Source organism: Apteryx mantelli, chromosome 2 (genome assembly GCF_036417845.1).
Source record: "Apteryx mantelli isolate bAptMan1 chromosome 2, bAptMan1.hap1, whole genome shotgun sequence".
NCBI classification, from domain to species: domain Eukaryota; kingdom Metazoa; phylum Chordata; class Aves; order Apterygiformes; family Apterygidae; genus Apteryx; species Apteryx mantelli.
Genome location: NC_089979.1, coordinates 90,895,087 through 91,037,801, shown reverse-complemented (window position 1 = coordinate 91,037,801; position 142,715 = coordinate 90,895,087). Strand labels below are relative to the sequence as shown.

The following is a 142,715-nucleotide window of genomic DNA, read 5'->3' as shown; positions in this document are numbered from 1 at the left end:
AATAGAACAGGGTTCAAGAGTCATCACAGTGATTAAAAATTGTTGCCATAAATATTATACTAAAAATTCATAAAAAGAAGCTCCCGCTCAATGCTTAAATGCCAAAACAAATGGTGAAGAACCAGAAGTGAAGTCTGTGTAATATGAAACTAATTAAATATATCAAATGCTATCAAATATTCATGTTGATGAGCAGAAATCAGTCCAGAATTCAACTTCTAAGCTGGCACAGGAACCAGTGATTTAGATTGAAGCTGGGTTTTAATAATTTCCTCAACAGAAAAACCTCAATCTTCTTGAGAACAGAGATTATCAGCTGTGGGCAGGATACTCGCTCATGTTCTTCAGGGCTCTTCTTTCCACCCTGTTCAATCTTCCTGTCTTTCTCCAGTCCCTGAACTTTTCCTCAGGGAGACCTGCTGTGTCACCTTAGTCCATACAACCTTCTTCATTCAGGCATCAAGGATTCCTAGCGTGCAGGTCATGATCCTTCCTCAGTATCAACGAGCAAAATCCCACTTGGTCTATGAAAGGTGAGATCAGGAGGCTTCTATGTTCTCCCTTCCTGCAATGCAAAGTTAAAAAAATGCTGTAAGTTCCCATCCGAGAAAGGTTCTAAAAGTTGTCCTATAATATTGTTTGGGAGAGGCTGTTTGCCTGTCAAATTACTGATCAAAAGCAAAACCCCTTTGAGATTCTTGGGGTACCCTCTTCCAAGAGAAGGGGAAGAAGGAGCGCATTGGTCAGTAGCACTGCTCTTCAAATTTCTAATCACATGCTTTGATCTCAGAAGGTAGAAATGCACGTGAGGTATTTTACTGAGAAAATTTTACAACAGATTAAAATTCATCTACCACATAATACACAGTTTCAACAGCAATCCCCAGTGCTTATAAAAACTGATTAAATTTGAAAGACACAGGCAGTCTGAATTGGATAGAGTCAAATTACAGTCTGAGTTTGGGACTTGTAAAAATAATGTGTTGGCAGAAAGATTTCTGCAAACTCTCTCTGGAGGGGAAGGGAGAATTGAGCAGGGGAGGTGGATGTAACCGTGGGGCTCAAAGATTTGCATTTATGTAGAATGCTTAATTCAGTAAGTAGCATGTACAGCTGCTATAACTACTGCTACATGTAACTGCTTTGAAAGGAAAATGTTTAGGAAATAGAGTAGGAACCCAGATTTCAAGACAATGCAAACTGTTCATATTTAAATTCTCATCCTGAACACCGTAGAAACAAAGAGATTCTGTTGACAGATTTTTATTGCCTTTTAATTTTACATTCTTCTCCTTCAGCCAAGGATGAGGTTTGGTTTCCCCCAGAGTTCCCTTAATAACCTCCATTTCTTCCACATACCATATGATTGCCCCCGCAACAGGGTCTCAGTTCTCTATATCCCTGGCGTTACCCTCAACCCATTCTTGTTCCCTTCTGTGCCCCTGCATCTCGATTTCCACCCCACATGCCTCTACTCCGCTTTCTGGTATAAACTCTCAGCTCCTTCCTATATCCTCTGGCAATCCCTGTGAAAGAGGGTCCAAGCTTTGAGTGTGCCAACTGGCCAGCAAGCAGTCCAGATAATACACAGAACTATTGAACTCACACTGTCGTGAGTCTGCCTCCTCTATGCAGTCCAGTTTTTCTAGAAATTTATAAGAAATAAATAGCACTGAGGACTTCAATGTTTGGTCAAATTTGACCAAAATTGACCCCAGTGCTCAAAAGTTATTAGGAAGGAACCGATGAGACAGCACAATCATATAGTCCTGATTTCTTTAGGAAACCAAATTAAAAACGCTTACTAGAAGCAAGCCTTGAGTGTGTAACTCTGGTTAACATTAATGTGTCTCAGTGATTTCACTGGGGATACCCAGGTGAACAAAAGTAACTGTCTGAGATCTCCCGATCAGGCCCTAGATATGTCTACCCTGGTGTTTTTCTGCAGCTAATTTACCTCATGTTAAGGTTGCTAGGTTCCACCACCTGAGTTTGTCGTATCATAACCTATATACACTGTCAGTGCTCTCTAGACACAAAGGATACTCTCAGATGTGAGTTTTGAGACAGTATGTGTGTTTTAGTAAAGTAAGTGTTAACACTGGCAAAATTCTAAAGTTTCCATCTCAGATGCCATATTTCTACAGCCCCAGTGATGGCAAATGCAAATGCATGATGAAATGCAATACCTGTCCTAGAGCAAGCTACTCCAAATTCTTTCAGGACAATGAACTTGGATAAAATACTCCTCACAGTTTCTCCATTCCCTTGTCTCAGAAGAAATTTGGCAAAGTTTAACCCAATTCCCTGAGACATCTGTCTCTTCACATGAAAAAAATAATAAAAAAAACCCCCTCCAAGCTGGATTGGTTTGCCAGCCAAGATATTACCCCTTGTCTTTTGTGGAACATGTCGACAGGGCATTAATGAAGGAAATCAAGATTCTTTTATCTAAAATCCATTTGAGGCAATAGTTGTGCGGCATTTGATTTCATTAACCATTTCATCATCTCTGTTCTCATAGCAATGCTGAGAAACTGTACAATAATCCAAAGCTGGGAACTGAATTCCCACTTTACAGATTTTCTGAACCACATATGCAACTTACTTTCTTCTGGTACAGTTTGTACGTTGCTATACTCACAGTATATCAGGGCTGTACAGGCACATGCATGAGACTTGGTTCCACCAGTGAATGAAGGTGTCTGCCATTCTCTCATGTGGAGCAGTTTCTCCTATACATGCTGAGCCCATAACTATGTTGGAACTTGCAGGATGCACAGAAGTCACTGGCCAGCCCTTCTATCTGTACATCGCAGGGAAGCAGCACAAACCCAGCCTAATGGCAGGAACATCATGGAACTTCTCACCACTGATTTGAGGGGGGATTATCTTAAATAACATGACTCACAGTGCTGTGAATCCTCCAGATGAGTGGAGCAGAGACAGCAGAGCCCTACAAGCCTGAACAGGCTTCCGCTGCACTTTCTAGACCCCTAAGAATAGGCCCAATTCTGCTTGAAGTCAAGCAACAACCTGCGGATGGGAACGCAGAGTTCAGCAGCCAAACTGAAGCACAGTCCCAGTCACCAGCCGAGGGCCTGAGCCAAGGAGCAAGGTACACTTTTGCTCTTACATCTCAGAGGTCTCCATGAAATCTCTTTGGAAGACAACAGAGTTTCTTTAATGTCAGCTCAGCCTGGTGGAAGGAGAACTATTTTCACCCAGGAGATACACACTGTATTCCAGGCTGACCAGAACTAGTACCTCATGGTTGACCAGAACATAGTAACTCAGATTAGATACTGTTTACTGAGTCATAGACAGCACTCTGGTTTTTCCAGGACACATGACATCTAAATAACCTCCAAGCACAGCTATGTTTACCTCAGAGCTGAAAATCCCACAGTCCAACAGCTGTAAAAGCAGCTTTTATGAGTGCATTTCTCAAGAGTGCACACAGAGTTTCAAAGATCTTTTAATCGTATTGACATGAATATAAAAAAAAGTGAAACTTTCAGATTCTAGAGGATATCCCACATCAGATTCTAATAATTTTAAGATACATAAGGTCAAATTTAAAAATCTTTACAATTATGACTTTCAACATTTGAAAATGTTTAGGCATCTGCTAAGAAAATAAGTACAAATAAGCAGTGTTACTGCAGAAAAGTTTTCTACAATTTATTTTGATTATTTTAAAAATATATTAAGCAAGATAGTCTATATTTTTCTGAGTTCCTAAAAAAATTTGTGTATTTTATGGGCATTTTATTTCTGCTAAATGTATTTATTCAGCCAGTTGATCATATCCTTTCTTCCTTCCTCAATATAAGGTTTATCTTGAGGATTGATATCTTCTCTTTTGCGATGTACAAAGCCATGAGTTTGTCCAGGATAAATTTTAACCTCATAATCAGCTTTACAGTTTTCTTTAAGCTTCTGCTCCAGTAGGGTAACCTGTAACAGAGTGTTCCATCATTGCTCATACTGAATTAACATGTTATTTGTTTTCAGTCCTCAGCTTGTCCTTGATTTTACTTTCCTGGAAGACACAGTATGCCCTTTCTGCTGTTGTTTCTTTTGCTAATCTTATACCCAAAAGCATTTCTGTTAAAACACTTTTTTTTTTTTTTTGAGCCAGGGTTTTTCTCTCCAGTAAAATAAGAGTATCTATCTGATTGTATAAAATTACCAAAAAAAAGCCTATAGGTTAGTGTAATAATACCTGTAAAGATAAAAAACACTTACCGCTCATTATCACAAAAGGATTGCATGTAGTGATCACTGCACAAGTTACTGTGGATAGGCGTCAAGAAAAAAAAGGGGGCAAGAATTTGAATCCATTTGAAATTGATTTGACAGAGGAGAGGCATTGATACAAACCTGTGGTTCAAAGCTACTGCAATTTTTAGCAGGAAAAGTAAAGGGAATAGTCAATGAGAGCATGCCTTCCTTTTTGGTCTCCTTTGTAGATAATCATCCCTCTTCATTTCTTCTCTGCCCTTGCTCCCCAAGATCCCCACACTTACTTCTTTAATAAAAATCCACAGGACAATGGTGAAGGACATGGATAGTCACAGGATTTACTATTTCTCCTATAACTAGTGATGCCGGTGGTACAGGTAGGGATTTTCTGCTGATTTTATGCATCGTCAATATGATTAAAGAGAATCTCCTATCCTAAACCTGACACAGGTATTCCTTTGACTCCCATTATGGATGCTTGCCCCTTTCCTCCTATGAACACCCACATTTAAAGTATCCATATTTTGCAACAGAAACAGAAAACATTTGTTAGAGTCACCGTAAATCTTTTTGGCTTGGTTATAAACAACATAAATTTGTGTAGAATTACTGTAAAAGTTAGAGAAAGAGGGAGGAAAGGGCAAATTAATTTTCTTGTTTCTCTTAATTAAACACCAAATTATGAAACAAGCATGAAAAACAACAAAAAAATATCTCTGACAAGAAACTTGCCTGCTCCAGAGGGATGTGATCATCTTTTTCAGCAAAAATGAAGAGAGTGGGATGAAGTAAACTGTATCTATCCTCAAAAAACCTGATCACTCCTAGGGAAAAATATAGACATAAAATGATCCATGCTATTTTGGAAATCACTACTAAAGGTATACAATCAAAAAAAAATGGCATTTCCATCAATTAGAGCTGATTAAAAGATCAGCTTGTAATGGGATTAAACATGCTTCATTTAAAAGTCTCTTTTGTCGTAGGAATTTCCTATGTTTTGGGATGTCATTAAAGATGGAAATACCAGCTCTGTCTCAAAAAGTCAGGGAAGAAGCTTTATATGTTTGTTCCATTCTCATGCTTTTTTTGGGGCATCTGCTTTTGACCACCGTCAGAGACAGGATGCTGTGAAAGCTCGACACTATACACCATCTACCTTCTAGCCTGGTATGACCATTCTTAAGAGAATTATAAACATTCGTCATTTCAGATACATGGCCAAGATTTCAATGTACATGTATTTATACTGATGCAAATTCATAACACATTGATCTTGTAATTTTGAATATTCAAATATATTTGAATTTAAACAACAATAAAATACCTTTACATAGAGAACTAACACCCTGACCACTCACTGGTTGCATTATTGGAATTATTACCACAGAAAAGTCAAAAATTAGCGAGTAGCGTTGATGAATTCATTCATGACCAGCCAATCAGTGCAGCAAAATAGTCCCCATAAGCTTTCTAGGAAAATACCTTCAGCTTCCTTCCACCTCAGATGAATATAAATTGCTCTGGGTTATACAGAATTACAGAGATTTGTAACAAAAATGTAAAGGTGGTATGAATGCAGTATGAATGGAAATGTGAGAGTAAGTACCAGAAGGTTTAACACAGGTTAAAAAATGGCTTGTATTAATAACAATGGATACCGTTTCCAGTAGTAAAAATGAGGAACGTGTTGTTTATGTCACGATCAGAAGGCCTGCAGGTCGACAAGACCACAGTGGCGATGACCCACCCATCAGGAGAAGACCCTGTGCTCTAGTAGACAGACGGCAAAAGGGTTGCCATCAAACACATATCCCAAACAAGGAAAAACAGACAACAAGCAGCAACCTGTCCTAAGACTTACAGAAGTCGAGGTGAGCAAGATTCAGAGGCAAAGATCCACCCCATAACAACTGATGGCTCTTAAAAGATGTAAAAGATCTGTCCGGAAACTGTTTTGTCATCACCCATCAAGAGGAACCTGAGACATAGCGAGGCCTTGACACTTGGTGTTTCTTGTACTCCATGTTGCACAGAAGTGGTCCTGGCCATACCACGTGAATACATATGCCTTGCTACTTATGATCAGGTGAGTGCAAAAAGTCAAACTGCTTAAAGGTTTTGTATAATAAAATCGCCTTCTTCTGCAAGGTCTAAAATGAAGTTTTGTTACAGTAACACTCCTACAGAATAACTTCCTGCTCCAGTCATGTCACAATGTTACAGACAGCTTACACTTACCATAGTTGGACACCCCAGCCCTTAAATGAGGATTTTTCAGCATCAGATGATGTACTGCTGCTCCACCCCAGCAAAACCCAAGGACCCCAATCTTCTTTGCACTGCATTGTTCCTGTAGGTACTTCAAGATGACATCAACTTCTCTAAGACATGTAAATGAAAGTGAATTAAGGCTTTAACAGTATTTCCTGGAAATCTGAAAATAAAGTACAACTAATTAAAATTGATCCCATCTTCTACCATTTCTACAACATTTTTGGATTTTAGCATATTCTTGAACTATTGCAACATCAGAATTGGACTGTAGTTTTGAAAGTCAAATTTACAATCACTCATTTCTAAAATACAGGGGAAACTCCAGGGGAGAAGATAAAGCAGAAAATGTGTGAAGTAGAAATAATAAGTCAGTCTGGCTAGATCACTGTTATTACAACCTAAGCTGATTTTATAAATGGCAGCTCAATCAATTACACAAATGGCAATAATTTTCTCATGGACTAACAAAAATAAAAGCTTAAGAGACATACAGCTAGTCAAGAGCATCCCATTATCACAAGCGTGACCGGAGGTAAACTGTTCTTGGGCAGCTAACAGAGGCAGCGAACAGACGCAGCAGTTTGCGCAGCAGTGTTCGGACTCTGACTAGAACTTGAGGATCTTGTTGGAAGTTGTGGGCTTCCTGAGGACCCCCGAGGAACTAGCAGGTGATTGCAGTGAACAGGAAAGGGGAAGCTAGGCAAGGACAACTGCAGGAGGCCTTGACTTCTCCTGGGAAAAGCTCCTGGGAAAAGCTCTAGCTAGGAGTGGCTGCTGCTAACGAGCTCTCTTGGTTGCCCCTGACCAGAGGGAGTTGGGGCCTTTGATCCCAGTGGCCCTTGATTAGGGCGGTCAAGCACCCTCTTAGGCAGTGCTAGGGAGAGGCCTATATAAGAGCCAGGCCTAGAGCGCAGCTCCCAGAGCGCAGCTAAGAGAGGCAGCGAACAGACGCAGCAGTTTGCGCAGCAGTTTGCGCAGAAGGGCGTGCGAAGGGACGCGCGAAGGGCCCTTCGTTTCTGTTCCCTGTGGTGTAGGTTTCCTCAAGTATGGTCGTGACACACCACACAGCACGTTCCCCAGTGGCTGTTGGAGTTGCTGTGTCAGAGGCTGGGACCCAGACCGACCCTCTGACAGTAGATGCGGCTCTACAGGTCTCAGGCTGCAGGGAGTGCTTGGGGCCTCTCCGGGAGGCCTGGGCTGGCAGTCAGCTCTCCTGCAGGAGGTGTGCTGCTGTTGATGAGCTGTGTCGTCAGGTAAGGGAGTTACGGGAGGAGGTCAGTAGGCTGCGCAGCATCCGAGAAGCGGAGCAAGAGATAGACAGGGTATTCTCGGAGACTGTGCAGCTTCGGGAGTCCCAACCCCCTGCAGCAGTGGAGTTGCCAGAGGGCTCTGTGCTGTGTGAAACGGTACATCATAACATCATAGAAGAAGGCTAGAAGCTGGTCACTGCTCGTGGGAGGAGAAAGGCTCCTACTCCTCCCAAAGACTTGCAGCTGAAGAACAGGTTTAGTGCCCTCTGGGATGAGGAGGAGATGGGCATGGCTGCCAGGGAAGTACCTGGGACAACAGACCCTGTGCCTTGCCGGAACGCCCGGAAGAAGCGGCGGGTGATTGCTGTGGGGGACTCCCTGCTGCAGGGGACGGAGGCATCTATCTGCTGACCTGACCTCATGTCTAGAGAGGTTTGTGGCCTGCCAGGGGCTCGTGTGAGAGATGTCATGCAAAGACTGCCTAGGCTCGTCCATTCTTCGGACTATTACCCACTGCTGCTCTTCCATGTGGGCGCCAATGACACCAAGGGCAAACTGGAGACCATCAAGCAGGATTTCAGAGCTCTGGGGATGGTGGTCAAGGGTCTGGGAGCCCAGGTCATCTTCTCCTCAATCCTGCCAGTGAGGGGGATGGATGAGAGGAGGAGGAGACGGACTTTCCAGGTTAACGACTGGCTGCGCCGCTGGTGTTGGCAACAGGGTTTTGGTTTCTACGACCATGGGACCCTGTTTGAAGATCGACAACTGATGGCAAGAGATGGGATCCACCTCACGAGGCGGGGCACGCGGGTCTTTGCCAACAGGTTGGCCAACCTGGTAAGGAGGGCTTTAAACTAGGAAAGATGGGGGAAGGGGAGAGTTATAGTGGCAGGGTAGTTGGCAAAAGACTGCTCAAGTCAGGATGCCTCCAACAGGTGAATGCAGCCAGGGAAGTGCGCATGGGATGTGGCTATGGAGGATCCTCTTTTACCCCTCCTGGGAAACCTGCATGCTTGATCACCTCCCTGAAATGCCTGTACACCAATGCACGCAGCTTGGGGAACAAACAGGAAGAACTAGAGATCTGTGTGCGGTCACAGGGCCATGATCTCATTGCCATTACAGAGACATGGTGGGATAGCTCGCATGACTGGAGTGCTGTCATGGATGGCTACGTGCTTTTTAGGAAAGACAGGCCAGGAAAGCGAGGTGGTGGAGTTGCTCTTTATGTGAGAGAGCAACTGGAATGTACTGAGCTGTGCCTAGGGGTGGATGAAGAGCGAGTCGAGAGCTTATGGGTAAGGATCAAAGGGCAGGCTAGCATGGGTGACACTGTTGTGGGTGTTTACTACAGGCCACCTGATCAGGATGAGGAAGTCGATGAGGCCTTCTACAGACAGCTGGAAGTAGCCTCCCAGTCACAGGCTGTGGTTCTCATGGGGGACTTCAACCACTCCGATATCTGCTGGAAAGACAACACAGCTAGGCACAAACAGTCCTGGAGGTTCCTGCAGAGCATTGGTGACAACTTCTTGACACAGGTGGTGGAGGAGCCAACAAGGAGAGGTGTGCTGCTGGACCTCGTACTAACAAACAAAGAAGGACTGGTGGAAGATGTGAAGGTCAAGGGCAGCCTTGGCTGCAGTGACCATGAGATCGTGGAGTTCATGATCCTGCGAGGAGGCAGCAGGGCACCAAGTAGGATTGCAACCCTGGACTTCAGGAGAGCAAACTTTGGCCTCTTCAGGGACCTACTCAGAGGAATCCCATGGGTTAGGGCCCTAGAAGGAAGAGGTGTTCAAGAGAGCTGGTTAATATTCAAACATCACTTCCTCCAGGCTCAAGAGCGGTGCATCCCTATGAGTAGGAAGTCAAGCAAAGGAGGCAGGAGACCTGCATGGATGAGCAAGGAGCTCCTGGCAAAACTCAACCAGAAGAAGGAAGCATACAGAAAGTGGAAAGGGGGACAGGCCACTTAGGAGGAATATAGGAACGTTGTCAGAGTATGCAGGGATGCAACGAGGAAGGCTAAGGCCCGTTTGGAATTAAATCTGGCTAGAGATGTCAAGGACAGCAAGAAGGGCTTCTTCAAATACATCAGCAGCAAGAGGAAGACTAGGGAAAATGTGGGCCCTTTGCTGAACGGGGTGGGTGCCCTGGTGACGAAAGATGCAGAGAAGGCAGAGTTCCTGAATGCCTTCTTTGCTTCAGTCTTTACTGCTCAGGCCAGCCCTCAGGAACCCCAGATCCTGGAGGCAAGAGAGAAAGTCTGGAGAAAGGAAGACTTTCCCTTGGTCGAGGAGGATCGGGTTAGACATCACTTAAGCAAACTTGACACCCACAAATCCATGGGCCCTGATGGGATGCACCCACGAGTGCTGAGGGAGCTGGCGGACATTCTTGCTAAGCCACTCTCCATCATCTTTGAAAGGTCATGGAGGACAGGAGAGGTGCCTGAGGACTGGAAGAAAGCCAATGTCACCCCAGTCTTCAAAAAGGGCAAGAAGGAGGACCCAGGGAACTACAGGCCAGTCAGCCTCACCTCCATCCCTGGAAAGGTGATGGAGCAGCTCATCCTGGAGGCCATTTCCAAGCATGTGGAGGAAAAGAAGGTGATCAGGAGTAGTCAGCATGGCTTCACCAAGGGGAAATCATGCCTAACCAATCTGATAGCCTTCTCTGATGGAATGACTGGCTGGGTAGATGAGGGGAGAGCAGTGGATGTTGTCTACCTAGACTTCAGCAAGGCTTTCGACACTGTCTCCCATAGCATCCTCATAGACAAGCTCAGGAAGTGTGGGTTAGATGAGTGGACAGTGAGGTGGATTGAGAACTGGCTGAATGGCAGCGCTCAGAGAGTTGTGATCAGTGGCTCAGAGTCTAGTTGGAGGCCTGTAGCTAGCGGTGTCCCCCAGGGGTCAGTACTGGGTCCAGTCTTGTTCAACTTCTTCATCAATGACCTGGATGAAGGGACAGAGTGCACCCTCAGCAAGTTTGCTGACCATACAAAACTGGGAGGAGTGGCTGATACACCAGAGGGCTGTGCTGCCATTCAGAGAGACCTGGACAGGCTGGAGAGGTGGGCAGAGAGGAACCTCATGAAGTTCAACAAAGGCAAGTGCAGGGTCCTGCACCTGGGGAGGAATAACCCCATGCACCAGTACAGGTTGGGGGTTGACCTGCTGGAAAGCAGCTCTGCGGAGAAGGACCTGGGAGTGCTGGTGGACACCAAGTTAAGCATGAAGCAGCAATGTGCCCTTGTGGCCAAGAAGGCCAATGGTCTCCTGGGGTGCATCAGGAAGAGTGTTGCCAGCAGGTCGACGGAGGTGGTTCTCCCCTCTACTCAGCCCTGGTGAGGCCACATCTGGAGTACTGTGTCCAGTTCTGGGCTCCCCAGTACAAGAGGGATGTGGCACTACTGGAGCAAGTCCAGCGAAGGGCTACAAAGATGATTAGGGGACTGGAGCATCTCTCTTATGAGGAAAGGCTGAGAGAGCTGGGCCTGTTTAGCTTGGAGAAGAGAAGGCTGAGAGGAGATCTTATCAATGTGTACAAGTATGTGAAGGGAGGGTGTCGAGAGGATGGGACCAGACTCTTTTCAGTGGTGCCGAGCGACAGGACGCGAGGCAACGGGCACAAACTGAAACACAGACACTTCCATCTGAACATGAGGAAAAACTTTTTCACTGTGAGGGTGACAGAGCACTGGAACAGGTTGCCCCGAGAGGTGGTGGAGTCTCCTTCTCTGGAGATATTCAAAACGCGCCTGGATGCAATCCTGTGCAATGTGCTCTAGGTGACCCTGCTTGAGCAGGGGGGTTGGACTAGATGATCTCCAGAGGTCCCTTCCAACCTCAGCGATTCTGTGATTCTGTGAAATCAAGCACTACATGAAACTGTGGAAGCAAATTTTGAATACATTGAACCAAAATCGGCAGCGAAATAATTATGTAACTTAGGCTACATGTCCAATACAAATTGTAAAAATGCAGCTAGAAGAGTGGCAAAGCAGTGTGCTTTGAACCAGCTGGGCTCTGATGGAGGGCAGGACTGACAAGCCCTATTGAAATGGTGTTTCGTGACTATGTTTTTCATTCTAACTGTTCTGGATGGAAGTTGCACCTGCCTTCAGGAACTGGCTCAAATTGAAGTGCAAGGAGTCTGCTGCATCTTCTAGCCTCAGCCAGTTTTTTCGTTTGAGTCATTCATCTCACTTCTACTCTCTGCAGAGAGTATTTGTGTCTGTAAATAACAGTCACTTTTATACTTGTTCAAAGTTTCTGCTTTTCTCCAAAGAGCGCCCTTCACATAACCATAAGCTTGACGCATGAACTGCATCAAATTCTTGTTTGTGGACACCCCGCTGCATTTGACCCATTAATAATTTAGGACCTGATCCTGCATCTTTATTGAGGCAAAAATTCCTACTAAAGAAGCATGCCCACATGTTGGGCAATGAATAACAGATGTACTTGTCTATTTTGCTGGCATCTCGAGTTTTCCGCCAGTCATCGAAAGAAGCCCAGTCATTAGAAGGTTTCCAAGCTTCTTGTCCCACAAAAAAGTCTGGGCAGATGGCTCTGCAGGAAAAATTAAAACACTTTAAGCCCATGAAATAACACTGCTAAAGGATTAAAGGGAAGTCTGTGTGTTCTACACAATAAATTCATTTTGTTTGATACACGCAGAATTTAATCCACAGCAATGTATTATACAAGAGACCTTCATTATTTTTCTACATCTAATAAGGAGAGTTAGTCTAATTTCCAGATATGTTTTCCAGATTTGTTAATTGCAATTAAAAAATCCTTAGCAGTTTCTTACCAAATTCCCGCCAAAATCTGCAATTTGCATGTTACATACATTTGGGCTAAAATGTATTACCCGGTAATACTGGAAAGAGTATGTCTGATACGCTTTTCACCTATTTGACAACATATTTCTTTCACTGGCATGTGCTGGTACACTTTACCTTTGTGGAATTTGTTTCAGCTTTTCTGGAATTTTTATCATAACAATAAATGCCAAGCAAGGAAGGAGGAAGCAGGCTGTTTAAAGCTAGTGAAGGTATTCCAATAACCCCATTAAAGCTGGAAAATCAGACTTTTCTCTGTTTCTCCTCTTTCATTCTGTACTTGGCTACTATCTAGTTATTGTAGGAATAGTAAACAATGTTAGATTTCTTATGTTGTTTTAATAAATAGGATACTCCTTAGAAAAACCCTGTAAAATTGTCCATATTTGTATTGCTTAGATAGAAAGGAAATAGTTGGCTAGACAACTTTCTTATTAAAACAACACTTTCAAAACAATAGGATTTCTTACATATATCCATTAGCTGTGAGCATATCAGCCATGTATCTGGTGTTTGGGAGTTGCCATCCAAATATATCATGAATCACAATCACAGCTTTGTCCGATTTGCCAGATGGTTTGCAAACATACGCCTTGATGTGCTCGACTTGTACTTCCTGCCCACATCCCTCATAGTCAAACCTGTCTCCAATATCGCACGGGCAGGGTTTGGCTTCATTTGCCATGTGTGATACTAATGTGGAAAGAACAAAAAAAATATTCAGCGGTGAATATTCCAGCGCAGCGTACTGAAAGAGGTCAAAATACAGTGCTATCATAAAATATTGACTCTTTGAATCATTACAGTAACATTGTGAACATAGTGATTTTCGTGAGATCTGAAATGTGACAGTTGTCAAACAGCACATTGGTTTGATTTTCTATAAATAATAATTTTGTTAGAGTTACTTATGTTATAGACTCTTTGGACGAAAAGCCTAACTCAGAGGGGACCTGGTCTATAACTAGGACTTCTGTGGTCTACATAAATACAGTAACAAAAAGTTACAGTTACAATAAAGTAAACTAACTAGCCAGACAACCATCAGAAACTTATTTAGATGGTGATGAAGCCAGTTCTTTTACTCTTCATCATGTATATGTGCTTGTCAGGAATGTATAACATACTTGAGTATAGACTGTAAAGGCTTAATACAGGACTCAACATTTTGAGAAAAAAAAGCAATTTCTGTGGACAAAGATATAATTACATTTAAATTAAACGTGATATTTTTCACTAGAGACTTAAATCATTCCATAGCAAATCTTTTCAGTGTCAAGAAATGTATTTTCTAAACCAGCCTTAGTCTCAGATGTCCAGATTTTGGAGGAATATACTAAGGAAAGGTGCTAATAAAAATATACTTGCCAGTGAAAGGCACAGGATAAAATCATATTTATTTAATAACAAATATGAAACACATTCAAACTCCAAGATAAGAAGAAAAAAAGAAAAAAACTGAATGCGAGCAAAAATTCCTTAAGCTGAGCCAAACATTTTATGAACAAGTTGACAGTAAGGTATGGTTAAATTTTTACAAACTATTGCATAAGTCAAGGTAAACAAGTTAGCCACAAAGGTTAAAAATGCCAGTAGATACTGACACAAGTTTATGTAGCTACTTGGTCTCAAGTTAATGATTGTAAACCACTGTTAATGATCATATGCCATTAGTCTTGGATTAACTGACTGGGTAAACTGAGTTCATATTGCTGCAAAATGACTCAAATAATATATGTGAATATGTGCCAAGTAGCTCCAAATTATTCAAGGATGTGGAGAGAATTTAGCCAAAACTTCACCTAACCTCTCCACGGACCAATTGCAAAGGTCTGTGAGCACTGTCTAAGAAAACGGCATGGTGCAGAAATGGAGGTGTACAAACTTGACCACCCCAAATATCCTCACGGACAGAAAGGGGAGAAACAGGCCGCTGTTACTTAAACACTTGTGGCGCTAAAGGGGCAGCTCTAGGAAAATAAAGAAACAGAAACCCTATAGACAGAAGATTTGCACAGATTTCTAGGGACCAAGATGTTCTGCGTTTACCGACTCTTAATTTCAGACTATCACAAGCAGCGTTGGCAGGGCTACACTTGCAGAACTTACGAGATTTCATCCTCCCCAGATCAACTCAAGACAAGCTGTATTTTATTTGATACATAAGCTGTGTTAACCTTGGACACACGTTTATACTAATCCTCCACACTTTCTTAAATAAGCCATGCCCACCCATAGCTGGCGTTTTTTCACATGTTATGGTCTCAGATATAAGACTGATAATTTAAAATACACCTATCAGGAAAAATGAATTAACAGACAGGCATATAAGACAAATACAGTTTAAATATATAACAGAAAAGAGTTGGTAACTAATTTTTGCTTAACTAATTTTTGCTTCTCTTTCCACAAATTATTTCCTTTTGATTAGACTAAAATTCAGAAAATATAACAAAAAGAGCAACTGAATATTAAAGAAACTTAAACTTCAGAACTCAAGAAACACAAGCGCAATGCCCTTACCAGTGAGTATGTCCTTAAAGGCTGTAATTGTAAACATTGTGCATTAAGTTATCTGATAAAATTTAAAGCAAAGTTTAAAATAAGAAATACATAAAGATACAGCTCAGGAAAAGAGTTCCAGACACAAGCCTGCAGGGGATTGCACAGACTTACAAGCCATATAGACTTGTAAGCTTTGCATGCACTATATGCAAATAATATATATTGTTTTCTATTTTAAGATCCCGTTGAAATATCTTTTAAGAATTAATTACATATAGCAAAGTTGTTGTTTCAGGAGAAGCTCTAAACCCACAGCCATCACCCCACGTTTTGTGTTCCACCATCTCCACATGCAAGCACTTGAGCGTTTGAAGGCCAAACAGTAACTTCAGTTTTGAGAAACTTGAACCTAATAATGGATAAATAAATTTAAAAAAACCACTCTGTGTGGCTCTTTCGCTTTCAGCAGACTTTCAGCATGAGAGGTCTTCCTTACCTTGGGAGGGAAACCAAAAAGGTTTTGAACAGTCATCTCTAAGAATTAGGAAGGAAAGTAATGCCCTGCTGGCTTTTAAATGAGCATGTACCCTTTAACAAGGCATGGAGATAAAGGTCCCCAAAATATGCTGCATCAGGCTTCAGTACGCACTTGCTTTACATTTCTCATGAAGAAAAGCCGTTAAAGCCAAGAAAACGTGCATACCTGTCGCGAGCTAGCAGGACTGTGCCCCAGGAGCCCAGCAGGGACGGCTACCCCGAATGCGACCAGCGATCCGATTGGTCGCCAGAGAAAGTGCTAAGTCATAAAATGCAATGGGTGAGCGCAGGGATCATGTTTCTTCTAGTAACACTTACGTAAGCTACTGCCTTTATCTTCGCCTGTCACAGAGCCACAGAGTTCAGGTTCTTCCTTTTAAAGTCTGTAGTTTTCTTGCAATTGTACGAAGAACGTGTTCGTGTGGAGTAATACTATATCTGAACATGAAACATGCTTTGTAACTTGTACAAAACAGCATCAAGCATTGGAGATCCTGCTTTTGTAATTTAGGGCCGTGTTCACTTAACTGAGCAATCCGTTTAGACAAAACTCTTTGAAAAACAGTGTGCCTGTGTGTTTAAAGGTAGTGTCGCTTTTAAACATTATGTTGGCATTTCTCTCGACTGCTTGTGCATTTTAAAGTGATGGCCAGGGTGAGGCAGTGGAAGGGAGCATGCTGACATTGCAAGGCTCTCTGTAAGACAGAGTTTATACAGCACAGGAAAAATTTTTCCTCCTTCAGAGTGACAATAAATAAAATGTAAACAGGTAACGATTTTGTAGATTGCTCTACAAAATGTTAGAAATCCTGATATGCTTCTATCCTATCACAGGACATTTTATCCATCAAAAAAAGTGCCTTGGGTTTCTTATCTCCTTTCAAATTAAAGTGACTGGCTGATTTATTTTTTTTATTCCTCCTATTCTTCTTTCTGATTTTCTTTTTATTGGATTACAGGGGTTATTCCTTAAGAGCTTTATCTAAGGACATTAGCTATCCAAATTCCTTGTTTCCTCAGAGGGACATCTGAAAAACAGCACTAAATGCACAGGCTGTGCTACCACACTTTTTCTCTCAGGAAAGTGAACAGCCTTACAATTTAGTCCTCATATGTAAGCTCATTTCCCATACTCTAAGTAACTTCATCAATATTATTCATTTACAATTCCTAATGTAGTTGAATAAATGAACCAAAAAAGAGCCCACTAAAGAATTCCAAAGTGAAGTCACAAAGGTCAAAAATGAATCTTTTTTTTTTTGCTCCCACTTGTATCGTATTTTACAAAGAACAGTTTATACCACATAGGGTGTTTAGATCCTCCATAACGACTTCAAAGAACAGTAGTAAAATAAATACTAGAAAATTAGCACTTTAAATCCTTCCTAGAAACAAGAAATTATTGCAATATATACAATACATACAATATATTTTTCTTCTCTGGAGTTGTCTAGCTGCCTTTTCATTTCCCTTAGTACTGTGACTCTGGAAATTCTTCTTTATACATAATACCATTCCCCATGATCTGAATATTAAAATTAAACTTTAAAAGCTAAATGGGTTTTAATTTGATTTCTTGCTGGTTCCATGTTCCTTTCTGAACAATCCTTTTTCAGAACTTTTACACAGAAGTCAGAACTTAATCGACCACACGCATGATCTCTGTACATGCGGTTGGTTGGACTTCATACTGTAAACACACACCTCTTGGCTCTAGATTTGAATTTCCAGTTACTTCATGAGTCACAGGTTTTTCAAGATTTGGCTGTGCTTGTCTTTATGTGTTTTACCCTGTCACTTCAAACAAATACTGCAACTCAGTTCTTTTTTTTTTCCTGTTTCCATAATCACAGCATTAGAGTACATATGCTGTTTTAATATTTATGAATGACTGCTGCTTTCTAAATATATGACCTGATCGTCCTCTTATAAAATATCTGCCCTAGTAATACTAATGGACCTCCATTGAATTCAGGGCTATCCAGGTTTTACACTGGGATAATTAAAAGTGCAATGAGCTTCCAGACATCTATATTTTTCTCCTGGAAAAATGTTTATGAGAGCTATATCACTCAGGCAACAGCTAGGTCAATACATTATTTTTTGATGGTATCATACAAAAAGCAATACTAAATGGAAAGTCACAGGCCAGAATTCTCTGAAGAGTCAAGGGGAACTTTACAGTCTGCCTTTGGGAAAGAGGGAGGGCCATTAGCAGCAAGGAGGGAAATGTGGATTAAAAAAAATAAAATAAATAAAACCCATGGCAAAGAGAGACAGAAGAGTTAATTAATACTGTTGATTATTTTTAAATGAGACACACCACAAGGTACATTTCTTTGATGGTATATTTAATTTGAGAGATCTAAAATCTCCACAATATATTATGTAATTGTTATTAATTTAAGTTGCTTGCTCTTCTGTTAAATGTATTTACTCAGCCAGTTAATCATATCCTTTCTTCCCTCCTCAATACAAGGTTTATCCTGAAGATTGATATCTTCTCTTTTGCAATGTACAAAACCATGAGTCTGTTCTGGATAAATTTTAACTTTATGATCAACTTTACAATTTTGCTTTAGCTTCTGCTCCAGTAAGATGACCTGTAATAGAGAACATTCTAGTAGAGAGATTAAAATAGCCATATTCCATGGTGCCAATCCTCAGTTTATTCATAATTCAACCCCCTGAATTACCATGCAGGCTAGACAATATTAACCAAGCTCCACTATGGACAGAACAAAAAAAATATTATATAAAGAAAACCCTCTTTTGAAATAAGGGTCTGGAAAGTTTGTTAGAATATAAAGGCAGGTCCAACAATCTGCAAGGAAATAAAAAAAAAGTATCTCCTACGTGTGTAATATATGGTAATGCTAAATATGCTGAAAATGAACAAAAAGCCTCCAAAAAACACCTATGGATGCAATCTGGTATACAATTTATGGGAGTATGTGCTTGGAAAGCTTGAACAATGTTTCTATTTATTGTTTAGAAAAATCTAAATGAGGGCAAGATGTCCTTTTTAAAATTTTAGCAAGAAGTGTTGAAAATCAGTGATAATGTCTTCCAAATTTCAAAGAATCATAGAATTTTTGAGGTTAGAAGGGACCTCTGGAGACTGTCTAGTCCAACCACTGGGGTCAACTACAGCAGGCTGCTCAGGGCCATTTCTAGTCAGGTTTTGAATATCTCCAAGGATGGAGACTCCACAGCATCTCCAGGCTTCCAGTGTTGGACCACCCTCACAGTAAAAGTTTTTTATTATGTTTAAGTGGGATTTCCGGTATTCTAATTTGTGCCCATTGCCTTTTGTCCTTTCACTCAATGCCACTGAGAACAGCCTGGTTCCATCTTCTTTACTCCCACTCATTTCTAGGTGACTGATTACTTTAAGTAATACTATGAAAACCAAATACAGTTTGACCTAGTTAAGACTTTTTCAATGTATTTTGTTTTATGGCTAATCAATCATGAACATAAGCCAGTTTACATGAAAAATCTTTCTTTCTCTACCTCAAACTAAGCATGCAAATGTGAAAAATCCAAGTGGAAATTCCTACAGACCGGATCTGCAAAGATTAGTTTGAAGTTGCACAGGTGATATAATAAAACCTGCTACAAATAAGTTGGTAGATATGCATGGTAACAAGGAAAATTCTGAAGGAACTTGTTCCACAGGATGATCTCACTTCATAGGATATGCAGACATATCTGTGCATAAGGCTTCACAGAATCACAGAATCGCTGAGGTTGGAAGGGACCTCTGGAGATCATCTAGTCCAACCCCCCTGCTCAAGCAGGGTCACCTAGAGCACATTGCACAGGATTGCATCCAGGCGCGTTTTGAATATCTCCAGAGAAGGAGACTCCACCACCTCTCGGGGCAACCTGTTCCAGTGCTCTGTCACCCTCACAGTGAAAAAGTTTTTCCTCATGTTCAGATGGAAGTGTCTGTGTTTCAGTTTGTGCCCGTTGCCTCGCGTCCTGTCGCTCGGCACCACTGAAAAGAGTCTGGTCCCATCCTCTCGACACCCTCCCTTCACATACTTGTACACATTGATAAGATCTCCTCTCAGCCTTCTCTTCTCCAAGCTAAACAGGCCCAGCTCTCTCAGCCTTTCCTCATAAGAGAGATGCTCCAGTCCCCTAATCATCTTTGTAGCCCTTCGCTGGACTTGCTCCAGTAGTGCCACATCCCTCTTGTACTGGGGAGCCCAGAACTGGACACAGTACTCCAGATGTGGCCTCACCAGGGCTGAGTAGAGGGGAGAACCACCTCCGTCGACCTGCTGGCAACACTCTTCCTGATGCACCCCAGGAGACCATGGGCCTTCTTGGCCACAAGGGCACATTGCTGCTTCATGCTTAACTTGGTGTCCACCAGCACTCCCAGGTCCTTCTCCGCAGAGCTGCTTTCCAGCAGGTCAACCCCCAACCTGTACTGGTGCATGGGGTTATTCCTCCCCAGGTGCAGGACCCTGCACTTGCTTTTGTTGAACTTCATGAGGTTCCTCTCTGCCCACCTCTCCAGCCTGTCCAGGTCTCTCTGAATGGCAGCACAGCCCTCTGGTGTATCAGCCACTCCTCCCAGTTTTGTATGGTCAGCAAACTTGCTGAGGGTGCACTCTGTCCCTTCATCCAGGTCATTGATGAAGAAGTTGAACAAGACTGGACCCAGTACTGACCCCTGGGGGACACCGCTAGCTACAGGCCTCCAACTAGACTCTGAGCCACTGATCACAACTCTCTGAGCGCTGCCATTCAGCCAGTTCTCAATCCACCTCACTGTCCACTCATCTAACCCACACTTCCTGAGCTTGTCTATGAGGATGCTATGGGAGACAGTGTCGAAAGCCTTGCTGAAGTCTAGGTAGACAACATCCACTGCTCTCCCCTCATCTACCCAGCCAGTCATTCCATCAGAGAAGGCTATCAGATTGGTTAGGCATGATTTCCCCTTGGTGAAGCCATGCTGACTACTCCTGATCACCTTCTTTTCCTCCACATGCTTGGAAATGGCCTCCAGGATGAGCTGCTCCATCACCTTTCCAGGGATGGAGGTGAGGCTGACTGGCCTGTAGTTCCCTGGGTCCTCCTTCTTGCCCTTTTTGAAGACTGGGGTGACATTGGCTTTCTTCCAGTCCTCAGGCACCTCTCCTGTCCTCCATGACCTTTCAAAGATGATGGAGAGTGGCTTAGCAAGAATGTCCGCCAGCTCCCTCAGCACTCGTGGGTGCATCCCATCAGGGCCCATGGATTTGTGGGTGTCAAGTTTGCTTAAGTGATGTCTAACCCGATCCTCCTCGACCAAGGGAAAGTCTTCCTTTCTCCAGACTTTCTCTCTTGCCTCCAGGATCTGGGGTTCCTGAGGGCTGGCCTGAGCAGTAAAGACTGAAGCAAAGAAGGCATTCAGGAACTCTGCCTTCTCTGCATCTTTCGTCACCAGGGCACCCACCCCGTTCAGCAAAGGGCCCACATTTTCCCTAGTCTTCCTCTTGCTGCTGATGTATTTGAAGAAGCCCTTCTTGCTGTCCTTGACATCTCTAGCCAGATTTAATTCCAAACGGGCCTTAGCCTTCCTCGTTGCATCCCTGCATACTCTGACAACGTTCCTATATTCCTCCTAAGTGGCCTGTCCCCCTTTCCACTTTCTGTATGCTTCCTTCTTCTGGTTGAGTTTTGCCAGGAGCTCCTTGCTCATCCATGCAGGTCTCCTGCCTCCTTTGCTTGACTTCCTACTCATAGGGATGCACCGCTCTTGAGCCTGGAGGAAGTGATGTTTGAATATTAACCAGCTCTCTTGAACACCTCTTCCTTCTAGGGCCCTAACCCATGGGATTCCTCTGAGTAGGTCCCTGAAGAGGCCAAAGTTTGCTCTCCTGAAGTCCAGGGTTGCAATCCTACTTGGTGCCCTGCTGCCTCCTCGCAGGATCATGAACTCCACGATCTCATGGTCACTGCAGCCAAGGCTGCCCTTGACCTTCACATCTTCCACCAGTCCTTCTTTGTTTGTTAGTACGAGGTCCAGCAGCACACCTCTCCTTGTTGGCTCCTCCACCACCTGTGTCAAGAAGTTGTCACCAATGCTCTGCAGGAACCTCCAGGACTGTTTGTGCCTAGCTGTGTTGTCTTTCCAGCAGATATCGGAGTGGTTGAAGTCCCCCATGAGAACCACGGCCTGTGACTGGGAGGCTACTTCCAGCTGTCTGTAGAAGGCCTCATCGACTTCCTCATCCTGATCAGGTGGCCTGTAGTAAACACCCACAACAGTGTCACCCATGCTAGCCTGCCCTTTGATCCTTACCCATAAGCTCTCGACTCGCTCTTCATCCACCCCTAGGCACAGCTCAGTACATTCCAGTTGCTCTCTCACATAAAGAGCAACTCCACCACCTCGCTTTCCTGGCCTGTCTTTCCTAAAAAGCACGTAGCCATCCATGACAGCACTCCAGTCATGCGAGCTATCCCACCATGTCTCTGTAATGGCAATGAGATCATGGCCCTGTGACCGCACACAGATCTCTAGTTCTTCCTGTTTGTTCCCCAAGCTGCGTGCATTGGTGTACAGGCATTTCAGGGAGGTGATCAAGCATGCAGGTTTCCCAGGAGGGGTAAAAGAGGATCCTCCATAGCCACATCCCATGCGCACTTCCCTGGCTGCATTCACCTGTTGGAGGCATCCTGACTTGAGCAGTCTTTTGCCAACTACCCTGCCACTATAACTCTCCCCTTCCCCCATCTTTCCTAGTTTAAAGCCCTCCTTACCAGGTTGGCCAACCTGTTGGCAAAGACCCGCGTGCCCCGCCTCGTGAGGTGGATCCCATCTCTTGCCATCAGTTGTCGATCTTCAAACAGGGTCCCATGGTCGTAGAAACCAAAACCCTGTTGCCAACACCAGCGGCGCAGCCAGTCGTTAACCTGGAAAGTCCGTCTCCTCCTCCTCTCATCCATCCCCCTCACTGGCAGGATTGAGGAGAAGATGACCTGGGCTCCCAGACCCTTGACCACCATCCCCAGAGCTCTGAAATCCTGCTTGATGGTCTCCAGTTTGCCCTTGGTGTCATTGGCGCCCACATGGAAGAGCAGCAGTGGGTAATAGTCCGAAGAATGGACGAGCCTAGGCAGTCTTTGCATGACATCTCTCACACGAGCCCCTGGCAGGCCACAAACCTCTCTAGACATGAGGTCAGGTCAGCAGATAGATGCCTCCGTCCCCTGCAGCAGGGAGTCCCCCACAGCAATCACCCGCCGCTTCTTCCGGGCGTTCCGGCAAGGCACAGGGTCTGTTGTCCCAGGTACTTCCCTGGCAGCCATGCCCATCTCCTCCTCATCCCAGAGGGCACTAAACCTGTTCTTCAGCTGCAAGTCTTTGGGAGGAGTAGGAGCCTTTCTCCTCCCACGAGCAGTGACCAGCTTCTAGCCTTCTTCTATGATGTTATGATGTACCGTTTCACACAGCACAGAGCCCTCTGGCAACTCCACTGCTGCAGGGGGTTGGGACTCCCGAAGCTGCACAGTCTCCGAGAATACCCTGTCTATCTCTTGCTCCGCTTCTCGGATGCTGCGCAGCCTACTGACCTCCTCCCGTAACTCCCTTACCTGACGACACAGCTCATCAACAGCAGCACACCTCCTGCAGGAGAGCTGACTGCCAGCCCAGGCCTCCCGGAGAGGCCCCAAGCACTCCCTGCAGCCTGAGACCTGTAGAGCCGCATCTACTGTCAGAGGGTCGGTCTGGGTCCCAGCCTCTGACACAGCAACTCCAACAGCCACTGGGGAACGTGCTGTGTGGTGTGTCACGACCATACTTGAGGAAACCTACACCACAGGGAACAGAAACGAAGGGCCCTTCGCGCGTCCCTTCGCACGCCCTTCTGCGCAAACTGCTGCGCAAACTGCTGCGTCTGTTCGCTGCCTCTCTTAGCTGCGCTCTGGGAGCTGCGCTCTAGGCCTGGCTCTTATATAGGCCTCTCCCTAGCACTGCCTAAGAGGGTGCTTGACCGCCCTAATCAAGGGCCACTGGGATCAAAGGCCCCAACTCCCTCTGGTCAGGGGCAACCAAGAGAGCTCGTTAGCAGCAGCCACTCCTAGCTAGAGCTTTTCCCAGGAGCTTTTCCCAGGAGAAGTCAAGGCCTCCTGCAGTTGTCCTTGCCTAGCTTCCCCTTTCCTGTTCACTGCAATCACCTGCTAGTTCCTCGGGGGTCCTCAGGAAGCCCACAACTTCCAACAAGATCCTCAAGTTCTAGTCAGAGCCCAAACACTGCTGCGCAAACTGCTGCGTCTGTTCGCTGCCTCTGTTAGCTGCAATACTGAGGCCACAGTACAACAGCATTATGCTGTTCTCCCACCCATGGTGGTGAGTCTGGGGCTATAATATCAATACAGAAATAAGTAAGAAGACTTAAGGCAGCTCTAGTTTCGAATGCCTCTGTTCCTTTTCCTTCACTACATTTATTTATTCTTCCCATTGCTCAGAAACATCTCAGTCTACCTTTTCCTGCTTCCTCTATGGCATGTCACCAAGGTGGCAACTCCCTGTTCTCTCATCCAGCGAGCTCTGACCCTCAAGAGACAGAGTGCCAGACACAAAGCTGGAAAAAAATGGTCTCCGCAAGAGTCTAATGCTAGGGTAGAAGCTTCTCCCACCTTTAATGAGTGCTGCTGACGTTGGGATGGGGGACATCCAGATTTATTAGTTGCTATTTGTTGAATGCTACTTCTTCAATGATATATATCTGGGTCAGCTAGGGTGCATCTTCTCTCAATTGCATTTTAGTTTGCTGAGTCACTTTAATGTGATTTTGTATTATTTGGCCATTAGAATTTAAATAACAAAGGATTACAAGGATTACAAAGGATTACAACCTGTAAACCAGGTTTCTTCTGACAGTGGTACACCATTACTGCAGTATTTACAGTTACCATTCAAAATATTGATTACAGGCATACCTTGGAGATATTGCGGGTTCGGTTCCAGACCACCACAATAAAGCGAGTATCGCAATAAAGCGAGTCACACGAACTTTTTGGTTTTCCAGTGCATATAATAGTTATGTTTACACTATACTGTAGTCTATTAAGTGTGCAATAGCATTATGTCTAAAAAAACAATGTACATACCTTAATTAAAAAATACTTTATTGCTAAAAAATGCTAACCATCATCTGAGCCTTCAGCGAGTCATAATCCTTTTGCTGATGGAGGGTCTTGCCTCGATGTTGATGGCTACTGACTGATCAGGGTGGTGGTTGCTGAAGGCTGGGGTGGCTGTGGCAATTTCTTAAAATAAGACAGCAATGAAGTTTGCTGCATCGATTGACTCTTCCTTTCATGAAGGAATTCTCTGTAGGATGCAATGCCGTTTGATAGCATTTCACCCACAACAGAACTTCTTTCCAAATTGGAGTCAGTCCTCTCCAACCCTGCTGCTGCTTTATCAACTAAGTTCATGTCATATTCTAAATCCTTTGTTGTCATTTCAACAATGTTCACAGCATCTTCACCAACAGTAGAGTCCATCTCAAGAAACCACTTTCTTTGCTCATCCATAAGAAGCAAGTCCTCATCCATTCAGGTTTTATCATGAGATTGCAGCAATTCAGTCACATCTTCAGGCTCCACTTCTAATTCTAGTTCTCTTGCTATTTCCACCACATCTGCCGTTACTTCCTCCACTGAAGGCTTGAACCCCTCAAAGTCATCCATGAGGGCTGGAATCAACTTCTTCCAAACTCCTGTGAATGTTGATATTTTGATCTCCTCCTGTGAACCACCAATGTTCTTCATGGCATCTAGAATGCTGAATCCTCTCCAGAAGGTTTTCTATTTACTTTGCCCAGATCCATCAGAGGAATCACTATCTATGGCAGCTCTAGCCTTACAAAATGTATTTCTTAAATAATAAGACTTGAAAGTTGAAATTACCTCTTGATCCATGGGCTGCAGAATGGATGTTGTGTTAGCAGGCACAAAAACAACATGAATCTCGTTGTACCTCTCCATCAGAGCTCTTGGGTGACCAGGTGCATTGTCAATGAGCAGGAATATTTTGAAAGGAATCTTTTTTTCTGAGCAGTAGGTCTCAGCAGTGAGCTTAAAATAGTCAGTAAACCATGTTGTAAACACATGTGCTGTCATCCAGGCTTTGTTGTTCCATTTATAGAGCACAGGCAGAGCAGACTGAGCATAGTTCTTAAGGGCCCTAGGATTTTGGGCATGGTAAATGAGCATTGGCTTCAACTTAAAGTCACCAGCTGCATTAGCCCCTAACAAGAGAGTCAGCCTGTCCTTTGAAGCTTTGAAGCCAGGCATGGACTTCTCCTCTCTAGCTATGAAAGTCCTAGATGGCATCTTCTTCCAATACAAGGCTGTTTCATCTACATTGAAAATCTGTTGTTTAGTGTAGCCACCTTCATCAGTTCTCTTAGCTAGATCTTCGGGATAACTTGCTGCAGCTTCTACATCAGCACTTGCTGCTTCACCTTGCATTTTTGTGTTATGGAGATGGCTTCTTTCCTTAAACCTCATAAACCAACCTCTGCTAGCTTCAAACTTTTCTTCTGCAGCTCCCTCACCTCTCTCAGCCTTCATAGAAGTGAAGAGAGTTCGGGCCTTGCTCTGGATGAGGCTTTGGCTTAAGGGAATGTTGTGTCTGGTTGGATCTTCTATCCAGACCACTAAAACTTTCTCCATATCAGCAATAAGGCTGTTTCGCTTCCTTATCATTCGTGTGTTCCCTGGAGTAGCACTTTGAATTTCCTTCAAGGACTTTTCCTTTGCAGTCACAACTTGGCTAACTGTCTGGTGCAAGAGGCCTAGCTTTCGGCCTAGCTCGGCTTTCAACATGCCTTCCTCACTTAGCTTCATCTTTTCTAGTTTTAAATCAAAAGCGAGAGACATGTGACTCTTCCTTTCACTTGAACACTTAGAGGGCATTGTAGGGTTATTAATTGCCCTAATTTCAATATTGTTGTGTCCCAGGGAACAGCGAGGCCTGAGGAGAGGGAGAGAGACAGGGGAAGAGCCAGTCAGTGGAGCAGTCAGAAGGCACACAACATTTATCAATTAAGTTCACGGTCTTATATAGGTGTGGTTTGTGGCACCCCAAAACAATTCCAACAGTAACATCAAAGATCACTGATCACAGATCTCCATAACAGATATAATAATAATGAAAAAGTTTGAAATATTGCGAGAATTACCAAAATGTGACACAGAGACATAAAGTGAGCACATGCTGTTGGAAAAATGGCGTCGATAGACTTGCTCAACGCAGGGTTGCCACAAACCTTCAATTTGTAAAAAACGCAATATCTGCGAAGTGCAATAAAGCAAAGCGCAATAAAATGAGGTATGCCTGTATTATGGTTAGAGCTGAACCACCTAGAAGTCTTCTTTGCGACAATTCAGGAGAGCGGCCCCCTCTTGTGGACATTTCCGGGAGTGACTATGGCTGTGACAGCTGTTAACTACAGTGATTTTAATACAGTGCTGAGAAAGCTAGCTATGATAATACTCAACATCAGATTTTGCCTAAACTAGAGACGCTTTGCCTGGGCTGAGCAGCTAGGAGTTACGTGTAGAAGATGCCTCCTTCCTTCTGCGGGGCAAACCTTTCTCCCTTTTCTGCAGGTGTGAGGAATCCTGCCTAAATAAGGCTTTTTAAAGATCTGGAGAAAAGCTTACACATTGCCTGTGAACTCCTTACTTGTACACTAGGGGGGATGAAGGCAGATGGGGATGAATGGGTATGAAACCAGGGTATTCATCATCACCAAAGTCAACCAACCAAGCCAGGGAGCAATTTATCAGGGGCCCCAGAAACCATGACACATACGGCTCCCTGCTTTAAATGGCAGGAGAGTTCGGCTCCCCAGCATGGCTGGAGACACCCTGTGCTGACCCTGACTACTCAGGCATTAGTATATTTGGGGAAGAATACAGACAGGTTTTCACATCTCTTCTGTACAAGCTGCTTACATAACCTGCAGATCTGTCCCACATGCGGTATCCCATAGTTACAAAACCTGGCTCATTAGTTTCAGCTAAAGAAGCTCCCTGCAGAATGCTTATTTTTAAGAAGCTGTGCAGTATTCAGAGAAAACAAACAGGAGAAATGCTGTGTGTGAAATGCATGCTTCCAGTCCATTTCAAAGAGGTTTTTAACATCAATAATACAGCTGATATTTCTCAGTTTGGGACAAGCAACAGCAGAGATGCTGCCTTCCCCACACCCTGAATATTACATTTTCCTAATAACGAAAGATTTCATCATGCTACCCCCCTCATCTCCTATGAAATCCATGTTATTACACTGTCTTCACAAACTTGCAATTGGGGAACTGCTCTGAGGCTATCAAGGAACTTAAAGATGGCAACAGTGCCAAGAGCCTGGAGCTCTCCTCTAAGTACGTGAGGGTGCTGTAGGATCAGGAGCTGGACTGCGAGAGGCTGCAAGGCACAGCTAGTGACTTGGCCTGGGTGTCTGGGGACACAGGTTGACACAGATTTGGGTTATCATGTGGAAAGCACACCGGCTGGCATGGAGATTTTTAGGATCACAGGTTTGAAGGAGTCTCCAGAAGTCACCTAGTCCTACCTCTTGCGCTGAGCAGGAACACCTTCAAGTCAGATCACATTGGTCAGGGCATTGTCCAGCCAAGCTTTGAAAATCTCCAAGGACAGAGATCCCACCGCTTCTCTGGGCAAGTTGCTCCAGTGCTTAATCACTCCCACTGTTAATCATTCTTCCCTCACAGCTAGTTAGAATTTCTGTTGTTACATGTAATGTCAGCTGCCTCCAGCCCTTTTGCTGTGCCCTGCTGAGGAAAGTGGGGAAGGCAGCAGCCAGGCCCCCCTCAGCCTCATCTCACACCCCAGGTGCCTCACTGGGGCTCTGCCACAGGTGCTCCCGGCTTCCACGGTCTTCCTTGCGACAAATGGGCCCCAAACACCAGCCGAATCCGCCCACACCCCCGAGAAAGGGCAGTTCTACCCCGCCGGTTCCTCCCCCCATGAGGCACACGACTCCGGCGAGCAGGCACCGCCCTCCCCCTCCCCCAGCGGAGGCAGCAGGGGCGGGAGTGGGACCGCGGCCGCTGGCGCCCTCGTCGGCCGTTGCAGCGTGAGGGGCCGTGCCCGCCGCCGCGGCGGTTGGGACGTTGCTGCGGGGCCGAGGGCAGGGAGCCCGGGAGGAGAGGGAAGGCGCCGGAGGCCCCGAGCCATCGCTTCCTCTCTGGAGCGTTGCGGCGCCGGTCGCTGAGACCCCAAACACGTGAGGTACCGTGCGTTTATCAGCGGCAGGTGCTATTCTGTCAGCTCATGGTTTATTTTCTGTAAATGCCTCTCCCCTGCTGTGTGCAAAGCAGCCCCCTCCCACGGAGAAACTTAATTTCATCACCCAGAGACATGGCAAAACAAGTTAAACAGACCCTCCCAGGCTGAGCCATCGCCAGAGATTGCTGATAGCTCTTCAAGGCCTACACTTGCCTTCCAAGAGGGTGTCATTTGTTCACAGGTGCCTGGCCGGTCAGGCGGTGAAAGGTCAGGTGCCAGGTCCTGGTGTCACAGCAGACCCATGCTGGAGGGCAGGCACCCACGGGGAGATGGCTGGCTGCTCAGGTGTGCTTCCATGAAACCATTGTCCCCTCATTTAGATTTGCAAAGTGCGCTCAGAGATATATATTAAAAAAAAAAGTTATTTTTTTTCTCCTTCTCAGTGTCAGAGGAACTGTATTTCAGTAGCTCGGTGTGGTGAGCAGTGCAATCATGGAGCGCGGCGCCGTTGTTACCAGCTTTGCAGAAGAGCTGTCTAGACTGCAAGTGGTACAATTAAGTGAAAGGGTAAGCCATGAAGGATTTCGATGTGGTCACAACAGGACATATCTTTTCTTTGTCTGTAACATTACTCTCGTATCTTCCATGTGATGTTTCATTCCCTCCTCCAACTATTGCACATCCTCCATCAAGTAATTACTGTCTCTGTGGCAAGACCTCCCTCAATATGACTGCCCAAACAGCAAAGACAGACGTGCTGACTGGCCACACACTGCAGAGGCATGCATGTACCGGCTGGCTGACCCGAGGGCACGCTGCACGAGTAGCTTACACTTTATACAGTGTCTCTAAGCTTCATGACTTTTCTGCTCACGCTAATGTTGTTTAACATGTTCAACCTGTTGAGCTGTGCAGACAACTGGCCTACCTTCATGATACAGTTACTCTAATAAGAGAGCGTTGTGAGAAACTGCCAAGCATTCCTGATACCAAAGGGAAAGTAAAGTCCATGCAGGTGGTTAACCTTGATTTAGGCCTATGCTAACAAGGTAACAGTATGAGGATCTGCCAGTCATCAGCTCAGCAAAACTGGAGCCAGTGTGGTGAAAGTAAAGAGAAATGGGTTATTTGGGAAAAAATGGGGGGTGATAAAGGGGAAGAACTTGAGAGGGGGAAAAAGGGATATAACATATGGCAAATGATAAAATCAGGGCTAATTAGCGGCACCCATTGGTCAGCCCCATGCCTGATCACCAAAGTTTAGAGCAGGACAATAAACCCACTGTTTCCACCATACTCATGTCTGGGTTACTTCCACAGTCAGGAGGGACTGGCTATGTTTTTCCTTGGCGTTGATGAAGGAATATTGGAAGTGCTCTTCTTAACATTGACAAGGGAACACTTGGAGGGTACCTCCTAATAACATCACCCCTTACTACTTAACACAGCCAGCTGTTTGTTTCATGCATGGGAAATTCTGCTTAGTACATCAGTATGTCTGAAACAAATTCTTTATAGTAAATAAAAATACAGTTTTTGTGCAAAACCATGTTATTTCTATGTTATCACCTGGGACCACCAGTCATCATTCTAAAATAAAACCTGAAACTACTCAGGTAAAATCAGGATGAAAAGTTGTACTCACTAGGATAGAAGAATGGATAAACAATGCCATTACTGTTAATGTCATAAAGCAGAATAATGAAGCAAATACAAGGCAAGACGAATTTGAATAACTTTAATGCCTATTGGTCCTTCAGTCCAATTTTTTTTCACAATCTTGTGAAAATCTTGTAATAATAATTAAGAATTATAAATTTAAAAATTCCTATTTTTGTCTGTGAAAATTTTCAAAACAAGATAGTTTCCTCTTGGCTGTTTTCTTCTCAAAAATTTAATTAAATTTTAATTAAACAGTGATCTTGAAACCTAGTGTTACTTTATACTTTTGTCAAATATACATTTTGATCCAATCAATCATATCCTGTTGAGCTTCTTCAATATAAGGTTTATCCTGAGGTTTCATATCTTCTGGTTTCAACTGTGCAAACCCATGAACTTGTCCAGGATAAACTTTAATTTTATATGCAACTTTACAGTACTGTTTCAGCTTCTCCTCCAGTAAGGTGATCTGTAAAAGAAAGCATTTTTCCATTATGTTGTGTTTTTTAAAGTTTGCCAAGCTTGCCATTTGTCACATCACTACATGTTTGCCTTTTCCCCACTGTCACACTTGAAGCACACTCTATTGCTGTTGATAAAAAAAAAAAAAAAAACCCACTTTGGAATATAATACTGGATTAGTTTTAAAAAGTACAGGTGAGTCTAAGAACCCTCAACAGGTACTGCAAAGATAGTTTGGTAAGTCTCATTGCCCTAAATGAACAGGTGCACTTCCATTCAGAGGCTTAAATATGGCTTGAAACTTAATTTTTAATTAGGTAAGGATCAGCATCTCAAGATCTCTGATCTTAAGATAATATATTGTCTAAATTTCAGTGATTCTCAGTCCAAAATATTCTGATTGGCCTAGTAATAAAGTTTAAGAAAACACAAGTTTTTTTAGTTTATTGAATAGCAAAAAGACCCTGCTCCTGCACAATCTTTTGATGTTAAGTACACGTGCATGCATGCACACACACACACAGAGTACTAAACATATGATTAGGTTTCTGTATACATATATAGACACATTTTTGTGCTCATTTCAATTGGAAGGATTCTGTCTTACCATTCCACTATAACTATTTATGCACAGGCAGAAGCTGGAGTGAAATTCAGTGCCAGAGTTTAGGGGAGTGTTGCCAACTTCTGCGTATCTTAGATCTGTATCTATTTGTACAGAACATATAAAAACATTCCTGTACTACAAGTGCTACAGTCCCCATATCAAGCACTGAAAAGTTACAAAATAGGAAAATGATCACTGATTTTGCCTGTACAAGCTTAATTCTACTGACTATGCAGATTAGAGACAGTATTGTGATTTATTTCATTGTTCACATTATTTTTTTCACAGATCCCTTTATTACTGCAGAAAACAGCGTATTGAGGATTTTTTTAATAAGCTTAAGAATTTCCTTACAAAAACTATGAAGATAACATTGAAGTTTGAGAGAGAGAACTTGAGGAGAAAAAGGTATGGCTTCAATGTGTAACTCCATGATGGAAAAGATGTGTTTATGAAATGTGTGAGCCTGGATTCACCACAACAAGCGGACAGTGAATGAAGGATTTATTTCCCTGTACAAAGGAGCAGCATATTTGAGGTGTAAGTCCACATACTGAATAACACAGTCAAAAGTAAATATTGGTTGGCTTCTTCATTCCCAGAGTGTACTGCCAGTTCCCCCAGTTAGACCCTGTTACTATGCAATAAGCTATTTTAGAGGTGGTATGTTATCATTGTCATTGGAGAGAAGGAATTTAAACATTGAAGAGGACTCCAGTTTCCTGTACACACATTTATTCAGCCTCTCTAATAAGCTTCTGATAGGGGCTATGTAGAAATATAGATGGCAATCAGGAGTCAAAACAGAGTCCTTAAGTTGCAATCATCTTAGTTGAAATTCATGACCACTTTTCTGACACAGTTCATTTAGACTTGTACCCAAAAGCAGTAAATCAGTGGGTCTATATCATTCAGAAAGTTCAGTTGCTAGGCTGAAATTATTTCTCTTCAAAATCCAGGTTCATATTCAGTGGTTTAAATCCACAGCAGTAGTATCCAAGTTTCTGATCTGTTTGACTCACACCAGTTGTATCTCGCTGCTCAATTTCAAACTCCACCTGCCCAGCCTCTCAGAGACCATCACTAGTCTTTACTGCATTTCTCACCTCAAAAAAGAAGCCTTTGAATAACCTCGGCAAGATATCGTGAAGTGGAAATATAAGAAAAACAATCCAAACTGTCTGATCTTTCATATCAGAAAATGTTTTCTAGCAAGCTCGGATTTCTGCTATGTAGGATAGAAGAACTATGGGAAAAGAAAAATCATTTCCAGTACAACAGCTTACCTGATCATAAGAAATAGTGTGGTCTTTCTCACCAAAAATGAAAAACGTGGGATTTAGTAAATTGTATCTTTCTTCAGAGTCCCTAATTATTCCTATAATGTATTTGAGAAAGTCTGTTAGTGAGGTAACATTCTCGCAAGATGAATGGCAAAATCAAACACAAAATTTCTACTTAGGTTTACTTCTTAAGTACATTTTTTAGATCAGGATAGTTTCTACTCCAATGGAGAGAAAAAAAAGCATTTGGAAAATATTTTCCCCACTCTCCAAGCACTAAAATCTGATTAGAAAATTTCAGTGAAAAAGGAAATAATTTTTTTCTAGTTTACACCAGCCTTAAATTTTGACAGCAATATAATGCAATATGGAAATAAATTATGATAATTAAAATCAGCAACTCACCTTTGAGTTGAGCATTTACAGAAATCATTACAAAGCAATAACTAGACTGAAAACTACATATAGTCATGTAAGTCCATGTAAGTGTTCATGTGTTCTACACTACCATAGAGGGACACCCCTGCGTTTAATTGAGGATTTTTCAGCATCAAGTGATGTACTGCCATTCCACCCCAGGAAAACCCAACGATACCAATCTTCTTTGCACCGCATTGTTCCTTTAGATACTTCAAGACAACATCAGCTTCCCTAAGACATATAAACAAAAGTGAACTAAGGAATCTATAGCAGAATCAACATTTGACAATCTAAAAAGTAAATTAAAAGCCATACGTGAAATTTTCTGCATCTGCACCCCAGATCATTTAAAACAAGAATCTAATTTCAACCCCAGATCAGTGTTTTCTGTTTTTTAAATGGGAGTTAACATAGCTGGTCCTAGTTTAGGGAAGTAGCCATACACAGGTGCAGGTACTTAAATACTTACCTGAATTGTCACCTGCTCCTCTGTTTCAAAAGAAGCAAATTTTTAATTGAATCACTTTGTCTAGGACAGGACAACTAAAGACAAGACATATCTGCAAGTAGAACAACACCTTGCATTATGGATTGTAGAAATAGATGAGCTTCACTGTGCTTTCTCTACTGAGTCTACCTATTTAGATAAGGAATCACCTGAATATGTCATTCCTGTTGTATGAGTTAATATTAAAAATATTCTCTCAAGCCCACATATGACAATAGCATATTAAATTAATAATTACTCAAAATTAAACTGTCAGTAACTGTAATGTTTAAAAAATAGGTATTGCAGAAAATATGAAAAGTGTTTTTAATGTACACTAGAGCAGGTCAAACTTTTAATGAATTTTTTGTTGCTAATTTCATAAGTCTCAATAGTTTTATCTTATTCATAATCTACAGAGTTGTCTGTCACTGAAATGTAAATGTAGACTGTATATATTTGTAACTAGATTTTCAAAACCCAAGTATATTAGTAGGGTTATCACAGGTTTGGTTAGACTGACAAAAAGAGCAGTTTGACAATGGCATCACCCATGATCTGCCTGTCTTCTAGGCTTGCAGCTGTGGGCTGCACTGTGAATGAATAGGCAGACTTATACAATTGGTTTGTTTGGTAGGGTGCTAAGTCATGTGTGCACTAACAGGATTCCTTGTGCTCTGAAAGAGCAACAGATCTGACCTGGGGGGCAGCTACATGTCAGCCCTCAGAAGACAATAAGCAGAGTGATAGATGGAGCAAATGATCCTTTCCAAATCCCAAGATAGTACCTAGAGCCACAGAAGAACCACCCAGAAAGAGCAGTCGTGTGTATGCAGCCAGCTTGCCCTGCTGTGAGGTGCTGCTTTTAACATTTCAGAGGCACACAAATTCCCCTTATTTGGTGCATGCTCTGTAAATTCAAGCACAAATATGCATCTTACCTGTCTACTTTCACAGGATCATGATCTTTCATCCAGTCAGCAAAGTCAGCCCAATGATCAGTAGTTTTCCAAGGTTCTTTCCCCTTGAAGAAGTCTGGGCAGATGGCTCTGTATGAGACATAGAACCAAGTCAACCTTCAGGTCCAAATGGGGAGAAACTATGTATGTCTAAATGGCTTTTAATCTCTTTTCTATTCCAGAGTACTCATCTACATGGTTGCTATCTGAATCATATTCTAATAATTCTATTCTGGTAATCAGCAGACCTAAAAATGTATGTCTTTCTATGGAAAAAAACACAAATGAATTCTCATTATTTCCATAGGCATACTTAATACAAAAGCAATGGGATTAAAAAAACCCTCTTGATTCTGTATAAACACATATTTATCTCTTGACTAGTAAAAGCTAAAGCAACTATTAGTATTGGTTGTACTCCAGAAGGTTTGGTTTTGAAAAGCTTATGCAACTTAGAGATACATACAGACATTTTTATTGTCTATCTTTTAATCACCCACAATGCCAGATAAGCACAAACACTGGCACTTCATGACTGTCCTTGTACCTTTTTGCTCAGTTAGCCATTTGTGATTGGTCAATTTTAGTAGCTTTGGTATAGTGGCCTCACGGGAACATCTCATTCCTTTGTGTTTTTATTCACTCAGATGGAAATGGTATGGTTGCCCTATGCGAATAGGAAACATCACATGCTATGCTTAACTTTGGGCCTGGTGACCTATTTCTTAAGAGGAAAATAGTAAAGACAGTTGCTTACATGTATCCGTGAACTGCAACTAAGTCAACTACGTATCTAATGTCTGGGAAGAGCCATCCAAATATATCATGAATCACAATCACAGCTTTGTCTGTGAAGAAAGATGGTTTACAAATATATGCCTTGATGTGCTCAATTTGTACTTCCTGTCCGAGGCACCTGTATCGAGATCTTTCTCCACTATCATATAGGAAAGGATCAGCCATTTTGAAACCTAAAAAAAAAAAAAGATAATCTGTTAATACAAGATTAAGGTAAATGGGCAAATGTGATCTGCAGAACATAGTTTCGTAACTTCTGTAAATAACTTTCACATCTATGTCTGAAAGAAGAAAGTAGAAAAACTCAAAAGCAATGTTCCAAAGCAGAATGGTTCTTAGTCTATTATATGTTATTGAGCTGAAAATGAAGAAAGTTCTAAAAAGTAAAGTTAAAAAATCATAAACAACACATATGTGTAGGTGCTGACTCTCATATCACATTTGTTTTGCTCTCATGTAACTCTGTCAACACTGGTGTGAAGCAGCTGCTTCAAATGTTATTTTCTCCCCAGACATATGGAGAGAATGACCAGTCGTGGCAGTCACATGTGTCTTCATACAGAATCACATGCTGATTGCACTGAATTATGTGATGGATAAGGACCACAGAATTCAACTGCTATAGTGTTCAGTGCTTCTTTCAGTGCTGGTTCCTGCTAGCTATATGTGCATTCAGTAGCAGCTACAGATCATCACAGCTGTTCTGGGACCCCATGTATCAGATGCAGTTAGTGAACAGCTGCAATACTGCTTTGTAAATTAGGTTCCAAGGCCTTCCATATGCTCTCAAAAGGAAGTGCAAGAAAACAAGCAAATGTACAAGTCCCATTCAAAATATGTGAGTTTTCAGGAGAGTATTTGGTTTTGTCGCTTCTCCAGAAATAGCAGTTACAAATGACAAGACATTAGCAGTGCCAGAAAAATTAAAGTCAAAAGTAGTTCCCAATTTCTGTGCTTGGAACATGGAATGGATTCTGTGGAAAAAATAGAATGTGATCCTGTAATTAAAAGTGGTGTTATAATGCATCTGTGCAAGGAATCCAATTAAGTCTACAAGGCCAGTGTTAACTGTAGCATTTCCTAGCCATGTGCTGACTTTGAAACAGTTCTTGGGGACATGTACCCACACCCACATATACATTATGACTTTCTCAACTTCATAATTTCTATATCAGCCTATTACTTCTGCTTGAGTAGTAACATGAGTTTCAGAAAACTGTCTAGCCATCTTGGAAAGGTGAAAAATTCTGTTAAAAAGGTATACCTTCATCAGCTCTCCATTAACCACAGCAGCAGAGAACTAGGTCTCACCAAGTAATGGGAAAGCCTAAATAAAATGGACACATTGGGAACTGCGGTGCACACAGATTTAAGAACAGGGAGTCAGTCTTGCAGAGACTTTGCACAGTTTTCTTGTGCCTATACAACGCTTCCCAGCTTGCATAATTAACTGAGGCTCAATGACAGCATGAAGCCTTTTCTGTGCATTTATATTATGTTCTACCCAAGATAATCAGCCTTTCCAAAGTATAGTGCAGAGACACTGTTCTTCCTCATCCTCTGCCAACCCTGGGGCTGCTGTCATCAGGTCTGGCAGGGCTAGCACTGGGCTTGAGCAAATATGCCTGATTACTCCCATAACTCCTGGATATAGGAGTGTGGGGTGGAGATACAGGAACTGGATGAATGCAGCTCTACTGATTCTGGAATTAAGCTGCTTCAGAAATATCCATGAGATGAGTGATCTCATAATGTGAGTAATCCTGCAGGTAACTGAGGACTGATTACATCTATTAATTGTTCTCCCACCTTGCTCAACATCTGAATGTCAGGGTTAGTGCTAGGAAGCATGAAGTAGCCTGATCTCCAGGACTCAAACCTCCATTGTTGTGTCATCTTATGAAAGTGGAAGTTGTAACATGCCTGGGACAGTGTTTCCTGGTTTAGGTCCCTCATAAGAGGCCTGCAAACCCTCGAGTGATCTGTTTATGCAGAAGTACTTTCTACCTCATTTCTCTTAACCTAAGATTAATCCGCTTGTTGAAATGTTAAGAGACTGCTTGGAGAATTCACAGGCATTCCCCAAAACAGCCAACTCCACTGGCTTCTCAGATGGCAGCCAGAATCTTACCTCACTAAGGTCTTTCATTCAGAAGGGCACAACCTGTGGTGTCCCCTTCAAGGAAGTAGTGTTTAGGAGGCATTAAGCTTTGCAATAGTTGTGAAACAGCCTACTGTATATATTTTAGTTGCTTCCCAGAAATCATTTCTTTGGTCTCTCCAGATTGATTCTTAGCCAGCTGGCTCTTCTCCAGGCACCAGGCTGTGAAGAATGTTAGTAAATAGTCAGCCACACCTGAGCGGCTTGCAAGTCTTTGATGGGATCCTGTTTAGTCAGAAACTTTATTTGTTCCCGCCCGCTTTGTTCCACAGAACATGGCACCGTAAAGCAACAATGCAGGATATTTCCTACCTCTCCTGTCTCACCTCATTCCTTCTTCCCACCAATCTTATCCATTACACTTTTCCTTTTCCTGCTTTCCCTGTGGCACAATTCCAAGCAGGCAGAACCTTTTCGCCTTTATACCCTGCTTCTCATCACTGAGCTCTAACACAGAGGAAACATGGGGCCTGGCAGAAAGCTAGGAACAGGCAAAACTGCTGCTAACAGGGCAAAAACAATGATATCCACAAGTCTGCTGTCACCCTGCTTGTTAAGAGAAGGCTTTCTTATAGCTTCCGCTTCTCACCAGTGCTTCCATTGTTCCTTGTTTCCTTGGGTTTCTCAATATCATTTAGCTCTTCTGCAATTAACATAAAAGCTGAAGAGAGCTATTTAGTATTATCACAAAGCAAAGGTGGGCTCCTTTGGGCTCTAGGACAGACCCAAACTACTCCTTTTTAGGAGGTAGCAAATAATATGGTTAAATCTTGCTGAATCTTAATTTTCAATGGAAAGAAACAAATTCTTTCCTGAGAGATGGGGATAACAACCTTTAAAACACAGCCATGTACTACGGGGAAAAAGATAATGATAAGAATAATTCCCACTTCTTAGAAAGTAAGTATGAGCAGGGGACCTCAAATTGCTTCACTTTTTGCTAGCATCTCAGGCTAGTGATGCCAAGATGTGACATCTCTGCCTTCTTTCCTGAGTCCAGTGATAACATTTTAACATTGAAATAAATTACTGCTGGGGTTTATGTGCTTCAATGGACCAAACAAGAAAAAGAATGGAAATTCATTACTATAAGAGCAAAAAAAAAAGATTATGGTCTTCTAATCTGATCTTGCTACTTCTGGACATAAAATGCTGCCCAGTAATTCGGACAGAAAGTGCCTAAACTGTGGCTGAAGTAGGATGTCTCTTCCAAAGTCAGACAGTCTTGAGTTAAAAGCTAGTAGTTAAACATACTACCTCCCTTGCTTATTTGTGCCAATGTATGATCACATTTAGAATGAAAAATGTGCTTTGAAATATAGAAGTTGCTGTCAGAAAGAAATAAGATAGAACAGAATCAGTGACAAAGAGGATGAGAGAGGGGAAGAAGAGAGAAACAACAGGCAGAAGCAGTTGTGTTCCCAAGGCTGAGCATCATTTCCTTCAGGTGTTGCTGGATGAAGACAACAGATGCCATTATTAAGGCACCTATAAAATAAAGATAATACCTAGGATAAAAAATAACTATTTCAGTGTTCAACAAAGCCATGGACCTGTGCACACAGTGGGAAATATGCTGGAAATCATGGGGTGTCCTCAGAACTGCTGCTGTGCCACAGCTCACAGCAGACATTCAAAATGAAATTCAGTCTTTCCCAAAGTTGACACCCTTTATCTACACCTTATCCACTCCTTAATACTTGTCTTTGTGCAGCTGTTTAATGAAACCAAAATAAAGGTCTTTCTTTAACAGAGTGATTTTTTCCTGCAATGTTTAGTGCATTTTCAAAGAGATATTTCTAATTGCTTAGCAATTTCAGATTTCTCCCATTCAACACAGTTAAAAGTACTTAGTCTTTCTCTGCTGCCAACTCCATCTTTGTGGACCAGTTTGCCATCACATACCTGGAGTACTGGATTCTGTTTTAGCCCAGCTCGCTGCTTCTGTTCAGTGAGATGCCAGCTATATTTCTCTAAACACAAAAAGAAGAAAACCAGTTCTGCTGACAGTGTTGCTCCTCCTGCTGCTGCCACCCATACAGTTCCCAGATGTTGTTAAACTCTTGTGTGAAATTTGGTATCAGGAGTTGAGGAGGAGTACTCTAGTCATCCAGACAGAAAGGGGTGGAGACAGATCATGCAGAGAGGCAGGGTTCAGAAGACTCCAAATCAATTGCCTTTTACTCCACCTTTTATTATTTATTATTTCAAGAGTTTAGAAAGCAAGATGCACACTGATATTTGCTAAACTGCACTTACATTTTCATGTCTTTAAAAATGTGTAATTCCTAACAAAACAGTATGGGCAAATTGAAAGGAAGACTGCTCAGACTTCTTATCAACACACCTCAGTTTTCTGGTAAAATTTCCCTTCCAGATCTGTGCAATACAAAGCAAATTATGTGTGTGATGTAGCTATTTAAGATACTGGAGAACCTTTGGACCTCAGCATTTATAGCTGAGACATCTAGCATCAGTTGTGTATTTCCTGATGCATTGTTAAGTTCAGAGATGCATTTTCTTACAGTATGTTCATGCACTTTTATTGCCAAAATAATTGTCTTTAATGGAATTTGTGCTGAATTAAGATGAATCTTTCCAGGCAAACTTAGAGCCTAAAAAATTTACAGAAGTCTCCCCAGCACACAGATTAAACCTATTTGAGCCACACCCACAAGTATTCCCAACAAGTCTAAAAGTGTTCCAGGTAACTTTTGATTAGACTTGCTTTCAACAAGTTAGAAACCTCTGACTCTGAGCTGGTTATTACTGATGGTGACTCGCTGAAATTTTCCATTCCCATTTCTGTAATGGCTTTGTATGCAAGGACCATTAGCTTAGCCTTTGGATTGATGTCTACTGTGTGTTTAATTTTCTTTTAGCGTGTGTGTGCGCGTGCGCGCGTGTGTGTGTGTGTATGTGCTTGTGAGTGTGCAGGTGTGTGCATAGATGTTGGGAGGGGGAGAAAAGAAAGAGACAAAAGAGCTCAAAGAAAATTGCAATGTTATTTCAAAGAAATGGTCAATAAATAAATTTTCATCCTAACTGTATACAACAAACAAGTCCCTGAATGGCTCTGTAGATCTTAAGCAGTACTTTTTGTGGTAGTGACCACTTTGCAATTGAGAACCATGTAATACGGGTGATGGTTGGTTTCAGTGCGCCCAAACATTAGATGTGCACAATGTGGATGTCTATATATCAGCTACATGTCTAGACTCCCATAGTTGTCATTAGGATTTAGGGTATGATTCACATTCCACAGGCATCCTCTGTAGGATGAAATGGACAGTCCCTTAGATACCACCAACTGTACTGATCAGATCATCACTGATTTTAATGTCAGCCTAGCAGAGTCCTATGGTAGAAACCAAGGAACAAGCTTAAACATGTCCCATTTACCTTCGCCTGGTACAGTATTTGGAGTGCTGCTGGTAGCAACAGACTTGTCAGAAAGTTGAAACCATAACAAATGCTGTATTTATGTTGTAAAAAACCTGTTCAAAGCGACCTGATGAGTGATGTTGTGCTTGCAGCCTCAGCCTACAGATGCTACAGACAAGGGAAAAGGGATAGTGAGGTTCGCCCTCACCTGTAACAAGAGATTGCCATGGTTTTGTGGGCAATAGCAGCCTTGCAAAAGGGTTACTGCTGCTGAGGGTACCTCGTAGTGGCAGCCAGCAGGAGGCTAGTGGAGAGGCTAGTGGGAAAGGTTAGGAGAGAGTCATGGTTGGATAGAGGACAGAACGCATCTGCTCTGCAGGGTCAACTGTAGTGCCAGTAAGCATTCTGTGCCCAGTACAGGATCTGTGCTTAGCACCTCAACAGAGAATAAAAGGTGTCCTGTAGGACTTGATATTTGGCTAACAAACTTGAAAGGAGTGTGGCTACAGGAGGGGAGCATAGCTAGTCCATCTCACACAACTTCATGAGGAAGAGAAGGCCTAATTAGTACTCTTGTAATTTGGAGATGTGTTTGTATTTCTTGTTTTCATGTTACTCTTTTCCCTCCGTGCAGTAAAATGCTGTGTGACTAAACTCATCTATTGAGTCATCATTTGTGAGTGAAGAAATATAGTTTAACAATCTGATTTAATTTTCCAGGTTTCTGGCTTGAGGCTCTAGTCAGTGTTTGAATAAAGACCCTTGGAAATTGAACCAGCTGTTGTCACTGCAAATCCTGGTAGGAGGACTGAATGTACAGATACTTTCACTGTCATCAATGGAAAACTAGTTTCACACTTATGATTTTGTTCTTTACCATTTACCTAGCATTGTACTCTGGAGTTCATGGCTGCCCTTGCCTGGAGCATTACAAAAATCTCCAGGAATTCTCTGATTTTGCTAGTAGTGAAACATATCCCCACTCCTTCCCACGCTTTTCCTGTGTTCAAGAAAGGTTCAGAAATCTCTCATCTGTGGGAATGATCTTATCTGCTTCATCTGGTGAGGAGCTGATGGGAACTGCTCATTCTCTGCACCAAACAGAGCAGCTACAATTCCTCATATAGCACCAGGACCTGGGCCCTGGAGATTTCTTGTTCTTTATTATTAATCTTTACATCTTTCTCCAGACTTCCACTTCCCTGTGCTTTTATTTGGTTCTAAGACTGAATCTGTCATCACCTCTCACCTTCAGCCATCTCCTTCTTGCATTCACCCTCTTTCCTGGCTTCCCATGCCATCTCTGCTCTCCCATCTTTCTGTCCTTTTAATTCCATCTGTGTATGTTATTTGAAGCCTCCAGTTTCAACTTGTTTCAATGTTGTCCCTTTGAGTGTCCATTTGAGTGTCCCACTTTCCTTTTGGGTAGACAAGAGTCAGCCCTCAGATCATACAACTTCTTTTCTCCCTAAAATAGAAATTATGGCTCTGATCACAGGGACAGAAGGATGATGTGCAAAGAATGTTTTAAATATTTATGTTCCTGATTTGCTTGTTGGCATGTAAAGTAAGGTAACCTAACAGCTTTTGGGTTTCTCATGCTTGGTTTGGATTAATTGTTACCTAAAATAAATAATGAATGTTTAGTCTCAAATTTCCTATTTTTGCTGAAAGACCTTGTGGGAATCGAAGAGGGTGTGTTTTGTGAACTTTATAGAAAAAGGGTGGAGTGTAACTTTAATTACACTAAAGCAATAAAAGGAAAACTTTTTAAATTGTGTGGGTGACATGCAAAGAGGCGTATTAAAATTACCTACACTGTCCAGGTGTTTTTCTAAATTATTAAGTGGCTCATCACTTTATTTAAAAAGGCTTCTACTGGAATTTCAGTACAAGGCACATGGTTCCAAGTATTAATGAATATTAACAGCAAAATCTGGGGAAAATGGTACAGTTTTGGAGAAATAGCTCTATGACATTAATAGGCACCCAAGATCAGAGGCAGCATCATTGTTGCACTGAACACAAATAGAGTTAGGAGCAAGTCAGTAGAATTGAGATTACATAGATATGGATAATTACATAGATTAAGGGCTTAGTTCCTCATCTATAAACCTAAACGTCTATTTTTTTGCATGACATAAGAAACATCTAATTTATTTCTTAACAAACATTTTGTCTTTCTCTAAAACTACAAGAAATTAGAAAAAAGTTTCTTTCAGTTATCTGACTTTCAAACTATTACCTTCAAGGATGAATTTATTCCACGTATTTAGTCATTGAAAGAATCTCTGCCCCATAAAGTTTTGTTTTAAAAGTATATATGCTTGGTCTGTTTTGTTCCAGGGCACAAGCCCTCTTTTCTTTTTTCTATTCTTTTTTTTTTTTTTTTGGTATGTGTTGTCTCCTTAAACAATATGCATCTAATGCCCATTTTATATTTCAGGAACCTTCTGGGATTAATCAGCTGAAAGGGAGGTCACTCTGTTTGCTTGTAATTGAGGGCCTGTTTACTCTGAGATATAAACATGATTTTAGTCTTCAGTATAAATAAATTGCCTTGGACAAAAAGCTGCACTTTGTGCCAGTAGACTTTACCCCACTTTTCAGAAGAGCCAACATTCATGAGTAGAAAACTGGCTTCTCCTTCTGTAAACGCCCAGTATGCACTTGAACAGTTTGATTTGACTGAGATAGATTTTCCAAGAGATCCTTCTTAAAGCCAAGAGGTTCCCAAAATTTCCACTTATATATGATCCTCCGTAGGCTATACATCTTCTAGATGAACATTCAGGCTTTTTCTTCATAAGTGGAAAAAGGGGAACTTTTGGCTACTATTACTGACAATTGAACAATTCTGACAAAGATGCCTATATTAAATTAGGGTTTCAAAGTCCAAAGTTTTAAAAAAGATTTACAGGAAAAAATTCCTTCTTCCTATGTTTGCTCATCTTGAAAAGTCCTGTTTTGCAAACATGTCTACATATTGGTAATCTTGGACTGAATCCAGGCAGGCTTGGACTGTATCCCACAAAGCAATATAGATGCCCAAGTCCAACATCAAAGCAGCAAGTTTAAAGAAAGTGAATAGGAGAGTTTCTAATTACATTACCATATGTAAAATCAATTCAGAACAATCAAGATACTTTTTTAAACACACTTGCAGAGAGCACATGTTCTTACCCTTTCTCTAAAGTGAAATTATGAACTTTAGCCTAGCCTAAAAAAATTACATCTCAATGTACTCCTACAAATTGTTGAGCCTGTGGTGAGAGTGAGGGTACTTACTCTACAGTCTGTACCAGTTCAGCAAAAACAATTTCTCAGAACCCCTTAGCATAAACTAAAGTAACATAACAGAAAATCTCAGGAGAAAGGACCCAGGCCATGCAGGGGCCAGCCCACTGTGTTTTTTCTGATCCCCCACCCCCCACACACATATAGGCAAGGTATATCACATATGGAAGGGAACATTTGAACCACAGAGTCCAGGGAGACTGCAGTCACTGTCCACCCTGTCTAGTTCACAGAGTATATCTACTGCATGTGCTGTCAAACATCACTTTGTGGAAGAAGTTATTTCCCACTGCCAACGTGGACAGTTAAACCTTCTCTAAAGCTTATTTGTACTGGAAAGCAGCTGTGCCAAAGAAGGGTAAACTCCCAAACTCACTGTTCCACAACCTGTTTGTGAACTAACAAGTTTCAAACCAGAGGTTTCAGCATGAAGAAAAGCATGAGCTTAAGCAGGAAACGTCAAGGCTTTATCAGATTTGATCTTAGAGGGCTGATGTTATAACCTCCAATCTTGAGAATTTCCTGCATGCTGCTTCTTTCTGTTCTGAAACAAATGGACCTCAGGTGCCTGACAGACCCATGGAGAGGCCTCAGAAAACTAACAAGATATGGGCTGTGAGGCAAAAAGCTTAGGGCCACCTTACTGAATCATTTGCAAGGTTCCTCTCTCAGGTCCTTTGACTTTCCCTTTTTCCCACAGGAAAGTATACAGATGGTGGCTTGTCTGTGCTTGACAGAGCAGCTACGATAAGGCAGACCCCTTCCAGAACCTTACTGTTATTGCAGCTGAGTCCTCAAGCCAAGCTTGTCTGTTCATTATAGCCTGTTCTCCTGGTTCAGAAGGAAAAACAAAACAAAACCTGAAACCCTTCACCACCAAGCTGAAATTAAATCTCCAGTCACCTGCCTTTCTTCAAAGAGACCAACAGTATGCATCACAACATGCCAGCTTCCCCAGAGCACTCTGCTTGCATCTAGGTTTGTTTGGGGAGCTGAGATCCATTTCTTCAAATGAAATCACTGCTTGCTTCTCCCAAGTAAGCCCTCAGCAGGTTTCCTTTCCTGCTTGTGCAAACGTTCCCATAAGCCCAGGCACAAACAGTGAGCAACTTCTCCAGGGCATGGATGATCTTCAACCTAGTTAACTGGATAAAGAGGAGGAAGGAAAAAAGGGAAATTAGCCATCTTCTTCCCAAAAGGAATTTACAATTTGTCTCTAACATCATGTACTCTCATGAGAGTGTGACAGACTGACATTCATGGGATACAGTTTTCCCAAATGTCCACACTAAAAATAAATCTTGGATATAATGGAGACAGGAATAACCATGTGGGAGAAGGCTTGGATAGGCTGGTCCTGACAAAAGAATCCAGGCCTTTCTACCCAAGACACATGCCCCAGTATGGTCTTGCAGACTGAACATAAACATACCACATCAGAGATCCATGTTTAAGCTCCTGTTCCACTACTCACATTCATGAAGGGACTGCCCCACCTGGGGCTGGGAGGAAGGTGTTACTCTCTTGGCTACTTATTACTCTCGCTGCTCTGGGAGAGCTTGCATCTGTATAGCCACTTACATTTTTGTTCAAATGTGAATCAGAAGTCTGGTTCCTCTCATTCTAATCAGATACCAGTATACTATCAGCTATTCCAACGCTCCCTCTCTGGTTTTAAGCAGAAATCAGTGCCTGCTGCTGATCTCTTCTCCTGAAATTTCTTCAAAAGTGCCATCAAAACTGAATTTTGATTAGGTTGATTTTTCTGGTGATACATATTTATTATTAAAAAAAATTAGAGGAATCATTTCCTCAGAATTAAAACCTATGGTTTAGCCAAGCACAGCCATTTCTACATATCATACAACAATCATGGTAAGTTCTTTTCTCTAAGAAAAGACATAAATGCCAATATTTGCAAACTTAAAACTCTGAGGGCTAAATGAATTCCTCAGGACAACTACATATTCATGTGAGCTGAGAGCAAACAGTAAGCATGGCATGAGTCAGAAAAACAGCAATGAGACTGCACATTCCTCAGTCAACTTGTGAATGATGCAAATGAAAAGTCAGAAATTAAACAACTTCCTGCCTTTGCATTTGCAATTAAGGCTATTCATTACCACAAATGATACTTTTGTAACAAGGTCTGTTGTAACTTTTTTACTTTGATGGGATAAAAAGGTTTTGTGAAGGCTGGAAAACACCTATTTTCCCTAAATGCAAGCTAGATTCTGCACATTTCACCTGGGTACAGTTCACAATGATATTTAGTATGTTATGTTCATCTTTTAGGCAGTCGAAGTACTGACCGTCATGTTGCTTACTCCTGGGCACCTCCCAGAGAGTCTGCAGACTTCAAAGACTGTTAGAAATTCTTTATATTCTTTAGACAAGACATCTTTGAAGAACTCTTCTTTCCACATATCTCCCAACAACAGCTGAAAGCCAACAATTATAATCTCACTGTCACAATCATAACCCTCCTATCTCTTGTACTAAGTGCCTCTTCATTCCCCTTTTACAAAGGGGAAAAGAAACTTTTTTTTTTTTTTTCTGAATGAGACAGTCCAGCTTGTTGTCTCCAGATTTAAAAAAGGACATGACTGAGTTGCTGAAGAAGACAAGCTCAAGCCAAGCTCAGAAGAGCCAAGCCAGCACAGGTCCCAGTCTACAATGCAGTCCACTTTAGTCAAGGCCCAACTCATTTTACTCCCTGAGCTCCATGAGGGATTTTGATTTGTCCATGGACAAAATCAACACTAATTACAACATGAAAATTGTGTCTATACATTGGTTTTAGGATAGACATACAGGTGGATGAAGATTTGCATCTTTCAACTTCCAACTTTGATTAAAATATAATCATACTAAATTATTGAAAAAGAATAGGCCAAGAATCTTACTGAGTGTCTGTGATTATATGTGACACTAAAGTGCAGAACACTAGTACATACCTTTAAGGAGTAGACAGACAGATTAATATAGCATCTAGAATATGGTAGCTAAAGAAAGTGTGAATGATGTAAATGCAGATGAAAGACTTGCTAAGGTGTAATTATATTTTAATAAATTGTTTGTTGCTCTGCATTTTATAAATATGGGTTTTCCAAAGGGACAAACTAGATAGCTCTGGATCCCCTCTCTCTTGACCTACTTGTATTCCTCCTGTAATTGCAGGATAAATGCTGTTAGTGAGAACACATCAATTCACAGATGCATGCTGCTAAGTAGGACTGTGCCGATGTGCTGCCAGATTAGATCTGATCCTTTATGCCTAAATTAACAACAGGATCCTTGAATGAGAACATTTAGTGTGTCACTGTTGGAGCCCTCACGCACCCCTATGTGCAAGTGCCCCCTGCCGAGATCTCCACAGGGAACTAAAGTCTTTCTCCTTCTTCCTGACTTTGGAGTGCTTGATACAGCCATGAGGATATTTTACCAGGTAGTATTTTGCGCTTCCTGTGTTTCAGTTTGCACCTGTTGCCACTTGTCCTGTCACTGGGCACCACTGAAAAGTCTGGCTCTGTCTTCTTTACACTCTCCCTTCAGATATTTATACACATTGATAAGATCCCCCCTCAGCCTTCTCTTCTCCAGGCTAAACAGGCCCAGCTCTCTCAGCCTTCCTCATATGAGAGATGCTCCAGTCCCTTAGTCACCTTGGTGGCCATTTGCTGGACTCACTCCAGTAGCTCCATGTTTCTCTTGTACTGGGGAGCCCAGAACTGGACCCAGCCCTCCAGGTGTGGCCTCACCAGGGCTGAGTAAAGGGGAGGTAGCACCATGCTCCTGCCTGGTCCCAGAAATGCTCCCTTTTCATTCTCAGTCAGACTCTCTCCAAAGTCTCTTACCACCTCCTGGCGCTGGAACAGAAGTGCCCTCTTGTGGCACACATGAAGCACCTTCACCTCCCTCGATCTGCCCACGCCCTGCTCCCCAAGTTTCAGTTGCTGCAAAGCATTTTAACTGCACACAGTCTAGGCCAACAAGAAGAGAAGGGTCGCCCAAAACATCCTCTGTCTTCACAGCCAGTTTTGTTGCACTGCCTTTGTATTGGGCTGCAGCCATTCAGAGGATGGCTCAGGCTGTGGCAGGAGGGACAGTGACACCACAATAAAAGTGGGTAAGGGAATGGACCAGGGTGCTAAGCCCATAGGCAGTTCCTCAGTCAGCATGTGTGAAATGATGTAGGCTAGTCCATCCCAGATAGAGGCCTTTGCATTTGCTTTTGTTGAACTTCATGAGATTCCTGTCAGCTGATTTCTCCAGCATGTCTTCTTTCCTCTGAATAGCAGCCGAACCCTCTAGCATATCACCTTTCCATCAAATTCAATATTACTCACAAACTTTCTGAGGGTGTATTGCCTCTTATTGTCAAAGTTATTAATTAAGACATTGAACAGTATTGGCCTCTGAATCAATCTCTGAGGGATACCACTAGTAACTGGCTGCCAGCTGGACTCTGTACCGCTATCACAGTTCCTACAGCTCAGCAGTCCAGCCTTTTTTCCAACCACCCTGTAGTCCACCCTTCTGATACATCTGTCCTACACAGATGGCTACACAGATATTATGGGAGACCATGTTGAAGCCCTTCCTAATGTCAAGGTAAACACATCCACTGCTCTCTTCTCATCCTCAAATCCAATTATCCAGTTATCATAGAAGGCAATCAGATTGGTCAAACTTGATTTGCTCTTAGTAAATCCATGGTGGCCTAAATACCTTTCCGTCCTTCATGTACTTGGAATTGACTTCCAGGCAAATTTGTTCCATAATCTTCCTGGGGACTGAGATTAGACTGATTGGCCTGTAGTTCCCTGGATTCTCCTTCTTGACAGTGAAGATGGGTTTGACATCTGCCTTCTTCCAGTCATCAAGAACCTCCCCGTTACCAGTTCTTGACTTGTTCCGGTCTCTCTCCTAGCCTCTCTTCTCCCAGTTGCCTGTACACATACCTCCCCACTCTCCACATTTTTCTTGGCTGTGCTGTTCACCATAATCCTTTCACCATGCTTTGAACCTGTACAGCTCCTGGCTGTCCTTTCCATGTTCCTACACAGTAGGACCCCAGTATAGAAGGAGAAATTCTATGTGCCCAGCTTCAGCTTACTCCCAGCAGGAGTGAGTTTGAGGGAGGAGGAGACAGCTGTCCATGAGCCTCCATTTTCCTTGAAGTGACTGTGAGGTTCAGACCACCCAGAGAACTCCCTGCCCTTAATTGTATACATTCTTCCCTACTCTGCCATATAAGCAGGGTCAGGAAGTGGTTTGGAGAGCCAGAATTATAAGACAAACACAGAGACAATGCATTCTCTCAAGAGGTTATGGATCATGTGGAGACCCCTGCTTTCCTTTCTGTAGGATGATCAGTGAGAGATGAGGAGAAAGGGAACCAAATCTGAGGATCTAGGGAAAAATGGAAGAGAAGGAAAACCTGACTTGCCACCATGAATCTAAGAGTCCTGACTTTAAAATTTGGTACATGTTTCAGACACCAATTTGTGTGCTCAGAGCTCAGCTGATGATAAATCAGAAAATACAGGCTCTGAGAAGACTCTTACTTCTAAATTAGGAACTCTTCTAAACAAGGGATGTTTCCAGATGCTCTCCTTTGAAAAGGATAGATTCCAAATAGGCTTGTTCGCGGGAGCTGAACAGGGACATTAAGCTGGGCTGTTCAGATCCTCTTCAGATCCTCTGAGGACAAGTCCATAAGAAAGAGATAACACGCACTGACATTCATCTGTGTATCAGGGTCATGGTGAGATGACTCCTTCTTTAGCACCTTGACCACAGGCTGAGGTCCTGGCAGAGGCCCAACTGACATCACCACAACATTCAAAAATATGTAGAACAAAATGTTTAATTGATCCACAAAGAAATGTGGATCCAGAAGAGCCAGGAAAATGTGGGGTTTGGGTAGTAAACGTGCTTGATTTTCCATCAGCCAGTCACCCGGCTAAAAATCCATTCACCCAGACCAGCATTTTGTTCACTTCTTTAGAAGTCCAAAACATTAAGTGACTTCTTCACTGTGTTCTCCAAACCTACAGTAAAGGCAACACTTCACAGTAAACAAGACATGGGATAGAAACTGAAAGAGGAGGGCTGCACAGAACAGCAAAGAGTTCATAGATACCTAAGTTTGGAAAATCACATAGGCTTGAGTACAGATTTCATGTTATAGACAGGTAGTAAAAAACAGATTGAACAGATATAGAAACTTTCCTGTGGAACCCTTTATCCCTTTGCCATTTCCATCTGGAAGCTTTGTCTGAGAAGGAACAGTGTTTCAGTATGAGAACAGAGAGACAATCTCTCTACTTTCATTTTGGATGCCTGGACTTTGCATCATCCACAATAGCTAATGCCTCCATGCTTCCAGAAAATGAAGAAGTTTTATTCATAGTTTTCTCTGAAATTAACAACTTCTGTTGTTTGCAGCTGCAATGAGGAGTGGGATCCTAGGCTAGGGTCTGAGGCTTGAAGCATGCCAGGACCTGACAGGATACTGCTGTTCTAGCATACTGGTGCCAGCTGCTGTTTTACAAAGATGCCCAGTGTGACCAATTAGGCTGCTTCTTTTCCCATGGCTGGTCAAAGCCTTGTGAAGAGGCACAAACACCTTCTCTCTGCCCACTGCAAGTCCCAGTGCAAGGCCTGGGAGCACAAAAGCATTCCACAGGAAAAAGGCAGAGTTATTTTACAAAGGCAAAATGTCTTTTTTCCTCAGCCTCATTTTCAAAAACAGTTTAAACATTTGGCAATTGTTATCCAAGGATTTTCAGTCTGAGTTAGGTATTCACTAAGGAAAATTTCAAGCTAGGTGGTGACAATTTGATAAAGGTATCAGAGGTGAAAAGAGAGTATTAGCATAGCCCTAAGTCTTCCCAATAACAAGAGAGTAAAATTCTCATCTGACACTGCTGGGATGAGCTGTGCTTAAGAGTGGATGGGAAAAGTTTAAAGTAACTGTACATAAGATATGGAAAATGGTTACCAAGTGGAGAAAAGGGGAGGAGCCCATTGATATTACTGCCTTTGCAGATACATTTGACTTGAGCTGGATGAAGATTTATCAAGGCTTTCCTTTGACTGCTTGGACATGTATAATTAATCTATTCAATACTGAAGACACATTAAATCAAAACTGAACAAGACGATACCTGCTGGTATATAGACCACCAACTATCCTGCCAGGAATGAAGCAATATAACACTGAGCAGAATAAATTTGTTACTCGCAAGTTGCAACTATTACTTGCTAACTGGAATTCTTTCCACCTACCTTCATATTCTCTATCTCCTTCTCTCCAGAACTATTAAACAAATTAAGAAAAGGAAACCACTATACTCACCCACCCCTTAAAGCACATTTCAGTTGCACAGTGCATTGTGCCTCCTCTGAATTTCTCATCTTTCAGGGTCCCAGGTAGCTAATCACAAGCAGCCTCCAGAACACAAAGAAACTTCATCTTCTCAACTCTCTACAAATCCCAAATTAACAAACCAGATTTTCTGAAGCTGTCATGAAGGTGGTTGCTAACATTATTGCAGCTGTCAGTTTTCAAAAGAGGAAAGATATTCTGATCTCAATAAGTAAGATTAAAAAAAATTGTTTTACATTACACCGTGAAACATCACCACAAATATTTAGACCCAAATTTCAGTGCGATTCTCTTGCCATATGGAAACAAACAAAAGCTAGGATTTACGACCACATTCTCGGTGTGCAAGCTACAGTGGAGTGAAAGTTACTACAGAAACCAGACAAGCTCATAAAACAGAGGTCATTGACACTGAACCAACCTTTAATAACTCTGACCTTTAGACTATTGCTAGCTTTTCCCTGGCCAAGATAATTCTAATCCTGTTTCCTGTTGCTGTAAACGTTTGAGAAAAAGTAATGACAAGTCATTAGAAATCTAAGTTCTTCCATATTTCCCTCTGAGTTAGTGCAGGAGAAACACGGGCAGCATTATAGGTGCCTTCACAAAAAGTATCTATAGTGACTATGTGGGTAAAATGGACACATTCTCCATAATGGACACATTTTCTTTTTGGCAACACTCACAGTTTGAAATGAGGTAGAACTGAACTCTGCCCCGAGAAGTTCAATTTAATTTGGTTGATAGGTATAACCTCCAATAAAACCTGCTCAAGAAGCTCAATAAAAAGCTTTGTAGTCAAATAAGATTGCTCCTGCTAAATACTGAGGATAATTCCTAACTGCTGCCATCTGTAATGATATCATGACATATTTTTAAAGAAACTACAACCAGCATGTCCGCAGAAGGACTTACCAGCAGTCACTTGACTCTTGTAACTCTCATTTCACCCCGTGCACCCTATTATCAAGGAAAACAATGATAAATATGCAGAAAAAAAAGCAGCCTTTCTTCCTGCCCTTCACATCCCTTGCCAGTTCCAGGTGGGCTTTAACTCTCCTAACCCCATCCCTACATGCTTGGACAGTGTCTCTATATTTCTCCTAGGTCACCTGTCCCTGCTTCCACCTCTTATACAATTTCTTTTTTTGTTTGAGTTTAGCCAGAAGCTCCTTGTTCATCCATGCAGGCCTCCTGCTGCCTTTGCAGGTTTTCCTGCTTGTTGAGATGGACTGTTCTTGAGCTTGGAGGAGGTAATCCTTGAATATCAGCCAGCTGTCTTGGATGCCTCTTCCCTCCAGGGGCCATATCCCAAGGGATTCTTCCAAGCAGGTCCTTGAACAGGCCAAAGTCTGCTCTCCTGAAGTTCAGGGTTGTAATTCTGCTTTTTGCCCTGCTGCCTCCTGGCAGGATCCTGAACTCCAGTGTCTCATGGTTGCTAGCAGTAAACATGATTGCGTATGCAGTATATTTGAGACTGCTTCTCTCTGTGTCCATGTCAAGAATCCTCTGGCACAATGCCTGCTGTTGGTTAGGTGAATCTTTATGACATAATGTAGCAAAACACCCAGTCCTCTGAAACTGCCTCATTTAAAAGACTGTGTGCAGTCTGGAAGATCCATGGCAGCAATCGCGTTCATCATGTGTTTTTGTAGTTCACAGAACTTCATACTTTCTGATTGCCGCATGCTGATTTTTTGTATGCCATACTTTGTATTATACACCAAAATGCTTGCTCTACTTTGACTTAACAGTTCCTCTCCTGCCATAGAGACTCCTTCTAAATTTCTCTAGCAGTGGAGAATCAGTTGCTTAGGAACCAGATACACATTCACCCCAAATACTGCCTGATTTATTAAGATAAACTGGTGTTCATTTTGATTTTCCTTAATATAATCCATTATGTTTTCCATATTGCTGTAACTTGCTATTCATAACCAACTGAGCCATTTTTGTGGTGACAGTTAGGTGCACAGCTAAGGAAAAGAACTAGGACAGCATTGCAAGGTAAGATGTTGCCAACTCCAAATGAGAGCCTTCAGTGAGTGTAGCTATGATTTAAACCAGAATTGGTGGAGGTGATTTCAAAATTTTTAAAAAATTGATTAAGAGAATAAACAAAAATAGATAAAAAAAATAGTTTTGCTGTATGACTTTTTAAATGTCAAATTTTAAAATTCTGTTTAAATGTCCAAATTTTAAAAATAAAAAATGGAAGAAAGGAAATCCTGTTCATGTCATTTTAAAACTAAAAAAAAAAGGAAATGTCATATTACAAATTCTGGATGGTTTCAATTTTTCAATATTTATTTTGTATTTTCTTAAGAAAACATTTGCAAAAAGATAATATATTTTCCAAGCATTTAAATGTTACAAAGCCTACATGTTTTACCAAAATAGAACCATGTTCAAAAGAACCCTATCTTTTTCCCAGTCCTGCCACCCATTTGAAATTTGTCTCTGGTTTCAGCATAACCTTGTATGATTTGGGGTTACATGGTTGTTCTTTATCTGTCATTGTCTCAGGTTTCCACCTGTAAAATTTCCCCATTTCCTCTGTTATTCAGATTATAACTTGTTTGGAGCAGAAATGTTTCTTCAGTATGTTTGTTCAGTGCCCATTGTCACTAATTCTTGGCCTTGACTGACAGTCAGAAGCAAACAACACTGTCCTAACATCCTCCCCTGTAACAGAAATTAAAAATTACTCAATCCGTGAGTATTTTTCAGGTGAAAAACACCTAACATATTACCATATAAACAAGGATATGTTTTTATCAAAAACACAAAGAAGGCTGAAATGGAGAGATATACTCAAAATTAAATACTCAGTTCTTTCTCTTTTCTGTTTAAATGATAATTGCTGGTTCAAAGCATGTTTACCAGTAAGCCATTGTGTAGTTCATACTGAAATGTTGTGTAAGAACAAAATTTTGGGATTAATTCTCTCTAAATGCTGAGTAGCTGATATAAATGCCACACTTTTTAGGTAATTTAAGTAGGTCAAGAGACAGATTTCAAAATGAAATTATTCACTGGCAGTAAAGAGCTATTCATTTCAAAAGTTTTCATCTGATTTAAAAATGCCTACAATGAAAGATTGAAACTGGAGAATTAATAGTGCCACAGTCTTCTGAATTTCAATGATAATTTAGAGACTTTTTATTAGACATTTAATTTCTATTAATTGTAACACTATCACAGCAATGGTTACATGTTTGGGAAACAGAGAGTGGGAATTACAAGTGTACTTAAAAACTGAACTGCTCCATTTCTTGCTTTTTCATCTGTTGTTTTCATTGATTGTTCCCTGTTCAGACAAATTTAGTATACTGGCATTGCTCAGATCTGCAGTACTACTGGCACTTCCTCTTTTAATATGCTAGGATAATTTGTCAAGATGAAAATGAGCTAGCTTTTAAAATAAACTCTGATTTTTTAAACAGTTATAAGTGGGAGTTTTTTACACCTTGCAAGGGATGACACAGAAGAGCTGAACATGATAATGCAGCCCACGTGATTTTTACTGCAGCACTTGACTACTGTAATTATACAGCTACTGGAGAGCCGCACCAAGCCTTCCCATTTTCCTTAAAATTTTTTGCTTACACAGGTCAGTATCTTATATCCCATCAGCAGCTCTGGTGCTTGAAAAGTGAAATCTTGAAGGTAGTAATGAAGTGAAAGCTGAGAAAAAGATTTTTATTTATTACTTATTTATAAGTATTTTGGGCAGATAATACCTACGCGCTTTGAGTGCAAACTTGAACTACTATCCACTTTACTGCTGACATTATGGCTGGACAAAAATGTCATGCTTAATGGAAAGGATTTAATGATTGGTTGGATACAAAGGATAATATAGTAAAGGGAGCTTAAAGTTGCTAATACTCTTTGATCAACTAAAGGGGTTAAAATAGCTGCCACAGTAGAAAACTGTAAAATAATACAAACATGCATTTCATCAATATAGAATTTCAATTTACTTTTAGTACAATGAATTTATGTTTTCTTAATGAGATTCTTATCAACGCATCAAAGAGTATCTGATAACTTTCTGTGCACCCAGCAGTGTACAAAGTTTTAACTTACTCTCAGCTATTTATACCAGGCAGAACTGAAAACATAAAATGATTAAGATAAACAGATTCCTGTGTTTGATACAGAGTTTATTCATTCTAGCAGAAATTGTGGGTCAGTAAGGAGCGGTAGGATTTGAAAAAGAGGACAGGTGATGACTTTGTCCTGAGAAACAGGAGTGCTTCCAGAGCGCATGTGGTTTTTCAAGGAATGCTAGAAAAAATGTGGCCTACCCATTTCTGAGCCTTGAAACAATGGCAGAAACGTTGACTGCCCCAAAAGTTTGGTCAACTTGAAGTAGCAATACAATGTCTTCGGTTTTTGGTAGAATTTAGAAGAGTTTTTAACTGTATTTTGTCTTTCAGACTTCCCAGTGAAAGCTGCTGCCCAGAACAAAAAAGTGTATATTCACAGAGTAAGAAAGTAAGTAAGTCTTCATTGTGACCACACTTTCTGCTACGTTTTTGGCGCCTGTGACTTGCACTCCTGCCCCGGAGGACAACTCCCTTCAGTCAGCCGAGGCCAGGCCTGGCAGGGGAGCGACAGTAGGCCCTATGGGAGGCTGAGCAGAGCCTCACCCTTGCGTGCGAAGTGCCGGCGGGAACCGGCGCTACTGCCTGGCGGGGGCGGGGTGCGTGTGTCACACACCGCGCCGTTGTGCCGCCCGCCGCCCACGACGCCCCGCGGCCTGTGACGCCGCCATGCTACCGCGGCCGCCCGCCCCGCTGCAGCGCCAGCCGCGGCCGCGGCTCCGCCACGCCGCCAGGGAGCGCCCGAAGCGAGAGCGGCGCTCTCGCCCGCCCCGCTTGGTGGTGCGGTCTCTATGGTGCTTGCACCGCCAGCCGCCGCGGCTCCGCCCCCGCCCCCGCGGGGTCACACCACCAGCTCGCTCGGCGCTGCGTCAGCCAGACAAGATGGAGACCGCCGAGGAAGGTACGGTGCTTGCTTCCTTGCCCTCTGCTTCCCCGCGCCGCGCTGCAGGGCTCCCCTAGGGCGGGAGGGGCCGCTGCGCCCAGCACCTGCCGCCGCCGGCGGGCGGGGGGTTTCTCGCAACCTGGGGCTGCAGGTGCCCGGCCCGCTCCGGCGCCGGGGTGTGCGTGCGTGTCTGCGGGGGAGGCCCGGCGCGGCGCGTGCGCGGCCGCGGGGAGCGGGGCGGGCGCGCGGGCGCGGCTTACATAACCGCGGCCGTTGGGCGCCGCGAGCTGCGGGGAGGGGAGGGGGGAAAGGGGAGGGCAGGGCCGGGCGGTGCTGTGCTGTGGGAACACCCCGGCGGGGGGCCGCTGTGGGGGCGGCCAGCGCGGTTTTGGCCGTTACCGGTATTCTTGCTCTGCCCCTTGTCACTCCGGCGCCTGCTGGAGCCCCGCAGGGTAGTGGGGAGCCGCCAGGGGCTGGAGAGCAAGAGCCGGGGTGCTTCCAGCGAGCCTACCGGGGTGGCGTAAGAGGCCGTTGGCAAAGGGCGCCCTAGAGTTGTGCACAATTCTTGCCTAGTCCGCGTCTCTCTTGGTCGACAGACGCTGTCATACCCTCCTGTAACTTCGGGAGTTTTCAAACTTCTGCTTTGCTCAGTAATAATAGTATTTCTAGCCTCTGCTGCTTTTTTGCGAGGTTAGCTTTGTTACATACTCTGGAAAATTTGTTTGAAAAGTTAATACTGTAAAACAATGCGATAGCTGACTAACTTCTCTGACTCTTTTTTTCTGCAACTGATTAATGTGTGTTAATTTATCTCATGTTAAAAAAAAAAAACTTGTTATAGAGATCATAGTGATGTATTTCTAATGTGTAGTTTCCATTTTTAAGGACATTTCTTGAGTTGAAATCAAATGTGGATGTGTTTCTTCAGCATTTACTTCTATCCAGTTCAATTCAGATAATGTTGAGCTCTATAGTGCAAGCTGATAATGCAGAACTCTATAATCATGGATTTCAGTTAATATTATAGCACAAAAATAAATAAAACGTTTACTGTTTTAACATTTCTTGCAATATTTGAGCTTTGTCATCTCAAGCAGTAAGTACAAATGTGTATTGCAATAGCAAGAGGATTAGAAGGAAAATTTTGGGTGTCTTGGCTTTTGTTACTGATGCATCATTGCAAATGTAACTTTATCTAATGGCACTTTTTTTTTCTAGCTTGAGAAGATTAAAAAGAAAAAAAGCAGGAAAATACAAAGCAATGGATGAAATAAGACATCTTTGTTGAAGTTTCCATTGGGTTTAGCAAAACATTAGTGGTTTTAAAATCTAATGAGTTTTAGAACTACCTGCTGCAACTCTAATTGTCATGCTTCTGTAGACCAACAGTTGCACATACTGATCACATTAGCAAAGTGACTATTGAGACTTTGATTTGACATTTAGTCACCCAGAAAAGTTGGATTATAGCAAACTATGAAGTGGAGTCTCAGAAATCACCAGTTGAGATCTCACCACTCCCATAGTTAGTAACTCCATTTCAGTGGATTTAGTCTGAAAAGCAAAACTGGATATTTGTTGCAGGATGTTAAAAGTGGTAGCTGTTGATTACATATGCTTTTATAGGACTTAGTCTCCTGAAGAGAGACCATGTTGAGAAAGGAGGAGGTTGTTAATGATATCTCAGAGCATTGTCTCCATTAATTAAACTTTAGTATCACACTCTACTCTTGGAATTTAGACTTTCCTATGCATTTATGTTCATATATAGTCTCATATATTATACTATAGCCTTATCAGTGTTACCCTCAAAAGCTCTGAGTAGTGTTATTGAAAGTAACTAGTCTATGGAGTCACCTTCTGTAAATAGTGCTAAAGCATTATAGCTTTTGCTACAGTCTCAAAATTCCATCACAATATTAGGATATTGAATTATTACAGAAATGTAAAATGTCAGATGGACTTTTCCTAACTACTGATAACCTATTAATGACATTATGGCCATTGAGTTTCTGATGGGATTGACAGTTGTCTGAGTTGTATTGTGGAGTTAGGAAACTAACTGGATGGTGAAAGTTCAAATAAAGAAGGCAGGTTAGGATAGTAACAGGCAGAAGTAAGGCAGGCCAATAAATGGCCTTAGACCGGACATGAGACTTGCTTCTCTGTAGCCCCTGAGGAAGTAGTTTGTTTCTACAAAGGGTAGAGGCAGACCTTATCAGAACCTTACAGGCATTGCCTGCCTGTGTAGTACGGTATCTCTTACAGGTGTGAATGGAGTGTATTCTTAGGACGTACCTATGGACTTATATATTTTTTTTCTGCTCCCTGAGATAGGATGGGTAACTGTTCAAGAAGTACTACTTGAGATAAAGTTTTAGAGTATTTCTTCATTGCTAGAAGACCACAGCCATATGTGAATGTAATTACTTATGAAAACTACTGGGTAGAAGTAGTGCAGTCTTTCAGATAGCAACTTTTGCTGATGAGAGGTACCTCTCTTACTTTCTAGCTAAATCATTTTGTTGCTAAATAACATAATCTTCCCTTTAGTTATTACAGTGATGAAGAGACTTGATTAGAGGTAATAGGTAGAGGCATTGTCTCTGGGGGACCAAAAAAGAAATGCATTACACAAGGTCATTATATCTAAGATGCATGTGTGAAGAACAGGATGCAAAGCATGTGCACAAGTTGAACATAGTATCTGTTACACAGTGGAATTTCCTTTGAACATGACAGCATACAGGTTATAAGATGCATAATTTTAAATGTTGACCCTCAAGTTGTTTTGTTGATTTGAAGCTATCTGTTGCTTAGCAGTCCAGATTGTTACTTCTCATATGTTTATTTGGATTCATAAAACAAGAGGGAATATCTGGAAATCCTGATTCCTAAATTAAACTTAAGGTTTAAATTGTCTTAGCAGCCAGAAGAAGGAGATTCTTTTCTAAATAAAGAATTCATTTGCTGTCAATAGAGCAAATTCTGGTTTTCCCAACAGTCTTGAGAATGAGTGAACAGTCAGCTCTGAAAGCCAGTAGACCATTAATGAGTAGGTTCAGAGATCTATGAGGGTCTTACAGAGAACATTTTGCATTTAACTTGCTTTCTTTGGTGTCAAAGAGTATTCTTACAGCAACAATTTCACATCAGCTTAAGCTGATATAACTACTCCTTCCTGCATCTTTTCCATCTGCCCCATCCTGTTTCTTGTGCTGGCTCTAGCACTTGTCTGACTCTTTGCGAGGCTGTTCCAGCATACAAAGTTGTCAACTTATTGTAGTGAAATAGCTCAGATAATAATCAAAAGACTGCCTGACAAAGGTTGGGATGCAGCAGCTAGCTGTTAGATCCAGGCTGTAAGTTGAAGAGATCTGTTCTGTGCAGTCTTCTGGATATACTCTCTGGTCTTTCTTGTTCGCAGAGAAGCCGGGGATTCTTGATGTTTGCAGTGATACCTCATTGCTCAATATGACTATGATGGAAGTATATTTGTTTGTGTGTAGTATCACTGATGTGATATTGATGGTATGTTTCTTGAATTAATTTTAGACTTTCTACCCATAAGAATTAGTTTAAATCTCAATTTTATAGGTACCAAATTATCTTTGTCTTTGGTATCACTTGGATTCTTATGCTTTAGATGTAGAAACTGTCTGCTGTCTTGTGAACCGTGCATGTGGTTGTACTCCAACTTCTTTGTAGAAAAACATTCATATTGTAACATTTGGTGCATTTTGGAACTTCTTTGTAGAAAAATGTTAACCTCTGGAGGTTTCAGCCGAGTGCAGAGGCATGATTCTAGCTTGAAATTGCATATCTTCAGTATTATTCCACAACTACATTTTTAACATAAGTAAAAGTGCAAGAGTATGAAAGAAGGAGTAAAGGGAAGACAACATACATCTGTAAATAAGCAAATAAAATATTTTTATCTACATTTGGTCATGTTTAAATGCTCTGGGTATTCAGGTGGTATTAGAATAGACTTCTGTTCTTTACAGGGGGAAGTTTGCATTCACTTTGCCAACAAAATATCTTGCAATCTTAAGTTTTGATAAAATGCAGAAATGAGGCATTAAAGAAGGTGCTGAATTCCTATGAAACAAGAAGTAGAAAATATCTTTCCTTTTGTGATTTGGTTGTAGAATGCTAAATGGGTGGCCTTATTCAGCTTAAGCAGTAACCCCCCAAAATATGTATTCCTGATGATTATGATTATTTTTTCCCCTTTTCTCAGAAACACCAAGGAGAATGCTTGTTAGATTCAAGAGCAGCAAATGACATGTTTAAGTCATTGTTAGCCATTGCTAAATCTCTTCTGCTAAGCTTCTGTTTAGCTTGTGGAACACTCGGATGGAATACAATTATTCTATTTGAAAGTTTACAGTCACCTTCAGGGAGATTATCCTTAACAGTCTAGATTTTTTTAGTGATAACTTTTTTTATCTGAAGAGTACTTCTGCATATAGTTTTAGTGTGTATACATCCTAAACATCTTAAAACACAAAGCATCATTTTAACACATTTTATAACATGAACAGAAAGATAACATTCTTGTTGCTTTTTCTGGTGGTCTCTGAGTCTTCATGTCTTCTATCAGACAGAATTGGTCTTTCAGCCTCTTTCAGTTTAAATTATTGTGACTCCATTTTGCTATATGGCAAAGTTTCTAGAGTGTTATTGTCTAATTTGTCTTGTAAATGTAAGTTCTTTAAACAAAAGTGTAATAAGCTTTACATTCTGCTCAGCAGATATATGCCGAGTTTGTCGGTCTGAAGGAACTCCTGAGAAACCCCTCTATCATCCATGTGTGTGTACTGGCAGTATTAAATTTATTCATCAAGAATGGTAAGTTCTACATCTAATAAAACACCTTAACTTGTTTCTAACAATGATATTTCCTAAGTCTTCAGGTGAAGTAGTAGGTAAAGCCGGTTTTCAGAAGCAGCATTTTAGAGGTTTTGGTGTTTCTTGCATGACAGGTCATTATATTTCACAAAGAATTTAGTAATTTTATATAAAGAGCAAAGAATTAATAATTGTATGTACTTAGAACTACAGTTCTGCTCATGTGTCAGGTTTGTGGAAACAATAAGCAGAAAGAAATCAGTTTACTGTTTGTTTTTGTTTTTTTTCCCCCTGCCACTTACAGATGTGAATAACAGGGAATATCTAACCTCATATCAAAAAAAAAAAAAAAAAGATATTAAGATATTCTTGAGGTGTATGCTTGATCAAAGGAAATGCTATAGTGAAAACTGTAATTCTGGTCTGTAACACACATTCCTCTTGATGGTGTTTTTGTAGTCATTCTTTCACAAATACAACAGTTTTGTATCTTAGGGGTGTTTGTGTATGTATCACAACTTAGAATATTTTTAAGGATTGGTTTCACAAGTCAGTGTCCATACAAGGATATGTGCTTTGATGGACTAGCCTTCTCAATAACATACACAAAGAATGTACTTTAATTATGTAAGTGATGTATTTGAAGAGTCAGCTTACCTTTTTCACTTTTTAAAGCTTAATGTATGGACTAAACAAGTTTAATAAACATACTAATTTAAATCCTGCTTACTAGTACCAATATACTGCTTTATGCTGGAAAGCAGTGAGATGATATGTTTTTCTTAATGCAGGGGGATGAGGGAAAGATGTAATAGCTTGTATTAATATGATTACTTTTTATTACAGCTTAGTTCAGTGGCTTAAACACAGCAGAAAAGAATACTGTGAATTATGTAAGCACAGATTTGCTTTCACACCAAGTAAGTATCTTATTTTTCAGCATTCCTTTTCTTTCATTTTCTTAGTATTTGTGAAGTGATTACTTTTTCATTCAGCATGCTAGCTTCAAACTCATCTTTTAATTTCTGTATTCTTGCTTGAATTACAACTGTTATGCATATTATTGCGGACTGTGTGAGTTGTTTGAGTAATAGATAATATTGTGCTTCCATAATTTTATGCAAGCCATAAAAGAAATATTATTCTGTACATATTCTCATTGGCTCAGTCCCATTGATTTGTTGTCAGCATTACAGCATATGGTGTATTTTCAGCTTCAGTGATAAACTTGAGTGTTGAGAAGTTCGAATGTTAAGGTGAATCACAGTGAAATTTACATTTGAAAACCAGTTTTCAATTACCTTTGAACCATCTGCAACAACACCAGGTGACTTCTGTCAGTTTCTAGTCAAACAGTTTTGACAGATAATGCAAACAATAATAGCTGATTGTTCCACTTACGTTTCAGTCAAGATATGGTAACTACCCAATATCGCGTTACCTGTTACCTTGGATTGAACTAATTAAGTCAGGATCAAGAATGACTGTATCTTTATATCGTTCCCAACAGGTTTCTTAATGACATTTTCACCAATATTAGTACAAATAAGTGAGGTCCTTTGGCCTGGTGGCAGAATAGGCTAATTGTTTACCACCTTATTGAGCATTGTACAGGTAAAGTGGTTCTTGCGCTACATATTGTATTAAACTTATTTATATCAATTTATTCTTTAAAACTGCTGAACTTTTTGTTGTTGTAGTTAACTGTAAAAGCTGTCTTGAGTTGAGAAAGATGAAGTTGAATATTTTGGGTGTTTGGTACAATAAAAATCAAAGCTCCCTTTTAGAGTATCTGGTCCCAGTTAAAAGGATAGACCTCCCATCTTATTCCACCCCCCCCTTTCTTTTTTCCTAGGTGTGTATTGATAGAGGCAACTGAGCCTGAAGAGCCAGATGCTTTAGTTCATGTATTCTTCATCCCAGAAATCCCACAATACACCTTCCATGTCCTGAACTCCAGAGTTTTTCATTTCTGCACAACAGTTAAGCGCATTAGACCATTGTTAAAGTGATCAGCAGTGAAATGTGCAGTATTAACTCTGTCTTACCACTGTGAGAAGAATAGCGCATTTAATGTTGCTCCCAACAATGCTTTCAAGGTTTTTGTTTGTTTTGGTTTGTTTTTTAATACTACAGTGTCCTATATAGGAAGTGCAGCTGAGAGGTATAATCGGCTTGCAGGTTTTATTTGTTAAGCTTTTTCAAAAAGGCGTTACAATACCTCGATTTAGAAACTTTGCACACTAAGAGTGGTCCTGGTTCTGCTACTCTCTGAAACCTAACTAAGTGCATTGAAAATTGTATTCTGCTACTAGGTCCTCCGCAAAATTTAGTGTGCAAGACAAGAAAACTACAGTTACTTAATTATAACCAGTAAGCCAGATTTACTGGTTGCTAAGAAGAGAGAACACTTCATAGTTGTGTATGAAAAAGGACAAAAGTGTTTTTTTTTTTAAGACTTAGAACAAAAATAATGAGAAGTTTAAAATAAATTGCCCTTTATATTAGTTAATACTGATACTAGAAAATTCTTCATTGTCCTTATCAACAGAGGTGTTCCTGCAGAAGTTTAATCCTTGACTGACATAGCTGTCACCAGTACAGCTTGTAACATAGGTGCAGATTGTGGGCATGTGAGAAAACATGATTGAATTACTGAGGGATTAGCAAGTTACCGTTTATCATCTGAGACTTGAAATTGATAAGAAGTGAACCTCTTTCTTCCCCATGCTGTAGAGTACTTCCTCCACATGCAGCCTGTAGCAAAGGTTTGTGTATTCTCCTCTGTCACCCACTGGCCGCTCCCCACACTTAGCACCCTCATTTGATGGTGTTTCCTTAGCTTTCCACATTGCGCAGTGTTTCTTTCCTACCAGATTGCATATAGCTTATGTCAGGTACCTAGCACAGATTCCTCCAGTAGTCTCTATCCAGCCTATCTTGTCTCATTGTTTCCCTCCCACCCAATACTTACGCAGATACAATTTCCTCATTTTTTTTCTTATCCCTCTATCTTTGGAAGATAAAGATAATCTGGAACTCCAGTCTGGAGATTGGAGCTGCTTGGGGGAGCAGAAGGAAAGCTGGAGGGAGTTGCAGGTGTTGGAGAGACGATGGCAAAGCAGAGATGGAATTGGAGATGGGCTTAATGTGTCTGCCAGTCATCCAAAATGAAGTTAGATCTGGCCTATAACCATGCCAGGTTGAAAGCACTTTCCTTTAAGTTAGTTTATCGTGTGATATGGTGGAGTAAATGCATGCATGTAATCAGTATCTGTGGTTCAAATGACAAGCCAAAGTAATACTAGCAACTCTTCTTTTAGTTCAAGTTGTTTTGCCTGTAGGGCTGTCACTATCATTCTGTCAAAAAATGCTCCCTTGTTAGTATAAATTTTTGTGTACTAAGTGCATGGGGTTTTCATAAAATATTCCTGTTTTATGAATATGATAAATAGGATGAAAAGGATTAAAGAATAATTCTTTAATCCTTTAGTATCTTTAACTTCCATAATATCTTGTGACCTCTTTAGCACCTGAATTACTAGGTTAGTTACTGTTTGTAAGGAAGGAAGAAGTAGAAAGTTCAACTTGCATCTTGGCAGGGATACAAAGGAACTGATTTTTCTTCTGAATAGTAGCATGATTCTCTAAAATGTTTAGTCATGCAAGCCAATGGCTTGATTTTCAATTACACACTCTGAAGCTAAATTTTGTATATTTTAAAATCCATTCCTCTTTTGCAGTTTTAAAATTATGAATTAATACAGCTATTAATAAAGATAAACTCACTAGCTTTGGCCTGTTTTTTGAATTATGTAAAGGTGTTTGTTCATTTTTAACTTGTACCTTTTCTGTCTGAGTCTTTTAAATGGCAACTGCTCTATATTCTTCCCTCCCCCCCCATACTTCCTTCTGTTTGATGTGCTATGATGCACTTCAATGTCGTACTAAATACTGACCAATGAAAGAAGTGAGGCTTTTTTTCATGAGTAGGCAGTTTTCAGAACTTCTGTTTTCTGTAGAACTAGCATTGACGTAAATATTTTTAAAAATACAAATATAGAAATGGATTCATCTAATCTTTGGCTGGAGTCTAAGATGAGTTGCTCCCCCTACTTCCTAAGTAGCTGCAGTGCTGATGAATGGTAAATGTGACGTTACAAGGTTACTGAAGACTAAGCTTGTAAAATGTGAGGAAGCTGTGTGGGGAAGTTGCTCTTCAGTTTGTAAGTAATTTTTTTTCTGAAATAAGCTTTTGCTTTATGCATGCATTGTTACAAATTCAAGGTTTGCATGCACCTGGACGTTCCGATACACTGTTCATAGACCTTAGGGCAAAGAAAAATGAACATCATTCTGGCATAATTTTAAAATACCTAAGTATCTGTTCCTGTTCTGAAGTTGCTTTTGTAAAAACATCATTCAGTAACTGCATGTTGTTTGTAGTAGTACTCAATAAAAGTTCCAAACTTTTGGAAGTTTAAACTAATTTTGTTCAAAATGCTCTGTAAAAAGCCACGTAATTATACTAAAATGAGCAATCCATTTTCTTGAGCTCATGAGTCAAAGAAGTTAAGATTTCTCTGAAGGATGGAATGGGCTCTTTTACCTGTTCATTTTGACAGACTTTAACACAGTAACCCATATCTTGAGCCTTTCTAGGATGTTTAGTTTGGAAAAATGTAAACTTCTGAAACACAAAAAACTACATGCTGGCACAGTAATTCTGTATGTCTGCTGCCAGCTCCAGGGTGCAGAGTAAGCATGCATTTGAGATGCATGTGGGGATAATTTCATACATTTTATTAGAGCTTTATTAGGCTTGTGTGAGAAGAGGTGACATTTGTCTTATTTTGCTTCCTAATAGTCTGGAACAAAGTCCATATATGTCTCAAGGGTAAAACATACCTTTTTTACGTATGAATTATGTAGACTGTTTCATGATCAGCACACAAGGATGATTGAGGTGGGTTATAAATGGCTTGTGAGCGGGATGGTAGATGGGAAATGTATGCATAAAAGGACTGTAATTAGAGTGTGTGTGGAGCAGGCTAAATGACTTTTTTTTTTTTTTTTGAAGCAAGATATTTTGCTTTCTTCCATTTTGGGTATATGCATATTTGCTTAGGTTGTGAACAGATAAATAGGCTAAATTGGATAAGGAAAGAGTGAAAATTGATATAGGATAGTTGTGTTATGACAGCTTTGGAGAAGACTAAAAACACTTATAAATTTGAGCCATCATATTACATAGAATTTGTTTTTGATATAGCATACATCAAAAGGGTGTTGCTTTTCTAGTGTCTTTCTGCAGCTCTGCTTCTCTCAGTGAGAGTAAGATGATGCATTATAGGCAGGGACTTGTGGGAGACCTCAGATCTGTAGTTATAGTATTAACTGGCAAGAAACATTCAACTACTGCTCTACTTCCTTCTAGGGGGAAGATAAGCAGTTCCAAAATGCTAGTGGTGAGCAGTATGAAAACCACACATTTGGTTTATATGTTTATACCTACATATTTATATATGTATTTTATATTGGTTCATAATGATCATATATCTAACTTTTCTGCAAATCTTTGCATGCTTCAGAAAGCATCCACTTATTACATTGTGGCAGAACTAGCCTTAGACAGGAGAGATGACCAAATTTGTAACATACCTGAACCTGCACAATCTGTTCTCATTTGGTGGGAGTAAGCCCTTAGGAGACAAGTAGTTCCTTAGGCAACTGCTTTGACACCAGTTACAAATTGTTGATGATTCTGTGTGAAAGTGGGTTTTCACAGTGGTTGTACTGCAGATGTAGGACAGTAAACACTAGCAAGAGAACTTCATGATTAAGAAGCCTGTTTTCTTGCCTTTGTAGTTATTTTTTTTTTCTATTGTGCAGCTAGCATTTACAGCTAGAGGCAGTGTAACTGCTCGTGATGATGGTTCTTCACTTTTTTTTTCCATTCAAAACAAAGCTACTTGTATTTGAGCCAGCACAGCTTAATATAAGCTAGATACTCTTATCCTAGTAAAAAGCTAAGCAACAGAAGTGAAGTCAGAAATTATCCTGTTTTGCTAATATTTGTAATGATTGTATGGTTAGTTGTTCATAGTGATTTCTCATAACGAGTTTTTACAGAGCACCTGTATGTCCTTTTATTGGTCATATGTTGCTGTGATGAGAGTGCCTTTCTTTACTGCCCATGTCATGACTAATATCTCATACTTCCTTGCAAGGGAAATTTGTGTGTGCATAGTTTTCATTTGGATTAAATTCTAGCATTTGGAAAAGATTATGAAGGACAAGTTAAAATGAAAGCATGTGTTCATTTTATTTCCTTAAGTTTTGCAGAAATTACTGTATTCGGGTTCAGCTGATTGTCTCTGTTTGTCAAAACATGGCTTTGTGATGCTTACATTAAAAAGCCTCTGAGGAGGTAGTGGGAATGATGAACGCTTCCTGCAATAAACTTGAAGGTATCACTATGATAAGCTAGAGCACTGGGAACAATTTTTTTTTTAACACACTTTCCTGTTTTGGTATGCTGAGGAGTTCTTTGTCAGCTGAAATTTATTGACAAACTGTTTCCGTAAAGACTACTAATTATTTTCGTATGCTTTCTTCCTTAATTTTTTTAGGAGAATGGAAGATTTCTAAAAACCACCTAGTGTTTCTCTTACCTTCTTGTTTATGTCAGAGTAACAGCAACTATCCATTACAAGATTTCTGGCGTGAGCTGTCTAATTTGGAAAAGCAAAATTAACACTAGCGTCCCTGAAAAATTTGGGTTTTCGGAAGGAGAAAGATAAATCTAGTATTCATAAGTAAAATAGTAATTAAAGGGCACAGGTGTGAACTAAGTATCTAAAAAGTTTTTTGGTATTTTTCACATGGCCTGGGCAGACCAAAAGGCTGAACTAAAGATGTTGAAACTCATCTGTGCTCAGCCAATGTCTGTTTGAATTTGATATTGTAGCAGAAAAACTATTGCTTCAGGTGGTCTCTAGTAGAGAGATTTCTGTTTGGAGGAAATGTAGTGAATAATTCAGGAAATAGACTTCTCGGACTGTTTTAGGAAGGATGATTGGGATGGAAATTAAGGGATGAGGAGAAGTGCAAGAAAGGGGGTAAGGAGAATGTGTACTGGGGAAGGGTCAAAGTCTAAAGGCTAACACTGGTAGTGGGGAAGGAGGTGAAAAGGAGTGTGGAGAGACAAAATGATGGTAGATGGCAGACACGAGTGGGGGGATTAGTTATGAAAACCACTGTCAGCAACCTTCAGTACTGCAGTGTATTTGCAAACCAGGGGTTCCTGTCATGCTGGGTGTTTTGGCATTTTTATTCAGCCCAATGTTGTAGGACATAGAAGAGCTTTATCTTATTATCACGATTCTTGGTTCCTTTTGAATTATTGGGATCTGGTACAGTAGCCTTCCACTTAACAGCTGCTGTGTTTGCACCCCCCCCCGCGCATGGTCTATGCATTAGGATATAGAATAGACCCCATATACAACTAAAATGTAGCTCTGCCATAACCATGGTTTACAGAATTAATACAAATTTGAATGTGGTGGAGGAGCTGGTAGTAGAAGGATGTAATAAAAGCAGGCCTTTTCTCTAGTTTCATTAGATGGGCATGATTGGGAGGGATCAGATGATGCATCATGCTGGACTGTTCATTGCAGCTTCTGTCTGTATGTCTCAAGGGACAGGGAAGTGAGAATGAGGTAGAAACAGTGGTAGAAGCTTTGTATGTTCTGAGGTGTGTCAAAGTAGAGAAATGAAGCGGTTCCCCCCCCCCCCCCCCCCAACACACACCCTTCCACGCACCTATTGGAAGCTCCTGGAATCATGAAGAATCACAAAACTGTTAAGATTTGGGGGATGTAGCTTAACTTCTAGCTACATCATGCATTTATTTGAATACTCAGTTGTAATTCTAAAGCCTTTAGAAAATTCAATATTGAAGACATATTAGCATGTAAGAATTACTTGGGCACTTCAGCATTACTGAGTTAGGGTGGGCATCCATCTTACAATCCCATGTGATTATCACAGCTGTGTGAGAATTCAGTGATTCCTGAAAGACGCTTTTCTTTTTCTTAACTTCAGATCCTCCCAGCCTTCCTGTAACAAATAAGTCATTAATGCACAGTTAATCTTTTCCTTGTAGTCTCTTTTGGAGTTCCAAAATGTTAAGCAAAGTATGATTTTTTTTTTTTTTTTTTTTTTTTTTTGAAAATTAAAAAAAAGTCTTGAGGTATCTGCTGACTTCAGATTTGTCTGAGTGATATCATAAATCTGTTACAAATATACTCTAGGTAGGTATTCTTTTAAAGCAATTCACAAACTTCTGCTTGTCTCCTGATAATTCTCCAAAATGTTAATTTAATATTAACTGAGATCATTAAGTCTTGAATTAATATTTTCTGTGGTATTATCAAATTGTGTACTAAAACTGATTCTGTAACAAGAAAATTGTTAACTGGTAAAGTGTCTAAGCATTTTTGTGCTCTGCTTTTGAATTGGTGGCCTTTGTTCTCGCAGGCATACTTCCCTAGAGTTAGGGGGTTTTGATGTGTTTTGGGTTTTTTTTACTAGTTCCAATTCCTTACCAGACATCTAACACATAAGAACCTTTGACACTTGAAACCAGTTACTGTTTGTTTCAGTTACTGTTTTTGTTATTACTTAATCATGTCAAATATAATCCACATATTGTTGAAATACTCCACGTTCTTTGGCTGTTCTGCATATTAATGCTGCTCTTCTATCTTCCTAACTTGAGTTCTCTTTAAAATTTGGAAACTTAAATAAGACTGGAGAATGGGAAATATGCCTGGAGAGAATGGAAGAGATCTTCTCCTGTGGAGGCTTTTTCTCTGGAATAGTAAAAGGAGGATTAGGAATGTAGGTAAAGGTATCAGGGATATTCTTGAGGGAAAAGGGGCATGCAAGTGGATTGCATAAGGCAGTGTTTCTCCAACTTTAAGTCAGAGGATTGTCCATGAGAGGGGAGGAAAACTTTCTCTAGTAGTTCTTATTTTTAACTACAAAAGAGATCTCAAATTTTGTTTGTGGTGTTTTAAAAAATAATCAGTTAATTATATGTGTTGAAAATGGTCTAGTATCTTCAAGCTCAGCTTTTCTCAACATAACCATTAAGTATCCAGGAAGCAATGTTTTTATGCCACTCCTAGCCATGGTTTAATCTTCTTCATTCAAATCTGGTATTGATGCTGTACATAATCACTTCTTGGCATCCATATTAATGTGTAGTAACCGATTAAATGTAATGAAATTGTTAGAAATAGATGTTTTCTGATTTTTCATGAAATGTTTTGTAATCAGTGTCTATAATCAGCATAATATACTTCTGTATTTTAGTAGCATTTGGGGAAGGATAGGTTGCATGTAGAGGTTTCAGTGGGGCTTGGTAATGTGGCAAAAAGGGAAACCAAACTCAAAGCTTAATCAGCTATTATGTAGCTTTTTTCCCCTGCTCTGGTAATAAAAGTGAATGCAGAAGAAAGAACTATGTCACTGTTTTTCTTTGACTTCCAACTAGGGAGGGTTTTCTGTAATATGTATGTGTTATATGAAAAAGTTGAGAGAACCTACTATTCTGAAAATGTGTGTATGCGTTGAGAGATTTGCTTTATGTTTGGTAATAGGCATGAACTTAGTAGAAACCTTGTTTGATATGAAATAGATGTCATTTTAAAGTAAAAGTATTTCTGCATAAATTTTAACCTTTGTAGATACTTAATTAGTACCTTTCAGTCTTGCTATTTGATGATTTTAGTTTGCTGAGTTATGTGCTGCTGGATAGCAAGTGACATCTTATGTTATCTAACACAAATATATCAATGGTATGCAAAGTCGATCTCTTTTGTTGCTTGTGCTCTTTCCTCAAACTACGTTTATATAGCAAGGCTATCTTTTAGGTGGTTCTGAATGAGAGGGCTCCTGAATTTAGGATCTGCATTCTCTTGTAGACTTCAGCTTATTTTGAGATAACCAGACTTTATAGTTGGTATAATAAAGTTACTTAAAAAAAACTCCTTTAAGTCTAAACTAGTATGGAGTTATTTTTCCTGTAACACTCAGTACACAATATAAAGAAGGTGTGATGTGAATATATTTTTTGCTATTTCTTTCGGGTGATCTGTTGGGAAGCTGTAGAATGTGTTTATTCTTATAGAAAGCTTTTGTCAAATATAAATGTTTTGCAGGCTTCTACATGAATTGCTCTTTGAAGGAGCATGCATAAGAACTGTTTCATAACTGCCTTTTCTACACAGTTTATTCTCCAGATATGCCTTCACGGCTTCCAATCCAAGACATCTTTGCTGGACTGGTTACAAGTATTGGCACAGCAATACGATACTGGTTTCACTATACACTTGTGGCCTTTGCATGGTTGGGAGTAGTACCTCTTACAGCATGTAAGTATTAACTTTCTGTGTTGCAATGCTCTTATATCCAGGAAAATATTTTGCTTCGTATGACAATGTTTTGCACAGGCATTGCTGTTTTATTAAAAAAAAATCACATTATTTCACTTTTTGATATGTTTTTCAGACAATTCCAGCTATTGTTACTTTAAATAAGCTATTTGACTTATAAACCAGTACTACAGTGGAGGAAGATGTTAAGAGATAGAACAAAGTGCATAAAAGGGCTTTTAAACTTCTTGTTGTTATGAAATGACTACTTTCAACTATGTTCTTCAAAATCAAAAGTTTTCAGAATACTACGTCATTTTTTTCATTCTTATAATCTGACCTGTTCTTCTCCCGTTGCTATTGACTCTTTCTTTCCCACTTTCTCTTGCATGTTTGTTTTCTTCCTCCTTCTATCCTATTCTGCTCATCTCTTCCCCCTTATGAATTTTTATTTTGGAGGACTTTATTTCTGAGACTGGAGCTCTCTTCCTTGGGTTTTTAGATGAGTCTTGGTCTTTTACCTTTGTCTTTCAAGTGTGAATATCTTGCACTTTTCTTACAGAAGCAGGCTTTCCAGTAATACTGAAATGTTACCAGAAGTCACCATGTACAACTGAATTACCTAAGACTTTTTAAAATGTCATTTTTAGTTTTAATATTCTTTCACTAAGCTGATATAACTGAATTATGACTGATTTTTATGAGTGACTGGGATTTTTTGCTTACTTAATCTTATTTTCTGTTTATGTTGCATTGTACACGTAACCCTCTTTATGGATTACTTTAAGAATTAAAATGTACAGTGGAGGGTACCATTTTATTTGCACAGGAAGTTATCCAGCATGACAGAACTCAGTCCAACAAACCTTGAAAAATCCATTTACTTCCTTTTCAAATCCTTTATCCATCATCGGGATCTGTTTCAGGACTGTAGTTTTGTATAAGTCTGTTGTCTTAGCTTAAACATGTAATCTTTTTCTACCTTCACATATTTCTATCATCTGGCTCATAGTAATTGTGTGAGTGGCTTCACACGAAAGTATCTTTCTTGTTATTTTCTATCTGGAAAAAAAGATGCAGAATAAATAACTTGCCCAGCATCCCAAAGGAGATACATAGAGCGAAGAATCAAGTGCTTGTCTTCCAGATTAACATGCTAGTCATGCAGTTATCCCATACTTGAGCAAATATATGATGTGAAATAATTTCTACATTCTTTTCAGTAATTGCACTTCTTTATTGCTTACCCATCTTATATGATAGAATAAAAGGAATTTCTCTCTGTGCATATTTTCAACCTCATCCTAGCAGACTCTGATATGCTGTTGCTATTCTGTTAACACAAAGAATATTTGGATTGGTGGATGAAAAAAAGCTAGTCAAATGATATTCTATGATCTGTTAATCCAAAATGGTTATATTCTGTATGGTGAATGTATTTAGTTGCCTGGTTCCTAGAGTGAAATGCCCAAGGTACCTAAACAGTACATGAGGTGTGAATGAGGTGTATGCACCAAGAAAAGTGAATATTTCCATTAGGGCAATAGGAAATGCCTAGGTGGGTTATCTGAAGTATCTCCTTTGTCTCAAATTTAAGAAGTCAGTATCAATGTGAGACCAGTAATCACATACAGTATGGCATATGAATGTATTTTTTCTGGAGTGATTCAGTTGCCAGTTTTCTAAAAACCCTATATCTAAAGGGGATGGTTGTGTATGTGTTTTATAGTTCTGTAGTGATTAGAATTGTGGAGACTTGTAATAGAAATACTAAAACTGGTATGAATGGAGTATGAATGGAAATGTGTATGTGAGCACCAGAAGAAACAGCAGAAAAAAGGGTTAAAATGAATGGTATGTGGTGATAGTCACAGAGCATCTATATGTGGTTTCATTCAGATGAAGAGGGGAAACAAACTGACCTAAAGATAAGGTGTCATAAGAAGAAAAACAGGACTAGAGCCATAAAATATGCAGCTATGGAAGACAACTATGAAATTCACAAGTTTACTCAAGACTTAAGAGGGATGAAATAGTAAGGCAAAAGATCCCAAACAGCGTATGCTCATGAAGGTTATAAAAGAAAGTCTAAAATCAGTTCATCATCACCAGTCAACAAGAACCCAAGAGACGTGATGAGAGTATGATAGCTGATGTCCTTTGCCCTAACTGTTGCACACAAGTGATCCTGTCCAGACCACTTGGGCACACGTCTTGGTGCTTGTATGTGAATGAGTGAAACCTGTGAGAAAATTAGCTTATTTAGAGATCAGTTTGCTTAGAGGTTGTATATAATAAAATCTCCTTCCTCTTCCTTAACAAAATTCATTTTGAGATTTTATGCTGGTTTCCTACAGTGTAGTATAATCAGGAGTTTTTCAGGCTTGTGTTCTTTGACCTCTTCAGGCTAACAGTTCACAGCTACATCTTGTGCCTTTGAAGTTCTCCCACCATGTAGCTGGATGGTAGACAGAGGCAAGCTATTGAAACTCACTGAGCAGCAGAGGATCAGTATCGTTTTGCTGAATTTTGTTCAGTGGCTGTTAAATGCAAAATGTGTAAGCAGTACTGACTACAATGAAGCTGTACATCCTTGTCAGCTACAGCAATCATCTCTCTTGTGCTCTAACTTTGGACTTTTGAATTCTGTGTTGTTTTCTATTCTGGATTGTACTGGGGAGGTGAGTGTTGAACTTCCTCAAAGTGCTCTATTACCTTTTATGTAAAAGGTGAGCAAAAACACTAGCTAGTTTTTTTTTGTTGTTTTTTTTTTATAAAAGGGGCCATTGTCAGAAGATAAATTCCATAGAAAATACACTTCTGTGGTTGGGCATTTTCAGTGGATTGATTCTTGAGAGATGTAGAAACACAAACTTTCTGTGAAGTCTAAACAAATTTAACCATGAGATAAGAACTGAGCTATTTAATCTAGGTTGCACAAATGATAGCATGCAGGTATATACTTGGGTACCCATGCCTGCCTAAAGGATGAGGTGAGAATCTTAAGAATTGCATTTCTGGTTTTAGGTGCCTTAATTCTTCTTACGTCCTGTTTTGGGCACTTGTGTCATTGTCCTATGGATCTGACTGTAATTTTCTAAAGTAGGCTGTATGCTTTGATAGCCTGCTTTTAAAAAAGGTCGTGACTGAAGAATGGTAGTAAAGCTAGCATTAATAAGCATCAGATATTGGTCCATAAAATGATGATAAACAACACGAAATGGTGATGCCCTTGCTACAGGATATCATGATACCAGAAGCTTATACATGTTCAAAATACAATTGAACAAATTATCTTTGCACTAATGAATCCTTGATGGATCTTTCTCCCATTATTGTGGCACAGGAACTCTGAGCTGTTTTTGCTGGAGCACATGAGAATGTACTGTAGAAGTATTGCTGCAAGTATTTTTATTTATTTATTTATTTATTTATTTATTTATTTATTTTTAACCTGTTCCTGTACCCTTCCTTAGGCATCCATTGCTGGCTGGTGCTGGAGATGAGATACTGGGCTAAATCAATCTTGGGTCTGACCTAATATGGCAGTTCTTATGCTTTTAATGTGTACTTAATCAAGTACACTCGGCTAAAATAAATCTAGTTTTGTTCAATATGCTGTATGTGTTCTAAGTTCTGGTGCAGTAGAAGTAGTTTAAGGTTAGCTTGGGCTCATGTTTTGTTTGGATTAAAGTATTAACCTTCCACAGCAAACACAGTATTGACGTGTCTTTATGAGTAACTTAAAACTGCAGTGCCTTTAGTTGCCCCTTTCCATGACATAGGATTTTGTGAACGCTTCCTCTGCATATCTCTTGGTTCACTGAAAGTTAAGATTTTTTCCTTGTGATAAGTTTAGTTAAGAAACCAGGCAAAAAGGGAGTACCAGCAATCCTTTCCAAATGAGGCTATAATCAAAAAAGGAATTTTACCATGTTTCTGTTTCTTTGTGCAGGCCGTATCTACAAGTGCTTGTTTACTGGCTCTGTGAGCTCACTACTGACGCTGCCGTTAGATATGCTGTCAACGTAAGTACCTGACTAGCTTGATACAAATTACTTTTCTAGTCAGATAACTATGAAAATGATTGTTTTGGAAGTTAGCAACCCTTTCTTCCAGTTGTGCTTTTTGTCTTCCATGATCTTACACTAGCTGCTGCCCATTTTCCTCTGCATAGCAGGAAGCATGGACATCTGTTTTACAGTACAAATCATTTCGTTTCGAAGTTCTGTTATTCAGGATCCTTGGAGATAACTGAATTTATGAAGTAGGCCCTGGTTAATAGTTTCCTATGAAAGATTTGTATTTGATGTCCAGAAATTTTGTGTGGTAAAATTTACATTAATAATTTTAAATTCCTTTAAACTGTTCTAAAATCTTGTAAAACTCTTTATAGCTGATGTCTTGTAGTAGAATATTAATATATATTAGTATGTTAATGTGACATTTTGCTTTTTTACATTTTTTTTATTTTGAATTTAATTTTATCCCTGCTGAGTCTCTTAGCTGATGAAGATTTTTTTTATTTGATTGCCTTCACTGTCACATTTATATTTTAATGCTACAGCTGCCATATACGGTTGATATTGTCCATTTTAGTCTTTTAATGAATATCTTTTATGGGATTAGTACATACTAACAGAATAGTGTTTCAGGCTGGTTTTTACTTTTTCATTCTCCTGGACCTGAGGGACTGAAATTAAATTTAATTAGAATCAGTTGCAAGTCAAGCATGTTGAACAAATGTCCTATACTTTTCAGCTAAGTCATGTCAATTTTAGACTTTTTTTTTAAAGACAGGTCATGTTACACTTCATTAATTTTTACTAATGGAGAGAAATGCTCACTGGAGGCTAATAACTGTATTTTTCCTGTGATCTCCCAAAAAACATAGATTTGAATTCTTGAGTTTTCTGAGAAGAATCTAAAATTTTACAACTGAACTTCATCTCGTGTCTTCTACTGACTACTAAATTGCAATCTATAGTTTGGAAATAAATAAAGGACTTCAGTATGTGTGTGACTTTAATGGCACAGGAAGCTTTACCTCGACCTACCTTTCTTTGACAGAGTCTGTTTCAATAGCCTCTGTGTCTGTCTTTCCCTTGGGCTTTGTTCTTGTCCCTGTGGTACTCGCTGTGCTGCGCAGGCACAAGCATTAGTATGGCTGCATGGGGAGCCACACTGAAAGAACTTGGGAGATGGCAGGGTATTTCTTATTTATTTTAAAAGCTTATTCTAGCTAGTCAGTTCTCTGAACAAAATCACTGTGCAGTCACAGGTCATGGATTAGTACAAGGGGTGGGAACAAGTGGGAAGGGAAGCTGGAATAAGGATGAGGGTTGCTACTGATTTAAAATTACTTACGACTTGTTAGATTAGGGGTTTTTTTAAGTATAGAGTGGAACAGGTAGTATCTGGGTTAAAAGGCCAGAATGTAGAGCAATCAAAGGCAAACCTTGCAGTTTCATTTGGTTAGGGTAGCTGAGCAGATAAAATATTTCAGTGAGCTAGGTATTATTTTGCCATTTTCTGTTTCATACCCTTCTCAGATGCCATAAGATTTAAAAAAAAAAAAAAAAAATCAGCATGTCACCAATTCAGTTTTCACCATTTGGTTTATTTTACATTTTCCTCTTTTCTTCAGGGGTTATTTCCCAACAGCCTCTTCATTAAGTCTTGAGGAGTTTTTTTACATTGTCACTTAATATTTTAATGTTTTGCCTTCATTTTTTATTTTTCAAAGTAACGTCAATTTGTGTGGCAATAGATGGTTGAATCATTGTAAGTGGATGGTACTTGAAAGAAAAGTTAATGCTTTAAAATAGGCCTTATACTGAAGCAAATCTGAATTCGATTCCCAGAAGAATCGAGTTTGTTCAGCATAGCAATTTCATTTACTTAGTGACTATCATGTTTCCTTTCCTATTCTTGAAGTTTGTTTTTCCTGAACTGCTCTTGAAGCTTTTCTTCATAGTGAGTCAGATCCTGTTTTTGCAGGAATATTTCTGTTTAAACAGTAGTAATTTCACAAACCATACCAGAGGGGAATAAAGCCTTTTCCAAATGAGTATTTGTCTTGGCACTTAACACCATTGGCATGCATGCATTTACAGCTTTCCTGCAAGAAATCTACTTCGAACAGATTTTAAAAACTAAATAAAAATTACATACAAGTACTTTCTTCACCTAGGCAGATAGATAAATTTAGCTTTTCACACAAATGCCATTTTGTTGATTATGGACAAGGTTCATTGTAATTAATCGTGACTGAGTTTAGTTTGAATAAGCAAAATATATTTGTCATTGATGTTTCTTTCTCTCTTTTAACAGGGAGAATTTACTGGCTGACTGTTTGCAGGGTTGTTTTGTTGTGACATGCACTCTATGTGCATTTATCAGTCTTGTTTGGTTACGTGAACAGATCGTCCATGGTGGAGCACCACAGTGGTTAGAACAAAATCAGCAACAGCCACTCAATGGGGTTGGTCAACAAAATGAGGTAAAACTTAACTGCTCAGTTGTTGAAAATAAATTTTAGAAAAGCTGTGCATGTGAATAAATACATTTTCAGATGCAATATTAATATCATTTATTGCAGGGTGTCTTTATTTGTATATTAACAGAAGTTGAACATATATTTCTGTATAAAATCAATAACATCACTGTTTTGTACTAAAATATTCTTGAAGTTCTCTAAAAAGGAATGTTAATGGATTTGTTTAGAATAATTTGTGTCTAACTTTCAAATTGTATAGATTTTTATGACTGTTACAGGCTTGTATCTTTACACTTTTTGAGGAGAATTTTGTGCATAAACTGAATTGTCAACTGTGGTAAATGAAGATACGTGGCAGTTTTTTTTGTCATTTTCATAAGTATTTCAGTAGTTTGTGAAGTAACAGTTCAGTGCTCTATAAACAGTTGGAGGTTCTGTGGAACATCTGCATATGGAATAGTGCTCATTGGCTGCATTACGTTATGAATGCATAAAAATACACACCCTTCTGTGTAATAGTCTACATCCATGTTTGTAGCGGCTGCAAAATTTCTAATACATTCCATCCATGATTTAAGACAGTGTTTGAATCATCTCTGTTACAGTATGTTTTGAAATACTGTAAATTTTAAATGCTGTAAGCCTTCCCTCTCACAGTCTTCCCACACACACTGTTAGTGCTTACAAGAGGCTCTCAGGCAGGAGAAGAGATGATAAAAGCAATGTATCCGCAGAGGTAAAATACTTACTAAAGTTTTGTTTTCCTTTGTGATAAATGTCAGCTTTTTAAAGACAAATACAAATCCTCAGCTTAAGGAGTTACTTGGGTTGTCTGTGTGTTATTATCTTTCTAATACAATACCCATTTTCATCAGGATTGAGGGTATTCCCCTCTACTGAGCACTGGTGGGACTGCATCTGGAGTGCTGTTTCCCTTTCTGGGCTCCCCAGTACAAGAGAGACACGGACATAAAAGTCTAGCAAAGGGCCACAAAGATGATTAAGGGATTGTAACTTCTGACTTTTTAGGAGAGGCTGAGAGAGCTGAAATTGTTTAGCCTGGAGAAGAGAAGGCTCAGGGGGGATCTTATTAGTGTGCATAACTGCCTGGAGGGAAGGTGTAAAGAAGATGGAGCCAGACTCTTCTCAGTGGTAGTGAGTGACAGGACAAGAGGCAGTGGGCACAAATTAACATATAAAGAATGAGCACAAATTAATATATTAAAGTTTCACTTAAACATAACAAAAAGCTTTTTTACTGTAAGGCTGATTGAACACTGGAACAGGCTGCCCAGAGAGGTCTTGGAGTCCTCATCGTCCGATATATTCAAAACCCGACAGGACATGGTCCTGAACAACCTGCTCCAGCTGACCCTGCTCTGGGGGTGTGTGGGGTTAAACTACACAATCTCTAGAGGTCCTTTCCAACCACAACTATTCTGTGATTCTGTAAAGAAGTCTGAACATTTCTCTTGCTCTTTAAAGAGATTTATTCTTGCCAAACTTAATGCTTAACTAAAAAATTACATTATTAACATTATAATTATGTTCTTTTTGGACACGGGTCAAAGTACAGCAAGAGTATAATCAATTTAACTGAATACTAAATATTGTTTCTGCAGGCTCAGGCTGTTGCAAATGGAGGTGTCGAAAACGCTGTGCTTGATCAACCTGCTAACCCAGCTGCTGAGAATGTAGTTGTAGGCGAGAACCCTGACATTCAAGAAGAACAGGTAGATGAGGAGGAAGAAGATAACGAAGACGAAGAAGATGCTGTAGTAGAAGATGCAGCAGATGCGAACAATGGAGCACAAGGTAACAGGTGACTCAAAACAGTAATGTTCTTCTAATTTTATTTTGAATATACATGAAACCATTGTTGAAAATAGCTGTCATAATTCAGGGAAACTGAGTAGGCTTCCACTTCAGCTTGCTTACCAGCTTTGGTTTTGCAAAGTTTATATACTTGTTTCAAGTGCAGAACATTTGCTTGCTGAAAACTATCAGCAGTCATGAGTTGAATGTTATACACTTAGTCTTTTTGTTTAAAACATGGCATGGAGAGTTTACATCTTGTCTTGGGTGAGTCTGACACCTATAAAAATGGTCATTGTCTCCTCAGATGACATGAATTGGAACGCTTTGGAATGGGATCGTGCAGCAGAAGAGCTTACTTGGGAACGAGTGAGTAAGAATCATTTTCTTGAATTATTTGAGTTTTCTCTCAGGCTTGTACTTGATTTGTAGTGTTAATGTATTGAAATCCGTCTGGGATAGATTCTGATACTGTTGAGTAGTGTGAAAACTGGCAGTGAGAGGCTTTACTGACTTAAAATAATTAAAATATATTACTGTGTTGTGAACTATAAAAAAGGCATTTCCTCATTTGAAATGCAGTAATAGCTTAAAGCACCTTTTGGTAGAGATCTTTCTGATGTCTTCAACTTGGCCAAGTTAAGAAGTGAGTTGCAACTTGCACTAAGGATGCAAGGTCAGATCAAGAGCACACAGGTGTTGACTGATATATAGTTTAATGCTTTTTTTTTTTGTATCAGTGGAAGCGTCCATCAAACTAAAGGAAAGAGAAAACCAGAAATTCTTGCTGAGTGCTTTATTTGCATATTTACAAAAGACAAGGCAAACGTACTTTAAAAAAAAAAAAAAAAGATGGAAGACTCCAGTGTAACATTACTTCTGTTTTTATGGATCACAAATTCCATGATTACAGTGTACACACATCTCAAGTTATAATCATAGTAGGTTGTGTAGAGACTGGAGAGCTACTTTTTAACTAGCGAAGTAGAGTACAAGAAGCAGTGAATATGTGATTATTTCAAAAGTCGGTGCATGCTGCAAAATCTACTTGGAGGTAGATGCAGCAGCTTCATATGCTTATTCATTGTCACTAGTGCCCAAGCCAGATAGTTACAAATCTAGTCCTTCTATTCCTAGGCTATGATGCAGTCATAGCCTTGACTGCAATGTAAAGATACAGTATTCATGAGGACACAGTCATGATCTTTCTTTCATATCTAATGCTATCTGTTTAGTTTGTTTTGAAAGGTATTTAGTGAAAAAAGACACATATAATTTCAAGTTTCTGAACCCAAATTGTGTACCTCAAGAGAACAGTGTTATATTTCTGAACCAATTTATGTGCTGGGAAAAGTTGAAGTATTCTTAATTTAAAATGTTTTGATGCCTGTCCACAAATATAGAAGTCAACTCCAGTAAACTTGCATAACCATTTCTGATCCTGTATGCTGGCACAGACAGCAGGCATTTAGTTGGTGTTTAGTATCAAAAGTGGAGTAGGCTTTTCAGTTATGCCATCTTGTGAAAATAACATGCAAGCTTTCTGAATTTTCAGATACACTTGCTTCTTATTTTACTTGGTAAAATATGTACAGTTTTAATACTTTGGAACATTAGCACAAAACCCTGGTACAAAATAGCCTTGAACCTGGTATTTTATAGCATTAATCATGGATTATGAATAACTGGATTGGCATAATGGAAAATCCTTGAAGTGAGGAGAAAGAAGAGTTTTTGGAATAGATACTCTATTTTTGACTGTTCTGTGTACACTTTCTGTAACAGCGGTTAGTGATGGAGGATTTGTTTCCTGTCTTCCCTAGCTGTAAACCAATTTCTGTTCTAAACTTAAAACCATACAGTGTAGCAACATTAGCAAGTTATTAGTTGCCTTTATTCATTGAAGTTAAAATTTTAACCTTCCACTTTTCTCAGCAAAACATAAAGTGATATTTTGCAATTAGCAAAATATTTGCTCTGATTTTGTAATACAGAATTGTTTTATTAGTGTTTGGAAATAGCAGTTTAGTCACTAAAATCTCCTGAGAGTAAAAAATCTGTCAATTAGATTCTTCAAAGTCCATGAGAGAAATAGCTTATAAATTAATTGATTACACATTTGGTTTGCTGTGTTTGAGTACATGTAAGATATTCTATATGTATATCATTGCCTTTGATTAACTGAGTTGGCTGTGTAGAATGAGAACTAGTTTCTACCTTTATCTTTAAAAAATTGTGTCTGAAGTCTGTTGGTCAAGCAATAGAAAAGTGTTTGACTATATTGGACATTAAAAATTGGAGTAGAAAAACTTCTGTGAGGCTTATTTTATATATGTTACTTATGTTTTTCTGATGAGTGAATAAACTTACATTTCTTATCCCCCTAGATGCTTGGGCTTGATGGCTCTCTAGTTTTTTTAGTAAGTAAAATCCTGCATTTTAAGAATTTCTGTACCGGGCTTATTAAAAAAAATAATAATAATAATGAGATTTTTCTATTTGAAGTTCTTATTTCAATATGATATATATTATTTAAAGAGATTTTCTTTGTCAAATGTAATGTCATATTCAATCAGGTTGTGTTAATTTTAGGAGTTTCAACTAGTACAGTATAGTACTCCCTAGAATTTTTTCCCCTCTTGCGTATTCTTTTGACTAGTACCAGTAAAGTGGGTCTGTGTAGTGGAGCACATATCTCTTAAATTGATTTCAAAATCTTTTTGGTTAAGATATTTTAGCAAAGCTCTCCTAAAAACTCCATTGACCTTTTAACTCTTGCCCATGACTGAATCCATGTTGATTATCTCCCTGACCAACTCCTCTGTATCATGCATATCATCTAGTGGGCTTAGGCATAGGTATTTGAAAGTTTCTCTCTGCTGCCCGTTGTACCTGGTTGTTGGAGATCTCTAGCTCTGACTTCAGGGGAAGGAGAGAACAAGTGCAAAAAGCTGATGACAAGGAAACTTTAACCCATCACAGCTACATTCATCAGGTATCATCTGTCAGGTCTCTTATTTTAAAAATAGAAGTCACTTCTCTTTTAAAGGGGAAAATATTTGTGCTCTCTTGCAGCTATATAATTTTGGCTTTATTTCAGTTGTGAAAGAACTGGTCTATTTTCTTAGATAGTAATGTGTTTATTAGCTACTGACTGGTTTAATGTCTCATGTTTGAAATATAATGTTTCATGTTTTAATGTAATGTCTCCTATTTAAAATAGAATAGCCTAGTCTGTCATTAGTAACTGACATTGCTATTAGTTTGAAAGGGATTAAAATTCCAGAGTACTTGTGGATGGGTTCATCGGCTTAGCTAAAAGAAATGTGAGTGCTGTCAGTTTTGTTAACAGGTTTCTTGCTACAAAGTGTACTTTTTAAAAGGTCAGAAGAATTTCTCATTTATAGAACAAATATCCTTGTACATTTCATGTAATTGTTTTTAAAGGTAGAACCATTTTTTTTCTTAAAAAGCTTGTTGTTACAAAATAAGAATGATAAAGCAAGTTTACATGTTCTTACCCAGTGGAGTACCCATGTGTGCAAACAGATACTCTCATATCTCCTGCGTGTTTTGGTCTGAAATATACAAGTTTCATAGTTCTGACATTAGATATGCAAGTTCTGGGGATAATATGCAATTGAAATTAGATACAAAAGTAAAGTTGCTTTACTGAAGTGATTGATATTTATGTACCACTTCCTTGTCTTCTTCCTCTCTCCGTCCCCCATACTCCTTACAGGAACATGTCTTTTGGGTGGTATCTTTAAATACATTGTTCATACTTGTGTTTGGTAAGTATGATTTGCTCTCAGTTTTAAAAATGCCTTTCTTTTGAGAAGGGAAAATGCAGGTTAATTTTAAGGCTGCTCTTATTTTTCTCAGAATAAATGGAGTTCTGACTTCTGAAAACAGAACCACAAACGAACTGTGAATATGAATAATAAATCATTATTACTTCCAACTTTGTCATTTTAATTCCTTTAAGTGAATGGTACTGCATCCAAAATACATCACTTAAAGAAAAATACTCATGATAATAGTGATTATGGTTTAAAAAAGGAAGTATACCAAAGTGATGTCAGCTAGATCACAGGAAATAACACTTTTGGAATAATGCTAAAGGATAAAACTCCTGGAATTTTATTTATGAACAATTGCAGTACTTTTAGGTACTAGTGGGCTAGCTTCTGTCCTTAGAGTTTTCTCTAATAATAGTTACATCACTTCTGCCATCAAGAATCCATTTTTGGAACTCCTAAAATTTTTTCTGCTTGCAGTATGTTAGATAAACTTTCATTTCCACTCTGTTTTGACTGCAGAAAGGGGAGTAACAGATATATATGTGTTTTTTCAAGATCCTCCTGAGAGGCAATAGTTAGAGCATTAGACTGTGATTCAGCTTCAATTCAGTTTGTACCCCAGACCTGTTAAGTGACACTGGCCAATATTATCTATTCCCTATGCCTTTGATTTTGCCAGTTTCACTCCTGACAGAAGCTTTTGGACTACAGTGCTCAAGCTTATCATTGCTGTTCATTTGACACAACTGTGTGCAGAAGCAGCATTGCAAGATGCTTCAGGGAAGATGAATCTCTCTTGAAGAGATACTGGAGACAAAATTTCACTTGCTCTAAATTATCGGTTTAGGGAGAGATTGCTTATGTATCTTTCGGTTTTTGCGTGACCTTTCTTGGCAAAAGTTTTAGAACTTTAAAAATTGAAGCCATACTTTAGGAAGGGAATTTTGTCTGGCAAAATAATACTTGCAATACCAAACCAGTGATTTGAGTGTTTAATTGCTGAAACAAATCAGTAGATCAAAAGAAAATAAGAAAGATCATAATGGATATTTAATTCAATAAAAATTACAATTTTTCTAATATGAGAGGTGGAAAATACTTGAATTATTTCCTTCTGGTAATTTCCTTCTGGTTTACAATTAATTATCAGAGCATAATTAAAATGTTTTTAGCTGCTATAAAGATTAGGATTTTTTTTTTTAATAAATGGATAATAATTTCAAAACATCTAAATCCTTGATTTGAATTCAAATTAAACAGTGAAGTTGTTTGGAACAGTAGTCTAAAGTGAAACATAAACTGCTCAGTGCTTATAACATAAGTCTGACTCTGTGATGAGCCAGAATAGTTCATAAGGTTGTCATGTAGATGTTTTTTCAGTAGCTGTAAATGCATTTTGCAGATGGGAAATGCAGATGTGTAGAAGAAAGGGTAAGTGACCTTCCCAAGCAAGCAAGCAGAAGATCTGGGAATTTAATTCATATCTCCCAAGCATATTCCTGGTATCTTTTCCACGAAGTAATGCTGCCTAAATTCTAATTGCCAAACCTCCAATTAGTTATTAGTAATTACAGTCCAGGTGAGTTCAAACTGTGATATAGGAACATCACAGGAAGTACTTTATAGAAGATAAAACAGAGGGAAAAAAATTGGGATTTTAATTACTCATCCAAAATTGTTCTTATGGTGTTTTCTGGGACAAGTTAGTTACGTTTTGATTGATTAAATTCTGATTAAATCATATTTTTCTGGCTTATTACAGTACTCTCAGAGGAGTGTGTATTCCTTGTGCTTTTTCTTAAAAGGAATCTATTAGAAATTCTCTTTTGAAGAAGTTTATTTAAAAAAATAAAATCATCACTTTAATGTCATAAAACAGTTAAGAAAGATGCAGCTTTTCAGATGAGTTTGCTGTCTGTAGGAGTTGTGCATGTGTGGTTTTCTTTTTTCTTAAGAATGAAGGTTGTTTCTTCCCTTGTTCTCCCTATCCCCCTGGAGGATTCACTTCTTGGAAGTGAACTTTTTCCTCCCAAACTTTTTTTTGTTCTCACTGGGCATGAAGAGCTCAAGGTCTCCCCTTATCTTTGTTTTTTGCCCTCCCCAATAACTGCTGATTCTTTGAAAGGGGCTTAGATTAAGACTTTCTTGCCATTAATTAGGGTGGCACAAGGTACAGCCTTTTATATGCTGGTCATGTGGAGGTGAAGAGGTGATGGAAGATCATCAGGCTTTTCATTTGATGTGTGGTTAGTCTGTAATAGTCCTCAGAATAGCTAATCGTGATAGTGAAGAGAATGGAGGTGAAAATGAAAGTTTGCAGTTACTGCTGCTCCTTTACTTCCCTTTGACTTCCTCTACTGTAGGAAGGTGAGGCTGAGCTCTGTAATCCTTGGCAGCTCTATTAGGAGTGCTCCCATGCAGTTTTCTGCAAGAGTGGAGAAAGTGCCGTGCTTTTGACTTTACTTCTTCTGAAACCTCAGAATTGGGGAGAGTTAGTTCTCGGGAATGGTGACACTTCCTGACACAGTAATTCGGGTAATTGGGACTTCCCGATTGCTCCTTATGCTGATCCCTTCATTGGAGTGTTGTCTTTCTCCTCCCTCATCTTTTCTTCCCATTCTGGATTTCTTCAGGGCTTGCATTTTTCACAGTTTCTAGCCTTTGTGGTCTTAAGAATTAGAGTACAAAAGCTGATGCATTACTGAAGCGATTCCTATGCAATCAAGATGTAAAATGGCTACTTCTTCCACTGCATAGGAAGGAAGGAGTATACGAACAGGTTCCTACAGCACTGTGTGACTGAAACCAACCTCATATGTAAGACGGGGAAGTGGAATTGATTTACACACGGCAAGATGAGCTAAGAAAGAAAAGACTCTCTTACTATGAGTAGTTTTAATTTGTAGTGTTTCAGTGTGAGTTCTGGTTTGACTTTCAATGTTTGTAAGATAATAGAAATGTAATGCTTGTGACTATTTGCATAGAAATTGGAGAGGAATAAAATAATTACCGTGTTATAATACACATCCTGCAAATAAGAGTCCAGTGAGCAGTTTTCATGGCTTTTTTTTTTTTTTTTTCCCCCTTTCCATTTCTATTATGCAGCTTTCTGTCCTTACCACATTGGTCACTTCTCCATTGTTGGCCTGGGTTTTGAGGAATATGTAAGTACTGTTTTATAACTTCGAAATATAAAAACTGCTACTATTCATGTAATGAAAAATATTTTTGCAAGATCCTTTCACTTTTATTCTTGATCACAAAGTAAGCTGGAACGTTTTTTCTTTTTTTTTTTCTTAAACTCCTTTTTTAATCTGTGTTTAAATTTTTTTTCTCTCTCCCACCTCCTCCATTAGTTAAACTTCCAGTAACTTTTCCTCATCTCACAAAAAAAAAGTATGAATGGTTTTAACAGCCTCTTGTTCCTTGTACGTTTTTAATTTGTGTAGTGGGTAATTTTCATAGTTGATGATAGTAGGTAATGAAGACTAGGAGGTAGTGTAAGAGGACACCTTTTATTTCATATACAGAGGTCATTTCATGTTTAAAGAATGCCATTATTTGTTGTCTTCTGTAAATGTAAAGGTTTTCTGCTCCTGCTGGAGATACCAAAGGACTAATTTGTTAAAATATGTAAAAAAATAAAGAAATTTGTCATTCTTCTTGAAGAGCTGAAATTTGGACTCTGTCTTAACTGCGTGAAAAGGAACTGCAGTCACTTTGGAGACTGATAAATTTTTTTCTTTCCTCCAGGTTCAAGCATCTCACTTTGAAGGTCTGATTACAACTATAGTTGGATATGTGCTGCTAGCAGTGACTCTAATTGTTTGTCATGTATCCTTTTGTCAGTAGTTACCTTATTCAGATTTTACACATAAATAATCTTTCTGGCTACATTTTGGGGAGTCACAGAAATGATGCAGGCACAACTAATTTACCATTTTGCTCTGTTCTTTTGGTGAAATTAGAAGAAAAGGTCTTTTCTGTTTTCTTCAGTCTTTTTAAGTTGTCAATGGGACTGCATTCTTCAGAGTACTCGGACATGTTTAACAGCACAAAATCATAGGGTGTTAGGAAAGTTTAAAAGCATGCTTGAAAGCCTCTAGCTAAATTTTGAATACCTAGCCAAGAGTAGCAGCATGAAGAACCATTGTTTTTTCCTCACTGTCCTTATACTCTTGTTGTGGGTTATGTAGTTGCAGCAAAAAGAGAAACAGGACTATGAAAAGGCCTAGGGTATGATGGGAAGTTCATTTACATCTTTTTGATCCTGTTAGATCTTTAGTGTGCAGATTATTTTAGTTTCTCTTCTGTAGTCTCCGAACCACTGCGAGTTTGCAGCAAGCATTGTTTTCAGATGGGTAACCCTTATTATTACAGAGAAACTAATGTTTGTAGTAACAGCAGAGTCCTGAAAACTGAAAGGATTCGGTCACAAGCAAGAATTGTGTTCCAGCTCCATGTTTTTTAACACTGGCTTCAATTTGAAAGAATAAACATTTATTAGCAGTTTCTGTTCAGGAGTACACAAAGCTAACATCAACTTTAGACCACACTATGTGAGGTGCAATACAAATGTGGTAAGACAGTTGATGGCGTGTCTGTCTCCTAAAAGAAAAAAACAAACCCTAAAACACATTCAGATTTTCTTGGGAAAGGTATTTCTTTGAGTGCTTGAAAAAGAAAGCTGCAATTTAAGGTAGACCTTCAGTTTTAAAACTTAATTTAGCAATGATATTCCTGGCATACATTTTCAAAGGTAACTGCTTATTTCTTGAGAGATTTTTTTGTATGCTTAGTTCAAGAAGGTTTTATTTTGGTAGATGCATGTTTAGCACAAAATGCTAAGTATTTATTTTTAGAAATATATTTTTCCTTTTAGTGGGTTAATCCAGCACATGAGTTTGTCACCCAGAGTCAATTTTTGAAATACAGTTCAAAATACACTTTTGCCTTTTATAAAATTTGTTATTGCTAAAAGCCAAATAACACAGTGCTTCATATTAATTAATAACTGCGATCTGCTGGGCTTGTTACAACATATTTTTCAATATTTCCTTAACAAAGCCATCTAGGGTTTGGCAGCCCTTGTTAAGTTCCAGCGATCACGTCGTTTATTAGGCGTTTGCTATATTGTTGTCAAGGTAATCCTATTTTTTGTGTTTTTTTAAAAACAAAAAAACTTCTGAATTATAATTTTGTTAGTGATTTCTGTTGAGTTATTTGATGTTATTTTCTTTTTTTTTCTTTTTCCAAAAGGTTTCCTTGTTAGTGGTGGTAGAAATTGGTGTGTTTCCTCTCATCTGTGGCTGGTGGTTGGATATATGCTCTTTGGTAAGAATAGAAATAAAAAATCTTTTTAACAGTGCTTAGATTTGAAAGAAAAAAGTTCTGAGGGAAAAGAGTTGTTGATATGAGTTGAACAGCATGCTGATTGTTTTTACCATCATAGTGCTCCCAAAGGGAAAAGGTTTTTTTTGTTTGCTTGTTTGTTTTAGGTACTGCTCAATGCTAATTTTGTCTTCCTTTATACAATCTAATAAAAATAAATGTGATATTTTTAAAATAAGATCCTAATTCTTTTTACTGCATTTACAAGACCACTATGAGAATTAAGTTATATATGGGGGACCAGTGTACGAAGTAAGTTTCTGTATGTGGCTGTTTTATGGAAAAGGGTAAACACTTGATATTTTAGTGGTTGTATGGCCTCTTATTTTGAAAAAGATTCATGTTGTGCTTGCTTGTAACTGAGGAGGACAGTTTTGTATACTTTAAGTGATTAATTTTAAATGGAGAAAATTGATTTCTTCTAGCCTTAGTAGAAATATCATTTTACTTATGGGAATGAGTATTTGTTTCCACCACAGAACCACTTAGTTTGAACTGACTTAACTTGCATAGTGTATGTTAATGTTTGAGTTGATTTTGGTTTTCATTCTATAAGTTACCTGGATCAAAAATTGATCTTTATTTGCTGTTCTTAGTGTAAATATTAATAAATACTCAGTTTTTTCCTAATTAAATGCTATCCTTAAATGTTTATGGGCTAGCATGAAGCAGACATTTAAATTAAATGCCAATTAGCATATGTGAACTAGAGTAAATAAAGTGAGTAATTGTGGAAGCTTGCCAGAATTTGTTCGTATTTGTTCATGACTTACATTCTAGGAAATGTTTGATGCCACTTTGAAAGATAGAGAATTGAGCTTTCAGTCTGCCCCAGGTACCACAATGTTTCTGCACTGGTTAGTTGGAATGGTTTACGTCTTTTATTTTGCATCCTTCATTCTCTTACTGAGAGAGGTGAGTCTATAAGAACATGATTGTTACGTGACATAGTTAGTGAAGCTTGCCCGTTGAACTGATCTTTCACATCTGTGTATTGCTCCTACTGTGTTTTGTATGCATATTAGATTTCAGTGTTATGTATAAATGGCCATGCTGGTCCTTACTACAGTTGAAAATGATGATTTAGAGTAATGTTTTACTTGAATGTCCTTAGTTTACCAAGAGTTTTTTAACATGGGTGCTGCCTTCCAGTGAATCTAAATACATTTCAGTTGTTGAACACTGATTAATATTTGAAAGTTAAGCTTTTAATTGGTTATTGCTTCTCTAGTCCTGTTTGGTAATGCTTTCCTTATTCTATTTCTGTACCCTTTTGTTGAACCTTGTTGTATTTTATACCCTTCTTATGTTTAAAACATTTTTAGCTGCAGCAGTGTCCTGCAAAATGCAAAACAAGGAATGCAAAAATAATTTTCCTTCATAAATTGTTTTTTACTTCCCACTTCAGGTATTGAGACCTGGTGTCTTATGGTTTCTCAGGAATTTGAATGATCCAGACTTTAATCCAGTGCAGGAAATGATTCACCTTCCCATTTATAGACATCTCAGGAGGTTTATATTATCAGTGGTAAGGACTTCTCATCATATTTCTTCATGTGAACAAAAAAAAAATCTCGCCATGTTAGCTCCTATATACACTACTGCATATTTAAGGGGAAAAAAAATCACCGTGAAGGTGGTCGGACGCTGGAACAGACTGCCAAGAGAAGTTACAGAATCTCCATCCTTTCAAAACTCAACTGGCTAAGGCTCCAGGCAGCCTGCTGTAGCTGGACCTGCTCTGAGCAGGAGATTATTGGACTAGATTACCTCTAGAGGTCCTTTCCAACCTAAATTATTCCATAATATCCACTCCTTATGCAAAACAACATCAACTTTTTGTGTAGTCAGACAAGAAGTGTTCATTATTATGGGTGTTGTAAGTCACTTAGCTTTGTCATGATGCTCTTACTTACATGATGCAGTAAACATTCTGGATACAATTTTACTAGAGTAGTGCAGAAGGGGTAGAACAGCTTTCTGGTGTTTTTTGGGTTGGATTATGCTGATTTAGCCAGTGGCATCTGCTTCCAAATGTTGTTGTAGAACATTGGAAACAGCAAAGTTTTTGTGATTTCCTTCAGCTTGTTTGCCTGACGTTTGCCTAGCAGGCCATAAGGGCAGTGTCTCAAATGGGCTGCTTTTGGCATAAGTGTCATGTGAACTGTCAAGACTGGTTATACCAGAAACGTTTGATATACTGTATTAATATTCCTGAAGTGCTTTAAGCAATGAAAGCTCATCAGAAGGAAAGCAGGGCTGTTTGACGTTATTGCAGCTGTCAGCTAGCCAGTCAGTGTTTATCCAGCCACAACCCTATCTGGGGAGAGTGTTCTAGAAAACAGGTCAGCGTTGTGTGGGAAAACTAGGTTTTGTTGGTTCTGCTATTCACAGACTAAATAAACTTCCTTGTTGCAGATCGTCTTTGGATCAATCGTATTGCTCATGCTTTGGCTTCCTATACGCATTATTAAGTATCTCCTGCCTAGCTTTCTTCCATATAATGTTATGCTCTACAGGTAGGCAGTTCTTCTACAAGATGCTTTTTCAATCTCCTTGTAAATAGAAAAAACTATATTTAATTCTTCCAGCATAAATTTTACATTATATTTGGTATATGATTTAATTCCTTCTCAATCCAAACTTCAGTGTCTGTTCTAGAAAAGTAAAGTAACAGAGCATGTGGATACACAGTACAATTCACCAAATAAAAAGTTGCTAAGAAAAATAAAAGGCATTTTGTATCGTTGTAACAGTGATAACTTGTTTAATTTCTATATGCCTTCAAAACAGCTTTTCCTTCAACTTTTTGTGAAGGAAGTCATTCTAATGTTTGTTTTATATACTGTGTCCTGGTGATCACTGTTTCAAGAATAAAATAGTTTGTAACTGCATTCTTTTTTAGTGGTAATACTATTTTTCTACTTCTAAATAACAATTGAAGCAGCAATGATAACAGCAAAAGGAAGAGCAAGCCATACTCTCTCATAGTGGGATATAATATTTCTCAGCATTTTCTTCTTAAATTTCACGTGCACCTAAATGCTGAAATGCTCATGAGCCCTTAGCCAGTGCGCAGAATAGCATATAAGGAAAAATGTCTGCAAAAACCTAAAAATTGTTTCTGTTGAAATCCAATATAGCTTTCGTTGTGTTGCTGTTAATACAGTTCAGTGTAGCAGATTACTTTCAGAGTGTTCCTTGTGTCTGACTTCCTGCTCATCCCCTTGTTTCTAGTGATGCTCCAGTAAGTGAACTTTCCCTAGAGCTCCTTTTACTTCAGGTCGTGCTTCCAGCTTTGCTAGAACAAGGACATACAAGACAGTGGCTGAAAGGTCTTGTACGAGCATGGACCGTTACTGCTGGATACTTACTGTAAGTACAGAAAGCCAAAATCGGCTGCAAGCCTTATGTTCAGCTTAGCCTTTTGACAAGAAAGCAACATGTTTTCAAGAGATTTAGTTGAAGAGTAGCTTTAACAGCTGCTTTATAGATAGGTGTGTGATTTTAAAAAAAAAACTTATATAGTGATTTCCTATGGAATAACCTTCTCTAAATAGTAATTGCAGCTCTGGACTAGTCTTTGCCAAGAAATCCTTTTGCTACACTATTCCAGCATTTGCCTAGTAAAAATCCTATAAAAGGCTAACAGTTGAAGTTCCTATTATATGTGGAAATGAAAGAATAAGTGTCAAGAGAGCATTTGTGTGTCACCTATGTAAAATTCACATGCACATGTTACATTTCTTGCTTATAATACGCAAAAAGAATAAATTACTGGAAAAACAAGTTAGAACATTAAGCTGAAAAAATTAATAACTTAATGCGGAATTTTAAAAGTTCAGTCTTTAAAGAAGAATGAAACAGTGTATTTGTACCCTAAAGTAAATAAGGATATAAACTGGAGTTCTTTAATTTTGATTGCAAGGCAGTGTTATTGCACTTGAAATGATTTTTTAGTTCATATGTTGTTTCCAAATTAGCCAAGAATAAAAAAAAAAAAAAAAGTAATTTTTTTTAATTTAAATTCGAAGTATATTGGCACTCTCCCACCATGTCCTGATCATTGTGGATCAGTCAGATAGGATTTATAAGGATGAAGATTTATTCTTGGCTAAATTACTTATCTAAGACTCCAAGACAATGGAAGAAAAAACCTTCTCTCTCTATTGCAACCCAAAATATTTTTTTCAGCTTACCCTTACCATTAAGCTTCCATTCTAAAAAGTTATCTTTGTAATCAGTTTGTCCCTGTTTTGATAGTGTTTAAACATGAGAGAAGAGTAGTAGTTCGGAGATGATGATTAAAAAATGGCTTTGCTTTTTCCACTGTTGTAGTTGCTAGGGTCAGTTATAAAATATTTCTGCAACATTTTTAGTTAAGCAAAGTTGAAAATCTCTTCCTCTGCTTTTTTCACAGCACTGCTTGCTTCAGAAAGCTTTCATTGTCTGGGGTTTAGAATTTCTGCATCCCTCTTACTGCTAAGAAAAATTTCTGCTAGAGCTGAGAAAAACTGAATTCTACAAGTTCATACTGAGCTACTTTTTTCTTTTATCAGACCCAACTAAAGATCTATTTGCTGGTGACATATGCAGGGAATGGGAATAGAATGCTTCTTAAGTAGTTTGATTGGTCATGAGACTCATGTTAGCAGAAAGCTGTGAATATGTTTTGGGTGATTTAGAATCTTCTTGAAAGACTGTGTCTTACTAAACTCTACATTTGTGATACTGTGTCTATAGCAATACAGTACCGTCCTTGTACAGTTCAGGTCTGAAGATAATTATTTCCAGTAGAGTTTAATATCAGTAAAATAAAAGCTGTCGGTTGAGCTGCCTGCTTACACAAGCTAAAATATTGATGCATTTTTCCTTTTGTATGCACAACAACATTAATACTAGGTGTTGCTGTAAAGCAGTTAAGCAGATCAGTGATCTTTATTTGTGACTGCATTTCCACTGTTCTAATCTGCATGCATGTTAGCATTTTTCTTCTGAGTTCTACACTTAAAAGACACTGAGTATGTTATCAGAAAATGGTTTATTTTACTTCATCAAGATTCTGAAAGTTCTCCTGTATTCACTTTGTACGACTTGTATTCATTCTGAATACATCTTTAACGTATCTATTAGTGTAAGGTTCTCATTTGTATTAAACAACAGAACTGAATTTTGTTGATTTTTACAGGGACCTCCATTCTTACCTACTTGGTGACCAGGAAGAGAATGAAAACAATGCAAACCAGCAGCCTAACAACCAACATGCTCGCAATAACAATGCCATTCCAGTTGTGGGAGAAGGTCTTCATGCAGCCCATCAAGCCATACTTCAACAAGGAGGACCTGTGGGTTTCCAGCCTTATCGTAGGCCTTTAAAATTCCCACTCAGGGTAGGTATATTTAATGTGTTAAGAGAAAAGTGAAAGACATTTGAAAAACGGGTATGGTTTTTACGTAAGAAAGATTTGATGGCCTACATGAGAAGCCAAGTGGTGTTTCACATTATTTTGTGTTGTACAATTTACATGTTGTTAGGAAGTATATTTCTAATTTATTCTCATGTATAGCTTTTTTCAGCTGGTAACTTAGACCTTCAGTTACTGTTTTTTTTATAGATTCCATACATGCTGTGGTATATTATCTGTAAGAAGTTCATGTCCCCTTTTTCTAATGATTAGTAATGGAAAGAAATATAATAACCTCCCAGGAAACGGATAATTCAGGAGGATCTCTAACAAGGCATATCTTTCTATTAGGTGTACTTTAGTCATGTAGCTGGAGTCTATCTTAAGCTTTTTTCCCGTATTATAAGATTAAATGGGGAACTTATATTGTGTCTATATTAAACATAGAAAGGTGCAGATGTTTTAATACTTTAAAGTTCTGAATCCTTACAATAAGAAAGGAAATGCTTGTTAAGTTTCTAGAATAATATGGGTCAACCTAGATAAATTATTTCATTGTTATTAGAATTCTGAGTTAATCAAATGTAAACTTTAGGAGAACTCACTTATGCTGTTTCAGGTATAGCACAAGAACTAAAGTAGTGGACACTTCCATTTTAGCTCCCTAAAATGGCTCACCACAGGAGTGTATAAACAGGATACTGTTGCAGAGGAAATGCTGGGAGGAAGTAGCTCAGGAATGAAAAGACGAGAGAAACTGAATGAATTTTCCCCTCTCATAGGACCTACTGCTATATCAGCTTAGTCATAACAAGAAGTCAAAGTATGGTATGGCTCTGTGGCTTAGCATAAATATGCAGATCGATTGTAAGGGGTGGTCACATTCATCCTTCTACAGCAGCTTCTCCTTTCTCTCCTTTTTAGCGTGAATACCAGTGCTGGAACATTCACGTGATGAGCTGGGTCAGGAAACTGATCCAGCTGAAAACTGATCAAATATGCACAAGGCATTGGGTAGAGATATTTGAAAGTCTGGATAAGACTTGACTTTATTGTTAAAGAATGTCATATTTATGATACTTTCAACTAGATTGAGTCATGTTCGTATGAAGCTGCTGGGATGACAGACAGGTTAATTGAAGTTAATTCCCTGTTTGGCTGCTAAAGAAGCAATTAAAAGGCAGTCTTGTTTACTGTGAGCTGTCAATATATAACAACTGTAATGTGGAGGTGCTGCTTTCAAGGAAGAGATGTGTTAACCTAGAGACTCATTAAATCCTCCTTTCTAGATCTGCTCTTATGTGGGTTATTTTATTTTGGTGCATGGCTCTGGATGAGGACGTGGACTGAAATCATCTCCCCCTCTCAATTAAGCTATTGCATGGTAAAAGCTTTCAGTAATTTTGAGGGCTGGCCTTGAACTAGTGATAAGACCTAAGCAGTTTCATACTCAGCTATCAAAGACTTTGTTTTTCTGGTCTACTCTCCTTTGCTTAGACATTTTAAGTTATTCTTTGGGGACTTCTACAAAAAGCAGAAATAAAAAAAGAAAAGAATCAGATGTAACTGAATTTCTTTCCATTGTTGTCATCAAGAGATATGATGACCACTTCACCATCTCAAAAATACAGCGGCTCACTGATATGATGCTATGTCCCTAGTTGCACCTGTTTCAAATATTAAATAAGGAATCATTCATCATTGTAGTTACTTCAGATGTGATTCTGCATGGTATATTGACCTTGGTTCTCCTTGGATAGGTTCACTTCATGAAAAATGTGTTTCCAGCCCTGACTTCCAGCAAGAAATAATACATTTAAAGGAATTAAATGTAATAGAAAACAACAGAGACTGAGCCATATGGAACCGCTCCATACTTTAATTATTTTATTACTTGGGATTTTAAGCATTTGGTGAGGGGAGGGAGAAGACATTGTAAAGATCTGAGACCTCTTCTCTCCTTTCTTTATTATTTTTGTATTAAACCAAGTTAAAACAACCTAGAAAAGGGAATTTTATATTCAGTTTTTTATTATGTACAAATATTTACCACTAGAACTCACTGTGTCCATATGAGCTGAGCAAGGAATAAGAACTGATTTTTTTCATGTTATTTTAGAGTTACAAATAAGCATTTAAAACCATGGATGTGCGTTTTGGGGGGTTTTTTTGTTTGTTTGTTTTGAATTAAGTATACACTATGTTAATCTCGGAGCAATTAAAAAGATTGGTTATATTTTTTTTATTCCCCATAAAAGCCTATACAGGTTATGGTTCTCCTGCCTCAGTTGCTGTATGTTTAATAGTACTTGATAGATTTTTCGTTTATTTTTCTGTTTGCTTTTTGATTGCATGTAATCTGGTATCTTTAACATCCCATGTCAGGGCATTCTTTTGTTTAATTAACTATTTTGTGTGAAAAATACAACCTTTTATTTCCTGCTACTTATTTCAGTCTTCCTGTAGCTTTTGTATTATGATAAATAGTGAACAATTATTTCATGTTTCTTTTCAGTGTGCCACTCTTCCCCCCCCCCCAGTTTTGTCATGTACTTTCTGTCATTCTTTTCCAAGCTGGAAAATCTTGCCTGCTTGAATGAAATACACTATGGGTTTTGTCATGCTTGTTTTCATAATTGTCAGCTTTTTCATGGAATCTGAGCAGCTTTCTGCAGCATGATTTCCCTCTTTGCTGTTACATCATAGCTGTCTATAAATTGTATATTAGTTTCTAAATAGTTGCTATGTAGGTTCTGTGGACCTCTGTGGAATCTATTTAAAATAGCTGGATTTTTATTTTGTTTTGTTTGTTGTTTTGTTTGTTCCAATGTCCCATTCCTCTGGTGGCAAGGCAGTTTCATTCTTGAACTCTTGGGCGAATATCATTTGATCCTGCCATTTGTTACTTCTCAGTTTTATCAGGCAATCTGGACAATTATTCCAACTCATCCCTTCCGTAAACAAAGATTCTGATGTGGGAACCTCCCAAAGTCTCTTTAGAACAAATGCTGATGTATAAAATCAGTTTAATTTTCCTGCTATTGCCTAGTTTTCCTTGAGCCTTCCTTTTATGATCCTTAATTTTCAGCAAAGCCTGCAAACTCTCTGGCAAGCTTTTTTTTGAGGATTTTTAGTTATTATTACTCTATTTACTGAACACTTTTGAAAAATACTTCTTAATAAAAATAATTTATTTTTTCATGGCCTTTAAGTTATTTCTAAATTTTTTGTGAGGTGGCTTTAATTATAGTTTTGGATTTATCTTAGCAGAATTTATCCATTTTCTGTTTTTTTCCCTTGTGAATTTATTTTCAACTTTTGGAAAATGTCGTCTTCTGGTAACCATTTTTATTCTGCTGTTTATTGTGACAGATTTTGGGGGACCTTTTTTTAAATCTTATGATAGATGGTGTGTGTTTGTGCCAAACCTTCACTTTGGTATATTTAAACACATGGCCTGTAAGCATTTTTTTTTTCTGACTACTTCTTTCCATTTGCTTTTATTAAATTTCCTCATTTTTTAGGTAGTTCTCACTTTTGAAATAATATTATTGTGATGGATTTTGGAGGGGGAGGGCTGTCCTTGCGAGACCTTTGAGTTGCACTCACCATGAGAGTGGTTCTTTGGTGGTGATAGTGATTGGCAGCTTGTGCATTGTTTAGGACCAAGTCAAGACTTGTTCTTCCTCTTGTACTTTCTCCAATTCTCTGGTCCAAGAAGCAGCAGCAGTGTTTAAAAACTTTACATCAGCTTTAGCCCCTGGCATGATACCTAAGTGCGTTATGGTGATTTGAATTCTCCAGTTAGTGTTGGTTTTCTGCCCTTGCTAGCTTTCTGATCTCCTTCAGCATGCTACAGGTCACTGTTGTCATCCTAAATTAGTACGCAATAGAGTATGCAGCCCTACTACTGCTACTCTTCCTATTTGGCATGGAATTTCAGTTCTTAGGGTGGAGTTTCTTACTGATATGACCTGCCTATTCACCTTATTTGACTCTAAACTTTTCCTAATGTATAGCATGTCTTTCCACTAGCGCAGCCTGCTCCATCACTGCTACAAATTCTGTGCTCTGGTGTTAGTGCTCCTCTGGCCATCTTCATTCCATCAAGTTTCTCACATACCTGGTATGTCAGCACTCTTTCTCACCTTTGCACTTCCTTCATGTATCTTAACAAGAAGGTTTTTAGCACTTACTAAGTGTGTGGTGTAGACACAGTTGCTTATTCTTGTGTGTTCTCTTCAAATAGCCTTTAATTATTCAGACTGCTCTTTGCTGCTTCCTTCTTGAATTTTGTCCATTTTTGTTCTGTCTTCTAAAGATGCAAGCTTTTAATGACTTCCCTCTGTCCTCCTCCCTGAAGGTATGGCATTATCTTTAAGTGGTATCCATCTGTTTCTGTTTTGGCTTCTGTGGAGCCTATGTTTCTTATATAGGCTCCATATATTCCAAAAATTTTCCCAGTTTCTAGTGAATCTAAACCCTTCTTTACACTATTTTAACAACTGCAGATTGCGACCTGTCTTTCTGATCCCGCATTTGTCACTGGGAGCATTTCAGAGTTAGTATTTAATCATCTTTAATTTTATCTCCTCCTCCTCCGTGTGTTGTTTGCTCCCGTATGGATCACCATCACTGACTTCTTCCCATCATTTCCTAAGTGACTATTTAGACAGTTTTGGCCCCAGGCAAGTCATACCATGTGTTTTTCATAATTGAGAAAAATTTCTGCCTGCAGTCTAGCTGTCTGCTACTCTGGCTTTTCTATCAATTTTGGATCCCTTTCCCTTTCTGGGTGCAGAAGGGTATGTGGCTATCACCTGATAAGTGCCTGGCTATTGGGGAATCATTCATCTTCACCCAGGCTGATGTCTAACCAATCACAAAATTTTCCTTCCTTTAGGCAGTACTGGAGATCCTAGCTTGGAGGTGAGACTGATCTACACTGTCCCAAGAAGTCTCATCAAGGAAACTGCATTGTAGATTTAGGTTTCTCTCAGGAGTCTGTTATGATATAGTGTTAGTTTTCCCCTAGTAAGCATTTTTGTTATGTAATTTGGGTAAATAGTGAAGCTAAACTTCGTATCACATGGTGCTTGGGATACTTAAAGCTGTCAAGTAAATGAGAATACTGTGAACAGCTGGAAACCTGCCTGAGGAACCATCAAGTTTAGACTCAACTGCTGGTCACATAGACCTGAGGGCAGATGTAAGAACTTTCTCAGCAAGATTTTCCTCATTATAAAATCATTGTCTTATCTGGCTTACAGAATTAGAAACAATTCAGGATTAATTGAAAGCCATTGTGTTGGTAAGTGCAGCAATCGAGATTATTTTTTAATGAAGAACTTTGTTTTTTCTGGATTCAAATGTTAGTTTTTATTATTATGACAACTGAGGAAAACTCTTAAATACACAACACTTGTTAGATGTGCCACATGTACTGTGGATATTTTATGTGATGATTTATTTATACAATTAAATATCAGTTGGTATTTGAACAGGAAACCATAGAAATGTTCTGGTTTTAGCTGCCTTGTATTCTGCTTTCTAGGATGATAATTTTTTTTTTTTGGCTTTAGTTAAGTAACTTTTTGCTATAAACTCTTCCTCTTTTCTTCTGCCCCCCCCCCCTTTCTTTCAGATATTTCTTCTGATTGTTTTCATGTGCATAACATTACTGATTGCTAGTCTTATCTGCCTTACATTACCGGGTAAGTCTGTTACTGTAGAACTGTAATTTAAAAAAAAAAAAAGAAAAGAAAAGAAAACAGACATGCTCTACAATAATAAATATTTTGAAACCTTATCTAAGTTTAAAGAAGAAGATACAGAAAAGCAGTGTTTCATTTTTAATGAAACATCTTCATAATGTAGTAGTCTAAACTTTAAATGATAACCTTTATCGAAGCTGGAGATAATACCTGTACCTAAATTACAGCTCAGCAGAGAAGAGACTGACATTTCCTTTGTTTTGTTGTAGATTTTTTTTTTTTTTCCTTAGGAGGAGGGCCCCGAGTTTTGAGGCAATCTCTGTAGTAATATTGAGAGAAAGAGAATTAGTACTCTTGCACCTGCTTTGCTCTTTAGAGAAGGAAAATACATAGGTTGTTACCATATCTTCTACATTGTATCTTCTTTAATTGAATACTTCTGAAGTTGTTCATCATGACACCTCACTAGAGCCTTTTTAGCATAGCCTTTAGATGTGGTACGGTATTGATATACATGCCAGTCAAACCAAATCAAAAGCACTTCAAGTGTTTTTCAATTAACTGCAACAAATTTACATACATTTGTTTGAACGCTATCAGCTAGGGAATTCTAAAATCTGGCAACTGTAGGACCAGGTCACTTTTACCTCCTTTTTTTAATGCTCCTAAAGTCAATAATGTATTGAGGTCTGAGTTCTGAATCTTGCAATAGCTTTAATTCAGTACATACAAATAATTGCACTATAATTTTATTGACTAGAAACACTGTATTAAAAAATTAAACACAGCAAATGAGTGGGAGAGCTTCAGAAACCCCATCAGTAAGTCTTAAAGCATTATGTGAGACAGTGAAATTACTCAAACATAACCCTTAAGATTTAAGTTCAAACTTATGCACTAATCTGTGATTGCCTTTGAGGTTCTGAAGATTAATATTTAGGCTCTAAATAGTGTAGCATTCAGTGTTTTGCTTTGTTGTAGTTTAGATCACATCACTGTAGTGTAATGAAAGAACAAATACTCTACATGTGTATTGCCATTGTCTGCATAACTATTTATTTAGAGCCTCACACATTCATGCCTTAGGGGCATAGTACCAAAATATTGTTTTATTTTGAATACTATTTGTGCATTAATAATTAACAATACATTTTATAAATGTTTTCATGGGCATCCTTCCTTAATACTTCAAAAACCATTACTCTATTTAACAGTGTTTGTGTTTTCAGTATTTGCTGGTCGCTGGTTAATGTCATTTTGGACGGGGACCGCCAAAATCCATGAACTGTACACAGCCGCTTGTGGTCTTTACGTCTGCTGGCTAACTATTCGAGCAGTAACAGTGCTGGTTGCCTGGATGCCCCAGGGTCGTAGAGTGATTTTTCAGAAGGTCAAAGAATGGTCTCTTATGGTGAGTCTTGAGAGATATTTTTATTAAAGTATCAAAAAATAGCTTTAAAAGACTGTTTCTTTTTACTTTCAGATTTTGCCCTGTAACATGTATTCCATTTTCCTTTTCAGTCCATCTTGAAGTTTATACAGCATATGTTCCTATTCCGTAGACTAACTGTTCTTTTGGAGACCATTTAACAGAATGTTAAGCAATCAGCGTAAATAAGCTTGTGTGTATATGTTTATATATACATGTATTTTTTTTCTGTTCCTTTAAAAGTGAATATGTTGCATTATATTATCCCATACATTATGTGGTCTCAATGAATATAATTATATTTTCATATACACCTGGAAACTAAACTGTTACTTGGTTAGTAACTTGACATTATCAAATAAACTAATAAAGCTGAAGATGATGACAAATTTAATGTCTCTAAAAAGTAGTTTGCATATTTTCAAAAATCTTTGTGATTTGTCAGATCTGTGTTGTTCAAATGAATATTTTTAAAGAAAAAAATCCTCTATTATCATAAATTTGCTGTTGTGGTGAAAATTTGAAGTTATCCCACCCTTTTATCTAGGTTTTGGTTCTGAGGATTTCTATAGTGGTTTTTTTTTTGCCTAAATAGAGTAATTTTAAACATCCATTGTATAAATGGCACCCTGTGAAGGACATGCTTACGACAGCTTTTTATGAGACTATTACAGACAGAAGAGCGGTGTATGTGTGTATTCCATATTTTATCCTTCCCTGAATATCTTATTCTCTGTTTTCACTTGTGAAATCTTAAGCTTGCCTAGAGGAAGTTCAGAGATAAACTGTAATACTTGTCCTTTGTCCCTATCATGTTGTTAGGTTATACTACTTCTGTATCTGATTTTTGGTTAATGAATTTAAACTAAAAGAATGCTAGAACAAAGAGGGATTCAGGCATAATACTTTAACTGAGTCTTTTGTTCAAGTCAGAAATACTCTGTCATGAGTGGATTTAAAAGGTTTGGGTGTAACTGGGGGGGGGAGCAGTTTTGGAAAGATTTTTCTATAATTTTCCAACGTACAAAAACATATTCAATGTAAGTTCAATTAGGCAAGTCATGCTGGGGGTTGGGGAGGGGGTCGGAAGTAGGATCCAAGCTTGAAAATTTGGATTGCAAAACTAGTATGTAACAAAAATTATTTTCAGGGCTAGATATATGAATTGAAAATCTGGGTAGGTTTTCTCCAGCTTTATCTATTTGCGTGCTTTAATTGAACATATTTGTCAGATTTTTTTGTTTAAACTTAAAAATGTAATTATATGTCTCGACATTTTTAGATAATGAAGACACTGATAGTGGCCGTGTTGCTAGCTGGTGTGGTTCCACTTTTGCTTGGTCTTCTGTTTGAACTGGTAATCGTTGCACCTTTGAGAGTTCCTCTGGATCAGACACCTCTCTTCTATCCTTGGCAGGTCAGTTGCTCAGTGGCTGGTATGTCAGGCTTTTCAGTGGTGTTGAGCTTCTGCTGTTGATGCATTTCTTTATGTAGGAGTAAGAGGGTTGCAGGAGTTCTGGTTTCTCATTGATTCAGGGCTTCAGAGCATTTTCTACAGATACGTTTCCCTGTAGTAAAGAAAAGACAGTCCGGATGCAAGTATTATTAAACCCAAAGGATATGCTTATTAATTTATGTGTGAAGAGCTGAACTCTTTGTGATAACCTCAGAGGATCTTTCAATTTCAGTAATTAGATACACAAGGGTTTGCAGTAGCTTAATATTCAAATTATGTACAGAAGTTAGTGTAGCTATATGTATGCATGCATGCACATGCATAACTTCTCCGGAAAGCTTTCTGCCTACAGTTGTGCAGCAGGAAGTGTGGTTGCTGTTTTTCCCCATACAAAGTTATAATTCCCTGATGATACACACTATGAATGAAGTTTGATATGCTTTAGGATCATTCTGGTTTAAGCTGAGATGTCAAATCATTAATATAAGATTTTGAGATAGTAATATTTTGCTTTACTTTTTAATAAAGTTTCATAGGTTAAGATTTAAGGGAGTGCAAATGTTTTCCTGCCAGTTTCAGTGGAGGAAGTGAAGGTACTACAGATTGAGTGACAGATGCTTGTATCATCTTATACTTAATCTTGAAAGCTTTTAACTCAAGGAAACTTTAATTGAGGGAACTCAAAAGACCTTAGAAAGTCTATTACTAAATAACAAGAAAGTGTTCAAAGACACTCAATTTCTAAGCTGTATACGAACAAGCTATTTTTTGCTTTAAGTATTCAAATGTGTGAAAGCCTTATACAAAGAAGAATTTGTCTACTAATTAAAATCGTCCATTATTTCTCAATGTGTGTATTCTTTAGAGGTGTCAGTTCTTAAGTAAATTACTAGTAGCCAGGACATCGTATCACTGCAGTGGTAGAAGATTGTGATTCCCAAACCTTTTTGGAAAGAATTTGTAATGCTAGGGATTACCTACAAAATTTTAATTTGTCCATGTTAGTTCTATAGAAGCTTGGAATTAAATACAATGGAGGGGTTTATTTTCATGTGGTAGAGCTTCCTCAAAATATCAGAGTAGAGAGAATTCAGGCTTGTTCTAAATTAACAAGGGAGTTACTGAAATGGAGAATAATTTCCATTTGTCACAAAAGAGAATCTTGAGTTCTAGAAAGGTTATGTGCTTTAGCAGACATAAAAAGTACTTTGAAACAATGTTAACACCTTTTTTGTGACAATAAGTTTTTAAATTTTTGAACATAGTTATTAACAAAGACTGTCTTTTAAATAATTGAATTAAGAGAAAATATGCTTTCCCAGCAGTTTAATGAAGTTGATTAAGCTGGGGTGTCCTAAGTCTTACCTATAAATGTGTGCAACTAATCTGGAAAGAACTGACTCATTTTGTGCGGTCTTTACTACAGACCCATAGTTGTTCTTTCCATGCTGTAATGATTGCACTATATGTTAGAGTAAACTTTTCGCTGGTTTGTATGACATCCTCCTGTAAATAGCATTGCCATGCTTTGTTTAGCAGTGCTCACATCAGGTAGGCTTTTGTGAACAATTAAAAGGAGAAGAAAAAAAAAAAGGCAAGAAAAAAAATCTTGCTTTCTAGCTTGTGTGAGGATCTTTATATCTTGTGTTTTTCTCTCTCTCTCTCTCTCTTTCTTTTGTTTTTTTTTAAAGGAGTTAAAATAAATTATTTCTGCTTACATGTTACCAGTGTTAATTAGTTTGTACCAGAATACTGGTCTGTTGCTGTAAGTAAATGTAATGCCTTGATTTTGTTTTTGCCTTTGGTTTAATATTATTAGCTGGTGTTCATGGTTCCAGGCACCTGAATATTTTACAAATATCAGTTAAGCTTGAGAGCATCCTCTCTTTTTAAGAATTTGCTTAAGATGCTTCCTCTTTTGAACAGTTTCCCTTGTTTAAAAAAAAAATTTTTTCTGAATTATTCATTTCTAAGTAATATTAACAAAGTGCTCTAAAAAGTTTTGTTATCAAAATATTTAAAAAGTTGATAATGATAATTGTTTTTACAAAACTAGGACTGGGCTCTTGGAGTTCTGCATGCCAAAATAATTGCTGCCATAACTCTGATGGGTCCCCAGTGGTGGTTGAAAACTGTTATTGAACAGGTAAGAAAAAATTGTTCATGTGAATTATCTGTATAATACATTCATATGAATGTTTTTTGAACACGTTAGAAAATGGACTTCCTGTTGTAGTATTAGCACAGATAGTCTTATAGAATCCTTTTAAATTATAGAATCTAATCCATTAAGCTACACTTAACAGTAAAACAAAAATAAACTTCAAATTCTGAGCCATCCTTATAGCTGGTTACAGCCAAGCTGTGGGTGAGAGACATTCTCCAGCTGTATGTGCCAGCCATTAGAAATCAGTCTTTTTCCATGATTAGTCTAGCCATGTTGAGACCTCTCAGCTCCTGGTAGCAATTGCAGAAACTCAAGAATTGTGGAGTCCCTGTCTTCAGCTGCAGACCCACATAGAGGAGTTCTGGTCTGCCCAGCCAAGGGCATCCACAGGATCCTCTTTCAGCCAGTCTTCAGCAAGTTAACAGAACAAAGCAATCCCACGTCACCAACAAAACTACCATCCACAGCTCTAATGATCTTTCAGCTACCATCTTATACTCCTGCTACCAAAGCCCAACACTATTCCAGATTAAGTTTTTTTCCTGAGCGCTACTTGCATGATTTTCTGGAACCGTCATGGTTCAGTGCAGAAAGGTTTTCCTTCTCATACTGTGGCCACTGTGGTTTTCATCAAGTTAGGAATTCCCTTTGCCTCTGATGAGGAGAGATGTGTAAAACCTTGTAATGATTCCTGTAAGCACAAAGCATGCCTTTCTTGATTGATCCTTTCTACTTCTAACTTGTTCTTCTTAGGTATATGCAAATGGGATTCGTAACATTGATTTACACTTCATAATTCGTAAACTGGCGGCACCCGTAATCTCTGTTCTGTTACTTTCCCTGTGTGTACCTTACATCATAGCTTCTGGTGTTGTACCTTTATTAGGTATGTAAACATTTGGAATACTTGTTTATCATCTGATGGTTTAGAGTAATGTAAATGTATTTGTGTCAATAAAACCTGAAGTTCTACATTATTAGAAAAAGAAACACTTCTGCCAGTAAATTTAAAAGCTTAATTATTGCTGTTTTTTCTTAAGCTTTGGGGGTGAGAAATGGAATATGTTATTCTGACTGGATGTCTAATAAATTAAAGTGCAGAATAAAAAGAAAATTATGGGCCAGAATAATATCTAGCAGCAGAAACGTAGGTATCTAATGAGCTTGGGAAAGGTATGTTTGGTTAGTTTCTTCAGACGTCAACCTTTATTCTTTCTTTAAAAGTTATATTAAGCTGATGTTTTTTGGGTTTTTTTGACTTGTCAAACTTTAAAGGAAGCTTAGAACAGATGAAAATACTAGTTTTGGTTTGTGGTTTTCATTCAGTATTTCATTCGGTATATTTCCATTATATTTAAAATAAAAGATGAATTGTAAACATGGATTTTTTTAACTTTCCTATCACCTCATAATTGAATGAAATAAAAATTGTTATTAATTGCAGGAGTTTTATCAGAAGCAGTATACGTGTGCTGTGTTATCAACAGTTATCTTTTGATAGTTTTGGTACTAACAGGATGTTCAATAAGTTCCATTTTATTCTCCAGCTTCTCACTTGCATGCAGACTTCTATCGTGTCCGCTTTTTCTGACATGAGGTATACAGAAATCAATAAGCAAGCAGGGCTGATATGTACTGTGAATTTTCACTGTGTTAATTGAAGTCTTTGAACTTTAATGCTTGGGGGAGGGGGTGAGCCCAGCTGTCATGTTGGATCTGAGATATGTAAATATATTATCTTACTGCCCTGCTACTGAAGTTACAGTATAATAGAAAGTGGAAGAAGGGGGCAGAGGCAGAAATGCATGTGCTATCTTCAGCGTTGTTAGCTTATATGAGGGTCCTATCCTGTTTTGCAGGAGTTACTGCTGAGATGCAAAACCTAGTTCAGCGTCGGATTTACCCTTTTCTGCTCATGGTGGTGGTTTTGATGGGAATCCTTTCCTTCCAAGTCCGTCAGTTCAAGCGCCTTTATGAACATATTAAAAATGACAAGTGAGTATATAGTATGTTTTTTTCATTATTTTTCCATTGTAATTTGTGGTAACAACCTCAGTTTGAGTGAATTCAGATGTTACAGAAACTTAGCACTAAAAGGGAATATAAGAAGCTTGCTAGACAAATGACCATCAGAGGCAGATCTGAACTGTTTTTGGCAAATGTTTGTTTTGCCTGTTCAGGTAGATAAGCACAGGGACAGACTGTCTTTATAAATAGAAGACTTTTCATTATGTCTGACTTAAATCTTCTTTGCCACAAATGAAGCTGGTTACGCCTTTGTCTCCCCCTCTGTAGTCTTGAAGGACAAGTGAATGTAATAACATATTACATATTTGAAGGTAAAAATCTCATATTGATCTGCTGCTTATAAAAACATATCTTCAGCCTTTTCTGCATAATTGTTTTCTGCTTCTTCCTACTTTTTTAGACCTCTTTATTTAAAAAAAAAAAAAAAAAAAGGATTCAGATGAGTTGAATTGATACAGGTTGTCCTTACCAAATTTTTGACCATTTTCTTTGTTTTCTATAATTATTAGTCTGTATTTTTCAGATCAACTGCCTGATAAAAGTGTTAATTTTCCCAGCGTTTTTCTGGTTATGGTGATTAATTCCTGTGTGTGTGTGTGTGTGTGTGTGTGTGTGGTGTTCTTATTACCTGTGTTCAGAATGCTTGCTGTTCCCCAATCCTGTAAAACAAAGCCTTTTCTTGAAGTTGATCTTGCTTCAGATATTAGTAAGGAACTGTCCCAAAGCAGGCTGGAGTACGTATGTCTTAGTCTTCTAGATTTGAATACAGCTAACTGATTAAAATATTCAATATACTTTTTTCCCCCTTTATTCTGGGAAAATCCCTTTTTCAAATTTTTAACCTACTCTTCTATGCATATGTATGTATTCTTTGTTTTTTTTTTAAATGCATCTGATTATCTTAATGTTTTTCCGAAGCTGAAAACAACAAGACCTTAGATATTTCAGATTTTTCAGCAAACATATGTTGTTTGCTCACTTAATCTGTTAAGTACAGGAGCTATGATTCGTCGTGTTTCTCATACTTTACTGTATTCATAGGGCCTTTTTATTACTGCCTTTTATGCCTCTTCCTATGTAGTGCTGTGTGCAGGCCCACTACTGTGGGGGTTATTTGGAAAAGTTAGTTTTAAACCACAGCTACTAGTATTCCTAAGCTGCTTTTATGTTGGAAAGGAGTAAGTTCTTCTGTGTTAGATTCATACCCTGAATTCCCTAGAACGGTTTTTCTTTCCACTACCTAAAAGGAGTCTAATCTCAAGCCTAAAATTGACTTCTCTGGATCTTCCCTGTGCCTGCCTTCAATGTTAGAAAGGTATTGATAAATTGTTTGGTGCAAATGTGGAAAATTAGAGTCTAGAAATACTAGAGTTGTGAATAAAATTAAAACGTAAGCAACCCCATTTGATATTTTAGCACCTTTTACTCTTATCAGTTGATTTAAATGCTGTTCCCCACCTGCCTTTATAACATGTTCTGTATTTGGCCTGCTGTAGTAAATGTAGCTGGTATTTATCTTTGCAAGTGGGTTCTGAGCTAAATGTTAGTATCTTTCAGGCAGAATGTAGCTTGAATTGCAACTTGCATTAATATTTCACATTGTTTTCTTGTGTAAAATATAGCATGTGAACTGTAAAAACAAAGCTGTAAAAATATCTGTAAGTGGAAATTACTTTGATATTAAATGAAATTATTATTAAAGAAAGGATTATAACTCTACAAGGATGGTTATCCTTGTAGAAAAGAAGTTTGTACATTACAAGTTAATGGTCAGATTGCAGTGAGCAAGTAAACATAGTCATGCTACCCAGTGGAGATTTATAGTCTAAAAAGTATGCCTAATTAAGTCTTTCATGTAACAGATCTCAAAAGTTTGTGTGAGTTTTGTGACAGTCAAAATGTGCCAAAATATATAACAGTTGTTTTGGTCACAGTAAAGTGAGAAAAGGAGGGGTGGTGAAGAAATATCTAAAGGAAATAGTTGGTTTCAGATGAAGAATTCATAGCCGTATATGGCTTTTCTACAGAAGTTTTTTGTTTACTTGGAAAAGCAATTAAATGAGTCTTTTGCTGCTTTAGTCTGTATGCATACATATGTTGTCATCATCGTTAAAAATCAGTTTAGCTTAAGGTGGTGCTTTTGTATGCGTACATATACTGTCATTGCTAATGTTGTAGTCTTCAAGACATGGTAAGACATTTCCCCAGCTAAGGGGCTGGAAATACAAATATGCAAACACACGCTCTTCGTATTTCATTTTTTTATTCAGGTTACACATCTGAACTGCATGACCCTGGAGTTAAGGCTGTAGAGACAAATTCATAATGCCCTTATTTCATTCTGAGCTGCCTGAAAGTTGAGGGGGAAAAAAAATAAAAGATGAAGATGGTTGAACAGCCATTTTAAGTGGTTCATATGTAGATTAACAAGTTTTATTGAAATGAAAAAGCTACTCCTGCAATAAAGGAAATAGAGTGAATTTATGTTACAGTATTGTAGTAACTTTGTTAATTGCTTGCTGTTTTTATTATAATCACAGGTATCTCGTTGGGCAACGACTTGTGAATTATGAACGAAAGTCTGGTAAACAAGGCACATCAACTCCTCCTCAGTCTTCACAAGAATAAAATGGTCGTTTAAAACATCTTGACCTTCCCTTTGCCTTTACATGTCCTTTTTCATAGACTTGTCTTCAATCTTTGGATATCTATCCTAATAATACTCTCAGCAGTGTTTTTGGCTTCTGTTTGTAGCATCCAGATAGCAGTTAAGGCTCTGTTCCTTTATCTGCATTTTCTGATGTTATCAATGCTGTCTGAGGTCTGTATATGTGTAAATAGAAGTATCCTGACACCCTAAAACCTTGGATTAAAAAGAATGTGCATTGTACATCTTTAAAAAAGTATATTAATTTATTAAATTTAGTTGTCACTTTATTTTGGACTGCTGTTCTGTTGACAATGTGCCACAAAGCAATAGTGCAAAGAGGCAAGATGCTTTTATAAAATTTGGAGATTACTTTATGGTGTTCATAACAGTTCTTATTACAGTAATATAGTATGATTTTTCTTGAGTAGAAAGGCCACACAGAGAATATAAGAAGGAGATAACTGTCTTACAGTAAGCAGTGAAGTGGCTGTGGTGAGAACATAATGAACTATGTACCTTGCTGTCAAGTCTTTTTTATTATTTTGTATAACACCAAAGCTGTTGTACATTTTCTATTGCCTGATTGTTTTTCATGTGTCTGAGTTTGTAATACTGTACAATTACTGTTAAATCAAGAAATATTTCTTCTTCTGAGAATTCAGACTGTGCTTGTTGAGGCTCAGTTGGGTTTTTATGCTTGTTTGGGGGGTTTTGTGGCTCTGGGAATCAGGAGTTCCTGCACTAAACCAGTAAGTAAAAACTGACTAAAGCTAGGTGATAGAAGCGTTTAAAGATATCAAGGAAAGTTAGACAGATTCACAACTTAAATTATAGCCTGTTTCCTATCAAAAGTAGAATTTTCCAGGATCTCAAGGGACAGGATGAAGCTTGTCTGAATGTGTCTGCAGTGGAAAAAAGAGCAGATTGTAAGTAATGTTGTGTGACCTGGTCCTTAACTAAAGAGCTGGAAGTCGTCTTTTCTGTAAGCTACCAAAGCTGCAAATCATAGTATGAATTTTATATTACACAAGTATGTTAAACAACAAAAAAAATCTCATTTATTTCAAAATGGGTCACTGTGAAATTTTTTATGGCAGTAACCCTGAAAAAGTTATTCATCACATACCATGTATTGCCTGTGGGGAGGGGAAAGGAAGTCTATATGTGCTATTAAACAGGAAAGGAAAAGTTAGCTGATTTCTTTTCAACAATGCAGTCAAAGAAGAGCCACCAAATCAAGTTAAACAAATTGTGGTATTTCTATATGTAGATAGTGTTCTTTTTCAGTATTTTTTTTTAAGTAGATGTATTAAAAAAATACATAGCAGTAACATAAAGCTTTAAGTAGAGTTAAACCACATGCTTTTAGAATGCAGTACCTTTTCTACGATTATATGGTGGAAATATGAGTATCCATTACAGTAATCAGAAAGCTGATAGAACAATTAACTTGCTACTCAATACATTCTCCTTCAGTGTTCTACACTTACTCTATGTGTGTGTAGTTTAATAATGCAAGAATCTGGTATGTGATGGCTGTGATGGTGATACTGCATTTTGGTGTCTAGACTCTTAAGTTCTTGGGCAATGAGCACATGCCAAATGCATAGGAATCAGTGGCAGGAGGATTGGGCTATCACTATCAGAAGGCCAGAAACTACTGTTCTACAGAATTACTATTTTCCTGATAGTTTTGAACTATAAATATTACACTTTGGAGTAATTACTAGGAAATTTCTAGTAAAATGAAGTCATAGAAAAATAGCCAAAACATTTATCTCTAACTCACTGTTGCTGACTAAAGGCTAAATTGAGAATTCACACCTGATATTTTTGATGTGCATATATTTTGCTTTTGAATATTTATAGTGGTGTATATTGTGGGACAAATATTTTTTCACAAGATTAAGTTCACTGATAAAGCATTCTTATTTATGCCAAGATTCTGTCCTCTACATATCTTTGTTTAAAAAAAACAAAACAAAACAAACCTCTAAAACAGTCTTACCCCTCAGATAGTGCCAGCACTACTGTGCTTCATGTAGAATTTGCAGTAGTGCAGTTTCTTGTAACTTTGTGTTTTTATCAAGACAAACTGGTCTTAATATTAAAATTTATTAAGAAAAAGCCTTTGTGCTGTTTCTTATTACTGTTATTTTACAAATCATAACATAGAACAAAACTGATTTGGGTCAGTCACATAAGCTACATTAAAAGAACTACAGTTCACATTATATTATTTATGCTTGTTCTTTATTAATGAGAACTGATTTCAAATCAAACTGTTGTATTTGCTTTTGCACTGCTTTACACATCCTGGATTAAGTGAAGTTTGTTGCTGAAACTGTCCACTGTAAACTTTCAAAAAATCTCATCTCCTGATCTCCTTATTTTTAAGCTTGTCTTGGGATAGAAGGTTAAGGTTGTATAGAACAAGAATGAAATAATGCTACTTTTTTATTATTTTAAACTTTAGCCTGCATTATTGTGTTCTCCTCCGGGATAGAAACTTACAGTAAGCATGTTAACTCTTTGCTTTTGAGACAGCTGACAAGCTCTGTATCAGTGGCTTCCATCTGTGCTAGAGTAATACAGCTTGCAGTGGTCTCATACTACTCTTCAAGTGGGAAGAATGCACTGTGGCTTTTACCACAGTTTGTGTTAACCTTAGATCTTGGACGGAGATCCCCTTTGTGGTGTTGAGTATCTAATGCTGTTAGTAGTTCTGCAAACCTTTATCCAAGAATCCTCAGATGGCTTTGTAGCTACCTTTTTGCATACTAAAAGAGTTAATTGCAGCATGGCTTTGATTTGTTCTTACACCAATATTTTGTATTGATTAAAAAGAGTTAAAACTCTGCATTCTCTTTCTGACTTCCCCTTCTCCATTGGGTAAAGTCTTAAGTTATTTGTAGCCTTAAGTTATTTGTAGCCTTAAGTTATTTGTAGCCTTAAGTTATTTGTAGCCTTAAGTTATTTGTAGCCTTAAGTTATTTGTAGCCTTAAGTTATTTGTAGCCTTAAGTTATTTGTAGCCTTAAGTTATTTGTAGCCTTAAGTTATTTGTAGCCTTAAGTTATTTGTAGCCTTAAGTTATTTGTAGCCTTAAGTTATTTGTAGCCTTAAGTTATTTGTAGCCTTAAGTTATTTGTAGCCTTAAGTTATTTGTAGCCTTAAGTTATTTGTTCTCATTTCTGAGGGCCCTCCAAGAACCTATAGCTAATTTCTGTCACTTCCTTCCATAGTAAGATGCCAGCTCCAACACTGATTGCAGTATTAGCATCATTTTTCAGTTGAGCACATTATTTCTTTCCTTGCTTTTCCCCCCAGACTTGAGCAAAGGTCCTTATAAAAACCTGCACAGTAACCATGGTATTCTTCAGGCAACTGTAAAAGTTTTTTGCCCAAAAAAAAAAAGTGGCTTGTTGATTCTACTGCTTAGTGTGCTGATCAATATTGTTTTGTTTCCTTGTACTTCACGATGTATGCATCGGTTTGTCGAGACTGTAAGTTCTGTCTGGCAGAGTCAATGTTTTTGTTCTGCTTGCTCTGTGCATAGGCACTGTATGGTCTAAGCAATGACTGGGGCTCATAGGAGAAATGGAGATACAAGTAATAAAAACATTAAACAGGCAAATGAATCTTGATAGTGTAATGTAGTTTAGGAAACAAGAAAGCTCTCTTCTGAAACAGATGAGGTAAGTTAGAGTTCTCTTTTATTCTGATATTACAATTCTTAATTGTATTCACTGGAACTAAAAAGTTGAATATAAGCAATGTTTCTGTTTTAAATTTTATGTTTAGAAGTTGCCATAAATTGAGAAATAATATGCTGTAATCAAAGTTTATTTAACAATGGAAACTTTTAGAAGATGGTATATAATTCTGAGGGATGGAGCAGTGACAAGATTATTGCACAACTGTATGCATCGGTTTCTCTGCTTAAATGCTTACTTGCTGTTATTGCTTACCTGTTGAGTGATGTGAAGGCTGCACAAGCTGGGTTTTTGTTTTTATGGGTTTTTTTTTTCCTGTAAGAGAAATTTCACCTATTTGGAGTTGTTTGACATCAGATGGGAGGTGGAGGGAGGCTAAGCCTTGTTTATGTGACTTGTGCTAGTTTACTTGGCTTTCAAGGAGTGACTCTGTTCCTGGAAAACGACTCTAGTTTTACCTAAAGGGAACAGACTTCCTTGTTGCTTCCAGAAACAGCACACTGCAAAGCTCAGTATTTCTTTATATTGAATACAATTTATGTATTGGAACCTAGATAGTGAAGAGTAATCATGAGTTTCCTTCAACAATTTACCATTAATCTGTGTATAATTAGGAACTGTTGTCATACCACCAACCCTTGAAACTGAGCAGTCTCCCTCTGCCACTTACCTGCTGGTATTAATTTTACTCGCTGGCTGACTCTAAAGTCATTCCACTCTTCATTCTTTCTTATGCTGTCTTCATCCTCCCTTTCCTTTTATGTGTCCATGAATTATAGTACTCTTTAGGTAGATGTTTTAATATAATTACATGGAAAAAGCATCTTATTTTTAGCTAAAAATATTAGTTCCCTGAAGTATAAAAAGAAATGGCTGTTCTTAAAAAGGACTCAGCAATATCCCAACATGCCAAACTTAAAACAATGTGAGTAATTGTGCACAGGCATAGGCAACAAACAGGAGAAACCAGCAGAAAATGTCCAGTACACTTGGTTCTGATTATAAACCAGGAGACTGCATAATAAGGATGATTGTAACTCATGTAACACATCTGTTTTTTCCTGTCCCCCTCTTCCCCTGAGTTAAATATGATCCTTGACCAGCCTGGGTCATGTAGCAGAGCAAGCGCTGGCTGCACTCTTCCTCTGTCTGCAGAGTTGGGGGGTTTTGTTTTGTTTTGTTTATGCATGTAATTATACAAAGATTACTTTAGTGACTCCTTTATAGATGAAGCAATGTTCTGGAGCAGCATGTGATGAATTGGTCTCATGTTTTCTAATTATTTTTCATCCTTGTAGGACAGCGTTAGCTTTTTGCTTCCCCCCTCCCCCAATTTCCAATGTATCTAAAGCATCCTGTTTTAAGAATACACAGTTTGTAATGAAATATTCATAGAAAATGTCTCCCCTTACATGCTACTATATCCCATAACATGGCCTGGTAGCTATTATGCATGACTCTGCTGCACTGGACCCAGTAGTTGGAAGAATTGAGGGCATTACATTTGTATTGCTGGAATGTTCCTTTTGCAGAAATTAACTTCAGTTAACTTCTCTGCTAATCTTGGGGATCTTTTGGGACTGGGGATGACAGAGGATATGAAACTTTTGCTGTTTACCCATTATCCCTAGGCGCCTTTGTAAAACTCCATTGTGAAATTAATTAAATTCCATTCTTACTGGTAAATGCCAGCAGGATAATGTTTGGTACAGGTATCAATTGATAGTTTTGGAAGCACCTACCCATTAAAAGAACAGATGTGTCATGACCAGAAATTGGTTTTCATGTAATTGTAGGAATCTCCAAAGTATTCTGAGGCCCAAAACTTGGATGTAGTCTATGCAGAGCATTATATTTATGAACTGTGTTTTATGAAAAGATTATACAGTTTATTAAAATGTGTGGGGGTTGTTTTGAGACCACCACTTTATTACTGATCTTTGCACGGTTTGGCCTTAAAGTCCTCATCAGTGGAGGCATGGTATGGATCAAGAAGGTTTTGGGGGGGGGTTCTTTTTTTTCCAAGTAAGATTGCATTCTTTTTCAGAAACTGGCCTGCTTCAGGCACGCTGAGCCTGTGTTTCTTTTGAGCGAGGGCTTGTGAAGGCAATCTGGAGTGAATAATGCTATTACTGAGTTCATTTGAGTGCTCAGGCTGCTTACAGCCCATGTTACAGGGGCCAAGAGGGGCACTGCTTTATAATCAATATATTAGATCCACTGGCTGCTTCACAGAGGATGCCATTCAGGTCATCTCTGTTGCTATTTTTAGCCACAGGGGAAAGAACAAAGGTCTCCAAGGCATCTGGCAGTGACTCTGAGATGGGGAGCTTTGGCTCCTTTGTAGTCTGCAGCCACTTGGCATCAGCCCGCATTCTGCCAGACGGCAAACAGCAGGTGCTTTGCAGCAGCTAACTAGTACTATAGGCATACTGGTGCATGGTAGTTATGATGGGCAAGTCTTATTTCTGTCCCAAACATTCAGAATTGTGGAGCCTGACTCCCACTGAGACAGTCCCTCGGTGCATACTGAGGAGCTGGGCAGTCGTTTGAAGAAGCAGCTACGGAAAGTAACATTTTTAGGGAATGTCTTGTCCTACACGTATTTTGCAGCGCAGACAATGTTTGTTAAAATCTCACCTAAGCCTGGGAAGGAGGTACAGCAGAACTAAGGCCATGATGGATGCCCTGGACAATGCTGCTGCCCCAAAGAGTCCAAGGTGGTGCTGGCAGTGGGCCGCGAGCAGGGCCAATAGGTGCTGGAGGACCCTCGCGAGGAGCAACCTGCTCTCTGGTTGCTTTGCCCGGGACGTCATTAGGCTGTGTCAAGTCTTTTCAGGTAACGTTGGCAAGAAATTCCTTCTCCTGCCTGCTCAGTCGCCCCCCGCCCATAAGCAGCGCAGCGTGGGTCCGTGCCGCCCCGGGTGGGCCCGCTCCGCCCGGGGGCGGTGTCGCCGCGTTGCCGGGAGACGGCGCCGGCGCTGGAGGCGGCCCGGCGGCAGCGCAGACCGAGGTGCGGGTCGCCAGGGAGTCGGGGGAGCCCGAAGGGGCCCCGGGGGTGGCGGGGCGGCCGCCTCCTGGCGCCGGGGCCGGCCCGGCAGCTCGGTGCTGCCGCAGACCCTGGCAGAGCTACCCCAGGTAGGGTGCCACGGAACTGGGTTTAAGTCAGCCTGAAGGAGCAGGCTACCGGCTCGTTCGTGTCCAGCAACGCCACTTCTTGATTTGGGATTTGGGGGATTGTCGGCATCAGCTAGACGAGGAGAAACTGCCCGCAGGCACCTCTTGGGCCAGGACCGCTGAGGCTAGCTGCAGGTGCCCGGATGGAGAAGTAAAATGGGAGCAAATAGGAGGCGGGAGGGATGAGGTTACCTTTGCATTTAGTAAGAGTAGCTCATTTTAGAGTACTAGTGGTATTTCCAGTTACTGATGATGAAAATTTCAAAGGCTGTCCTGTCTGATTTCCATTTTTCTTTGTTTATTAACACTTAATATGCGTAAGCAGTTCTCACCTTCTTTTCTTTTTTCTCTTTGATTTATTTTTTGATTCTTTTCTTTGAATGCTTCCCAAGTGCGCATGTGCACACGCACGCATATATATTCCTTCCTTTAGTTTTTCCTGCTCTCTAGGTTATCCTAAAATCTCTAACTTCTCTCCTTCAGCTTCAGTCCTTTGGCTAAAGCTGCATTCTTGAATCATTACTGAAAGAGTGTGACAAATGTAGTAATTAAATGCACACTGTGCAGCCTGTTTGTGATATCGATTTGCTGTGAGAGGGATGGAGAAAACACTACCCTGCCTGCATTACTCCAGCAATGAGATTTTAAGTTTGGTTTGATCCTAGAAGCAGACTCTAATGACAACGGTTTCATTCCTCCATCACTGACTTTTAACCTTTTGTCCAATAAAGGAAAAATCACATGATAGGGTGGAAAAAAGCCACCTGCCAGATACTATTTTTTCTTTATGTAAAACACAACAAACAAAAAACACTCTTTTCTCACCTGAAGGGATAAAGGATGCTGCTAATATTAATTCCTTTCTTAATACTCTTGCTTTCACTGCCCTTCCCTTCTGCAAATGGCTGACATGCTTTCCACTTTTGTCACTAAGGAAACTTAAGTTGTAGTTTGTCCTTGAAAGAATGAGGAGTGTGCTTAGATTTCCCATTAAGTGCACTCAGATGCTGAAATGGGATAAGGGCCAAACAATAACCTATATAATGTCCTTTCTTTTGGACCTTGGGCAATAGGATTCCTTGCAACAAATATGTTGTTCTGAATGAGTCAAACTTACCTGTAGAGCTTTGTGAGCAAAGTACAATGCATAATTACAGCATATGTGAATATATTTTGGTCATCACTGTAGTTTTTTGATGTAAAATCTGCCCAGAGCACAAATTAGTAACTTTCTGCTACGGTATTTTTTTAAACATGTAGACACAGTGGAAATTTGGTAAGCTACATGCTTGAGTTTCAATACAAAAATGACAAGATTTTTCTTGGCTTGCAATAGTTAGTTGTCAGCACAGCTAGCTTCCATGTTTGCTGATGTGATTTGTCTGAACTGCTCTTTCTATAAACAGGTATATTGTAATAGGTTTGAGGGAAAAATCCATTAAAATCATTTAAAGATAGCTGTTGAAGTGTCATATTACTATGGTTTTGTTATTAGGGTATATTATGTTACATGTAAAAGGGGTTGGCTTTAACCTGTTGTCTTGCACAGAATATCTCTGATCAGGGTTTGGAGATGAGTCGGGGGTTAAAACCAGGGTAGTTCACCTTATAAGAAGCTACAGTTGGAGTCCAAGCTCCAGTTAAGTATTTTGCCTGGTGTTTCCGTCAAGTTTAAGGTTCTTAGAGACCTCCAGTGCTTGTCTGTCTGTCCTTCTGAGGTTAGTAAAGTGTCGTCTAGCCCCAGTAGTTGAATAAGGAAAGATCCTAGAGAGTTTTGGTACAAACACTATTCCCACCCACCCCTAAACACCCCTAGTTTCATTTGCATTCTCCATCTATCAACTGCTGTTTTTTATTATTAGTTCATTCAGGTTCTTATAACCAAACTTGAAAGGACCATGCCTCTTCCAGAGACCATGTTTTGTGCTCAGCAGATCAAAATTCCTCCAGAGCTACCAGATATTTTGAAGCAGTTTACCAAAGCTGCTATTAGGACTCAACCTTGTGATGTTTTGCAGTGGGCAGCTGGGTAAGTATAGCATTCTTGTAATGAGGTAGCGCTATGTGTATGGACACAGAAAAGCCTGCTGCCTCTTGTGCAGCTGAGTTGACATAGATGCTTAACCAATTTGTATATCACACGCATGCTTCTGTGCATGCATGCAGCCTGTTAGCAAGTTAAAAATAGTATAGTTGATGTACTTTATCAGTGAGGTTTAGATCTGGAATATCTGTGGAACAGTTTAAGTTCCATGCAGATTTTTTTTTTTTTTGTTAACTGCTCTGTCTTGAAGAGCAAAGGTTTTTTTTTCCTCATGTAAGACTTCTCAAAATTTAAAGGGAATGTGGGAATGAAATAGTTTTCTAATTCTTAAGCTTGCTTAGGGTTTTTGTTTGTTTCCCAGAACAATCTGCTTAAACATTAATGAAATAGGAAGAGAGCCTGAAAAGTTGTGACTTTCAGATGATAGTCCACATTAAAAAAAAAAAAATCTCTCAGTAGATGATGCAGTTGCTTTAAGACACACTGCTTCTCTTATTTATGTATTTATTTTTACTTCAACTGCTTGCACTAGGTTTTTCTAGTTCTACAGGTCATGTGGCCAAGCTCTGAGCAGTAGTTGTGAGATGTGCTCATTTGGGGGCTGGGGGGGATGAAAAATGTGTGTAGGTGGGGAGAGGGAAGATTGGCAGACTGATAACTAATCTAGCTTTGAGTTTGGCTAGTCCAGTTAAGGCAAAACAAATGTAGCTGAATCGCTACAGCTGTGGAGTTGGAGAACAGTGGGAACTTTTTAAAACTGTGTGTTGTTTTTAGGAATATGATACATGTGATGTGTGTGATGGATGAGCTTCTTGGCTTGAGTATAGTGTAGGGAACTTGCTAAACCAAGTAAGCTTCCTAGTGCTGTCTCAGCAAATTGGTCGGTGACTATTGTTCATTGTACCCTCCTCTTTCTGAAATATGTTCTTATGTAACAGCATCTGAGGTAGAATAAGGCTAGGATTTGGGAAACAAAGCAGAAGGCGGCTGTGGTTTCATGTGCCATGCTAGTGTTGCTTAAGCAGCTTCGTTTTGTGTCATGCTGTGGTGTTTGGTCATGTGAGTAATCAGACCAGGAAACTGGTCAGGCTGAAAAATAGCCCAGGTATTACAGGTGCATACATATAATGTATTTCTTTTTATAAACTTAAGCTGGTTCAGTTCTGCAGTGCTGTTTGCCATGCATCTTTGCAAGTATTTGCACAGTATGGGATAGCCTGGGAGTGGGATTGAGTGACCAGGGGAGGAAGAGAGGAGAAACGCTGAAGTCAGACCTACCACTGACTGAATGAAAACTAAGTTTTTCTTGCGCGTTTTAGATTATTGGCTATCTGTGACAGAGATGGTAGAGATCCAGAGATGGATTTCTTAAGGCTGTGGCAGCCTTATAATTAAAAGGATGTGCTTCCAATTTCAGTTCTGCTGTGTTTATTAAGTTTTATTTTACAGTGGCCAGAAATATCAAAAATACTTATGTGAGTGTTGAAGTGTAAATAGCTGGTTGTGCTTTTCAGGTAGTGTGTGGGTGGAATGTTAAAACAGTCAGCCTTAAGGTGCTAGTCAGTCTCCTGGGAAGAGCTTGTGCTTTGCCTTTCCAAGCATGCTCTGATGTTAATAAATCACCCTCTGCCTTTGCCAAGAAAGAGTGAATGTATCATGCACAATATAAATTAAATACCTTCAGAATTATTGGAGTATCATAAAAAGGAGTAAGTACAATTTTAAAGATTGTGGCTTCCACTAAAAAGAAGCATGGAATCTGAGCATGGGGTGGGGTAGGAATTCTAGCATACAGGAATCTTACATGAATGCTGCTACTTCTGTTCAGGAGCACATAGATTCATTTATAGAATTGTAAGAACTTATATTTCTGTTAAGCTTGTAATCATCATGGGCACTGAAATGTGTTGCTCTTTCCATTTACTTAGTTATTTCTCAGCGTTGTCAAAAGGAGAGCCCCTTCCTGTAAAGGAGAGGATTGAAATGCCTATAGCAACACAGAAAACAGACACCGGTTTGACCCTAGGACTGCTTAAAATCTTGCACAAACAGGTACAAAACAGCCTTTATCAAATGCATAATGCCATTAAGGAATGCTAATGCGTTTTTCTTGGACAAAAAACGCAGCTGGGCCCTAGAGGTTGTCTGTTGAATATTTGATGCGTTTTGGAGAGGGACTGTATTAGCTTCATTCTGCTTCTCAGAGTTCTGAACGTGGTACTATGGTTTTGTTTAAAGCTTGTTCCAAAAGCCTTCGTGAATGTTGCAGAACTCAAGGAAAAATGGAAACACTTGTGCTTGCCAGAGGAACAACTGAAAGCTATTCTACAATTGGACAACTTCAGTGAAGAGGTGGAATGGATGAAAATTCTGGCACTTGGGTGTAGTGTGCTCGGTGGGGTAAGTTCACAACAGCAGCCTTCATAAACAAAAGTAAATGATCATATATTTAGTAGACCTCAAAATAATTAATGCAAATGGACTTTGGGTTTGGATAGTATAGTGGTGCTTTTGTGTCTGCATTTTATGTCTGTATTTTGTGTCTGCAAGCAACAGCTGGCAAAGTAGCCTGCATGTTTACTTGTGCTCCCAGTCAGCTTTTAGTCAGGGGAGCACAACCAGAAAGGGGGGCTTTGGCCTCAGTTTACTGCTATGTCAGTAAAACGGCAAGCATGTCTGCAAGGAGCTGGGATTGTGGGAAATAGGATCGCAGAATAACAAAATGGTTGAGGTTGGAAGGGACCTTTGGAGATCATCTAATCCACCCCCCCACCCCTGCTTAAGCAGGGTCACTGAGAGCAGGCTGCCCAGGACCATGTCCAGATGGCTTTTGAGTATCTCCAAGGATGGAGACTCCAGAACCTCTCTGGGTGACTTGTTCTAGTGCTCAGTCACTCTCACAGGAAAAAAGGGTTTTCTCTTATTCAGATAAGGAGCTTCCTGTGTTTCAGTTTGTGCCTGTTGCCTCTCGTCCTGTCACTGGGCACCACTGAAAAGGGTCTGGCCCCATCCTCTCTACACCCTCCCTTCAGATGTTTATACACATCGATAAGATTCCCCCTGAGCCCTCTCCTCTCCAGGCTGAAGAGTCCCAGCTCTCTCAGCCTTTCCTCATATGAGAGATGTTCCAGTCCCTTCTTCATCTTAGCAGGCCTTTGCTGGACTTGCTCCAGGAGCTCCACATCTCTCTTGTATTGGGGAGCCCAGAACTGGACACAGCATTGCAGATGTGGCCTTGCCAGGGCTGAGCAGAGGGAGAGGATCACCTCCCTTGACCTGCTGGCAATGCTCTTTCTAATGCAACCCAGGATGCTCTTGGCCTTCTTGGCCACAAGGGTACATTGCTGGCTCATGGTCAACTTGTTGTCCACCAGCACTCCCAGCTCCTCCTCTGCAGGGCTGCTTTCCAGCACGTCAGCCCCTAGCCTGTACTGGTGCAGGGGGTTATTTCTCCCCAGGTGCCAGACTCTGCACTTGCCTGTATTGAAGTCCATGAAGTTCCTCTCTGCCCACCTCTCCAGCTTCTCGAGGTCCCTCTGAATGACAGCACAGCCCTCTGCTGTATCAGCCACCCCTCCCAGGTTTGGATCATCAGCAAGCTTGATGAGGGTGCACTCTCTCCCTTCATCCAGGTCACTGAGGAATAAGTTGAACAGGATTGGACCCAGGCTTAAGCCCTGGGGACACTACTAGCTACAGGCTTACAACTTGACTTTAAGCCACTGATCACAACTCTCTGAGCTCTGCCATTCAGCCAGTTCTCAATCCACCTCACTGCCTGCTCCTCTAGCCTGCATTTCCTCAGCTTGCCTCTGAGGGTGTTATGGGAGACAGTGTCAAAAGCCTTCCTGAAGTTGAGGCAGACAGCAACCACTGCCCTCCCCTCATCTCCCCAGTGAGTCATTCCATCCGAGAAGGCTCTCAGGCTGGTTGAGCATGACTTCCCCTCTGTGAATCCATGCTGACTGCTCTTGATCACCTTGTTATCCTTCATATGCTTGGAAATGGTGTCCAGGATGAGCTGCTCCATCACCTTTCCAGGGATGGAGATGAGGCTGACTGGCCTGGAGTTCCCAGGGTCCTCCTTCTTGCCCTTTCTGAAGCCTGGAGTGACATTTGCTTTCTTCCAGTGCTCAGGCACCTCTCCTGATTGCCATGACCTTTCAGAGATGATCGAGAGTGGCCTTGCAGTGGCATTGGCCAGCTCCCTCAGCACTTGTGGGTGCAAGCCATCAGGGCCCGCGGACTTGTGGATGTCCAGTTAGCTTAAGAGATCCCTAGCCCGATCCTTCTCCACTAAGGGAGCGTCTTCCTTTCTCCAGACTTTCTCCGTGGTCTCCAGGACCTGGGATTCCTGAAGGTCAGTCTTACCGGTAAAGACTGGGGCATACTGAAGGCCTTCACTATCTCTGCCTTTGCTGTATCCTTTGTTACCAGGGCCCCTGCCCCATTCAGCAGTGGGCCCACATTTTCCCTGGTTCTCCTTTTGTTACTGGTGTATTTAAAGAAGCATTTCTTGTTGTCCTTGACATCCCTCACCCGGTTAAACTCCAAATGGGCCTTGGCCTTCCTGGCCCCATCCCTGCATACTCAGATGATATCCCTGTATTCCTCCCAGGTGACCTGTCCCTGCTTCCACCTTCTGTACACTTCCTTCTTCTGTTTGAGTTTTGCCAGGAGCTCCTTGTTCATCCATGCAGGTCTCCTGCCCCCTTGGCTCAACTTCCTGCTCACTGGGGTGGACTCTTCTTGAGCTTGGAGGAGGTGGTCCTTGAATATCAACCAGCTTTTTTGGACCCCTTTCCTTCTAGGGCCCTATCCCATGGGATTCTTCCAAGCAGGTACCCAGAGAGGCCAAAGTTTGCTCCCGTGACGTCCAGGGATGCAATCCTGCTTTTTGCCCTGCTCCTTCCTCACAGGACCCTGAACTCCACCATCTCATAGTCACCGCAGCCAAGGTTTCCCCCAGCCTTCACAACACCCCCAACCAGCCCTTCCTTGTTTGTAAGTAGGAGGTCCAGCAGAGCACCTCTCCTTGTTGGCTTCTCTATCACCTGTCTCAGGAAGTTGTCACCGATGCTTGCCAGGAACCTCCAGGATTGCTTGTGCCTTGCTGTGTTGTCCCTCCAGCAGATATCGAGGCAGTTAAAGCCCCCCACGAGAACCAGGGCCTGCGAACATGAGGGTACTGCCAGCTGTCTGTAGAAGGCATCATCTACTTCCTCCTGATCAGGCAGCCTGTAGCAAACAGCCACAACAGTGTCACCCATGTTAGTCTGCCCCTTAATCCTTACCCGTAAGCTCCCAGCCAGCCCATTGTCCACCCCTAGGCAGAGCTCCATGCATCCCAGCTGCTCTCACACAAAGGGCAACTCCCCCTCCTCGCCTGTGCTTCCTAAAGAGCCTGTAGCCATCCATGGCAGCATTCCAGCCATGCGAGGTATCCCACCATGTCTCTGTTATCACAGTGAGATCACAGCCCTGCGACTGCACGCAGATCTCTAATTCCTCCTGTTTATTCCCTGTGCTGCCTGCATTTGTGTACAGACACTTCAGAGAGGCATCTGAGAGTGCTGATTTCCCAGAAGGGGTGCAGGAGGTTTCCCCACGGTCTTGTCTTGTAGACACTTCCTTGCCTACATGCAAGTTCTTGAGGTGCCCCTACATAAGCCCTGTTTTGTTTGTGTTTTTGCTGTAACTCTCTCCCTCCCCCATCATTCCTAGTTTAAAGCCCTTTTGGTCAGCCTTTTGGCAAAGATGCTTTTGCTCTGCTTAGTGAGGTGGATCCTGTCTCTCCCAAGTAAATGTCAATCTTCAAACAAGGTCATGTGATCATAGAAACCAAAACCCTGTTGCCAACACCAGCTGCACAGCCAATTGCTGACTTGCAGTATCCGTCCTCTCCTCCTCACATCCTTCTCTCTCACTGGCAGGATCAAGGAGAAAACCATTTGGGCCCCCTGTACTGCTGACCACTGCCCTCAGAGCTCTGTAGTCATGTTTCATACTTCCCAAGTTGCCCTTGACAGTATTCACTGGTGCCCACGTGGTCAGAGGGACAGACAAGCCTTGGCAGTCTCTCCACAACGTCTCAGATCCAAGCCCCCAGCAAGCCTCTCTAGATGTCAGGTCAGCAGTCTGTGTCTGTTGGCTCCATCTGTTAGCTGTGCTCTCGTGATAAGGATGATAGAGGAGTGATGCTTATGGCATCAATGTAAATGTCTGTGGAGAAGAGCTGGAGGGAGAAATGAAAATATCAGTTATTAATTGATTATTTAGCTGATTAAATTTTCATAGAAGCAGTTAATGTTACTAAATCTAAATTTTCTTCTTTTATTGACAGTAATAAAGTTGCAAGAGAGCATTTTTACAATAGCATGGGAGCTTCTAAAATAGTCTTACACTAAGCTGATGTTCTTATAAGTATGTGATAACATTTTTCATGACTTCTACAGTGGGGGCAAAAAGGGGTAGTGAGACAAAAATATATGTTAAATATTGTTTTGAGAATGCTTTAGTATCTGGAAGCTCTAAATATGGGGCCAGCCTGGCAATGCAATCATTGCATTTTTTTCTATTTAAACTATCCATTTCTCAATTCCACCCCCTTCCCCCCTGCAACCACTGCCATAGTGCTTTTTCTACTAACTGCTGAAATGGAACTTCATTGCAAGTAGGGAAGATGGTGAATATCAGCATTCCGAAATATCAAACAATATCATACCAGTTATACCAACAATAGATATACCGAGGCTTGAGCTGTTATGGTAGCAATATGGCAGTGCAATTTGGCTGGGCTGGAGATAGGGCTTAGACTACCCCTTGCAATCTGTAAATATCATAGGATTCTGCTGATTTTTTTACTCCCATCTCTACTAGAACTTCATTATTGTTTCCATCCCTGGACCTGCACTTGGGGGTAAATTTGGGGTAGAAAGCTACGTAATGATAAAACCTTAATTTCATTTACACTCATTTTGAGTAGCTTACAGTCTGTATTTTGTCATGGTATATAAAGCATGTTCATGGCTCTGATACTGTTCCTCTCATTTCTTGATTGGAATCCTTACAGTCCTTACTGAGTTCAATGAAATATGCCTGTGAAATTTTAACAACTGACCCAGATGGTGGACCTGCTCGCATTGCATTTGAAACCTTCGCATTCCTTTACTCGTATTTGGCCAGTATAGATGGAGAGATACCAGAGGAGAAAACTGAAGCTTTTCTCATCGCCATTAAAGAACAAGTGTAAGTAAAAATTTAGACATGACATTTTAATGTGTAGATCACAATTCTAAGGCTCTTCAAGTTTTGTAGTATTACCTATGGTATATTGTCCTTCCTGGAATGGTCTTGGTGTTTGGTTGCCTTTAGTGGGTATAAAGGACAAAGGCTGGACATCATCTGACCTGAACAGTTCTTCCTTTCTTGGTGTAACTCATACTGATTTGGGGAGGTTGAGTATATTTCCAGTTTGTCTGGTTTCTCTTTCTGTATCTCTGGAGTTGGCTTTTATAGAGTGGTATCAGTCTTCTCAATAAGCTGTGAACTGATGCAGTTCTTCACAGCAGATGTGTAAATTGAAGGTTAAGCAAAAACTCACTGCTCAGCAGTTCTGTTATCAAGGTTTTGCTATCAAGGCCAGCTGTGTTGTTCAGATCTCAAGTGCTGTTGTATAATCTTTAGCTTGCTTTGTAATAGAGGTGACCCGGTTCTTGCCTCTTGACTTCATCTAGTGCAGTTCATCAAGAGATAATGAAACTCTGTGAATAACACGTCTCATATCAAGACAAGGTAATTATTAGCGTGGTATCAAAGGTCTAATTACTAAATAGCATACAATAGTTTATGGGGCAGGTGGCATAAGTGGGATTGGACACTAAGATGACCCTGAATCCTGGTGCACAGTCATGAGGTTCCCCTGGTCAGAGTTTTTTTGGCACTCTGGTTACCACCAGTGTTCTTAAGTGTCCTTGTTACAGGTTTGGGTAGAAAATACTTTATTCGTGATCAGTCTATTCAAATTGCAGTGCCATTTTCTGATTTGCTTTCACCATTGTTGGTACTCACAATTTGCTGGTTCTGAACTCTTCTGGACACATTTGCACATCTTGATGATCAACAGGTTATTTGCATAGTTTAGCTATCTATTTTCTTGAGCACACCAAGACTAGTCTGTTTCGAACAGGTGGTTGATCATATTTTGTCTACTACTATAGCAAAAAGTAAGTTAAAATGCTTTGACTTATGTTAACAGTTATGCTAACTAGGCCTAATTCATGCTAAATGCTATAGATAAAAAGCTCATCTCCAATGCACTTGGATTAGTTATTTGAATTCTTGTACCCACATGAGTCAGTGGCAAAATCTCTAACTTTTGAGCAGATGGAGGTAAGGATCCATTCATGAAATTGCATATATTCCTGCTAGACACAGCTGTATGAGAGTGAGACTGATCATGTCTTCAACCCAGCTTTCAGTGAAACTCTCAGTTTATCCATAGTTTCCCACTGCCGTTTCCTACCATCTACCTGGAATTAGTCTCTTTGTCTTAGATTGCTACCAGCTCCATGCACATAGAAATTCAGAAATGCAGAGGGACCAAATGAACTGGATCTTCTTTTTGTCATTACAGATACCAGATTACCAATTTTTAATAATTTTTTAATAATAGCTCTCTTGTTTGCTATTAATATAACCCTCATTTCAGAAAAAAGTATTTCATCTTTTTGTTAATCATCTCATTTGCCTCTCCCTTCCTCTCCAATGTTACGGTTAAAAAAGATGAGTTATCTTTTCAGGAAATACTTCCACTTCTCATTGAAAGCATGAAGATGTTACAGACCTCCTGCTGCAACATTTTTAAACCAAGTTAGATATCCATCAAGGATGATCAGTTCTACTACTCTTGCCAGTGATAGATAAATTTGGAACAGGAGCTCTTTGTTTCTGTGACCTCTGGGTTCTTTTGTTGTCTGTAGCAGGTGAAAGGAAATCTCACTGTGGTCTCACATCCCCCAGTCTATTACCAATTCTGAAATCTCCACATTTTCGTAATACCAAGTAAATTTCAGTTCCTGAAACCTTGTGGGAGTTTCAGACATGACTCTGCATTTACTGTTCTTAGGACACTGTATATCTCATCTTTCTTGGGCTTTCAAGACTATATATGTCACATGGTAAACTGTAAGACATCCTGTTGGATGAATCTTTTGAGGGGAAATATGGTGCCCTTAAGTTTAAAGGACAAGATCTAAATTTTGTATTTTAAAAGAAACAAAATTTAGCCAGTAGAAAAATGGTTTTAAAATATGTTGTTATAGAACTTAGTTGTATTGACCATTCCTGCCTCCTCATGGCAAATTAATATCTAACTATGGTACAAAGGTAAAAATAAGTTTATAGAAACACCTTCAAAAGGAAAATTTATTAAGGGGAGATGCATACAGCTTTTTAAAATATATCCAGCCAATTGCAGTGTAAAACAAAATCCCAGTTCTTCACCTGTTGTTTAGGGAGCAAACAGAAGTGTGGTTACACTCTTCACTCCAGCAACAAAGGTTTAAGGCAAAAAAGGGTAAGGGCTTTACCAGGAATTAAATGCTACTAGCCTGGAGGAAAAAATACTCAGTTTTCAGTTAAATTCAGTTACTTCCGTTAATTTCAGTTAAAACAGACACCTCTTAAAAACAACTCTTCCTTCTCCCAGATGCTTCTCTTTCCTGTCTCTTAGATCTCAGATCCTGTACCATTAAGTCTTTACATATAACCAAATAGCAGCTGAACTGAGCAGGCAGAACAGAAAAGATTATTTGTGTAACTAGAGTTTCTTAGTGGTAGTTAAAGACATAAGTTCTTGCTTTTAAATTTAATAGAATTTCTTAATGTACTGTGTAATTAACTTTGCCAAAATTGTCACTGCAGGATATTCTATTACTAAGGTACACTGTTCTGCAAGATGAGGCTGAAGCTGCTCAGGAAGAGAAGTCATTTCAAAGATTCCATAAAAGTTATCACTTTACTGTCTTATGGAAAAAAAAAAAATCTTTTTTTCCACCCATGTAACATTCAGTAAGATCTTTCCTGTAATGCAGTTGCATTTGGTCTTCATTTGGGCCTGTACCTGCTTTACTCAGATACATATTCCTAAGTGAAAGAAGGAGGAGTGGTTAGAACTTGCTTAAAACTATTCATCATAATTTTTATGTTAGAGTAGGGGCAATACTAAATCTATGCCTTTAGTCTATTTTTAGTTTATATTTCTGCTTTGGACTATATTGTATTCTAGAAGGTCACTTGAAAGAGTTGGTGGAAAAATGCTCTTTTGAGTTCTGGCCTTCTGGTGGAAGCAGTACTTGGGCATAGTTTAAGGGTAATAGAGAATAGAATACTTTCTCTATCATCTCTCTCTTCTGCAAGGACTGCCTATGCTTATTTGGGAAGGACTTGATGCTGCCCAGTTGTTAAAAAGGTTTGTGTCTTATCAGCACACTAGAGTTTACAATATTAAAGTGTTGTTCTAAAACATTTGATTTATTCCCTTCCAGTGACCAGCAAGGTGGCATGGTGCAGCTCAGAAACTTTCTGACCCAGCCTTCAACACTGTCTTTATCAAAGCTACCGTTCAGCACCAGGTGAGGAAAAAGAATGGAATAAGTATGTGGAAGTCACTTTTATTCAGAGGAACAATACTTGCAAAGTACAATAGGGAAAGATTCTCTTTAGCACTTCTTTTATCCTACTCCTGAAATTGTCTTTATTGGATGTTAGTTGAATACATGGTTATACAGTTCTCCCACCTCTCCACACTTTGGGAGTTTTCACTCATTTGTTTATACTGAGTAAAATGTATTTTATTAGGGATCTTTCTAACTATACTTTGTAATTAATTGTAAGAAAATAAAATATAATTATATTTAGAAAAGTCTGGACTGTTACATTTAGTGCATCTCATTATGCTTCTGTGTAGCTCTTTGACTCTTACACAATATAGCATGTCTTTTGACCACCTTGTCTATGTGAATAAGCTCTATTAAACAAGCAGTTTTATCAGGCACTATTCAACATGAACCCTGTGACTGAGGTGATTGGAAAAAACATCAACTATAGGAAGGACTGCATCTGTACTATCTATTTTTCCTTATCATTAGGACCTTCTGAGAATGGAAGAAGATATTTAAGTTCTCAAATGGACTTTCTAATTAATGACTAGTTTAAAAATACTATGCCTTGTTTTCTGATAAGGAAAGGTATTGTATTTGTCCTCTAGATCTTACTAAACCTCTACATTTCTAATACTTAGATGTTAGTCTGCTATTCCTAGTTATTTATAGAAGGAAACTGGAAACTGGTGAAAAGCCAACCAGCAGTATTATGATTGTCCCTGGTACCTTCCAGCTAGTTTCTTTGGAGAGCTTTATGATGATCAGTTAGCTTATTCTCAACATCTTTGCCACATTACATTGGTCTTAACTTCCTTTAAACATGAGCTTGGAAGCAATAACTTTCCTATAATTTGTTTTTAGTAGGTGAAAAGTGATTAAAAAATATATAACTGCAGTTGAAGATGTTTAAACTGCTAGAGAACTTAGAAATCTGCATTCTCCCCTCTGGCACATCCCATAAGCAACTCTGTTTTCAGTCCTTTTGGAACACTGTTCCCAGAGGTGACAGAAGGTCAGGTGGGAGGGCAGCTGTTTTCATGCCTTTTAATTGTAATTGAGCCTAGTCTCTAGAGGTCAGCATACTGAACACATGTACAGCCCTGTTCCAGATCCAGCCTTTGGATATGTTATCTGTGGGCCAGAAAAGCCAACTAATACAGCCTCTCTGATTTCATTCCTCATCCTGTTGTTTCTGCTGTCAGCCTACACTCAAATGGACAAGAGACATCAATATAACTTATTAATTAGATGCATTAGAATTGCACACTTTCTTGTCAGGATGAAAGGTGTACATATCAGACTTGAGACCTTCATTTTGTATCCAAGCACAGCTGTGAGGCAATGCCAGTATTGTATGTCCTTGGCACGCTAGCAGTAGTAACAGCTCTTCCTGTAGGAGTAGTCTTTTAAACAGCTAACAAACACCACTCATGTTCTTGCTTCTACTTTCTTCTTTTATGGCTGTGATACTTGTCTTCTTCCCTGAAACAACAACCAACCATCATGTGTCAATGGAAAATGGAAAAACATTGTTTCAGAAAATGGAAAGCTCTTGTCAAATGTAATCATATCCTCTAAGCTGGAAAAAAAGTAAACTGCTTTAAGACTGTTTATTTCCCATGCTGTTTTAATCAAAGTTGTGTCATGTAATTCCACAATGGCAGTTAGTGATGCAGTACACCCTAAATTATATAATGAAACCAGTTTTGAGACGAGCAGTCATTCCTATCTATGCAGTTATCTGTAACATTTCTTTCATAGATGTTAGGAATAATGCAGTTCCTTCCAGCACCACAGGCTTAAGTGTTTGTTCAAGCGCAAGTCCTGCAGACCTATAGTCTTGTAATGCTATCAACAAGGACACTTTTGCAGCTACATGATCTGGCCTACACCTGTTTGCTTCTGCCTAAAACTATGTTCAGAACTACTAAAGAGCAACAGCACTGGATGCTTCAAAACAATTTGGAAAAGCTAATCAGGAGAGTGTATGTACATAGTGAAACAAACAGTCCAGTCTGTTAAGTCCCAGTGCAACTCCCAACAGAAGTCTGCATTAGACACAACAAGCACACATCACTTAATCAGCACTACCATGGGGGGCAGATGGTCCAATTAAGAAAAAAAAAAACCCTGAGACAGCACAGAACTAATCCCGCACCATGCTGTTAAGAGTATCATCTTTCAGAGAGGTGAGAGTAAATGCTGAAATTTGGATCACTGTTTATGATATCACAGCAAATTCTGTTTTAATAGTGTTACTAGCCTCATGTCACTGGCTTGTTATACTGTATATGAGATTATCCTAGCTTATAACTCTTTGCACTAAATTCTTATGTGCATGATGGCTACTGCTGCCCAATTCAGAAGCAAAGTCATTTGACACTATTTAGGCTCACCTTTCTCTTTTTCTCCGAGAATCTCTGTCTTTGCCTCTTTCACGACTCCTTTTTTGTTTGCTTGGACTCCTGCTGGTATCTCTCCTGTGTCTTGTGCGATCAGTATCCTTACAGCTTCCACCAGACTGCCGTGAGTCCACTGAAGCTGATCGCCTGTCTTCCCTTCTGAAAAAAAAGAATGTTACTGGTTTTATTCAATAAAAAAAGTTTTACAGTCACTATTGTTTTCAATAAGTTTTGTAATATAATGACCTAATAATAGTGTAAGAAAGAGGGAGGGAATATCTTATAAAGCCTGTGTATCTCCCCCAGAAATACAATAAATACCTCCCAAAAGAGCCCAAGTCCATGCTCCTTACATGCACCTTTTTCATCCCATTGTCATTCCCTACCACCATAGGAGTATTAGAACAGCCTTGAGAGGCAGTCTAATCACCTCTGCTCATGAAACATGAGACTGTAGAAGACACTTAGTCTAGCTCTAAATCTGTAACTGCCTGTCTTAAGCTACTACCTACAGCTGGAGAACCTGGCAAGCCTCATCTTCTATTTTCATTCACCTTTATTTTAATGCTGAACACAAACACCTACAGAAACTACTTTTAGTTTGTTTTAACAACATTTTCATCTCAAAGCATTCTTGAAGAAGAGGTGTGACAAAATAGACTTTTGGCAGGTAATAAAAATGGAACCATGATAAATGCATGGTAGAGTGTGTAGTGTTGCTTAACAGACAAAATATGCATATGTAAAACACTTTTACCATTAGCAAAGCATTTCCTGCAGTTTAGTGGGGAGGGGAAAAAATTGTGCACTTGTATTTTCAAGTGTCATTCCATCCCTAGCTATCATACAGATGGGCATTTGAACACAGGGGAGCAATATTAATTCCCCAGTTCTACCAAAACTATCTATTCACATGGTTCGCTTACAGCTCAGCTCCTTATCCATGAAAGGAAGCTGACAATTCATTTTTCCTCATCCTTCATGCAGACAGAGCTTCTCAAGCAGGAACTTAATAGAACTGTATAAGATAAACTGTGCGTGTGTCAAACAAGGTTTGTATGTGCTGTTATAAAGACATAATAGGATATCATTACAGGCTGTCAAGGGTGCTGATGGCCCCACAGAAAGCATTTTTAGCACTTGTTAGGAATTTGCTAACTGTGGCATACCTTCCTGAAGATTTTGACTTCCCACCTTCACATATTTCTGCATTATCCAACTTATTCTCCTCCTGCCAGTGATTGCTGAGTTCTTCCATATGCACACCAATCACATCCCGAATCACCTGAAGATTATGAAAAAAAATGCATTTAAAAACTAAAAAAGCAGCATGTCATGCTAGTGGCCTGAACTGGCAGCTACATAAGGTTATACTGCTTGAAAAAGCTGTACATCAGATGTTTAAATGGAAAGTTTTATTTACAGAAGAGAAATCCAGCACCATTTTATAGTGGACCATTAACTGTATCTTGTTGGTATTTCACATTCATTTCACAGAATTCCAACACTGACAGAAATGCTGCTGTTATTTGTAACTTGCTGCAATAAACTTTTTTTGGATTTGACCAAAAAAGAAAATTTCTCTACAGTTTGCAACTCTAAGGGAGGATGCAAGCACGAGAAAGAGAGCCATTTTCCTTGTCTGAATAGGCATACCGTTGCTTATGCTGAGATAAAGTAAGTACTTGTGTGCAAAAAGCCTCATAGGTTCCTCTTTAGTTACTCACCTCAGTGTAAGACTTCTTTGTTATATGAACGTTCTTAGCCCTGTATGACTGCCGTCGCCTTTTGTAGTCTCGCATTTCAGCCAGAATCTCAAGATGGGACTTTGGACCTTTCTGACTATCATCTAACAAAAAAATTAGAAGTACAGCAAATGATTATTAGCAGAACATTAGCACCTGCAGGTATATAATTCTGCTGCTTTAGAAATAATAGTCTGAAACACAAAATGTTGTGTCACTTTTGAACAGAAGTTTCTCCAGAAACTGTCATGAAACAAGGTTTAGCACAAGCTTCCTCTCCAACCATCTTGCTAGACATTTACACAAGACTAAAAACCTACCATACAAATGTTGTTATGTGATCTAAGTCTCCTAACAGTGATCCAAATCAATATATTGGCTTGCAATTTGGTCAAATGTCTCCAAAACACAGACCACCTTTTTAAAGCCAGTTTTATTACAGGACAAAAAGACTGAGAAAAACTAATTTTGTAAAACATTTACATGTGTAGGTGGCAAACACTAATTTCCTACCTCCTAGCATAGCAGGGCCCACAGAATAACATACATACATGTTTCAGTTGGTATAAATACAAACTGGCATGACTCAATAGTGATAAGAAGCCTGGTCTGATATACCTATTTGTATATTGCTCAAGAACTCTATCAGATGACTGCCAACTTCTTGTTAGGCTTTTATTCTTAAATGATCTTTAATCTCACCATCTCTTAGAGCAAATACTCTTACAAGTTTCACAATAAGTTGTTAATATTAAGTAACCTGAAGTCAGTTACAGCAAAGACAAACGTGCCTCCCTTCCACTGAGATAGATACACACAATACACGTGCTGAAAAAAAGAGCACTGAGGCTTTCTGAGAAGAAAAGCAATACCAAACTGGTGTTTTCTGATGCCAGGTCTTCACTGTGGCTTTTAAGAACAGTATGTTTTTCCACAATAAAAATAGCATAAGAAATTCAATTTGGCCTTCAACCAAGCTCATACAGTGAAAGTTCTGAGTGACAAACTCAACAATAGGCTGTTTTTCAAACCTTGGGTGATCTTTGCTGCTAAATCCACGAAGAGATCACTGTCATTTTCTGTGATTTGGGACCTAGACCTCTGTTTCTTTGTTTCATCAACAACATAATCATAAAGAGCAAGGCGATCAGCTTGAGTCAGGTCACAGGTGAAACGCTTGTGATTTTGAGGAACTTCCACAGGCAGTGATGAATAAGATCCTGAAAGTTGACCAGGGAGCTGTTTTTAGTAGCATCATAGGACAATATAGGAAAACACTGAGAAACTCAGCAAGCAAACAATGCAGGAAACACCCATGTTGTTTTCATCCTTTCCCTATAAAACTGTATGGAATTCCATCTTTCTTTATTTGAAAGGATAAAAATTGCTTAAAGAAAACAGAAACCCCAATCCCCCCAAACCACACACACATTCTATAACCTCTCCCCATTGTTTACACTGTAGTTATGGGTTTTCCTATGTTTTGAAGAGAACACATTAGATCAGAGCAAATTGTAAGTATCCCTAAAATAAACAACGTTCTCAGTTAAGCTCTGTGTACTGTCCCATCAATCTCAGCTTTTGGCTTACAAGCTAAAACAAGAAGGATGAAGCTGCTGTCTAAGCAGCTCTAACTTGTGAGTGAATCTTACTCATAAAATTTTCTGTGAAGTACTAGCTGCAAATTTATTTGTTGTTCTGTCAACAAGAGCCAAAGTGTCTAAGAGACTACATAACTGAATGTTGTCTGTGCAAATCAGTCACACTCACACTGTCATCTTCTCTTCAAAGTTTTTAAAATAGACTATCACAGTTAGAGCTAAAAAGGCTACAAAGGTATTTCCAAGATGCTCCAAATTAGTTCCGTTATCTAAACTTAAAGTTATCAGAACAACCTCACTGCCTGCTAACTCTTCTTTCCCTGAATGATTAGCCTGGTACTTTGTCTTCCTATTCCCTGGTTAAAACATACATCCCCCAAAACAAGCAATAAATCCACTCTCAATCCATTGCACCAGCAGCAAAGTGGCTTTCCTGAAAATACAGGATACAGTATTCTAGGATATTGCCTGCAGAAAAGTGTTTTACTTGAGAACATTCAAATTGCTGGTAGCCATTGACCTGACCCCCATAATCCTGCTCCCCACAATCAAACCTTGTCCGTGCAAGGCACAGCAAATCTTAAGGCAATCCCACACAGACCCATACGTTTTCAAGCCAACACTTATCTTCACAATAGCAAAGAGACTGCTTCTCTACATCAGGCAAAGTAGGACTTAATGGAAGCTGGGCAATCTTTCATATCCTGCTTGAAACACACTAAAGTCAGCAAAGACATCAGGGTGGTGGAGGGGAAGGAATGAGCCATGGTAACTCTAATTTACAAAATCAGACCTAAAATACCATTTCCCCTCATTACTATACTTGGAATTCAAACCAGAACTTTTCACTTACATATTTAACAACTAAATATGAATACTGGTATTTTATTTTTAGAATCCTCTGTTTTTCCAGGGTCACAGAAGTCCATAAAAGGGCCCTAATAGCTATATGCTTGTGATTTTACAAGTATCCCACAACTTATGATCAAGACCAGCCTCCCTTTCCCATTATATCATTATTCTAAATATAGTTAGAAATTTTTTAAAAGAAAGAAAAAAAACTTCCTTTGATACAGTTAGTCAAAAGGAAATTTTCAATGAATAATGCTTTCCATTTGTCTCTTTTTATTGCTGAAGACTTTAAATCAAGCAAATAATTCCAAGTCAGTAAATCTTAAAGTAGGCCAAGAAACAATTCAATACCGCATCAGTGCTTTCTTCAAATAAATGCAAGATTGCAGTGAAAACTGGATAGCAAACACTGGCATCTAGTGGATCAGAGATGTATCTTTGCAATGCACCACTCAGTATAAGATTCATCTGTTTCCTTTCTACTTGAATGTACTTGCATCAAATTGCTAAATTACCACCACCCTCTAGAGAAAATGCACCTGACATAAGCCAAACATGGCGTCAAGCACACAAAACTTCTTCCCAAGGAACTGACTGTTAAAGCTCCTTTTGCTAAGCCAGAAAAAACAAAGACAACATGAAAATCTATGCCTGAGCCAGCCAGTGCTACTGTATTTGACTGTCAAGTCAGAACAGCAGAACAAATGCACTTTCCCTCCTGCACAAATTAAAGGTCAGCAGACAGTAAATACTGTATCTTTCAGGTGTTGCACTCATTTCCAAAGCATATGTTGCGGCTCTACAGTGTTTTTTATAAGTAGCCATACTTTTCTACTCTGTCTTGGTCTCAACTCCCAAAGAAAAGCCTTAATTAGTCCTCACCTATACCCCAGAATGGTCACAAAACCCACTGAAAAATGAGACATAGAGAAAATAATGAGTTGACAGGAGCGGCAAAGGGCTGCATCAAATTCGCAGAGGTAACAGCATATTTATTATACCACTTCTCAGCAGGGTCTTGAAATAATTCCACATAATAATAGTACATGTGGTTTTTTTGTTTCTGATCAGAGGAGAGGTGGACAAGCACATATAGTTCATTTCTAACAGTGAAACCTGAAAAAAAACAAAAACAAACAAACAAACAAACAGAGTCTTTCCTGTTCCTTTGCTCCTTTGCTCCCCAGAGCATTCCATGAAGAACAAGGTTGGAGGCAGCCTGAGAAGCATTTGAGCCCCAAAGGGCAGAAGTTAATATCAGGAAATGCAGGAAAAAAAACAGTTGTAGGTAGTGGGACAGGAAGTGAGGGATGAGTGCTTTAGAAGTTTTCCTAAATTTTGCAGTGCTGATTTTCCAGTCCTGATAAGAACTATGGGTTTGAGTACAAAAGACTCAGATTCCCTCATTTAGTTGCCCTGAGTAGAGAAGGTAGTTATGCTCCAAAATATACAAGGGAAGGAATATTAAAAAAAAAAAAAAAGTCCTGGCAGCAATTCACAAGTGGAATCAAGGAAGCCGGGCGGGGAGAGATAAGAGCGGCTCTCCACAGATGAATCAAAGAAATATCAGTATCTATATTCTCGTTACCTTGGTTGTAGCCTACACCTTCTTTTGCACTTTCAGCTTTAGCTTGCTGAACAATGTGAAACTGTAGATCTTTATCTGCAGAAAGAGAAAATAAAATATCACAGAACTTTTAAATCAAGCACCTGGCAGAGATTAGTCTTTATTCCCCAACCTCTATTATGAGACTTATGGTATTTTATTGAACATTAGTAGTTTATTTGTGCATAACTAGAGTATGAACTAAAACGTTATTTTAATCTATTCCACATTTTAATTGAGGAGACAAAAAAGAAGGATTTCTGGGTTACAGAGATATGAAAAAAAGCATACAAATATATATATATATGTAGCAACTTTATTCTGCTCCACTACTACACACCTAAACTTTAGAGCCAGTTTTTCTGCCTTCTAAGCACATATATTAATACAAACACACTTTCTGCACTTGATGTAAGGAGGACAGAGGAAGAACCTATACAATAACATAAGGAAAAAAAAATCCTCCTTGGATTTGAAGATGAAAAAGGCCAAGATACCTACAGAGCAGAATTACACAGTGACAGAAGTGCGATGACTATAAACTACAGCAAAGTATCACAACAAGACAAAACAAATTTAAATGATGTAAATATTCAGTTTCTCTAAGAGATCTTAAGAAGTTACGAATGGCATCACGGTGCGTTATTGCGAGGAGCTGGATGCTGCCACACTAGGGGTGTCCCTGGCGGTCATATGCTCCTATCCTGCAGTTACAAGGATGCAGTTTTCACGCAAAGGTCCAGGATTCCCTCAGCCAGCTGCACACTTACCCATTGTAATAGTGGGTATCTTCAGCTTTTCATAGAAAAAGCTCGAGTCATACATTTCCTCCTGCAAGACAAAGCCATTCAGGCAGGTTAACAACACACAAGTGACAGCAACCCCCGGCTCTGCTTCTGAAGCCTTCTGACCCCAGGCGGGGATGCCTGCCCTGGGCGCACTATTAGGCAGCGGCCTCTCCTTCTCACAGAGCCCCCCACAAGCACCGGGAGCCACTTACGCAACTGGACCCTCCTTGGAAGGGCTCAGGGTGGGGCTTTACCCTGCAGCTGGCCCGTTTCAGCAGAAAAGACGAAAACTCCCCAAAGAAAAGTATCAGTTATGACATTCTCCCCCCCCCCGCCCCAAACACACACACTCCCTCCAAACCCCCAGTAAGCAGCTCCCACAGGGGGCGGTTGCCGGCCCGACCCGCCGCGGCACCCACCTGCTCCTCCTTGGAGTAGCCCATCCTGCGGAGCCGGCAGGACGCCGCGTGCCTCTGCAGCGACGACGCCGGCATGCGGTGATGCGCGTCGTAGGGGCAGACCACCCGCTCCGCCTGCCGCAGGGCACAGGTCAGTGCTGCCGGGCCCGCCGCGGCCCAGCACCCCCCGCCCCGCCCTGCCCTGCCACCGCCTCCCCGCGGGCCACCCACCCGCCCCGGCCGGGCGTTACCTGGTCCCCGAACCACAGCGCGCAGGGAGCCGCCATAGCCGCTGAGGGCGAGGCGGCCGCAGAGGCCCCCGGAAGCGGAAGAAGGCGCCGCGGCCATGTTTACTCAGGGCGCTCTGGCCGCCGCCGCAGCCACGGCCCATGGCGGCCATCTTGCCCCAGGGGCGGTCCGGCCTCAGTCTCGCTCTGCGCGGTGCGGCGCAGCGGCCATTTTCTGTAAGGAAGGGCGCGCCGCCTGCGAACTCCAGACCGCAGCGCTGCTCCCTCTGTTAGCGGTGAGGAGACCCCCTGGAGGACGAAGAAGCCTAAAGAAGCGCCGAGGCTGAAAGACAGCACCCAAAGCGCAGCACCTGCGCGCTAACGGTCGCTTTGAGACAGGCAGCCGCCAGAGGCGGAAGGAGGCCCCGTGAGCCATAGAGCGGAAGCGTGGCAAGAGCGCCCGCAGCGGCGCAGAGCCATAGAGCCGTGCCTGGGGAGCGGGCACTGCCTATCGGCGGGAGGCCGTAACGGCTGCATCCCCCCCCCCCCCCCCGCAAGCTGTGTTTGCCTGAGGGTCTTTGACGTTGCACGTTATAGTGCACATGTAGTCGAAGACTCGCACGTTATAGTGCACATATAGTCAATCCCCAGCTGCCCTTGCGGCCTCCTCTGTGCCGTACTGGCGTGCGCTGGCTGACGTTAGCACGTTTTCATAAGGCTAATGATGAGAACAGCTGGGCAAAACTGTTCTGATCATCTCTGCTAGAAAAAGCTGTGTCTTCAAAATTACAAAAAGTCGAGTTCAATAAAATGCCAAAGCGTTTTTTTTTAACAGTATTTTGGTAAGATTAAACAACATTTTAATTTTTTTTTTACATATAAACTAAACTGATATTTTAAAATCGGAATCAGAACAGACATTTTGCTCTACTAAACTAGAACATTTGAATGGTTCAAAATGATCTCTAGGTCCCATTTTTTTCCTCCAAAACACACGTTCATGGGTTCATGTAACAACACAAGAATATTGCCTCTTTTCTTTGCTTTTGTAAGGGAGAAAAAATAGAGTTAAGTTGCAGTCCTGTGATACAGTAAATGCAGTCTTAAGGCAGCTAGTGCTAAGGCGTCTGGTCATCCCAGCATCCAGTTAATATTTCAACTTTAGCAGCAGAGTTGTGCCTTGACTAATCAAAATAAGGCCGTCATGCGGAGACCTAATGCTCAGCAGTTTCTAGTTCCTTGTCTGAGACCCAGAGAGAAGTACTGAACGTACTCAGGCCCCAGAGAGGGGGGAGTAGAGGCCCTCTTCAGGACCTTGGAAACTGACCCACAAATGCATTAATTAGCACAGACCTCAGCAGGGCCTGGAACAGCACAGGGCCAAGATAAAGCTTCTGAAATCAGTTTGCAAGAAAATCAAGGACAACACCATCTGTTCCAGCTACAAACTTTCCAGGAGTAAACTGACTGGTAGGAGACAAAGGCTGTTAGCTTACAAAAATTCATTTCCTTACAGGCAATAGCAGGCTTAGGTTGGTTTCCCATCAAATAAAGGGTGAGCTTAGTGCAGATTTTCAATGCCATCATCTTTCCTAGTTGACTCCCCCAAGTTTGCAGCATACCCTCTGACCACCAGCAAGGCTTCTCCTGCGCCATGGCACCATGCTGGTTGCAGGCCAATGACTTTGTGACTTGGTTATCAAACAGAATGGTTAACCGTGTACTGTGAACTTTAACAAATCTCACTCTCCATGGTCCCTTCTGAGAAGGGAAAGAGAAAACTGTGCAGTTGCATTTCCCCTTGACCTGCTGCTAGCTTGCGGCTTTCCAGAAGGGGGGAAGTGAATATGCCCAGCCCCTTTGCAGTGCTGAGTATGCTGGTAATGTGGTGCTTTTCTAGAAGCTTTTTCTGGGCAATAGTGATCTCCAGAGAAGGAGGGGAAGTCTTGGTGGGAACCAGCTACAAATCTCCCAGCAATGCAACAGGACAATCCAAAACTGCAGGGTATTGCCAAAAAGAGTGCTAAACAACCTTAAACTACAGTGCTCCTGGGGAATTCAGTAAATGTACAATCTTGTGTTAGGCCTCCTCCAGATCAAAATTACACTGCTAGATAATCTAGCTGTTTGCACATCTGATGCCACAAAGTTTGGAACCGCACCCTAAGGCAGGTCAGTGGTCCTGACCCAACAAAGCTGCTCAGTGCCTACCCGGAGTGCCAGGCTGAATCCATGCTGAAATCACACTGCTTTTACAAGCCAAATATTGCTGATTATGCACCAGGATTCTTATTTGGGAGTGGGAGGCTCATTTTGTGCAGCAAAACCCTTTCCAGCCTAGATCATATGCACACTATAGGCAGGGAGGAGCATCCTGCACCCACAGCTTGCATTTTTTTCTTTTGCTGGTAATAAAACCTTGCAGGCTTTCTGCAACCGCTTAAATTTTAATTTAGAAGCATATTTACTTCATGAATAAAATAAATTTTTCTCTAAAGGGAAGATATATTTACATTATAACTTTATAATAGTTTTCTCATGCCTCACCATGTTGGACATGCCCATTTCTGGACAGAGAAAGGGCAAGGCAGCAGGGGAAAAACAGACAAAGGACAAACAGAAACTTCTTGGGACTGCCCAAAAGCCAAAATGGAAACGAGCTGCTTCAAGGCCCCAGACAAACCATGCAGACTTGGCAACTCAAAAAGACAGCTTTTGACCTGCAGCTATAGTAGATTTCTGCAGGACCCCATGCCAAAATATTCTGCAAATCTGCAACTAAGTTCTCAGAGTCCACCTTGGCAGAGAGCATGGAGTAGGAAACCTTTGCCTGGCAGACAACCATCTCTGTCCTGAAGCAGGGGCTTGCCCCACCAGGGCATGCACAGGTCAAAAAGCACCTCATCCCTAGATGGGCTTAAATAACTCCGTCTTGGTTAACACCCAGTGCACTCACATGCTGCACTACAAAAATGGGAAGAA

At 39.6% G+C, this 142,715-nt stretch overlaps 5 protein-coding genes across 20 annotated transcripts; 2 read left to right on the top strand and 3 right to left on the bottom strand.

The window, feature by feature from the left end:
• Positions 1-3,462: 3,462 nt before the first annotated feature.
• On the bottom strand, positions 3,463-15,916 carry CMBL (carboxymethylenebutenolidase homolog). Of its 3 annotated transcripts, none has more exons than XM_013952367.2 (6): positions 15,839-15,916; positions 13,101-13,323; positions 12,248-12,355; positions 6,490-6,632; positions 4,981-5,072; positions 3,463-3,960 (listed from the first exon to the last, which is right to left on the bottom strand). In XM_013952367.2, the coding sequence occupies exons 2-6, from the start codon at positions 13,313-13,315 to the stop codon at positions 3,781-3,783; spliced, it is 738 nt and encodes a 245-aa protein (XP_013807821.1). In that variant the 5' UTR covers positions 13,316-13,323; positions 15,839-15,916; the 3' UTR covers positions 3,463-3,780. The 3 variants fall into 3 exon arrangements, with proteins under 3 accessions (XP_013807821.1, XP_013807813.1, XP_013807829.1); XM_013952359.2 differs by lacking the exon at positions 15,839-15,916 and adding an exon at positions 15,632-15,709; XM_013952375.2 differs by lacking the exon at positions 15,839-15,916 and adding an exon at positions 15,154-15,174.
• A 14,783-nt stretch (positions 15,917-30,699) lies between these two features.
• On the bottom strand, positions 30,700-55,547 carry LOC106492523 (carboxymethylenebutenolidase homolog). Of its 5 annotated transcripts, none has more exons than XM_013952402.2 (8): positions 55,476-55,547; positions 45,374-45,615; positions 39,695-39,762; positions 35,588-35,801; positions 34,813-34,920; positions 33,473-33,615; positions 32,968-33,059; positions 30,700-31,081 (listed from the first exon to the last, which is right to left on the bottom strand). In XM_013952402.2, the coding sequence occupies exons 4-8, from the start codon at positions 35,791-35,793 to the stop codon at positions 30,902-30,904; spliced, it is 729 nt and encodes a 242-aa protein (XP_013807856.1). In that variant the 5' UTR covers positions 35,794-35,801; positions 39,695-39,762; positions 45,374-45,615; positions 55,476-55,547; the 3' UTR covers positions 30,700-30,901. The 5 variants fall into 5 exon arrangements, with proteins under 5 accessions (XP_013807856.1, XP_013807837.1, XP_013807849.1 ...); XM_013952383.2 differs by lacking the exon at positions 55,476-55,547 and adding an exon at positions 46,783-46,867; XM_013952395.2 differs by lacking the exons at positions 39,695-39,762; positions 55,476-55,547 and adding an exon at positions 46,783-46,867.
• Positions 55,548-56,804: 1,257 nt separating this feature from the next.
• Positions 56,805-111,274, top strand: MARCHF6 (membrane associated ring-CH-type finger 6). Of its 7 annotated transcripts, none has more exons than XM_067291013.1 (26): positions 56,805-56,879; positions 61,619-61,715; positions 62,562-62,635; positions 72,014-72,157; positions 76,113-76,185; positions 78,491-78,659; positions 80,279-80,471; positions 80,779-80,840; positions 82,859-82,891; positions 84,214-84,265; positions 87,380-87,438; positions 88,028-88,108; positions 89,350-89,418; positions 89,534-89,608; positions 90,446-90,580; positions 91,074-91,193; positions 92,084-92,184; positions 92,903-93,040; positions 94,854-95,055; positions 100,715-100,784; positions 102,014-102,195; positions 103,496-103,630; positions 105,726-105,815; positions 106,590-106,722; positions 107,696-107,831; positions 110,405-111,274. In XM_067291013.1, exons 1-26 carry the CDS (start codon positions 56,861-56,863, stop codon positions 110,490-110,492), a joined length of 2,730 nt encoding a protein of 909 aa, XP_067147114.1. In that variant the 5' UTR covers positions 56,805-56,860; the 3' UTR covers positions 110,493-111,274. The 7 variants fall into 7 exon arrangements, with proteins under 7 accessions (XP_067147114.1, XP_067147109.1, XP_067147110.1 ...); XM_067291008.1 differs by having other exon boundaries at positions 101,999-102,195; XM_067291009.1 differs by having other exon boundaries at positions 61,616-61,715.
• A 2,310-nt stretch (positions 111,275-113,584) lies between these two features.
• On the top strand, positions 113,585-130,096 carry ROPN1L (rhophilin associated tail protein 1 like). Of its 2 annotated transcripts, none has more exons than XM_067291017.1 (6): positions 113,585-117,068; positions 119,269-119,435; positions 121,379-121,502; positions 121,689-121,850; positions 126,523-126,698; positions 129,998-130,096. In XM_067291017.1, the coding sequence occupies exons 1-6, from the start codon at positions 116,913-116,915 to the stop codon at positions 130,086-130,088; spliced, it is 876 nt and encodes a 291-aa protein (XP_067147118.1). In that variant the 5' UTR covers positions 113,585-116,912; the 3' UTR covers positions 130,089-130,096. The 2 variants fall into 2 exon arrangements, with proteins under 2 accessions (XP_067147118.1, XP_067147119.1); XM_067291018.1 differs by lacking the exon at positions 113,585-117,068 and adding an exon at positions 117,319-117,367.
• A 788-nt stretch (positions 130,097-130,884) lies between these two features.
• Positions 130,885-140,174, bottom strand: SNRNP48 (small nuclear ribonucleoprotein U11/U12 subunit 48). Of its 3 annotated transcripts, none has more exons than XM_067291015.1 (9): positions 139,758-140,174; positions 139,528-139,641; positions 139,091-139,151; positions 138,303-138,377; positions 135,293-135,481; positions 134,244-134,365; positions 133,686-133,801; positions 132,511-132,672; positions 130,885-131,596 (listed from the first exon to the last, which is right to left on the bottom strand). In XM_067291015.1, exons 1-9 carry the CDS (start codon positions 139,791-139,793, stop codon positions 131,557-131,559), a joined length of 915 nt encoding a protein of 304 aa, XP_067147116.1. In that variant the 5' UTR covers positions 139,794-140,174; the 3' UTR covers positions 130,885-131,556. The 3 variants fall into 3 exon arrangements, with proteins under 3 accessions (XP_067147116.1, XP_067147115.1, XP_067147117.1); XM_067291014.1 differs by having other exon boundaries at positions 132,511-132,675; positions 139,758-140,171; XM_067291016.1 differs by lacking the exon at positions 139,528-139,641 and having other exon boundaries at positions 132,511-132,675; positions 139,758-140,167.
• Positions 140,175-142,715: the final 2,541 nt, after the last annotated feature.

Excerpts from the sequence above, each read along its gene's own strand:
- SNRNP48 (XM_067291014.1), bottom strand. The coding sequence starts at position 139,793 with ATGGCGGCTCCCTGCGCGCTGTGGTTCGGGGACCAG. Across the intron at positions 132,676-133,685 it reads AAGTCAAAATCTTCAGGAAG|AAGGGAAGACAGGCGATCAG; the intron begins GTATGCCACAGT and ends CTTTTTTTTCAG. Across the intron at positions 131,597-132,510 it reads TCTCGGAGAAAAAGAGAAAG|GGAAGAAGACAAGTATCACA; the intron begins GTGAGCCTAAAT and ends TTGTTGTTTCAG.
- LOC106492523 (XM_013952402.2), bottom strand. The coding sequence starts at position 35,793 with ATGGCTGATCCTTTCCTATATGATAGTGGAGAAAGATCTCGATACAGG. Across the intron at positions 34,921-35,587 it reads GTTGCAGTTCACGGATACAT|AGCCATCTGCCCAGACTTCT; the intron begins GTAAGCAACTGT and ends TGTCTCATACAG. Across the intron at positions 31,082-32,967 it reads ACACTATTTCTTATGATCAG|ATCACCTTACTGGAGGAGAA; the intron begins GTAAGCTGTTGT and ends TTTCTTTTACAG.
- ROPN1L (XM_067291017.1), top strand. The coding sequence starts at position 116,913 with ATGCCCTGGACAATGCTGCTGCCCCAAAGAGTCCAAGGTGGTGCTGGC. Across the intron at positions 117,069-119,268 it reads GCTGTGTCAAGTCTTTTCAG|TTCATTCAGGTTCTTATAAC; the intron begins GTAACGTTGGCA and ends TTTTATTATTAG. Across the intron at positions 119,436-121,378 it reads GTTTTGCAGTGGGCAGCTGG|TTATTTCTCAGCGTTGTCAA; the intron begins GTAAGTATAGCA and ends CCATTTACTTAG.
- MARCHF6 (XM_067291007.1), top strand. Across the intron at positions 82,892-84,213 it reads ATGGCTCTCTAGTTTTTTTA|GAACATGTCTTTTGGGTGGT; the intron begins GTAAGTAAAATC and ends TACTCCTTACAG. Across the intron at positions 92,185-92,902 it reads TATAATGTTATGCTCTACAG|TGATGCTCCAGTAAGTGAAC; the intron begins GTAGGCAGTTCT and ends CCTTGTTTCTAG.
- CMBL (XM_013952367.2), bottom strand. The coding sequence starts at position 13,315 with ATGGCAAATGAAGCCAAACCCTGCCCGTGCGATATTGGAGACAGGTTT. Across the intron at positions 6,633-12,247 it reads GATGCCAGCAAAATAGACAA|AGAAGTTGATGTCATCTTGA; the intron begins GTACATCTGTTA and ends TACATGTCTTAG. Across the intron at positions 3,961-4,980 it reads ATCACATCCCTCTGGAGCAG|GTTACCCTACTGGAGCAGAA; the intron begins GCAAGTTTCTTG and ends ACTCTGTTACAG.